The sequence below is a fragment of the Xenopus laevis genome, chromosome 8L (assembly GCF_017654675.1).
Source record: "Xenopus laevis strain J_2021 chromosome 8L, Xenopus_laevis_v10.1, whole genome shotgun sequence".
NCBI classification, from domain to species: domain Eukaryota; kingdom Metazoa; phylum Chordata; class Amphibia; order Anura; family Pipidae; genus Xenopus; species Xenopus laevis.
This window is the reverse complement of record NC_054385.1, coordinates 87,319,941-87,441,836: the sequence shown is the minus strand read 5'-3', so window position 1 is coordinate 87,441,836 and position 121,896 is coordinate 87,319,941. Positions and strand designations below refer to the sequence as shown.

Genomic DNA, 121,896 nt, shown 5'->3' with positions numbered 1-121,896 from the left:
TATAAGGTGCCATAGAAAGTCAGTATTTAGTGGGCTGGTGGGGGCTGATTGGGCCTCTGTGTACCTGAAATGCCAATTTAAATTCTCAGTTTGGACCTGATAAGCAGCTAGAGACGTGGACGGCAGTAGCATTTTATTATTGAGTCTTACCAATAAAATCCAAGAGAACTGCCTCCAATAAGAATCCCAATCCCAATGACTATACATCATTTATACATCATTAAAAGATATTCATGATAATTCTCCATGGAGATAACTCCACATGTACAGACTCAACAAGCAAAAAAAAAAAAAAAATTGTAAGCACCCCTGATCTAAGTGAAGGCTTTGACTCCCCCAAAAATGTTTTCAAGGCACATGTCGGAATAAATAATTGCCTAATACAGAATATGGGGACTGCTTAGCTTTTTTAATTCCTAATCCTCTTTAGGTTACAGCAAGACCTCATGCCCTTTACCCCCAAGTCATTCTTGTCGGTCTTTCCATTGACTCTTTGTATCATGCCATATGTTTTAAAAGGGAAACAATTCCAAATGCATTTCTAATGCATTTTTCAAGCAAAATAAGATTATTTACACTATATATACATTAGATAAACATTGTTTCCATCATTTTTGTTATGAATCCAAAACTTAAGCACTAGGACAAGCCCCACAGAGCTTGGAAGGCAATATACGATTGACAGCTGAGATGTTTAAATGATTTTATAACAGATATGCAAACTGTAATGAAAATTCATTTGAAAAGGACTATTATCATACAGCTTTTTATGTCTGGGTGACATGTCCCTTTTAATATAATTGGCCCTTAAACATGATGTAAAGAAGAGGTCCAGTATTTGCCCAGTGTTGGGTCTTGCAACTTCAAACATGATATATAATCACAAATCTATGAATAATATGAATTCCTAATAAATCTTTTTTTTAAAGGGGAAGTTCACATTTAAGTCAACTTTTAGTATGTTAAAGAATTGCTAATTCTAAGTAACTTTTCAATTCGTCTTCATTTTTTTATTGTTTTTTTTTAAATATCTTTTTCTGATTCTTTCCAGATTTCAAATGAGGGTCACTGAACCCATCTCAAAAATATGTTCTGTAAGACTACACATTTATTATTATTATTGCTACTTTTTATTACTCATCTTACTATTCAAGTCCTCTCCTATTCACATTCCAGTCTCATATGCATATGCATGGTTATTAGGGTAATTTGGAGCCTAGCAACCAGATTACCAGCATTGCAAACTAGAAAGCTGCTGAATAAAAAGCTAAATAACTCAAAAACCACAAATACTAATAAATGAAAACCAATTGCAAATTGTCTCAGAATATCTCTCTAAATCATACTAAAAGTTAATTTAAAAGGTGAACAGTCCCTTTAACATGCTGCATGTTATACCGTGAAAGCTGGATGTGCAACTAAATGATACAGTAGTAGACAGGCCAGGGTCAGTAAGCAATAGGGTGATGTTTAAAGGGTGGCTGAACAAAAGTTACTCATAGTCAGGACTACAAAGAAGATTCATTATAGGAAAAAACAAAAACGAATTTGGATAAACTTCAAATTTATTTAATTTTTTTTCCAGATACAGTTTTTTCCCCCCCATGTAAACAATGCATTTCAACAATGAATGCGCTTAGCCAAGTTAATGTCTATGTAAGCTTTTACACACCCTCCTATGACATTTATCCTTAGAGGCATTGGGCCTTGACTTACTTATCAGCCTATTCAAGTTTGAGTTCATCTCCATTTTTTCCCCCTTCATGCAAACTCACATGACATTAAAAAGATTTTACCATGTTATGATGCACTTTAAAAAGAAAAAAAAAGACCAAAGAGACAAATACACAATAGACACGGAAATAAAAGGTACGGCATAGCCTTGTTGTTCATTACGCTCCATAAAATACAGTGACAGCTTAGCACAGGATTGGTGATACACGTACATGAATATATTCAAAACAGTTCCTTCATAACCAAATCATTGCAACAAATTTTATTTAACAAAAAGTTTTATAACATATATATTACCAACGGATTTCAAAGTGCCATTAGCAAGAAATATAGTAAATGCGACCCACAAAAAGGCACTTAGCTACACAAGCCTTTCATTGTTATGATTTCAAGTGGCACTTGGGCCAAGCCATAGAATGAATGTTTAGTATTAACCTTGTGAGATTTTTATACTCCCAAACGGGAAGGTAGAATAAGGATGTGTGTGCGGCTTAGGAACATGCTACTGCCTTCTTAGCTTGTCTGCCTTGTACATCACTGGGACAAATGAGCAAACAGCACAGTGCCAAGGTCTCAGCTCTGCACCTTCCTACACCTTAAAGGAGAAGGAAAGGCTAAAATTAAGTAAGCTTTATCAGAAAGGTCTATATAAATACACCAGTAAACCCTCAAAGTCCTCTGTCAAAAGAAACACTGCATTTCTTTCCTTCTATTGTGTATACATGGGCTTCTGTATCAGACTTCCTGCCTTCACCTTAAACCTCCAGGGCTTGGGTTTGAGCATGCTCAGTTTGCCCCCCCCTTCTATGCTGTAATCTGAGCCCAGAACTATGAGCGAACAGGGAGAGACTCAGGAAGTGATGTCACACCAAGCTAATATGGCAGCTGTTTTCCTTAACAAAGAGAGCTTCTAGGTATGGTAAAGCATTCTTCTGAATAAATATATTGTTATTGCTTGCACTATTGTGGCTAATCTATTGGCAGTAAACTGCTTCTGTAGCTTTTCTTCTCCTTTAAACACCTTCACACATCCACATTTCTACACCCTCTCCTATTCAAAGTGTCTCTCCTTAAACATACCAGCACCTACCAACCCCCAATAAATGGCCCACATCACCTACATGACTCTCTTTTACAAAGACAATTGACCCAAAGTCAATGTTAAGCCAGGGAAGAGCAACTTGAATGCCCAACCACAGTCCTGTCCAGTCCAGAACACTTTTTGGTATAACTGCAAGTAGGTCTGTACCAAATCCACTATTTTAGGATTCGGCCAAATCCAGATTCATTTGTGAAAGATTCGGCTGAATCACAACTAAATCTGAACCCTTTTTTGCATATGTAAAATAGGAAAACAAGGGGGAAAAGAGAACTGGGTGCACAGAGCAAAAATGTTTTGACTTCCTTGTTTGTGTGATGAAAAGACACGTTTTGGTTCTACCAGGCAGTGGGATTCAGCCGAATCCTAATCCTGCTGAAAAAGTGGAATCTTGGCTGAATCCTGGATTCGGTGCATCCCTAACTACAAGTGACATATAATGCTATTTAGGGGAAAATTCATATTTTATATAGATCTTTAGTTGAGGGAAATCTATGTAACTTTGAAACTGAAAATGCCATCAGAAGTACCTCTTACTATTTATTGCGTTTCATTCTGTGGAGCCCCTTTCTTTAGGAAACCAAATTTGCAAAACAAAAAAGAAAAAAAATGTAGTTCACAGCCCTCTAGCTGTTGTTCTATACCCAGTATGTTCTGGGAGTTGTGGTTCAACAACTGCTATGGTGTAGTGCTCTATCTAAGGCCCAGGGTATGCCTCCAGATTGACCCTCTTGGCATTGTAGCATGGTTTGGAAATGCGCAGCATGTCTCCCATAAATAGTGGTAAAAGCCCATGCCCTGCATATGAAAACATACTGAATACACTATATAAAGGATTACCTACCTCCCATACTTAGTGCACTTGCAGCAGGTGACTGTATGGGTCCTGTGGTGCAAACGCCCAGCCAGTAATACCTCTAAAATGCTAGAATTACTTTGGAAGGTCAGTAAAATAGTTTATACACAGTTTTATATAGTGAATAAAGCACCCCTTTCTTGTAAAATAAGGATATTATAAGTCACAGAGGAGTTCCATGACCATATAAAAGCTTTTATACAGGACATGAAACTCCGAGGTGCCTTCTCATATCCTCATATTTTCGAACAAGGGTTACTTTATTATAATACACAAGTTTTAGTGACAATAATGACATCACTACTCACAGTTTATAACTGATGACATCACTAGTCACCATTTATAAGGATATCATTTACAAGATATTCATGGCTTTTGTGTATTATATAGTGAATAAAGTAGCCCCTCTTGTAAAATATAAGGATATTATAAGTTACTGAGGAATTTCATGACCATATAAAAACACGAGGCCAAAGGCAGAGTGTTTTTATACAGGTCATGGAATTACGAGGTAACTTCTAATATCCTCATATTTTACAACTGAGGGTACTTTATTTATAATAATACACAAATTTTAGTGAGTCATGTGACAGAAATGACATCAGAACTCACCGTTTATAACTGATGACATCAGAACTCACTGTTTATAAGGATATCATTTACAATATATTCATGGCTTTTGTGTATTATATAGTGAATAAAGTACCCCCTATTGTAAAATATAAGGATATTATAAGTTAAACAACTGGGAGTACTTTATTTATTATAATACACATGTTTCAGTGAGCCTTTGATAGAAATGACATCAGAACTCACCGTTTATAACTAATGACATCAGAACTCACCGTTTATAAGGATATCATTTACAGGATATTCATGGCTTTTGTGTATTATAAGGTAATAAAAACCCAACCTTTCTGCTACAGGTTGTTTTAAAAACCAATGGCCTATAAATGTAATAAGAGCGTTATAGGAGGACTGGAGAATTGTATTGCTCAATGCAGACGAAGTATAACTTGCCAAAGGTCAGACACCTACATGAATCACATTCACATTTTCCAATCAAGACACATGCAGCACGCTACTGTATTTCACAATGTACCCAGGCTCTTTGTTACAATACTGGCAGTGGCAAATCTAGAAGGTGTGATTAATATTTTAAAAAGGCATGTTGTAACACAACTTTACAGTACATTAGACATTACTTGTGAATGCAATGTAAACCTTTAAGCTTTTGTATATGATAATGTAATACTTCTCACATTTGAAATAATTCTAAGTATAGATGGCCCCATTGAAAGCAGAGAAGCTGATTTGTCAGTGCAGGACACCAGTATAAAGAGGATTGTTCCTGAGTTTGATCTTTAACAAAGAGTTCGGAGACACCATTTGGTACAGTCCGTGCGTGCCCATAAGTACCAAATGTCCTCTTTACACAACACGCCACTGCATTATACTCATGTCCTTCCCGCCGGTAGAGATTAGATGACGATCGTCATATAAAAAGCTGACATTTGTAACATGGCTGCTGTGCCCGCCATAAGCATGACCAGATGCCTGAAAAGTGCAGGAAAGAAATTGTTTAATACATAAGAAAATTGTCAATATATTAGCAGCTTTTAGACTGTCAATATTATGAATTTGAAACAGCACCACCTGATGGTCATTTCCACCAACACTCTCAGTTAAAAATGTATTTCCTGTCAAAAGGAACATCATGTGATGTTGCTCTGCTTAGAAAATAAAGTTAGTGAGGAAAGAAGAGTCATATGGTCCGATATAAGCAGATAAAAATCACAAGATGTTCCTTTTATCAAGAAAAGTATTCAAATTACTGTAGCCAGTTGGCCAAAATGGCCAGTAGATTGCATTCTGGGGATTTGCATTTCCTTTAAAAACAAAAGTAAAATAATAAAACAAAACAAAAGATACTAGGGGTCATTTATCAACACTGGGCAGTTACCCGTGGCAACCAATCAAATTGCTGCATTCATTGTTCTAACTTGCAGCTGGCTTTAAAAAGCTAATCACTGATTGGTTGCTATAGGTAACTGCCCACAGGCAAATTTGCCCTGTGTTGATAAATCAGCCCCACTGTGTCCATAACTTACCCGAAATTGTGAGCATGGAAAAGAGAATAGATGCACTTTGCCAAAATCATCGCCGGTAGCCAAAAGTTTATCAGTGGATCTGCATATAGCATTAAGGTCAGTTCCATCAGAGCCCTCGGGCCAAACTCCTGTAGGAGGAGAATGTGAAAGGTAGGTTACAGAATTCAAGTAGTTAATAGTGATTAAAATACATGGTTGGAATCCCCACATTAGTACTGAGAAGTGGTTATCAAATCATGAGCATCTTAAAGTAGAACTAAATCTTAACACAGAATTAGGCTAGACATGACACCTTTTGGGTTTTGGTATCAGATTAAAGGGGTTGTTCACCTTCCAAACACTTTTTTCAATTCAGTTGTTTTTAGATTGTTCCCCATAAATAAATACTTTTTTCAATTATTTTCCATTATTTATTTTTTACGTTTTTTTCCAAAATCTAGGTTTAAAGGTGAATGTTCTTGTCTCTGGTGTTTGAGTCTGGCAGCTCAATAATTCAGGTGCAGACTCCAAACAATTACAATTTTGCAACATTTAGTTGATACATTTCTCAGCAGCATCTCTGGAGTATTAGCAACTATTGTATCAATTCTAACAACTGCCTGTAATAAAACCCAGAGATTCTGCTCAGCAGGGACAAAGATAAGAAATGTATCAACTAAATGTATCCATTTAGAACAGTTTACAGGATCGGCGACCCCCCTCCCCAAGGCTGCTTCAGAAGGAGAGAAATTACACTTTACACTTCAATATTAGAAAAACCGTCACACATAGAAAATAGAAAGTCATTGGAAAAAGTTGTTATTTCTGGTGATCTATCTGAAAACAACTAGTTGTTTGAAGGTGAACAACCCCTTTAAGGAGACCACAACCCTTTAGCACTAAAGATCTCTGCCTCCAAAGATGTCCCAGTAGCTCCCAATCTTCTTTTCTGCTGATTCACTGCGCTCTGCTGTCACTTACTGAGCTTAGGGACCAACTCACGATGCACTGAATATGAACGTTGCATTACAAAATTGATCAGTAATTAATTCAGATTCAAATTACATGGGTTCTGCATCAGAATTTAATAATCAGCTCTGTAACCTGAGCTTCTATGATTACGAGATTCTGATGCCTTAGACTGATGCAGCAAGTTCAGTATACAGCATAAAACATAGCATTTATATCCTTATTTCTTTTGGGGTTTAGTTCTCCTGGACACCAGGAGGGTTTCCAATAAAAACAAATACCCTTTTCGTTATTAGCACTATGCTACTACACATATCTCTAATGCTCGTCAATAAGTTCAACTTACGGGGTGGGTGTTTATATCATAATTTCAGAATGCATAATTGGTCATAAGTGGTGGAGGTTTACAGTGGACCTATGACTATATTAAAGGAATTGCTGAGTATAAACATAAAAACTAGGTAAATAGATAGGCTGTGCAAAATAAAAAAAAATTCAATATAGTTAGTTAGCCAAAATGAAATATGTAAAAGCTGGAGTGACTGGATGTATAATATAATAGCCGGAACACTACTTTCTGCTTTGCAGCTCTTTTGGTTTCCACTGATTGGTTAACAGGCAGTAACCAATCAGTGACTTGAGGGGGGCCACATGGGTAATAACTGTTGCTTTTGAATCTGAGCTGAATGCTGAGGATCAATTGCAAACTCACTGAACAGAAATGTACCATGTGGCCCCCCTTCAAGTCACTGACTAACTCAGAGTTAGAGAGATGCAAAGTGAGAAGTTGGGTTCTGTTCGACATCCAGTCACTCCAGCATTTATACATTACATTTTTGGCTAACTAACTAAATTAGAAACATATTTAATTTTGTACAGGCTATTTATCCAGTTTTTATTTTTCAAATAGAAATGTAATTTTAACTGCAAGGAGAGAAAAACAAATACATGAATGTTTCAGTATTCACAGTGCCTCAAAGTATGTCTGATACTAACCAAACACCTGGAAGCCAAGTGTGCATGTGTGTGTGGCCCACTCAAGATCTCTGGTTGTTTCCACACTCACTACTTGCTTGCAGGCCGAGGGAATCCCTACATACAAAAAAGGCAAATCTTTAGAACAATTCTCTGAATACATTAAAGGATTAACAAAAATCACTTCATAGAGCATCGATGCAACCTATTAGTGTAAGTGGTTACGGCAACACTCCTTTTCAGTTAACATGTTTATTGAAGAATGAGAAAGCACATCAAATAAAAAGCAGTGGTCAGTGTTAGTAAGGGTGACTATATGGCACACCCTGTTCCACCACACCATTACCCCAGTCTGAGGTAGTGGTGGGCACAGACCAGTAATGGTGCATAACACAAATATTTTCTGAAACTGTCCCCCCTTTCCCGAAAAATAGCTGAGCCAAAGGCAGATATCTCTGCAGCCTAATGCTAGTTCCAGCCACGTGTACACTACACTACTATACACAAGCATATAGGTGTATACACATGCAGTCACTGGTCTAGTTACCTGGTTTTAGGCTTACTACAAAACAACTGGATTTTTGTTTTCCTGTCATTTTAAACCACCATAATGGACAAGGCTGAATGGCCAGATCTTACTGTATGGGCCTGCTCAAAGCTTGTGTAAACCTACCAACTCTAAATCAAATCTTGTTTATATTCTGCTTCTGATGCACTTGCATTAGTTTGGTTTATAAGGTCCCCATTGTCCAATAAGAGGTAATTTTCTAACAGCATAAATGGTTAGCAAGTTCTATCTTTTTTTACATAGGAGAATAGTCTCTTGAAACACTTACAGTACAAGATTTCATAGTCTCCAGAATTGGACATCAAATATTGAGAACTCACAGACCAGTCCAAATGAGTAATGAAACTGGAATGCCCCTAGAAATATAAAGGAAAGGAGATTTAAAATAGAAAGTTCAGTAAAACGGAAGAGACTGACCATTAACCATAATGTAAATGTAAAGTAAATACACACACACACATATATATATTTTACTCTTCAAAGGACCCACACTTATAAGTATGAATAAAAACTAAAACTTTGTTAAAAATAACAAAAGGCAAAACCAAAAATCTTAATACACTTACTGAGCATTTTCCAATTCGGCTGTATTTTCTCCCGTTCTCATTAACAGCATATATATAGATGTAGTTGTCATGGGAACCAATTGCAAGAAAATTCCCATCTATTGAGGGAAAAGGAGGATTGCAAAAGTGTGAGTCAGCAAAGACAAATTCTCAGTAGGCTGTTGCTCAGTATTCAGGTTACATATTTCCCTTTTACTTCACTCTAGCATCTACCTGGTACTTGGCGATATGATAAAATCCTGAACACCTTTTATCACATCTGCTAGAACAGATTTTCTAGCAGTATGGTAGGATTATAATAATATGCACATAAAGTGAAAGAAAAGCAAATCTGTTTTCAAGCAATGTAAATGCAATGGTTTATACACTGAAAGTACACACTGTATAGAAGTATATATATGCCCCAATGGATATGCACATTATCAGATATATAGTGGCTTTAAAGGTATACTGACTAGGGTTAAGAACATTTCTCAGTTTCTGCATGCTTTATATAGCTATCTTTATATTGTTATCTGTCCTGGGTAACAAATACGTACATGCTCATACAATCATTTGTATGTATAGACTTTATAAACAACGTTTAACAAGGATACACTGCACTATACTTGCCATGGCAGGCACCTTTGGGTAAAATAAATATGCTGGTATACTATGAGGCCAATAGGGGGTTTATTACAAAAGTTGTCCAGATTTGGTTTCCCATAGCAACCAGTAAGCTTTCACTGGTTTTAAAGCAGTTCATTTATTTAAAGCAAGGTGGGTATTATGGGTTACTAGACCAAATAAAACATTGCTTGTTTTCCAATTGCATTGCACGTTCTGTCTGATATTACATATCAGAGTCAGAGCACTTCATCTCTAGGCCAACTCCTTCATATGGAGAAAGTAGGTCATCTGTCATTTCCATCTACCACGAGAAGGAAACATGCAAAGATGAATGAGCACAAATTGTTGAGGAAGAGTAGCAATAAGGTTATCAAAGGGAGAACAGAAATGAACCCAATATCTCTGCTTCATACACTGCTCTAAATAAGCTAAATTCTTGCACTTTAGAATATGGATTATTTTGAATACTTTGGACATAGACTATACTACTGTAATAATTAAGGCAACGTGGCATGATGTGACATCAGATGCTACAAACAGTGCTCTATAAATTACATTTTCGCAGCAAAATTTTCCCGGCAAAAATCCTGAAGCCCAAACAGAGCCCTGGTAAAGACAGACAGTCACTTGAACAGCTCCCCATCTTCCATTTCTGAAGATCTTATATCTGTTGTAGCTGGTGATGGGCATCAGACCTATTTCACTTTGGCAAAAATTTGTCAAATTCTACTAATAATGCAAGCAAAGAAGTTGCTATAACAATTATGTACCTGCAAATAAGCCAAATCTACACAGCTTGCTAATCACAAACTTGCAACAAAGTAGTGTAAATTGTATCTAGACACATTTGGTCACGTTGTTGCCAGCAAACCAGTTCAGATAACAATTGTTACAAATTAGCTTTAACATAACCTTTAATTGAAGTTGTGATAAAACATGTTGCCCATGAACACACTCACCGCTCTTTAAATTCAGAGCAGTGTAGAACCTTGTTAAACCTAGTTAAAAACTGCATAAGGTGGATGGGTGGAATCTCAATTGGATAGTAATATATATTATTAAAGTGCCAGTATATGATTGCTAGTCACATTGAGTCACACGCAACACCCATTTCCTCCCTTCCAATGTTCCCACACGCGCTAGACCTGCCTATCTACGTGGGGAAACAGTGGGAGCTACTCTCGCCACCATCCACCTATGCCACCCTACGCGTTTCACTGACTGCTCAGCATAAGAATACCCCTGAAGATGCTGAGCAGTCAGTGAAACGCGTAGGGCAGCATAGGTGGACGGTGGCGAGAGTCCAAACGACCGATCTCTGCAGGACGAAAAGTGTCGTGACTCTCCACAATTGAGGATTCGTACGATCAGATTTTTGCGTCTATGGCCATCTTAAGGTTGGCTAGATTATCACACTTTTATCCAACAAGGCATTAGCTTGAACAGCTCCATTTGGGGAAAGTAGGATATTCATTTAAGAACCGTGCTACTTTAACAGCAGCTGTGCCTCAAACATCTGTTCCCAACCAATACACTGAATCAATGTGTTAATATAAAACTGGATTCTAAACCAATGCAGTGATAATTGGCTGGAACGTTGAGAATCTGGTTTTGGAGCATATAGAGGTAGAGTCGCCTGCCAGTGATAGGACGAAGAAAAAGTTTGTACCAGTGTCACGATAAAGCTCCTGCGCCACAGCTTCTGTACCAAATAAGAAGCAATGCAAATGCCAAATCTTTAAGGTTGTGGACAAACAGGAACATAAAACCGCAGAAACTGTGCTGCAAGGTTTTTTTATTCACAACATGTTTCGAGCTAGTGGCTCTTGAAAAAGTGCTCTTTTTCAAGTGAACACTTGAAAAAGAGCCACTAGCTCGAAACATGTTGTGAATAAAAAAACCTTGCAGCACAGTTTCTGCGGTTTTATGTTCCTGTTTGTCCACAACCTTAAAGATTTGGCCAGTGATAGGACATCGGCTTTGAAAGCTTGCTCAAGGTTTTTTACAGTTATCCTTTGCCGAATCCCCTGTGAAAGATTCTGCCGAATACAGAAAGAGTAGTGTGCTTTGTCCTTGGCAATGTGAAGACTGTTTGCAACTTAACAAAAGGCCATTAGGATGGGCAGTAGTTGTCTGTAATTAAATATGTAATTTAGCAAGAAATGCACAAGCTTTTCCTTTTAACTGCACTGTTAGCACTGACATTTGGCTTGGATACAGACTCTGCTCTCCAGTCTACATCTCTTTCATGGGTGTCTCCTGTTTCACCTGGCTTTCACCTTGATTTATCTCTCTGTAATTGTTACTGTAGGAAGTCTGGAGATGATGGTGAGCTCTCTTTCTGAAGGCACCAGGAAGGCAGCCTCTTTCCCCAGTCTAAGCCCCACCAGAGCGTTCACAATGATACACTTTTGGCGTATTCCATAAAATGTACATTACAATCTTCACCAATTATTATCAAATAATAACTAGAACTAATCATGTGATGCAACAACAACAAAAAAAAAAGTTGCTCCTAGTGTCTGACCAATTAACGTGCTTTGTGTGGTGTCCTACATATTTTTTATTTTGCTTACAACAAAGCATTTGGACAGCCCATTAGCCAGCTGCTGCACTTCTCTTTCAATCCACTCACTCACTTAATGACCAGCCTGTGAGCAGCTAACAATTAGGTAAATAACTGCTTATTCTGCAGTCATTTCTATTTAATTCATGGTCACTAAAAAACAACAGTGTAGAGTTTGTGAAAAAAGTACTTTTGGGGCAAACATTGCTTCACATAACTCTCACATTTAAGACTTACAGTTAAAAGTCTACATAAGCATTACTAAATATGGCACAATCTTATCTCCTGTTACATGTTTTAGAAAATTATGAAAGATACAGGGGCTGTTGAAGGAAATGGATCTACACCAACCTGTGGGCAATATAATTGTTAATTTTATTAAAATAAACAATACAATACATAAGATCGACATGTAAATACAGACCTGGTGAGTAACACATGACAGACAATTGCTCATTCCCATCCGTATGCACAGTGACTAAATCTTTTGTCTCTGTGTCTAATACAAACCACCTGCAAAACAAGGCATAAAATTAGTCATAGTGTGACTGCATTATGGAATATTTCTGTATAATCTAAAGGAGATATATTCTGAAAAACAAGAATGTGCCAGTGTATTATACTTGTTTAAATATTTAAGGAATATTTTTGAAAAGTTGTGTTGCTAGGCAGAGCTAATAGGGAATGAATGCCTGTCTTTGCTTGTGACTGCAGGACTGTGATTGGCTATCCCCTTTCTACTGTGCTTCTGGCAGGGGCCATTAGAACACGCCTACCACCCCTTATTTAAAACAGGGACAGATCAATGGGAAGCTTGGTTAAAGGGGCCATTTTTAAAGTTAATGACCATTTTTTAGCCCATATTATTCATTTATTGCCTACAAGATTGGGGGGGGGGGCTTTTAGTTATGCTATATGTCTCCTTTAATGTTCCTTATAGTCTTTCTTCTGATGAATGAGGAATTGGCTACTAAACTAATAAATTAATAATCAGTCTACAATATACAGCAAAGTTGGAATACTGTATTTCCTAAAAATAAAATGAAGACAGCCGCGTTTCTTTTAAACTAAAGGTATTATGTCAGTATCACTTCCAAGGAGGTCTACATTATTTTTTTTCCTCTGAAATTCCTCCCAGTATTATCAGAGGACTATGACAGTGTAACATTGCTTCATTCAGCAGAATACAGAGAGCCCATTCTGTTACTCTGCTTTGGGGACAGCAAAATCCTCCTATATGGTGAATTGTATATTTCACTGTACAGTTCCTAGGATACCTTAACCTGTCCCTATGGGTACCGGAATGGCACAGTACAGGTTCATACTGCCAGGAATTTCACAAAAGGTAATCATGAGCTTTACGTTGATATGTTCCATCTTTTATACGTTATTTGGCTCAGACTAGATGACGCAAGTCTGCATATAACATTTAACTGGTATATTACCCTAAACAAGACTTTTTCAAATAAACTGTGATCTTATTGGTTCACATATGAATGATGCTGTCTCATATTGTTATGCAAGTCAGTCATAATAGTTCAACCAAAATTACAGACAACTGCCCAGGCCTAAAATTATTATTATTATTAGACTATATTTGGATCCTAATCAGTTGGACCAAAGTTCAGTTTTACTGACTTGAAGTGGAGAAAAGTCAGTAGGCTTTAAACTGGCCCTTTAATTATAGTTACCAGTATTCTATTTCAAGCAACATGCTATACATCTACTAATTTTAGTTTTACAAGGAAACTAGACCTCAAAGAAAGAAAATACCCTTTGGACAGATGAGTGAAGACATGCAATTTCTTAAAATACATATGGAAAATAGAAACTCATTGCTTCTCACCTTCCGGTTAGAGTTCCTATTGCTACAACAGAACCGTTAGGATGAAACCCTGAGGATTGTGCTGGATCCTTAAAAGAAAATATATTTAAATTAAGCATAACATTTACATTTCCTTTCCTTCATGTAAGATTTGGCAAATGCAAATTAGGGTTGGGAAGGTGAACATTTTTTTACATCCTTGTTTTGTGACAAAAAATCACGCGATTTCCCCCCCCCTAATGTGCATATGCAAATTAGAATTCGGATTCAGTTCGGCCGGCAGAAGGATATGTTTCAAATCCAAATCCTGTTGAAAAAGGCCGAATCCCGAACCGAATCCTGGATTCGGTGCATCCCTAATTTCCTGTTTCGCCACCATGAACTGCAGCCACTGTTTGTGTCAAATCGCAGACCTCTAATAACTTGATACAGCAGGTGAAAGATATTCTAATATGCATCACTCTCTTACTCAGAGCATAGCAAATACAAAGATATATTTCTTGATATATAAATGATGAATTTACAGGATCCTCGGAAATTCCCAATGATTTGCTTCTGTGTAAAGCAACCGTAGTTTTGGCACATACGATTGATTAACTAATGATTTCATGGTTTAACAAAAATTTCTAAACTTGTCCGATTAACTCTTGGTTTGATATTATCAGGAATAATCATACAATTTATGATCAAGCACCCCATCAATGTTACGCTAAAACAATTTAATCAGATTGTCCTTAAATCAGTCGTTCAACAAAATCTGTTCCTGTATGGCCACCTTTAGTCAGGATAAGAGCACATGATGGGACTTACTGAGTTCTGCTTGTCACTGACATCACTGAGATCATTTTTATCTTTTATGGAGAAACTGGATCCAAAAGGTATGCTAAAAACTGCACTAACTATTTTTTTAACATGCAAAATCATATTGGGCTAAGTGATAAATTAAGGTATATGTCCCCTTTAAATATATTTTAGCAATTTTCTTGCTTAGTAAAGAACGTGCTTTAAAGGGGACCTGTCACCCCAAAAAAATATTCCAAATCCTATTTTTCAAATAATTTATAAGATGTAATTAAAGTTCATTTTGCTTGACTGTCAGTCTGGGAACTCATAATTACAGCAAGCAGGCAGGAGCCATTTTGTGGACACTGTTATTAAGGCAAGCCTTCCATCTTGTTTGTGCACCAGATTGGGGGACCTGCTGTCCATCCCCATGCTCTGGTTACAGAATTAAATGGTTAAGAGAATTGGGAGAATGTGGGGAGAGCAGTGACATCTAGGAAGTGCTGAATGGAAAGTGAAAGCAATTGCTTGCCCCTCCACTATGCCTAAGGCATAGAGAAGGAGCAGTATCCTAAAAGGAGAATAGGCCCAAGGTTCAATTGTGTCCACAAATCCCAGCCATCTCCTACTTGTATCCCTCCAAGTCCGCAAATCTGTTACTGAAATAAAAAAGCCAGCGCCAAAGGCGCGGGAGACAGACAAACAGGCAAATAGGGTGATATAGTTTTGCGATGTTGCCACCTCTTGTGTGAGAAACAGACCACTTGTTTCACCATATATGTGTTGCCCTCCTTTACTATCGACCTCCACCAAAGGGTTAAAAAACTTTCCTTAAACACTCGTTTAGGTGGGTACTCACAAACAGGGAATATCAACTTGCACGTAAAATCATGAAGCGCTTCTCCTTGTATGAACTGTGAATCAACATGCAGCAGCGAATAGTGTAAAAATACCTTTTTAATATTATTAAAAACAAAGCTTAAAATGCACTCACATTAACACACTAAGTGGTCATTTATGTTCGTTCGTTCCTCGTGTACGATGCTGGGCGCCTACCAGTGATGTCACCTGGTAGGCACCTGAGGCAGGTGACGTCACTGGTAGGCGCCCAGCATCGTACACGAGGAACGAACGAACACAAACAACCGCTTACACATCTTCCCAAGCTTGATCAACCTGGGATTTTCTTTGTGCGGACTGGTGCATATAGGGGGAGCCTCCAGGTGGACGGTGCATAAGATATGCTCTTTTTAAACTTTTGCCATGTGAGTGCATTTTAAGCTTTGTTTTTAATAATATTAAAAAGGTATTTTTACACTATTCGCTGCTGCATGTTGATTCACAGTTCATACAAGGAGAAACGCTTCATGATTTTACGTGCAAGTTGATATTCCCTGTTTGTGAGTACCCACCTAAACGAGTGTTTAAGGAAAGTTTTTTAACCCTTTGGTGGAGGTCGATAGTAAAGGAGGGCAACACATATATGGTGAAACAAGTGGTCTGTTTCTCACACAAGAGGTGGCAACATCGCAAAACTATATCACCCTATTTGCCTGTTTGTCTGTCTCCCGCGCCTTTGGCGCTGGCTTTTTTATTTCAGTAACATAGAGAAGGAGCAGGCAATATTTGATTGACAGCTATGTTTCCAACAGCTATGAATGCTTTAATAAAAAAAATAATTTGGATTTCATGTTAATTTGAAAAGGACTTTTATTATACAGCTTTTTATGTCTGGGTGACAGGTCCACTTTAATTAGAGAGCCCATACACACCTCAATGATCTTGGTCCATAGAGGATGATGGCTGGTGGCATCCCATAATGTAATTTGCTTGTCTTGACCACAGGTCAGAAACTGAGGCTTCAGTGAATGTGCAGCAAGCCCCCAGAGCTCATCAGTATGGCCCTATAAAGGAAACACACAGACTTTGTAAAAATGCAACAAGACATACCGATTAAGATTAATATACCAAAGAGGTGCAGCAATGATAAACTGGTGTCGTGGGTTTAGCTTCAGAGCAGCATTCCAGAAATAAGATTTTACATCAGCTCTTAGCCTCTTCTCATCTAGAGGCAAGTGATACTAATAAAACACAATTGCTTTATTTGCCTGATTTATAGGAAACTATTAATTATCTGCCAGCATTCCAACAAAAATAATACTTTGCCAGTCTGAGACTAACCTACATGAAAATTGATTTTTCAGTTATGCAAACAGACAACAAGCAACAGCATACAGCTTTGGATACAGTATGGACTAGTATATTTAGATAAGGAGAGAGGAACATTTTTGACTTTAATAGAGCTGTTTATACTGTACGTGTAAAACAGTTATGTTCATTCTCCATCTATATGTTTCAAGGTTAAACATAAATATATAGTTAGATCAGCAACCAGCTTAAATTACAACAAATGTACCCAAAAATCTCAGCCAAAATTACTTTGAAGCTCGATTTCTACTGAAGTCTAGGACAGCTAATAAATCACTGCAAATCTTAACACAAATTATTCACTTTTGGAACTTAGGGCATAGATCTAAACATTCTCATTGGTTTTGGTCCTTCTTGTAGCTTATCTATAGATATAGTCGGTCTCACTGATTTTGACAGCCATATAACATCCATGCCAAAGATGTATTTAGATGTAGACTTACGGTAGATCAAATACAGATACTTCCTATCTGCTAATAACTCCAATCCCCATCATCCTCCAGTGCTTTAGCCGAGTCAAAATATATTTTTCTTACACAAATGTATACATTTTGAATAAAATTAGATCCAAGGCACCAGCATCTACTGCCATCTTACAGCAGTTTCTTCTGACCTGTGTAGCAGGAAATAAACAAGCTCCTAGATTACCTACCTGGGTAATAGTGTTAAATTCCCCAGATAAAGTGCCTTGAAGAACAACATTTCGTGTGGTGCCAATAAGCACAACATCTCCTTTTCCCTCAGCAACAGTACGTACTGGACCAAACTGTTCTGGAATCTAAGATGGGGGGAAAAAAATGTAAATTGGTGCATATATTTATAAATTCTTCCTGAAAAAAACATCTGACCATAGTACATACTTCATAAACAAATGCCACAAAACTATTAGGTATCACTCTCTCAGCTGGATAGCAAACCATAATTAATATCGTGGACCAGATGGGGTACTAATTATGAAGGCATCCAGGATGACACTACTGATCTCACCCGTTGATTGGTTACTTGCAAATATATTTGCAAGCCAACAATCCTCTGCTTGGTGCACCTATACATGAATGTTTTCTAATCATATTGCCATGTCAGCCCTTGATTTGAATACCAGGAGTTGGTCAAATAAAGTGTCTGGCTGGGTTCATCTAAAAGGGGAGAGGGGTACAGTGGAACCTCAATTTTACATCCCGATTTTAAGTTTCCCCTCAATTTAAAATTGTTGTTTTGTGGTCCACACCTATATATTATGCATAATACATTTCCCTGATTTTAAATTTTCCTGGATTTTACATCATTTTTTTCTGGTCACCTGAAAAACATAAAACGGGGTTCTACTGTATATGAAACAGGAAGAGAAGTATAGAACTAGCCCCTGCAAAAATAAATATGAACCACCTCGACTTTATTTAGCTGTTGATAATTTCCATTCCAGGACACAAGCTTTCGATCTTTTCCTCCAGATACCAATGTTCCATCTCGCTGCATACAAAGTGCAAAAATCCCACCACCGTGGGCTCCTTGAACTGCATGTGTTATCCTGTTGGTACCTGTAGAATACAAATAAATCGTTAAAACAAATAAACAGCCTGATGTAAGGGAAGCAGAAACATGGGCAAGTTTTTATTTTATTCTTTAAAACTAACAAACCTTTTGCAGGCCAGTGATAACCTCAAATTTAGTTGCCTCTATGGCCTTAACCTAAAGCTGGCTATATATGTGCTGATAATTACAGTATTTCTTATGGTTTTTGGTATGTGTATGTTGGTTGGATGATCCTAAGGCAATGTCTGTGTAACATGTATATTGATTACTTTTTCACTGAGGCAGGTTGAAAGAGTCATAAGCCGCTGCATCATGTAGGATAGTGTATGACGAGGCAGTGAAAAGGAGACACAAAAATTTTGAAAAAGCTGTTTTGCAGGCCTACTTGCAGCACATAAAAGATAATACTATGTATTATATCAGTGTCTTAATACCAGATTAATCTTAACACAAGTACATTCTGAAAAGAAAAGTTATTTATATGTAAGATAGATTCTACCCAGAAGAGTCTGCTATTAAAGGAAGAGGCAATTCAGAAATAAGCTTATAATGAAGAGCAATGGTGCCATTTGCAGTTGCAACCAAAACTGCTTTGACTATAGCTTTTGAAATGAAGAGGTTTCACTAGTGCAGATATAATTAAGGAAATAATTCTGACGAAGAGTTCAAGTGGCATAGAAATGTCAACACAAATGCGGTGTTGGCAGAATGCTAGGATATGCCATGATCTGTGTACCTACTTTAAAAAGGTTGCATAGTAGGGGTCACCAGGCATAACCTCCCGGCACTTCAGATCCACTTCTACAGATGCTCACGAGCAGCTGTAGCTGATCCAGACCTGGCTTCAACTTTGATTGCTCCATGTTGGAGATCACACAGAAAGGAACCTAAGCTGCCCCAGGCTACTTTTCCACTATATTGTTCTGGTTTCCCAGCATTCCCCATGCCACCCTGGCCAAGCTCATGCACAGTAAGAGAAGCACCAGCCCCAAACTTAGACGTAAGCTTCTATCACTGTGCCAACAACTGGCCACCATGCTTTCTCTTTTAAGTTGCACCTATTCCAACATTCTATTCCATCCATTCATTCCAAACAGCTGCTCATGCAGCTTTGCTCATTTTTGGCATAGGTCTGCACGGACTCTAAGAAATTCATATTAGATAGTTAAAGTGAGTGAAAAATCTGTGCATACAAAACTGTTTGCAAGAACATAAATGAGTCAACTGCATGTCTCATGTGAGGGTTAAATGTTCTTATTTTTGTTTTAAGTCAATGCTATGTTTGTAGATGGACATGAATTTCTTTCGGGTAGCAGAACGCTACAGACTGGCTTCACTCTGTTGGTGTATATACACGCAAGCTGAGAAATCTACTCGTGTACCATTAGCCTAATATACAGTTGTGCTCTTCGTAGCTGTTTTTATTCCAACTCATCCTAATTTTTCAGGTTCTATTTTGTGATGCTGACAAAATGTACATATTACCTGCTGCCCTTGAGAGGGAGGAGGAGGCAGACTATGGGGCATTAACAGCAAATAGGTGTTTCACCCTAGCTACCCAAAGTTGGCACTTCAGGCTTAAAGATGCAAAAGGATTCTCTAATCATAATCATCCCTGCTAACACTTAAATCATCTTGTTGTTTAACATACTGAGAACTGTATAATTAACGTATGCAAATATTACACTGTGGTCAAACTCAGAATGGCAGATATTCTATTTTGGGATTCAGAGTTAGAAAAACCTAGTTTAATGCATTTGGTGACAATCAAATGAATTCAAGAACAGTGAATCAATATTAAAAATAACATATGAGTTATATGATACTTATTTTGAGGCACAAATATAAACCATTTGATGAAAGTTTTCCTTTAACATGAATACAAAGATATCTAGAATTGTGTTAAACGTATTATAATAATAAAAATTATAAATGCATGGTTACTGACTAACCTTAGAGTCTGCAAAGTTAACCTTACCTTTTCCCCATACCAAAAGGTTTCCACTAGAGTCGCCTGTAATTGTGTCACCGTTTTCTGAAAAGGTCACACATAACACAAACTTTGGTTTTTCCTGTTTCTAAAGAAAAAAATAAAAACCAAATCATATAATTATCTGGAAAGTTTTTACAATAAAACAACACGCACCTGTATGATATTGTACAATGATAGTAGGTTGGTACTTGTCAAGTAATCACCCCCCTCGAGTCTCATGTGCCGCACCCCCAGTCATGTAACTAAAGGTAGGGTGCTGTGCTGTCCACCAACTGCCTTCAGAAAGCTGGAAGATAGGTGAAGGAAATGAGCCCCTGGAGAGCGCAGTGTGGGCAGAGGTTGTCTTGTCTTTTGGAAATTCTTTTCAGTTTGATTGGGATAATATAGATTTGGTACAGAAACTTATATTGTATGACTGTGTTATGGGGTCCAGGTTGAGCTATAAGAATTGTTTGGAGCCTGGACGGATATGAATTCCAGGTACTTGAATGACCTTACCCATTTTGGCTGTTTATCGGGGGGCAGTTGGGCTGGGGGCCCAAGGTCAATGGCATATAATTGTGATTTATCCCAGTTGATTTTGTATGCTGTCAACCTGTGTCCCATCACAGGGCAAGCAGCAGGTCTGCGGCACAGGGCTCACAAACTGTCTTAGTCCAATCAGTACATGCCTGAAATATGTGCTGGTGTGACCTCTCTCCACCACTTTTTCTTTCCCTAGGACAGCTGCCACATTTATTAATAAAAAGGCAGGAAATCTATAAGTAAAACAGGATTTTTTTATTATTATTTTATTTGGCTTTTTTTCTTGTAATAGTAATTTAAATATCTGTTGTGGGGATCCTATTACTGCAGCCAAGTGTTAATGCTATTATTGGAAGGTGTTGGTGGTGGGACCATAAAAATTTTCACTGCAGGTAGCAGCCACCAGGGGGCCCTCATAATTTTGGTGTACACAGTGCCCTGTGATTTTTGAAGGCAGCCCTGTCCAAACATATTAAAGGCTGTTATCCAGGAAGCTAATAACGCAAAGCAAAATATGAATGTCCCATACAAACTAAATATTATGATGAAAGTAATTATCATTATGTTATTTAAGAATATTTATCAACATACCTCAAATAATCCTTGCTTCTTATTCAAAGAATTTCCTTCTAATGTCCAAAAGTAAAGATGAGACTTTCCACAAGTAACTATAACATTTGTGTCGGTTGGATGAAAGTCAGCAACAAACACAGCTTCATTTGAACACTAAAAGTAAAACATTAATATTAAAACATTTATGTTACTGCATTTTATACTTGCATTTTATTTCAGAAATATACAGATCACACAATGACAGAGCGATATGTTGTTCTGCATAGAGAACATTATTTTGTCGAATTACAGATATTTTTTTTATCCGGAAAATCCCAGGTCCAGATAGGGTTGCCACCTGGCCGGTAAAAATGATGGTTGATCCCAATATCATTAATAGGGAAAAAAGATAAATATATAGGAAGGCCGGTATTTTTTCTCAGAAAAGGTGGCAACCCTAGGTCCAGAGCATTCTGAATAACAGGTCCCATGCCTGTAGCTTTACTTGCTCTTAACAGGGAGACCATATTATCACATTCTTATATGCTCATCACTGTCTTAGGCAAAAGCAGACAGCCAAGTGCCCACTTTATCTATTAAAGCTGAACTTTGCACTTGTTTGGTGAATTGATACGTTTTCCTTGGAGAATCATTAGCAGATGTCTTACTATCTATAAAGGTTATGAGGCATAGCACTGCTGAGCTTCACCAATCCAAAATTGCTTTTTCTTTTCTAAAGTATGCTTTACACAAACCATAACCCACTATACAGACAATGAGGAAGTAATAATCCTCTTGACACTTTACCATACCTTAACATCAGCCAGCTTTTCTTCTTTTTGCCAATCCCAAACAGACAGTACATGGTCATTGGAATCATCCACAGAACACAGGTTCCCTCCGCCATTCTAAATAGAGAAGGAAACTATTTGAAACCAGTATTTTACAGACAATACAAACCATTGAGGCAGACAGTAGAAACCCAAATCCAAAAATATAATACTTGCAAATTGGTCAATAATGAACTTTTGATATAAAAAAATTTAAAAATTGTGGCAGATGTTTTGACATGCTGCTACCTCCTTCGCTATATATTATTGCCCTCTTGGGTTCAGGGGCCCACATCAGCTTTCCTTAACAGGCATGTGATATACAGAGGAAAAAATGGCCTTCTAAGCTTTTTCTGTATTTTTATTCAGTTCTGTAAATCTTGTAAATCATATGTATAGATCACTATATACATAAAAGCATATCTGCCCTTTGGCCATTATAACAATTATAACTGCCAAGTACATTGACAAACAATTCCATCAGGCATGTGGATTACACCTATACCTAATTAAAGGGTTTTTTTTCAGCTTTCAACATTTTTTTCAGTTCAGCTGTTTTCAAATAGTTCACTAGAAATAGAGACTTTTTTTCAATTACTTTCAATTTGTGATTATAGGTCTTGAAAGAAGCAATATGAAACAAAAAAAAATATATACTTTTTCAAATAACTCCCCCCACCCCCTCAAAGTTATTTGGCTCAAAGTGGATAAACCACCAAGATACTGCATCTCTAGTATTGTACACCAGTGTTGAACTGGTTTTTCACTAGAGTACCTGACACTCTGGGCTCAATCTCACATCAATTGTGTTATGGGCTGATGGAAATTGGCCTTCTGAACCTGAACTCGAGACCCACTAGGGCCTTGGTACACTTGGAGATCCTCTGGTATTGTTAGGATAGCTTAATCCTGGTTTAACACCTTACAGGTAACTTCATTAGAGTACTTACAGATTTAGAGAAAGCAACACAAGTAACAGCACGATCAAAGAAGCCCATTCCAATGACATGCAAGGTATTTAGTGTCACAGAATCCCAAATGCGAACATGTGGTGGCAATTGCTAGAAAAAGAATTTACAAACAAATTAGTTAAACAAAAACAACTTTAACGAGAAGTTTCCCTGAAGAGTTCCTGGAGTGATGTCACCATAATATTAATAAACTTTCCCTATGAGCTCTTGTGCTATAAGTGTTTTACCACACGAGGGAGCTATAAGCTTAAATTTGTGCGTGTTTGTTTGAAAACACATGAGGAGCACATAAAATGTACGGCATCTGTGTTTTTAATGTAGCTAATTGCATTTAAGTGAGTTTTAAACACAAAACTCTATTCTACAGACAGAATATAATAGAATCAATTAGCAAATCAGTTTGGTGTGCTCAATTCTGCATTTCTAATGAGCATCAAAATCAGAGCTTTATTAACCCCAGTGTGTTGCAACAGAGTGACAAATTATGTTTGGAGGCAAACTTCTTCAAGCTATTGGAAGGTCAGACATCAAAATATTACCAATGACAGAATTTAGGCAATTAATAGAAAGAACTGTTAGCATACAGATTACTGAATATCAAAGACCTGCACATTCATGTTTGTACTATTCGTGAAACACTACACTACTACAACCACCTGATGGATCTTAAGCAGACTATTTGTAATTTAGCTTTATTGCATTAAGTTGAAATATAGAAAAAGAGAATTCAGCCAATCACACACACAATTGATCATTGTTATTACAATTACATAAAAGGCTCTTTTAATGAGGCTCTGTGTTTAAAATTAATGTGCATGCACTTTACATTTCTAAAGGGATAACAAGAATGTACATTTGTGTTTATGTACAGAGAACATTTTTCTGAGTTAATGTAAAATAAAAGAAAAAGTATCACTTACTTTCCCATCCTTTGATGTACCAGCAACCTGGCCTGTTGCTATAGTAATTTTATCTGGATGAACAGCAAGGCTGCAAGAAGAACACATGTAGGAGTCAGTAATTAATTATTAAACCCATATTTCTGAGAGGTTATAAAAAATACATATGCACTTGAATCAAGCATATGAAATGACTCAGTGCCTGGCATCTGTGTAACGGTCTGATATTAATTTAAGTGATTGTGTTGTGTCTGTGTTGGCAGTATCAGATAGCCTCAATTATAAAAGCAATGGTCTGGCACAAAGGGTTAAAGTTTGCAACAAAATCAAACATTGCTGATAAACTGTACAGTATTCAATGGGACTTACCACTTGACGTCATCAGTGTGGCCAGTGTAATGTCTTTGCAGTTGCTCTTCGACATTATATAACACAACTACAGAAGCAATAAAATATACAGTTTCTCCTGTAGGCAAAAGGTACAAGTTGCTGCGACAGTCTCGTCCCCGGTAGCCATATCTGATCACTAATTAAGGAGAAATTCCACTGGAACAGTCATCACATAAAGTTCAATATTGTTAAACAATGAGTAAGCAGAAATGCATCCATAAGCTAAACTGGATATCAGCCAGTGCATTTCATGATTAAATGCATTGATCTTGAAAATAAAGTATATGAGCTAAAAATATGCTATTTAGGTAGTAAGATGTACAGTAATTTTCGTACCAGCTCCTCTGGACTTATAAAACATATTTTTGGGTCTACGTTACAAACAATGTTAAGTAGGTTTACAGGTACAGGTTTGTAGGTTTATAGGTATATGTTTATAGGCAATGTAGAGGTCTTTTCTACGCATCTATTTCTAGCCCATTTGAGAAATTTGTCCAGAGGCAATTAAAGACAGCAATGGTTTTACTATTTTTGTTAATCTTACTTTGCTTCTGTCATTGGTGTTCTGTGAGACTCTTAGGTCAGTGCTACATGTATGTTGCCCATGGAACTGGGGCCCCTGGAGTCCACAGGTGATTTGGTGACAAGGATTACTGCAACACTCTACATTCCCAAGTCACCACTCACAGTGACCAGCAAAGTACAAATGCAAATATTGTTCCTGGATGCACACTTCAAAGATTATTACCCTGGTGCATGGTAAAACCCAATATATAAAATAAAAAAGACCAGCACTCAGGAATTTTCTTCATGAAAATTCCTCCTGTATAGTCCATGTACAAAAACATGCACTACTACAAGAAGAATTTTTATAAAAAAAAATTAGAGTGCTGGTCTTTATATATTCGTTTGTGGTACTGGAATAATTCATTAATATATATATATATATATATATATATATATATATATATATATATATATATATATATACAAAGTCGAAAGTAGCGACACTCACAGGTTTTGTAGAAGGTTTGAAAAAACAAAAAGTTGTTTATTAAAGCTCAACGTTTCGATCCCCCACAGGGATCTTCGTCAGGAGAGTACAAACAAGCATGACGAAGATCCCTGTGGGGGATCGAAACGTTGAGCTTTAATAAACAACTTTTTGTTTTTTCAAACCTTCTACAAAACCTGTGAGTGTCGCTACTTTCGACTTTGCATCTATCTAAACTTTTTGCTGGCACCCAGGTACGTGAACGTGGAAACGGTGTGCACCTTCAGACGACATATATATATATATATATATATATATATATATATATATATATATATATATATATACTCCCACAAATTGAATCTTATTTTTGCACAAAAGTCCCAGTGTAGCTGGTCTTTTTGGAGAAAATATGAAAATTTACCTTGCACCTGGGCACACAGAAACGGAGTGCCACCCTCCAGTATTATATATATATAAAAAACACAAAATAATAATACACAAAAGCCACACACCACTTAAGAGTGCAAAAAGGCACTTAACCCTTTTATTAGCCACATGCAGTGACAATAGCAGTAACTAATCTAGGTTATAAACCTCCATATGCAGGCCATACATGGAAAGATCCTTATCTAACACACATAGTACATTCAATGAAATAGTACCTTTTATGTAATTATTTTAAAATACTTAGAGCTCATGTGTCAAGATGATTATTACCACAGACAAAATACTAATGACAGGATACACCCACTCCAGCTTAAGTCTTTTAGCTGGCAGTTCACCTTTTGCCTCCAAACTGTAACTGTCCACTTGATCTTTGGGCATATACATGGTAACAGGACGTCCTCTCAGGAACATTTTTACATAGCCTTCCTCTAAAATAATAATAATAATAATAAAAAAAAAGTTAAATAAATACAACATATGACATTTCCAATATATTTGTGAGTCAGAAATGCAAGCCATTAACTCATGACCATCTCAGGTTAGTAATCATCTGTATGACAATCTGAATAATTGTTTGTAGTAGAAACAAATGAAAAAGTTTTTCTTGTACCAAGCAAATTAAAATATACAAAATAAACTGAAAAAAATACACAAGTCCGCAACCAGAATTGTAAAAGCTCTTTAATGCAATTAGTACCATCCGCATGCACATAAATCAACACATCTTGTAACATGCCTATAATAAAATCATAAACACAAAACAGATAAAGGATTACTTATACAATACCAAAGAATCAGGACGATGGTAGTAATAAGACAAATCTGTTCTATTGCATTCCAAAATAAGATACTACTATGCTTTTATTAATAGCAAAGCTGGAAATAACTGCCAGGGGACTTGGGACTCTTGAAACTAGGGGACCTGGGAAAAGGGAGACTTGTGTGGCTAAGACTTTTAACCAATGAGAGGGAATGAGACTTTGGAGAATCGGACGACACTTGTCCACTCTCAGAAATGGTTGGCTCCCGCAGCTCCGCGAGGCGCTCATTGGATTCCGTCTCGTTCTTAAAGTAGTCAAGCAGTTGGGGAGCCAGCAAAATCTGCACAGTTACTAGGTAGATTTGATGAGGAATCACACGGAGAAAGGGCATAAGCAACAATTAACGATAAAATGAATATTTCTTCCCTTTACAAAATATGTTCTATCTGGCAGAATTCAATCTGTGTGCTAGACTTGGACTTTGCTAGGCAATTTAGGCTTTGAGTGAAGATAAAGCACAATTGCACACTGCAACTTTGTAAAAATGTATTCTTTCCTTCCATTCAAAGAATAAATAATTGTAAGAAAGAAAATAACATAATAAAAAGCAGAGGATGCATGGAAGGTAAGAATACATGGATTGATGAAAGGAGTGGAGAGTAACTGTGTGGAAGAAAAGAAGGGATAAGAGAGAATTTGCTGGGATATCAGGGTTTGCCAAGGTTCCCTGATATCCCAGCAAGCCAGACTGACACAGACTGAAAGTCCTGCCGGCAGATACCACTGCGCACGTCACAGACAATATTTTGAAGGCAGGTGCACATAAAAGGCAAGCTAGAAGCTCGGTAATGGCAGGGTTGTCTCTACAATGCAGACTACAAGCTAAAAAAACAATGCATTTAGACTAAGCAGTGACTGGGAAGTGTCTATGTATGAATTGTATACATTTCTGAAAACATTAGATTTTTTGGGCTGAAGTCGACTACCATTTTCAAATTAAGCCTTACATGTGACTGAATCCAGAGCCAGCAATGCTCATTTCACATGTAACCCGCCAGTATATTTGTGGCCTTACATACCACTACATTTATAGCTTATAATGAAAGCCAATATGTTATGGTCAAGTCCTGAACTGTTTCTATTAAATGACCCTCTTTGCAAGAGCTTACGTATTTATGTTAAAGAGAAGCATTGGTCTGCTTGCCAAGTCTGCTCTCTAATGGTGGAATATAATATGTTTCTCGAGCGCAAAATAAGCTTGTGAATGTTAGCGACCATGTTTGCATCTTTTTTGACTGATTACAGACCTCAATGACTTCACCAAAGTTTGTGACCAAATGGCTTTTGCAAACATTCGCAGTGTATGCAATTAATATTTTGTCTCAAAAAACATTTTGCAATTGCGAAATTTTCACGAAACTCCAGAGTAGGTGTTCCTTTGCTTAGCAATAATGGGCAATGTAATATTCGCCAGTGAATGATGTTACACTGCAAGCAGTGCTAAACATTCGCAAAGACGCCATTTTAAATCGCGCTTGTGACTTTTACTTACGTTCCCCTTAGGGGCTGTAATTTACTGTAGTTACATGAGTGCCAAGATAAAATCTTCTTCCAAAAGAAAACATATTTATTAACTACCCATCCCACCTGATGACATTCTGAGCAAGTATCTGTGCAGGTGCAGATAAGAGCCTGCAGAGATAGCAGACACCACTCCTGCAATGACTGTGCAGACCATTGTATATACAAAATATAGCCCCAGGAATATGCCCCAGGCACCATATGAGAAACAACTACTGGGACAGAAGAGGACTTAATAACAATAAGAAGAAAAAAAACCTTTAAGAACAAAAAGAATACATTACACTACACAAGCCCAGGAACCTTGATAAAAGAAAATAGAGTTGTTATATTGCCCTACACATGAGCCCAGTGTATAGTTTATGTGCCATATGTTAGGAAATGTAGGGGGGAAGCCGGGTACCCCAAAAAAAAAATTATGATCTTTTGCAGCCTATCACCCAGGAAAAAGTAAAAGACGCCAGTGCTTTTTGGGACTTAGAAAAATTTTCAACAAAATTTCAAGTGAGACCTATCTACTCCATTGCACTTTGCCTGGTCTGAGATGGCGAAGGCAAGTCTGGCAATAGAGGTAACGGTCAGTAAAATCAAAAACTTAGTGAATTAGCGTTTCGAAATGAGTGTCGAAATGACGTCTTTGCATATAAACAGTGCCAATCATGGCCCTTTAAAATCAGTGACATGGTACTGGCAGAGTTTGGGGGTTCTGCAGCAGTTGTCAGAGCATTACAATGGGCTTGGGGAAGTTGCTCCATCCCCCTGGAGCCCTGCACAGTCAGTGGTCGTCGGGTGGGCAATCTAGTCAGGGGGTGTCAGACCGCAAAGGCCTCTCAAATAGGCAAATAACCCCTGTGCTGCTAGAACTATAGCAATGCGGTATTGCTAGTATTCTGTGAATATTCTTACTTCTGTAATGCAAATTAGGCATTAAGCGCTGCACCTCACCATCATTTTCCCAGTGATCGCTTATGGTGACTGCAGCCTAACAGGCAACTGTGGCTTGAAACATTGCTATTTGTGTTAACAAAGGGAATTTTATTAAACTGGAATGCGGTCCAAACTGGTCTAGACGCCTCTTGCTTTCTCCCAGGCTTTAACAAAAGTGCATTGCCACATCTTTATATACCTGCAATCAACGAAATTTAAGGACAAAAGACAATCATGTGGTGCTTACACGCATGTATTACTCCCTTATGGCTGAATCTATGAGCACCACTCAGCTGTCATCAGAGAGAATTGCTGGTCCTATCAAGCAGTATTTCACCAGGACTACAGTGAAATACTATGTAATGCTATCAATCACTAGTGACATACAGGGTTCTCTTCTTCCCTGCCGGCTTCTGAACTGGAAGTTGGTGATTGATGGTGCTAAATCAGACAGGGCTACGCTGGACTGCGTAGTTACCTGTATAACCTAATTAAGCACTGTTATCTGCAAACCAATAGCTTCAGAAGTGGCCTTGTTTTACCTAGTAGTAGCTAACATGCATGGTTTTCTTATTCTTAAAAAAAAGTAACAAAGTGGGTGGGCAAATTTGTGTATTTAAGTTTTAATTCGTTTAGGAGAATGTACTAGTATAGAAGCCAAATAAAAAAATAGCAATGTTATAAAATTATAGAACAAGCAGGGAACCTTGTAGCTAGCTTTGAGCACACAGTTGCTTGGGAGTATGAAGGTAGGCTTTACTGCATGCCATTTATTTATTAGAATGGGACACTAGCAAAGCAAACTCTGCAGGCTATCCACACACTGCACTAGTGACTCTATTTCAGAAGCTAGCTTTCTATGCACAGGGGGTATGCTCCCTGGGTAAGCACTGGCTTTTATTTGCCAAGATCAAATAGCTTTTCAAATAAGGATTTTACTTGGGTGGGTGCAGCAAGAAAGGAAAAAGCTGTAAAGAGACATTTTTTAGAAGAATATGTGAAACATTTTTACATAATTTAAGGAGGGTAGGCAAACATTATGCTTTTTTGACTCAATGGTTATAATCAGGGTGGCAGGGGTGACTACAAAGCTGCTGCATGTCATTCTTGTATTAAAGGTATTTTTTAATGAAGCTCGATCACCTTGGCAAAAGTGCTGCCCAGAGAGAGTATGAGCATTGGCAAGTGATTCCTACCTTTGCAGTGTGTCACTCGGCGCTTTCCTTGTGGTTACAGAGACAGAAAGAGAATTAGGGGTAAAGAGATTCGCAGCTCATAGACTTTGTCAGGAAGACCTAAGGGGTCATTTACTTCTGCTACAACAATTGCATTCACACAAAGTAAAACCCCATTCATTAAGGATACCGGTTTCAATAAAATAAAAAGTCCTGCCTGCCTTTCATTCTGAACCAAGTGCAGTTGCACCTACTGACACAGCAGTGGCTCCATAGTTCTCTCAGTGGCATGTGTAATTAAGCTCTTGTAAATGACACCAACCAGACTTGGAAAGCAGTTGTTATTGATTTACATCAAAGTGAGAATGTATTTGCGTTAATTTTGACACACTGGCCTCTATTGCGTTAAAGGAGAACTAAAGCCTAACTAAAGAAGTAGACTAGGAATGTTGTACATTATGTTTTGGGCTTCTGTACCAGCCCAAGGCAACCACAGCCCTTTAGCAGTAAAGATTGGTGTCTCTGAAAATGCCCCAATAGCTCCCCATCTTCTTTTCTGGCGATTCACTGCACATGCTCTGTGCTGCTGTCACTTACTGAGCTTAGGGACCAACTCACAATATACAGTACACATAGAATATAAATGTCACAATATAAGGCTGATTAGTAATTAATACAGATCACTACATGGCAGCACAGAAACCAGTCCAATTAGCATCAGAATCTAATAATCAGCCCTGTAGCATCAGCTTAAATTAAAGACTAACCGCATTTTCTGCTTGATAATTTGCGACAACCCCTAAGCTTAGCTTCTCAACAGCTGCTCAGAGCCCACTGAGCACAGGTTTGAAGTCCTGGATCATTGCTGCTATTGAGGAGCTGAAACTTTAGGCTGGTCCAATAAGTTCAGTATATAAAATATGAACTTTTTATTCATTAGTTTTTAGGGTTTAGTTCTCCTTTAAGTCCAATGCCCCCATAATGATTCTGGAATTCTGGGGGGAAAATGCTGCATTATGAGAAAAAAAACATGGTATTCAGAAATCACATTTTGCTAACTTCACTTGTGGACATAGATGAGCCGTATAGATTTCTACTGATCCCCCATAATATCCAGATGTTGCCTTTACACAAGTGAACCACCCATAATCATAGAACAAAACACTGGACATCATTTTAAGTTAAAATTCTTATTTGCACTGATTTACCTTTACGCAATAGAATCATTGTAGAAACACAAAGAAGCTCATAAAAACCAGAATCAGAATTACAGGTTCGCAATAAAGTTCTCTGAGCAGCCTAGGAGTTTATTGTATCCAATAACAAGGTCAATCTCATATACTGTATTATTTGCAGTAACTACCACTGCAATGCAACTTGCATGCTGGTGCCAAGCAACTATCTCCATTTGTTTACTAAATCTCTTAGAGACCTTTAGAGCCTCTCTATTTAACATACTGCTGTTGGCACTAGGTCAAAAGGGAAAATAGAATGGATAGAAAATGAAACTCCAAGGGGCAATGGTCAGATCAAATCAGACATGCCATTACATTTTGTTAAACAACAACTTACTGCATATCTCAAATGAATAATTAATAATCCTTGCCCAGAAGCAGAATTAATTTAACTAGTCTAAGTATTACAGGATTTCAACAAGAATGGGAAATCAACAAATCTCATAAGATTGCTGTTCCAGCTTGGCCCCTCCATGCCAGCACAATATAGATTTCCAATGAAAAAATCCAGTAGCACTCTAGTAATGTTGCAAAAATCTTCAGTGATTTATTAGCCCATATACAATGGGTGTAAAAGTTGACCCAGCTTGCAGGCAAGGGTCTTCCGGTTTAGCACCTGGACCTGCACAGGTGAATACAAGAGGGTAGAGCACTCCTAACTATTTGCTATTAGCACTATATAGATATGTGAGGGTCATGAATGGGGTATTGCAGATCATGTCATGGGCAGGGGGATTACAGTTTCCTTCCAGGCTCCCTCTGCTGAGTATATAATCTTCTGCCTCACTGGCTGAACATTTTTTCCACCCATGCTTGACACTGAAGTAAACAAAAATTCAAACTGCAATGGACAGTGACCCAATTTTATTTTAGAAATGCCTAAACATCCAGTTACCCAGAGGAAAAAAAAAATTATCTTAGAGGGCGCTTACAGAGCACACAGAAAAAAAACTCACCTGCACTGAACATGGGTTCCTTGGGTTTGCTGAAAAACAAAATTAATAAAATAATTAGTTCATTTTGTCAAGAAGTGGCATGTGTACACAGGATTAACAGACTAGTTCAGGTTGAGCATTTGTCAACTGGAGATTTGTGCAGTTTAATGTGAAAAGGCAGATGCAGTTGTGTCTCCTTAATTTGTTTCCTTAAAATGTAAAGTTGTATAAAATAATGCAGAGAGCAATGTTCCCTCATTCCTTCTTTTGCATGCAAAACTTGCTTGCACATTTTTTTTTTTAAAACCTGTGTGCTCAGGTCAAAATAAATGCAAAATTGTATTTTTTTTCCCCATGCTACAGTTTGGCCTCACACACACAGTCATATGAAAAAGTTTGGGAACCCCTCTTAATTCTTTGGAGTTTTGTTTATCATTGGCTGAGCTTTTAAAGAAGCAACTTCCTTTTACTATATAACATGACTTATGGAAACAGTAGTATTTCAGCAATGAGAAAGTTTATTGGATTAACAGAAAACATGCAATATGCATCATAACAAAATTAAGCTGGCCATCGATGCAAAGATCCGATCGTACGAATCATCGTACGTTCAGACTTCCCCATCTCCCGACCTGCCACTAACCATTCAGATCAAAGTCTTACCAGTCAGATCAAAAAAACAGATCAGCTGATGTTCTGCCCCTGACAGCAATCGTATGAAAGTTATGTCCGACAAAGCTAGTGACAGTCTCCCACTGAAAATCTTCCGATCGGCAATACATGCAGAGATATTACCTGCAGCCGACAGAAATTTTCGAACCTGTCCGATCGACCAAACGACCGATCTCCATCGGACGAAAAATGTTTGACTCTCCACACATGGTCCAAAAATCATACGAATCCTAGATTCATACCATCGGATCTTTGCGTCTATGGCCAGCTTTAGACAGGAGCATAAATTTGTTCACCCCAACAGAGATATTACATCAAAACTTAGTTGAGCCTCCTTTTGCAAATGTCACAGCCTCTAGACTCTCCTATAGCCTTTGAGGAGTGTCTGGATTCTGGATGTCACTTCAGAGGAGAGTCAAACAGATACACAACTTGCAATTGGCCACCTTAAATACCTTTTCTCATAATTGGACACACCTGCCTATGAGGTTCAAGGCTTAACAGGCTCATCCAACAAATTTGGTGTTGCCAGTAATCAATATTGAGCAGTTACATGCATTCAAATTAGCACATTTTTGCACAGCCAGTTTTTGACATTTGATTTAATTCCATACAACTGAATACTGCTTCACTAAAAATCTTTGTTCAGAAAACACCTCAGTCTCTGATGTTCCTGGGAAATGAAAGACATACCATCTTTTTTTTTGTTGAAAGTGGAATAAATTATTGTGCAGGCTGAGAGGGGTTCCCAAACTTTTTCATAAGACTGTGTGAACACTACACATCAGTGAAATCAATGATTTCACTGATGTGTAGTGTTCACCTTCCTGAAGACGGCACAAGTGATGGTGCCGAAACGTTGAAATAAATGTAATCTTTATTTTTTCACTATAAAGTCCTTGGAGCGCAAATTACAGAAAGGCCGTCTCCCATAGACTTCTTGTTATCAAAATAATCCAAATGTGGATTCGGTCATGATTTTTATTTCTAAATTACACTATTTACACTGCAAATAATTCACTCAACAATATAAAATTTCATTCCTAAACCAGAAATTGCATTTTTTAGTTGCAATATTGGTGTGTAGGCAGCCATATCAGCTAATTTTTGCAACATTTAGTTGATACATTTTTCAGCAGTATCTCTGGAGCAACTATTATATCAATTCTAACAGCTGCCTGTAATGAAACCGAGATTCTGCTCAGCAGGGACAAAGATAAAAAATGTATCAATTTAGGACAGTTTACAGGGTCGGCGACAGGCCCGGACTGGCAATCTGTGGGTTCTGGCAAATGCCAGAGGGGCTGCTGTACGGCTCCATAGAAAGTTACCATATAGTGGGCTGGTAGTGGGCTGTTTGGGCTAATAGGAGACTGTGTGGGCCTCTGTGTACTTGGAATGACAGGGCCTATTTTGACTCCCAGTCCAGGCCTGGTCGGCGACCCCCCCCTCCCAGAGCTGCTTTAGAAGGTGGAAAATGACAGGTTACAAATTTAATATTAGAAAACTGGTAACTAATAGAAAATAAAAAGTAATTGGAAAAAGTCGCTATTTCTGGTGATCTATCTGAAAACAACTAGTTGTTTGAAGGTGAACAAACCCTTTAAGGGTTACTGGGTCTTGTTCCTCAGCAAAATGCAGTAATTTATTTTAAACAGCTAACTGTGACATGTATATCATGCAGGACACATTCCCATCAAAGTTTATCTTAGTTCTTTAAACAGTGAATGGTTAAAGGGAAACATATTTGCTCATTTCCTGCTTATAAGAAAGTGTAAAGGACAAGTTACAGATAGATGATGAACAGGAAAATGCTTTGCAAACATTATTGTTTCAAAATAAAGTTTAAATGTCAGAGGAAGTGCTAAAAAATCAGATGTAACAATAGGTTTGTGAATTCTCTTGCATTTTGCTGCCTTTTGTTGTTCCAAGGCACTCGGTTTTGGTGTATCAAAGGACAGCTATGAATATGCATTTACAGTAGAAATGACAGTAGGCATTTTGTTGGCCGTTTGCAATGGTTCTCAGGGCAGGCAAAAAATGGTGAAATAACTTTATATTAAATAGAAATGGAATTGCTGTATCCCTGCAGCAGTGAGCACAGAGAATTCTATTCAAACGAAAAAGGTATTTCTGCCCCGTTCTGTGCCAGATTTCACTTAGGCAACAAAATGTCTAATTCACTCTGCACTACACTGGTTCTGCCTTGTAACACATGATGAAGGTCTTCAACCCATTAATCAATATATGTGCAATTTGTTCATTAAATATGCAATAAGCCTTACATTGTATATTCCAATAATTATAGTACTGAGCCCAATTTTTCCTTTCAAAATCTGTACTATGCGAAACACTGGAATTAGCTGAAAACTAATTCCAGTTATAAAGACCTAATTAGGATATCTTTCAGTAGTCAACCATTACACAATATATTTGAATGGTAAAGCCTAGGGTGTAAAAGCACCAAAACATGGCAGTCAGGCGGAGTATTGCTAGTCCAAAAAACACTTGTTGCTCAGCTGCTGCAGTCTACACAGGCCTGTCAAAAAAAAAAAGGGCCAAAAATGCTGGAATATAGCCCCCAACTCCAAAGGGCACCCAAATCAAAAATATATTCCCAGTCAATACTTTTAAAGTTAAAAAGTCACTCTTTATTTATCATAAATATTAAAAAGTAGGCATACAGACCAATTGATGCTCCGCCTTACGCGTTTCGCACCCACAGGCACTTATTCATAGGCTATGAATAAGTGCCTGTGGGTGCGAAACGCGTAAGGCGGAGCATCAATTGGTCTGTATGCCTACTTTTTAATATTTATGCTAAATAAAGAGTGACTTTTTAACTTTAAAAGTATTGACTGGGAATATATTTTTGAGTATTGCTAGTAATTGGAAAAAAAGAAAATGTACCTTTGACGCTTTTGAAGGCTAAGATACTACATATAGCTACTAATGAGAAACTTAGCCACATGTTGCAGAATGACATGGAGGCATATGATAACATCTGAATGCCTTGGCTAGTCCATGAGAATGATGCTCGATTGTTTTCAGCGCTACAGGTGTAAAAATTATAGGCCAAGGAATATTGAATGTATCGAGAGATCTACTGCTTTATCTGGCCCAGCCGCTATTTACGGGTTCTTTTTTTTTTTTTTTTTTTTAATATTGATTTGTATTGTTTTGTAATTTTATTTATTTGCTTTTTTTTCAATAAAACCTTTTGGCAATAAAAAAAAACACCAAAACACACAATGTGTGCCAAAGGCCTTAGTTCAATTTTTTAGAAGCTTAATGGTTTTTAGTGTGTGAGAGAAAACCCAAAGTATTTGATGGCAAATGCAGGGAGAAAGTTTGCTGCAAAAATACCTTACTCATTAGGCTACTGTCAGTGTTGTTTGCATTGCCTTATTCACAAAGCAGCATTTTAGCTGTAATACACAATCTAGTCCAGATGCCTGTACTCCTCTCCGGGAAATTCCCAATGAAAGATAGGTACTTCCTGCTCACAATCTAGATTTGCTGTCAAAATAGTTAGCAATGGCTGATTTCCTTTGCATTTCTAACCAATGAAGAGACGTCACAGACATTTGTCTCTACAGCTGGCCCAAGGTTTGAAAAAGAACAAGTGTATTTTTTTTGTTGTAATATTGGTGTGTTGGCAGTGATCTCATGTCATTTTGCCTGACCCTGTGGTCTCAGAAAGAGCCAACAGTTCATGATGGAACTACTTTAAGATTAAGCGGTTGTTTTTCTGACTCATTGCAACTGAAGAAGTCGCAGTGGGACTTGGATTTTTACTATTGAGTGCTATTATCATATGTACCAAAGAACATATCTCGTTACCTTCTCATTGTTCTGCTGAAGGGCTTCTGTGGGGGATAGTTACATAGTTAAATCAGGTTGAAAAAAGAAAGTCCATCAAGTTCAACCCCTTAAAATGAAAACCCAGCATCCATACACACACCCCTCCATACTTTCACTTAAATTATATATACCCATATCTATACTAGTTATAGAATTTAGTAACACAATAACCTTTGATATTATGTCTGTCCAAGTCTATCAACACTGAACCTCATTTTCCAGTTTGCTGCTCAGTTTTCCAACTTATACAAATCATTCTGCAAAGTGGCAGCATCCTGCATGGAACCTATAGTTCTGTACAATTTAGTATCATCTGCAAAAATAGAAACAGTACTTTTAATGCCCACCTCCAGGTCATTGATAAATAACTTGACAAGCAAGGGACCTAGTACAGAGCCCTGCGGTACTCTACACTCTTTGTAGTCTATCTTTTAGCCATTTCTCTATCCAGGTACAAATACTATGTTCCAGGCCAACATTCCTTAATTTAACCAGTAACCTTCTGTATGGCACTGTATCAAATATTTAGTAAAGTCTAAGTAAATCACATCCACTGCCATCCCAGAATCGAGGTCCCTGCTTACCTTCTTATAAAAAGAAATTAAGTTAGTCTGGCAAGATCTATTATGCATAAAACCATGCTGGCACACACTCATAGTATTATGATGTGCTATGAAGTCCAGTATCTTATCCTTTATTAACCCTTCAAAAAAGCTTTCCTACTACTTACGTCAGACTAACTGGCCTATAGTTTTGAGGCTGAGAAAGGGATACCTTTTTTGGATATGGGTTGATATCACTCCAGCTTGCAGTGCAGCAGTAAAGAGTGACTTAAGTTTATCAGAGCACTGAGCAAGTCACATGACTGAGGGAACCTGGGAAATGGACATCTAGTGAGAGGGACACTCACGTAACAGCTTAAAAGCTGGGTAAGAGACGGAGTGGAATCACGCCTCTAAGGAAACTGACTGACAGCAAACACGAGTGAGGGGATTGCTGGTTACCCAGTCACCACAAGTGGGACATCTTACTGCAAGTGATTTCCAGAGTGCCCAATACCTTTATTATTTCTATAGGGACATCTTACTGCCCAGCGTGTAACTGTGAAGTGATCATTTTTTAGCACAATTGTAAGTGCATTACTTTTATACTTTTTAGCAAATAAAAGGTTTTAAGAGGAGAGAGGGCGATGCACCTCTCTCCTCTTAACTTCATTATTAGATTGCCAAGAGAGGGAAATTTACAGCAAACGACCAATCTCTGAAAGACACTGGGAGAAAGTATTATTCTGTGAGTAGGCACTCCTGCCATACCAATTGGTGAAAAAACACGTTGTGGAGATAAAACGTCAACTAATCCTTATACACCAATGTTCGTGGTCTGTGTGTTTAAAGGGCAACTAAACTCAAGTTGTGATTACGTTTAAACATAAATACTACACTATATTTTTTTATCGCCAGCCTTAGGGCGCTGATAATTATTTGGATAAGCTATGTCCAATGTCAGATTTAAAAATTAAATATCAAAAAATCTGTTTGCTCTTTTGCAAAACAGATTACATTGCAAATTTCTGCTGGAGCAGCACGATTAGCTGATGCATTTTGAAAAAGGAGGCCAGGCCAAAGGATACTTTCTTAGAACAATCAGCCTCACAGGATCAATGGACAAAGTGAATAAGAGGCTGCACTCTATATGGCCACCTTTCTATTGTTGCAATTGTCAGAACAGCAGGAGCTGTGACTGCTTTTCACTTCCTTATCTCCCAATACACCATGCATTGGTCAACAAAGGCAGATCAGCAGACTAAAATTTCAAACTTCCCCCGAAACACCAGATATCCATAGTACCTAGATAATCAGCTGGGATATGTCAGGCATTTTCGCTTTTGGCCAGGACAGCAAAATCACTGGGCATAAGTCATTTTAATATCTGAACTTAAGCCTAATAAATGTATTACTCATGCTTTATTCTTAGATTGCAGGCTCTCTTTAGCAGGGCCCACTGTATGTAGAGTACTTCAGCGTGAGAATAGTTACAATTGAATACATACTGTACTAATGCAAGGCTGACACTATAAGTCCTGGCATCAAAAGTTAAACAATATTCATTGTGCCAGTAAATTAGCTTTTTAACATAGGGGTCTGACCTGAAAAAAAAAAAAAAAAAGATGGGGTTGATTTTTCAACTGTGCAGAATTTAACAAAATTAAGTTTTAGGTTGCTTTTACTGTACCTTTCACTGTTTTTTTTCCCACTGGATGAACTGCTTGTTGAGCCAGCACGATTACGACCACCTTTGGCATCTCCAGAACTTTCCCTTCGCGCTCCAGAAGAGATGCGCTCAGTAGAATTAGTTCTTTTGACATTACTAAAAGGAAGGTATATCATAAGCAATATCACTTATAATAACTCTTTATTTTAAAATTATGTAGCATGCAGGAAAAAAGGGCAGTGAATCATTTAAGGTATAACAAAGGGCGATTCATTATTGCTGCCTTCAGGGGCTTAATTTCTGCCGTTTAAAAGTCTCAAATTGTAAAATATAATATATTCACACATTTCTCTTTTGTATCCCACCAATATTCCCAATTTACTAACAGAAATATTAATATCTTAATATTAAGCAGGAATCTATTCTCAAGATTAATGGGCTGGGGTGGCAGAGTATATCAGCTCTATAACAATAAAGGATAATAATAACATCCTTGCAAATACCAGCCTTGTTCTAAACCTTCTTTTTTTCTTCCTTGGCTGTGTGAATTTGAGCAATCTTTGAAATAAGTGGCTTAATAGGTGCCCAGCACTGAATATAAGCGTTTTTTTTTTTTTTTTGCAAGGACTAATCTATCTCTAAAAGGCTGTTTATGAGATTGGCAGATTGTAACAGTGCATGTAACAGTGCATCCTACAGGAAGAAACAAATGTATTGTGCTAGTAAACAATGCAAGCAGAATTAAATGTCCTGAGATTTACAAAAAATGCAAAGCAATTTTACAACACAGATCAACCATCTTAATACAGTATGTTGCCTAATATTAGAGTAGATAATGTTTATTTGGTTCACAAGCAGGCCTTGAAAATGCAAGAGGATATCAAATCTGTTGCCCTGCAAGGAGACATTAAATCTGTTTCCCTGTTGAGTATTAAAACTCCCTGCAGCAACTGCTTGGTCGGGATGATGGAAGACATTGCTGCAAATCAGCTAGGGTTATGTGTATTCGACATCAATAACTTGAGCCTTCTTGCAATTTTTATACATCTTTGATAGCAAACATAAGGCATGATCTGCCGAATGCAGCAGGTACAAAAATAAAAAAAAGTTACCTTGTTGCAGGCTTAGATAATTTACACGAATTCATTAGACGCACAGATTTGCTACAGCCAGAATGATGCAGGGGAGAAGTAAAGCAGAAATGAGTGCAAGAGACAGATTAAAAGGCATAGGAGCTTAGTAAGAGAAAGCAACCAACCAAAAAAACATATCTACAGAAAACAGGTTTTATTAATCCATAAGCATGTTAGCATTCTTCTAGTCAACCTGATTATTTAGTAAAAAAGTGATTAGTGTTTGGGAATCTGATTGTAATTACATGTAGTTTTGAAAGGTTGCAGACTTTTGTACTAGTGCTAATTTTCTAAAATCTAAAATTACAAAAAAATGTGCCAAAAGATGCACCAACTGTTGGACCAACTAAATCAAGACACACATTTACTACTTATAGAGTGCCAATTCTCATACAGCGTGTTTGAGGGCTAGATTAGATTAAATAAATGAAGTCCATGGAGCCCTAGAGCAGACTGGGCATCATAACAATCATTTAAACGTCCACATTTGGGCCTTCAGTTAGAGGTTTAAATAAATGTCACACTTCCCACATCTGTGGACATTGGCCAGCTTACTCTAAATTACTGTGTGCACACCAGATAAATATTCAAGCAAGTTGCAAAAAAGAAATACATCTTCTGCTTATTATGTGTTTATTGGTGAGCTTACCTTTTGGATGCTAGCGGAACAATATCTTTCTTTGTCCCTGAAGGGGAAGGCAGAGACCCACTTGGTTTCTTTGGTAAGATGGATTCACTATTAACAGCATTTCTTAAAGGGAGTGTTTGCTGTTCATTTCTTCTGACTGCATGGATTCCTAAAAAAGCAAGTGAATGATTTGATTGCTATGAGTAATGCCTATTACTTCTGTGGCAAAGTAAAACGGGGTGCTTTAAAAGTCACAATGATTCCAGAGCTATGGTACAAAATCAATAGCATTTCCAACTCTCCACAAAAACCCAAAAACCATGAAAATGATATTAAAGAATTACAGTGTCCATTTAAAGGAAAAATACAGTACACCCTTTTGACGTCAAAAGGCAGGCTCATTTAGACATACCTCATTCCACAGATTCAAAGGAACTATTCCCCCCTCCACACTCATTAAGACTTTCTAGCCCTTCCGCAACTTGTTCCATTGTGATGTGATGGATTCTGGGACTTCATCTACTTTCAAGGGAATCTGTGCACCATCTAAAGTCCCAGAATCCATCACTTCAATGAAACAAGGTGAGTGAGGGGATGCATATTGTACAGTGGAGTCAGGGCCGCTCCAGCCATGAGGCAAGGTGAGAACCTTACCTTCACAGTAGCTTTCAAATACTGATGGAAAAAGCAGTATGTTTTTGTGATACACTAGTGGATTAACCCCAACTCCTAAAGCTGAGATTTTAATAATACATTTTCTTCAAAATTAATACAATGCAACAGTTTATTGAAGCTAGCCAAGTTTATGTTGCCTGGTTAATAAAATAGAAATATAATTTTTTTTAAAAGTATGAAAAATACATGCAACAGCCTATGAGTTGAGAATCAAAAAGCCGTGAGGATTACATTATTTCACTGCAAAAAGGAACTAAAATAGGAGTGGCATGGCTAACAGTTGCAATAACATCAGCTTAGATATTGTTATATTTTAGTCTTCTGTTACCTGTTACTAAATATATCTAGTTTCCATCAGTATTTGAAAGCTACTGTGAAGTTATTTTCTTTGCCACTTTAATGCACTGCTCTTTAAAATTCAAAAAATATAAATATTGTATGTTAAATCATTTGAAATCTGTAATAATTATATGTCATTTTGAAAAGGGTTATTTTCTACAATAAGTCTGCAATTTAAATGATCTAGCTAAAATATTTTTTAAACTCTGCATGATTAATTTAGTGGTGACAGGACACAAAAATATAAACTAAGTTTGTATGTTATTGAGTTTGGACAGTCTGAGATGGTGCACACAGCAGGCTTCTTGCTTGCAAAACAGTCCGTGATCTACAATGCACAAGACCAGGAAGTTGTTGCAGAAAAGCAGCTTTTTCCTAAAAACAATGTAATTTCAGTCTGTATTCATGCAATGCAATTAAGTGCCACATGGCCACCTTTCCATCTCTCTTACATCTCTTAACTAGATCAGATCATATTTGCAAATCCAATCTACTGTTATGAAAACAAATTACAAAGGAACCAAAGATGCAACACACACAGGTTAACTAAAATAAGTGTTAATGTGCATTCGGGTAATCAAAAAAAAAATATTACACTTCATTTTACTTTCCACGCTGTTATTTTTGTAACATACCTGCAGCAGTACTGCGCTGGTGCTTCTCAACATCTGACTTTTTTTGATCATTGTGATCTGAAGATTAATGGATTACCCATATTATAGAGGTAAATTAATATGAAAAAGGATACTGGAAAAGATATGAAGCTGGAACAACCACTGTAGTTGTCCATAACAGGCAGTTGTGGACAGTGTGACACTAGTGCAGTGTAGACTTAAACACCATTTAATACGGAGAACAAGTAGTCCATGAAATTGCCTGCTAGATTATCTGCTCCAAAATAAATAACTGGATATTTCATTAAGATATTTATAACCACTGCTTCATCCATTTATTTCTGAGATTTCATAATGAAATTGATTTTTTTTGTTAAATGTGGCAGTATGTAGAGCCTTGTTGTACAATACTGTACTATAGGAAACAGGGATACAAGTATGTGTTTGTAATTACAATTAAAAGCGAAAGGCAATACCTTTGGTGGGTCCCTTCCTATTCTGCAGTGCATGCTGTTCTTCAGAGATATTTAGCCTTCTAACCACATCAGCAAGTGCTGACTTCAGCAGCTGGATCTCATCTTCTTGTATCTGTACGCGTTGCTCCAGGGAAGCGATGCGATCTGTCACCTCCATACTGCTTGAAGCAGAGGCACTGTCATCTGAACAGGTAAAGCAAAATAAACAAAACTCATTAATATTACAAAAAAACAATAACAAGGATTGAGAACAGTAGGAAAGAAGGTATATTATCATATTTCTGAATATGATAATATACTAGCAGTAGACTTAAAGGGGTGGTTCACCTTTAAGTGAACTTTTAATATTTTATAGAATGCCCTATTCCTAGCAACTTTCCTCATTATTTATTTATTTTAGAAGTGTAATTATTTGCCTTCCTCTTCTACATCTTTCCAGCTTTCAAATGCAGCTCACAAAATATTGTTCTGTGAGCTTACAATTTTATTATTATTATGATGGTTACTTTTTATTCCTTATCTTTCTATTCAGACCCTATCCTATTCATATTCCAGTCTCTCATTCAAACTATTGCCTACTAAGGTAAACAAGATCCAAGCAACCATAACTGCAGAACAAAAAGCTAAATAACCGGAAAAAACGAACAAAAAAAAAAAAAAGAACGGAAAATTGTCTCAGAATATCGATGTCTACAACATACTAAAAGTTCACTTAAAGGTGAAAACCCATTTAACTATTACAGCTGCTGCCTGACACTGCTACATTGTTAAGTCACTAAATATTGATTATATATTATAGTTTTGCCCTCACAAATTATCACAATCGTATCATAATCGTAACAGAATTTGTAAGTAAAAAGAGTTAATGAATCACTGTAGAAGTTACTGTCACATGTAAGTTATCATTAGCTCTCTACCACCCTTACTATGGCAGTAATGCAATTCACCCTGTACTGTAGCATACTTTAGTGCATTACAATTTAGTGTTTACAGGCCAAAATCAGCTCCATAAAACCAGTGTTAGATGAACACTTTTTTTTACTGCACAGATGGTTAAATAAATTACCACACCAAATTGGTTGGATTAGCTCATTAAGCCTTGAACTTCATAGGCAGGTGTGTCTAATCATGAGAAAAGATATTTTAGGTGGCCAATTGCAAGTTGTGCTTCTGTTTGACTCTCCTCTGAAGAGTGACAGCATGGGATCCTCAAAGCAACTCTCAAAAGATCTGAAAACAAAGATTGTTCAGTATCATGGTTTAGGGGAAGGCTACAAAAAGCTATCTCAGAGGTTTAAACCGTCAATTTCAACTATAAGGAATGTATTCTGGAAATGAAAGGCAACAGGCACAGTTGCTGTAAAACCCAGGTCTGGCAGGCCAAGAAAAATACAGGAGCAGCATATGCGGAGGATTGTGAGAATGGTTACAGACAACCCAAAGATCAACTCCAAAGACCTGCAAGAACATCTTGCTGCAGATGGTGTATCTGTACATCATTCTACAATTCAGTGCAATTTGCACAAAGAACATCTGTATGGCAGGGTAATGAGAAAGAAGCCACAAACAGTCACTTGTTGTATGCAAAAGATCATTTAGACAAGCCACTTTGCATTTATGCTGAGGAAGAAGTACAAAATTCTGGAATGGCTGTCACAGTCCCCCGACTTGAATATCATCGAAAACCTATGGGCAGCCATCAAATTTTACTGAACTGGAGAGATTTTGTACAGACGAATGGTCAAAAATACTGCCATCCAGAATCCAGACACTCATCAAAGGCTATAGGAGGCGTCTAGAGGCTGTTACATTTGCAAAAGGAGGCTCAACTAAGTATTGATGTAATATCTCTGTTGGGGTGCCCACATTTATGCACCTGTCTAATTTTGTTATGATGTATATGTGTGTGTGTGGTCAATTTTATTTATATATACACATATAAATAAAATTAAATAAAAGAACTGCATAAAAGTTAATTTGCTAAAAAGACATGGCAATAATACAGGCAACAGAAGAAGCTCTGAAACGTCACCTGTATTTTTCCTAAGTGTAAATATGTGGAGTCATTTCAGGACTATTTAGGTCTATTTTCATTATGTAAGCATGTTAAGTTCTTTGCACCTGGATATTTGGCTATGCCAAGAACACAAATATTTGAGTGTATAGATAGGTCTGTTTAGGTATTTATATATGTGAACTGGGGTAATTTGGAGGGGTATCTCTTAATGGACATGTGTCTTTTTTCAACCCAAATCAAAAATATATTACTATGTAACATGAAACTATTAAGTCGCAATGTAATAAGGAAGTTGTTCTCATTGTTAGAGTTTGTATTTCTTCCTGCTGGGCTAATAACTGTAAAACCTCTTAATTGTGTAAAGCACATATTGTGCCCTGTGGAACTTAAGCAAATAAACATTTGTTAGGTTTTTGAATAGTCAACCTTGAGGGGCCAAATTCCAACATAAACAGTACATTTCAGTAATGAGATTCTTATGTAGTAGTGTATGCAACGCTATTTGTTTATTACCTGTTTCTTGGCACATCAGAGAGTAATCTCCTGAAAAAAACCTAGAGGTGCCTAGAAATGGGGTTCACGGTCTGGCTTCTAAACTGATAACAACTGCAGTGAGTTGTGCTTCCCAACACATACATACTCCCAGTCACAGATACTTATTCCTAACACATTTACAATACATTTAGAGTACACTGTGAGCAGGGATAAAGCGTTGTGGATAAATCTTGGCCTAGCATCAAACTAATGCATTGGTAATTATTTCCAAACAGGAAGCACTAATTAGTGAAGCCGAGCGTTCCAGACTTGATATAGCAAATGAATCAATGTAAAACAAGAATCTCAACCCCCTCCTTGTGTTCTCTCATCCCAGTCTTTGCCAAAATAGTGCATTCCTAAAGTCTGTGCTGTCTCACAAAACAGCAGGCAAGAATCAGGCTTGGCAGACAAGGAACACCAACAAGCTGAAGGGTTATTTCAGTTTCAGAGAAGAAGAACCACAGTAGTATACAGTACTAGTACAGTGGTAAGGTACAGTAATTCTTTGGTCTATAGTATCACCATAATAATCCATTACCAGCCCAATAATATCAGTTCTTGTCAACTGTAAGTCCCTTGGGAAAAAGAACCCTTTAAAGTTATGTTGTGAATTCGCAGAATTATTTTTTGCTTTTGTTTCTCTGTTTTAGTGCTGCAGCAAACCAAACATTGTATCTGTACAAATTTTACAGGGCATCCCTTTTGAAATAAAAAATAACAAAAGTGGTATAAAGGTGATACCTTTATTGGCTAACTAATCTAATCATAGCAAGCTTTCAGAACATTTTAGTTCCTTTTTCAAGCTGATTACGATTGAAAAAGGAACTAAAATGTTCTGAAAGCTTGCTATGATTATATAAGTTAGCCAATAAAGGCATCAACTTTATACCACTTTTGTTATTTTTTATTTCAAAAGGGTTGTCCTGAAACATTTTTACTGGCTAACACGGTACAGCAACTTTACCTATATCTGTACAAGAAATCCTGGTGGCTGCTTGAACGAGTAGAGTGATCACCAAATTGACTGTAGTGGAATGTATCACACGTTTCCAGCTTTCAAATGGGGGTCACTTACTATGGCAGCATAAAACCCATTCACTGCGAGGCTAAAATTGTATTGTTACTTTTTACTACTATGCTATACTATTCTATGCAGGCCCTCTGCTATTTATATTCTCCCCTCTTGTTCAGACCACTGCCTAGTTGCTAGGGTAATAAGACCCTAGCAACCAGATAAGAGATTTAAATGCCAAATGGAGAGCTGCTAAACAATAATCTAAATAACCGAAAAACCATTAAAAGTAAAAAGTGAAGACCAATTGTCTCAACGCCTGCATCATATCAAAGGTTAATTTAAAAGGTGACCTACCCCTTTAATATGGATATCACAGTTACGGTTTGAAATTAAATCTGAACCTTCCAATTCGGCTTAGTTTAGAATTTCTAATTGTCAGGCATGGTCGACCAACTGAAATTTTTGCAAGAGGGAAACTCACTGTATTAATCATGGTTCAGGCTCTGTCCCTTTCATCTTACAGCCTTTCATTCATTTGTGGATGCTACAGTCAGTAATCGCAACAAGAAACATATTTCAACAACAGTGTACAGTATTATATAATGGCACACAAGTTTCTTGCTGCGATAAACAAGTTAACAAGTTCCACTAAAAAACGATTTGCGAACATTTGCTAAAGCACTGTTTCTATAATGAAGACCAATTGTAAATTGAATTAATACATGACTGAGAATATGATTATTATTATTATTATTATGCATTTATAGAGTGCAAACATATCATAATAAAATAAACCAAATGTTAATGTCACCTTAACTTTTAAAGTTTCTTCTCCATGAATGTTCAGTTTGTAAGCAAGCAGGACAGCAAACTAACTTAACAGTTATGTCCCATGTGCCCCCCCTTCAAGTCACAGTCATCCCTGTAACCTATTACCAGTCAGTAGCCAAATGAAGTAGTGTTATGGCTATTATATTAGATAACCAGTCACTTCAGCCTTTATGCATTATATTTTTGGCTAAGTAACTATATTAGAAACCGTTTTTCACACAGCCTATTTACCCAGTTTGATTTTTACACTGAATATTCTATTCTTCTTGCTGTGAGAAGGGTGTGCTGAGAATGTAAAGGTGCTAATGTGCACACCCCAAGGGCCTTTATATTGCTGAATTTAGTAACACACGGAACAGACCAGGTCAAGTTTTCTGTAAATACACCTGCTATTTCTATGAAAACTAGAGCCCACACAATGTGACAAATATTTAACTAGTTCAAGTTAAACACACATTAATATTTCAGTCCAAGCTCCTCTCGTTGCATAGGGGAGACTGTTGTAACATGCACACTTTTGTATGTCAAAGTTTCTCTATTTCAGTAGAAAGGATGTAAAAAGAGAATTGTAATGGTAAACATGAGTCGAATTGCCTATTTTAAGGCTAGTAAAAGTAACATTAAGAATAAGCCAATTCAGAAAGCAATGGGAGGGCTACATTCCTTACTCAAGGAATAGATATATTTTAAAGTAATTTCGCATTAAACCTGTATATTAACACAGTATAAAGAAACCTGATGTTTTGAATTGGGCTTCATTTAAAGTTTTTAAAGCATTTGCTTCTGACTCTTTCCAGCTTACAAATGGGGGTCACTGATACCATCTAAAAACAAATCCTCTGTCAGGCCACAAATGTATTGTTATTGTTATCAGGCCCTCTCCTATTCATATTCCAGTCTCTTTTTCAAAACAATGCATGGTTGCTATGGTAATTTGAACCCTAGCAACCAGACTGAAATTGCAAACTGGATAGCGGCTGAAAAAGTATATGCAAACTATGGCTTGGATTCAGTTGTGTATGCTTCTGTAAAGGATTTTGTATTCAGCAAATTTAAAAAGTCAGCGCATCTTTAATATTACTCCAAACATTGTTGTATTTAGAATGCTATATGACAGATTGGAATTTCTATTTACTCCTTTCCCCTACAAACGTCTGCACTTACAAGAGAAAAGGCTTAGTTACAGTTACATAGTTAAAAATACAGCCTTCATGCAGTGTAGCTTGTCTAGATCTGAATTGTCCATATACAAAGAGAGTGGAGCAAATCAGTCATTCACTGGGTCACTGCCAAAAATGTACTCACATTAAAAGAAAATATGTGACATTTGGGAGGTTAATTTCTGAATGATCTGAAACCGGGTCTAAGAAAATCCAAATACTGGATATAGGACAGCGTGGAAGTATGATCTAATGCAAGTTCCATAGCACATTTCTTTTGGCTCTGGTTCACAGGAGGGCCACATACAGAGTGTTCTTTTGGCTCTCAAAATAGCTGGAATTTAAATGATTCTCTTTAAGGAGAGAAAGATGCTGTTTCCTACAAACCATGCTTGCAATGAAATATGCAGTATGACAATATCTTGTTCATGAAGGAAGTGTATAACAAAGAATCCTATTGAAAGGTGATGAGTTGGCATGTTAATGCAAAGGGAAATCTCTAAATAGTTTCTAAGAAACAAAAATCAATATTTTGGAAAAGTCTTTAAAGACATACAATTCCTGAGCAGGAATGATTTTCACTATCCAACATTACATTAAATATAGAATGGATTGATTTAATGAACATTGTGTGGCCTGTTATATGAACTATTTGTATATTAACAGTATCAGCTGTGTTTATTGTGATCTATTTACTGAATTATGTGAGCTATTGCTTAAATAAACTTTCTACTTTACTAGGTAGAAGGACTAGTTACTGAACCCCACAGCAAGATTGTTGGGCTCCTAAACTTTGGGAACAAGTATATTGAGAACAAGTATATTGAGAACAAGTATACTGCAGCTGCTTATCAGTCCCACAGGGCCTCCTATAGTTCCGACCCCCCCCAGCAGTTGAAGGGTATGTTTCCCCTATAGATACTGCTTTTCAGTAAAGTGATTTGTGAGTTTGCAGCATAGTAGCTGTGAAAAAAAAAAATAGATTCAAACTTTTGTCCTAGTAAAACCTATCTAACGGATCTTTTGTTTAGCACATACATGGGAAGTGGCGGAAATAATTAAATTCCATGCACTTGTGTTCATGATGGGGCACCGGGCAAATAAATGTATGTGGCAGGGTCCCAAGATTTATGATGGCAGCCCTAAGTGTACCCATTGACAATTTTTCATTTTTTCAGCATACAGATATTTCATCTTCATTTCAACAATATAGATAAATAAAGGTGAATGCATATCTGAACTTCCAAAAATAAATACACAGACATACAGATTAAAAGAAAGCCAAATTACTAGTAACAATCATTGTCTTACCTCCTTAGGTTCACATTGTACCAAGTACAGAAGAAGTTATTTTGGAGCAGCCTAAGAAGAAAGATTATAAGGGTCAGTTCACACGTGGAGATTCGGGGAGATTCCGTGAGGCAACTTCGGGCGACTATGGAAAACGCATCGCCGCGTGTGCACTAGTGCAGGCGAATTTTCATTATAGCCTATGGGAAAACACGCTGAGGCAGTTCGGGGAGATTGTCGCTCAGAAGACGAGGCAATTAGTCGCCAAATGACAAAATTTTCCTGAATCTCCTCGTGTGAACTAACCCTAAAACTTGCAACACTAGATCAGCTTTTCCTGACATGCAATGATAGTGCTTCCACTTTCAATTTAGTATCCATATGTTATACAAAGAATAAACAGACTAAAGGTCTGAAAAACCAGTTATTACCAACTTACGCTTTTAGTACGTCATTGTGCTTAAAAAACATATGAGCAACAGTACTGGCATTTAACTCGCTACATTATCTCTGTTAAAATGGCAAAAACACAACTTCACAAAAATCTTTTCCCCCATTGTCTTTTTAAACTACTGTGGAGTAAACAACATACTTGCTTTTTGTTTTTAAAACTATGTAACAAGAGTTTCTCACACTGAAGGGCCAATACAATTGCCAATAAAATGTTGCAATCATATGTGATACAAAACTTTTCTGTGGAAGTATTGTGATGATTTTTATAACAAACACAGTATGACCAAATGCAATAAAATTGCTTAGGGTTTTTTTTAAGGATATCAACAGATACTTTTAGTTACTTTTTGGTACTTTTAGTTAAAAAGGGGGTAGGGGCTCTCAAGCAAATGGCCCTGCGTATTCATATCTCAGGCATTAGTTACATTACCACAGATTACTCACATGCATATGGAATGCAGCAAAACTCCCCAGGCACCATGCTTTCATCCGGAAAAAGGTCAACTACTTTATCTAAACAAAACGTTAGTTTCCCGGACTGCCATTCTACCTGTCCAATAATATTTCAGAGGTTCATATAGTTGACCAAATGCAACAAAACAGGTACCTAGGGGTTTCCAAAGGTGCAGAGCTGTACCGCCTATCTAAATGGCCAATAGGTAGCATTCTATAGCATTGGAGAAATTCCAAACACAGCAAATATTCTGAAATGCAGAGTCTCTTATGTACAGAGACTTCTCCAGATTCAGAATCTTTTAATTATATTTTAATTATATATTTCTGTAGATGGTAATTGGGTTGAAGAATTGACGCTGAGCCCTTCAGATGTTATCTATAGCTTCAACGAAAAGTCCTCCATAATGCAAAGTGTGGGAGCTGCAAGAAATATATTACTTACTCAGTAATGGGTCTATTCCCCCCTGTGCTGAACTCATCAGTAAAATGGAAGGTTGGAGAACTGAAGTAATCAATAGACATATAAAAAAAGACTATATTCAATTCTAAAATTAATCGGTGCCATTAATTTTCCAAATTGTCCTCTATCACTTATTGAGCATTAATGATTTTAAATGATTAAAAAAAAGAGAATTAATTTTGGAATATGCTTTGAAGAGGCAATGCACAGTTTACTTGCTATGGGTTTAATAAGATAGATATATATATATATATAATATATATATATATATATATATATATATATATATATATATATATATATATATATATATATATATATATATATATACATATACACACACATACATATACATAAAATTAACAATAACTAAAAATAATTGCAGTGGTGGTTTGTTCCTAGGATGCATGATTAAAGGGATAGTTCACCTTTAAATAAACTTTTAGGGTGATTCAGACACTTATTCTAAAACAGTTTGCATTTGGTCCTCATTTTTTTCAGTTTTTCAGTTATTAAGCATTTTGTTCAGAAGCTCTTCAGTTTGGTATTATTTACCCTATCAAATAGGCAGTGGTTTAAATTAAAGACTGGAAGATTAACAAGAGAGAGGAAAAGTAAAAAATTAACAATAAAATTGAAGCATCACCGAGAAATAGCTTTTTGACTTCCCATTTGAAAGTTGGAAACACCTATTGAAATGTTGCTAGGAATAGGACATTCTAGAACATACTAAATGCTGTAGAATTAATTGGGAAATTTTAGCTTCAGCACTGAACATTTGCAATTTTCTTTAATTTGTTGCAGCATGTTTATCAGATTGTGAATAACTCATTTGGGATTTTTTATAAATATGCTAAATATGGTGACTATTAATTGCAATTTATGATAAATATGCCCGTACATATTCACTGGAGCAGTCTGACAACAGTAAGAATCCCTTACAGGCCTCTAGCTGGACAGAAGAGGACATAAGTGTAGGTAGGAGTACACACTTTTTTTTTTTTTTTAACTACAACGAAAAAAAAATTATATTATCCAGATTTTCCAGTTTTACATTATCCAGTTTTTCCAGAGAGGGGCATTTTCTTGGGTACATAAGATTTTAGTTGTTTTTCCACTTGTGCCCATGTACAACCTCAATCTACATACAGGTGCTGAAAAAAAAGTGCATAGTGTATTCAGCAGACACCAGTATGTATAGTGTAAAGTACTGTATAAACACTCAGATGCACAGTAACTATTAATCTATTATAGTTGAGGTTTCAGATACTACTGTATATGCAAGCTGGAAAAACCCTTAGAGGGGTATCTCAATATTAAGTCTATTATAATATGGCCCTTATTTATTAAATTGTTAAATTCAAATTTAGTCAGGAAGTTATGTCACTTTTTTTAAATGCTACTTGAAAGCAATATCGCTTAACAATCTCCCAGAAACATTGTGCATTAGCGAAGAGACATTTTAAGGGAACCTGTGGGAATTACATCTGATTATAAACATTAAAATGATCTTACTCATTAACTGCAAAAAGCAAGCATCATTAGATAACCAAGAAAACATCTAATTGAAGTGCAAACCTTCTGGAGTTGACAGTTAAAATTGCATAGATCAGCTCCTATTCAAGAAATTCAACACCTGCAAGGTATCGCCACCTCTGTACTTTTCCTCATTCTCCACTGCAACAGAATCCCCTGTTGTATTGAACCTGCTAATATAGGTGCCCTAGAGACAAATTAATCATGTATTGTGTTTCGGTACAAATTATAGGATGAATAATGTGTGCTACAAACATTAGTTAGTTCACACGAGGAGATTCGGGGAGTTTTTGTCGCCTGGCGACTAATCGCCTCGTCTGAGCGACAATCTCTCTGAACTGCCTCAGCGTGTTTTCCCATAGGCTATAATGAAAAGTCGCCTGCGCTAAAGCACATGCAGCGATGCGTTTTCCATAGTCGCCCGAAGTTGCTTCAGAACACCTGAAATTATTTGCAAAATATCCTTCATTTGGCAGCCATGCCACTGACAACTACAAATACTGCTGTTCCTACATAGAGAAATATAAATATGACTATGAACAGATATTGGCCCAGTGCAATGCACTCAATCTTTTAAAACAAAATTTGTTTTATTGAATATTTGTCTATGCACTGGTGGTAGACTGTCTCATTCTTTAAACAAATGCTTTCATTATAGACATTTCACATAACACTAATAAATCTACTTTAAGCAGATCTGTTTTTTTTTTTAATCTGTTTTTGCCCAGTAATAAAAATTGCCAATGTGGAAATGTAGCAAATGTGCATTGCTCCTGGGATGCTAGTGGCCCTGAAACTGAATTAATTGAGAGCATTGCATTCTATACAGTTAAAGACTGTGATCAGAGTGCCTATGATTAGTATTGGTGTTAACATTAATCTCTAACAAGCACATCACGGATTAATGTATTTAAAGGGGTTGTTCACCTTTAAATGATCTTTTAGTATGTAGAGAGTTTGATATTCCAAGACAATATGCAATTGGTTTTGATTTTTTATGATTTTTGGTTTTTGACTTATTCAGCTTTTTATTCAGCAGCTCTCCTGTTTCAATCTGGTTGCTAGGGTCCAAATTACCCAAGTAAACATGCATTGATTTGAGTAAGAGACTGGAATATGAATAGTAGAGGGCCTAAATAGAAAGAGCAGTAATAAAAAAAAACAATAATAGTAAATGTGTAGGCTTACAGACCCTTTCATTTTAGATGGGGTCAGTGAAAAAGGCAAATAATTAAAAAATGAATAATATTAAAAATAAATAATGAAGACCAATTGAAAAGTTGCTTAGATCCCCATTCAATAACATACTAAAAGTGAACTTAAAGGTGAACCACCCCTTTAAGCAGCAGGTTTATTACTAAGTGGAAAACACTACACACATAGCACTAAAGTTTAGAAGAGTGCTACATGTTTAATGCTGTCAGGGCTGAACATATTCCCTAATCTTAAAATAAAGTATGACTAAATACGACAGAATACAAAAACTGCAAATGCTTGGATGTAGTTTGTCAATTGCGAGCAGGGGGTTCAGTTGTGGACAGTGCATTTGTTTGGTGGATACCAACTTTAAAAGGAAAAATATGTCTCATGGTGGCCATACACGGGCCGATAAAAGCTGCAGACAGACCGAGTCGGCAGCTTATTGGTAGGGATGTAGCGAACTGTTCTGCGGCGAACTTGTTCGCGCGAACATCGGCTGTTCGCGTCCGCCGCAAGTTCGCGAACGTCGCGCGACGTTCGCCAATAGGCGTTCGCGTCAAAATCGTTCGACCATTGGGTCGCTAAAATCGAACGATTTTCGTTTGATTCGAACGAAAATCGTTCGATCGAACGATTAAAAATCCTTCGATCGTTCGAATCGAACGATTTTCGGATGTTCGAAGTTCGCGAACTGTTCGCATTTTTTGCCGGTGTTCGCGAACGGCGTTCGCGAACACATACTCGGCGGTTCGCTACATCCCTACTTATTGGCCCGTGTATGGGGCCCCCCGATGGGCTTCCCCGATCGAGATCTGGCCGAAAGTCGGATGGGACTAAAAATCCCGTCGGATTGCGGCGCATCAGCCCGATATTGGCCACCTCAAGGTGGGCATATCGGGGAGAGATCCACTCGACATCGCCAAACGAGCAGATCTCTCCGTGTATGGCCACCTTTAATGATAAAAAGATATACATTTTACGTATTCAAATTTACACAGCAAAGTATGTGAGTGAAAACTACTAAATGCCTTGCTATGGGAGCCATTGAATGAAAACAGCAATAGCATAAGCGCTGTCATCATTATGAGCTCCAGGGATTCTGCAGTGATTGCACTTCAAGAAGAATCTTTCACTTTGGTCCAACAGTATAGCTCTCTAGGGATGGGCGAATTTTTTCGCCTTGTTTTGCCGCAGAAATGATGCCCATAGAATTGTATGGCGTCGCGCGGCAAAAAAAAATTAAAAAAAAAAGACGCGTCAAAAGATAAATTCCGCTGTGCGTCAAAAATTTTTTTGACGCCCATAGACTTTAATGGCGTCGGCGACAGCAAATTTATGGCGAAACGGGTCAAATTCGCCCATCCCTATTAAGCTCTCCCGATCATATTCATAAATGCAATCATACCAAAACAAAAAATCCGGACTCATATCAAGGAATAAACGGGACACTACCTATAACAGAAATATATACCCTTCAGTAAAATCACTGTGTGTGTGTGAAGTTTGGATTTTCCACTTAGGCAGGAAGTCATGGAAATCATGAGAAAGCTCTGTAAAAGCAGAATGTTAGCTATGTACAAAGGATAATAATATTTGTAGGCAGAGGGCCCAATGGGAATGCAATGTGCAAATAAAACTGAACTTGATGCACTTTTCATTAATAAGTATTCATAGACCTTGCTCTACTAATGACAGTTACATGATGCCGATAGTAACACGGCATCACAAGGCATCACTGTGAAACATACTGGCACTTATATATACTTGAAAGTCAGAAACAAAACAGTTAAGCTGTAGACCCAGCTGGTAAATTTTGCTGACAAGTCAGCACATTAAATAATGACATAGGAAACTTGACTATACTGCACATGCAAACAGTCATAGACTGCGGCAAGGGATGCTTGGGAAACACTAGATGATGGTGGGTGGCGCTAGAAGACTGCCCAACAAATTGGAACCAACCCCCCCCCCCCAGTTTTTCTTAATTTAAAATCTTGTAATTACAGTCGAACAGGAAAGGTCTAATTACGGTTTAAAATTGGGTAAGTAAAGAGTTGGTCACTCCCTAAATAAAATTACTTGGGTGTGAAACTGATGAAGGAATTTTAAAAATGATAATGCCGCTATATAAATCAAATGATTCATAAAGCAATAACTCCAGCCATCTGTTAATAACACAAATATAAACAAGCGATGTGCCTGTAGCACGGGGCTATGGCTCCAAGTACAAAATCAGATTATAAGATCTGCCACAAACAATGAAAATGATTGGGCAATGGCACACAAAGTATTATAGCAGGGATAAAAAAGAGGGGTTGGATATTGTACACTGGATTTTTCACCCAGAACACACAGATATTAATTTAATTATCATTCTTTATCACCACATATTCTAAAGCTGACCATAGATGTTAAGATTTCTAAAAGATGTTTTTGTTATCGTGAGACCATGATTATCTTAAAACGATAGTTTAAATGTACGATTTGTCCATCAACTAAAAAGACAATTTGAAGCGATATTGCCATGAATTTTTTAACCTGGCCGATCAATTTTCTGACAGATGTCGGACGAAAAATCTTAACATGTACGATTTGGTCGTTCACCAAAGAAAAATCTTTGCGTCTATGGGGAACTTTAAGTGGTTTACATTGGGACCGATGCCTCTATATTGTGCTTGATGGAGAGAAGTTGATCTAACATGACAAGAGTCTGTTAGTGAGATACTCGAGCACAGTTTAAGGTTACTTGCCACTTCAGTTGGTTTGTGTCAGGAGTCGCATACACAGGAAGCAAGTGCATAAACTCTCCCACTATAATTCTCTCTGTCTCCGCTAAAGCCCTGAGGTGGATACACTCAATATCATTTACTTTTTCATTCACCTTGGCTCTTCCAAAACATGGGCATGTATCTTGGGGAAGAATAAAACTACACATTTATTAGACAACAATAGCACAAACAGCAATAGCACTCAAGTTTCAGAGTAATTCTTCTGCTATACAAGGATCAGAGAAGCTTATCACACAGATATCGTTATATGTAAATAGCTGTTAGCAATGAATACATTTGGGGGCATCTGTCTCAAGCAACAGCAACCATACACTGTTATTTTTCTAAATCCAGTCCAGAGATTTTACAACATAAACTACTCATGCTTTGACTTCCCAACCAGAACTATACAGCTCCTAATCACTTAAAGCTGACCTGTCCAATTAGACAGCCAAATGCCAGATGTGGCCCACCATAGACTACTTTGTAAGTCATCATTATTTTAATACATTCAGGTCCTTGAAAATGTGGAATGACATATAGTAGGCCCAGTACATGTAGAAGTTGTGCAGGACTGACCCACAGGACCTAAGCATAGTTAAAGGCTGAGCTGTTTGAAGCAACAACACTATTACAATAGATTCTACCAGGCATGATCTTGGTGGGCACCACACACATTTCTGGTTGCCTCATGCAGTGTCCAGTTTTGGTTAAATAGCAGATTCCAAGCAGCGGGCATTGATTAACTCTTGAGCTGCTATGCTGGGCTCAGTTGCTTGGCTTTCTAATTAAAGCCATTAGACTGATGAGAAGCAGCTCCTGCTGACCTGACTAGACCCACACAGCAGAAAGTACTGGGAGGTGGGAGAGCGGATTAATAAGAAGGATCAGAAAGGCTAATAAGTACCAGGCTGCCAAGCATCCAAGCATTAGATCACTTAATCATATTACATGCATGATTCACTACTTTAATTTAGCGGAATGCCCATGTCTGGGTGGCTTTCTGTACAGGAGCAAGTGGCATCATTCATGCAGCTTCTACACAAAGCAAAGTGAAATAATGAAGTGAGCATCCAGCTGCTGTTCAACTACTCCTCTCAGCATCGCCCAGGAGCTGGTTGTTGGAGTTGTGTGGCACAGCTGGAGGGCTGCAGCAGGCTGGCCACATAGTATTAATGCACATAAGAAGATACATGAATAGCTATTTACCGTTGCAGAACTGGAAGAGGGAGGATGTGTCATACAGGCTGCTGCTATAGCTGGAAATGCCGTCCTCCATTCCGAGGGATCTTTAGCCTTCTCCTTCTCTAATGCCCGACCCCTTTTTCTGTTTTTTGATGCCCCTTTTTCTCTCTCCTTCCCCCACCCCTTCTCTATGGGGTCAGTGACTGGAGCCTCCTCCCCGGGGCTGGGGTACTGTCTCCGGCCTGCAGCAGCCCTTGGTTACCATGACAACCGCTGCCAGGGGCTGTTGTGTGGCGCCCTCTGCAGGGGCAGGTAGCCTGGGTGCTCGTGTTGCTTTCCCTCTAGCCTCGCTGTGTTTCCTTTTCCCTGAGGGGTACTCTGAACAGCGGACTCCTGTCTCAACCCTCCGCCCCGGGAAGCTGTTGTTCCGTCGCTGCTGCAATAATGGGGAGTGGGAGAGAGGCGGCTCTATGGCTTTTTTGGGATGAGGACTTGAACTTGCGTTGGCCCCGCCCACACTTCCCGGCTGAGACGCCTCAGACCTGGCTTTCATTTAACCCTTGCTGCTGTAGCAGGCGAGGCTACTCTTGCCTTCAGAGTTTACACTTCATATAGTTGTCCGGCAGATTATATCGCTATCATCCCGTCTGCTCTACTCACAAAGGCGGGAAAACCCACCCGTCCCCTAAACCACATGGTACATAAAGAACTTTTTAAATCATTATCGTACAGCTCATACAATGTACACTCACGGCACTTCCACTGCGCTCATTGCGCCCAGTCTGTGTATACAATATAAAAATAAGACCAGCCCTTTAGCTAACCGTACCAATGTCTGTAGCCACACCCACACACTCTGCATAGCAACCTGTAGTCAAGTGTGTTAAGGAGCAGTATTAGATTTTTCATATGCCACACATGGAAGATGCACAAATGCCAATACCAACCCATACTTTTACCAATTAATAACATTTATTTTGGTTCTAGTTCAAGCTGACTTCCGGCAATGCCAAAATAACCAGACATCCTCCTTATTCTCCGACAGATATTTACACTAAGGGGCCGATTCACTCAGCTCGAGTGAAGGATTCGAATGAAAAATACTTCGAATTTCGAAGTATTTTTTGGGTACTTCGACCATCGAATGGGCTACTTCGACTACGACCTTCGACTTCGATTCGAACGATTCGAAGTAAAAATCGTTCGACTATTCGACCATTCGATAGTCGAAGTACTTTCCCTTTAAAAAAAACTTCAACCCCCTACTTCGGCAGATAAAACCTACCGAAGTCAATGTTAGCCTATGGGGAAGGTCCCCATAGGCTTGCTAACCTTTTTTTGATCGAAGGATTTTCCTTCGATCGTTGGATTAAAATCCTTCGAATCGTTCGATTCGAAGGATTTAATCGTTCGATCGAACGAAAAATCCTTCGATCGATCAATCGCAGGATTAGCGCTAAATCCTTCGACTTCGATATTCGAAGTCGAAGGATTTCAATTCGAGGGTCGAATTTCGAAGTATTTTTAACTTCGAAATTCGACCCTTAGTGAATCGGCCCCTAAATCTACCATGCCTAGTAAAAATATTTACTATACCTAACAAACTTGCTCCTCCTCGCCCACTGGGATACTAGGAAAAGGACCGGTGGGCCCAGGTGTCAGTGAGCCCTCCTGCTGCTAAACGTTTGGCCTATTTCATGGCCATCCCCTATTTTTATGAGAACAAAGAGGCTAAATAGTTGGAAAAATAGAGTATAGTATGTAAAGAAAAGAGACTAGTAGAATAGAGGTTGAGTGAGGTGAGGAAGAAAAGAGAGGAAGAGTGGGCCCCTGGTCTAAGATTAATTGTTGGGCCCCTGGTGTCCCAGACCGGTCACAAATACTATGACCAGGTCCAGCCTGGGATTCAAAAGAGATTCTGGCATTTTGTACAGAGGCCCAAACAGCCCTCCACATGCCCAATAAATACTGCTTCTCACAGTAGCCCCCTCAAGCATTTACCAGAATCCACAGATTGCCAGTCCTGGCCTGAATATGACCTACACAAAACCATGCCAAGAGAACCCACACAAACTCAAGAATGCAGGGCCCTTACCTTTATCTCAACCAAGACCAGTGGGTGATATGATGGAGGTTACATGTCCTGCCACTGTCACCAACAAGAAGTGTTTGCCAGAAGACCACTGGCAAGGTAATGTCAAGATGGCAAGTCTGGCAATACCGAAAGCTGAACCTACCACGCACCACGACTGACCATTCATGCCCAGATAGTTAGGCAGTATGGTTTAAATAAGCTAAACTGGCAACTCAAATCCATCTGGGCCCTGCTTGGGAACCAGCCTCCCAAATCCACTTTATCTATGTTTTCCGGATTCTAAGCCAGAGGGGCGCTCCTTGCCTCGCTTTAGGAGGCAGTGCTCCAGAAGTTACCAGGGATGAGAAAACCCCGTTTCTGGTAACTTTAATAGCATTTGCGCTCATTGCACTAAGGTTTTGGGCCTCAGGACCAACTCCGGTTCTGGAAAGGTAAACGTAGTGGGGAGTGGGTGCAGCATTGCAAAATCTTCCTCAGGGCAGCACAGGGTGCTGCATTGCCACTATTTTCAGCCAGATATATCAGTCTAGCAGGACTTCCTGAGGGCCCCATACATGACCTGTCCTCCTTTGTCAGATGAAGGGAGGCTTGTCCACTGAGATGTTATCTTGCCTTGTCACTTTCTGTGGCTGAAATAAATGGGGTTAACACCACTGTAATATATAGTGCATGTGGCACCTGTTGTTAATCCTTGTAGTACCCTCTAGTGATTTCTCCGGTCCTTTCATCTATCTGACAATGAATCTTATATTCTAATTCATTTACTTAAGAAAGAGCTGTGAGTGCAAAAGCCTGATCTTAGTAGTAAAAACTGCTTCTATTTTTAAATTGTCTTGAAAATTAATTTGAATTTTAGAAATGCTCAGCAGAACTCCCTGAGCTTCTTTATTTTATTTTTTTTACTTTAGATCCCTTTAAATGCATTTACACTCCTCTTCTACCAAGCGAGTTAATGAGTATACAATCCTAATCATGATTCTTTTATTTGCTACACATTCACAGTAACCTTAGATCCGAGCTTGGTTTCCATTTCAAAATACAGCACAGTCCACTGATCTCCAACAAAGTGGGAGTGGAGACTAGCTCACTAAGTAAAAAGCAGTGTGGGTGGAGGGTTGTCTGTTTTCATGCTTGTGGCCAGTTCTAACAGCTCAGAAAAAAAGTTTGATTTACTTTGAATTAAATACATCTATATTTTATGGGATTTTAACACTGAACACTATAGGGCTTATTTATGCCCCCATGTGAAATGAGCAAAGTGCAATTTTGAGCACCATCACCATGTTTTCTCCCACAATGTTGCAATTCCCCCCCTGAATTCCTCTTCATTTCAGTTGCAAAAGGGGGCAATGAGCTTAGTGCAATTGCACTGCGCCTACCACATGTGTCTTATTTGCCACAATGAATGCAACTACACACAAATTATGTTGCAACTTGGGCACATCTGGCATCATTTATAAATGAAATCAAGAACAAATTAAATCAAATGTAGAAAAATGTAGGAAAAGTAGATTCTGCAGTACTTGTGGGAATTTGACTTGCTCTTTATTCATTCCTACTGGGGACTGAGGGGATTGTTTCAACATTTTACCCCTCACATTTTATCTTGGTCACTCACTCCATCCAACTTTTTTACTGACACATTCTGTAGTATGTTTGTATGATAGCCACTTCATAACACCTGCAAGTCTCCATGTTTATTTGGCCGATACAGGAAATTGTAAAGTAAACACATCTTATAAATAAAATCAGAATAAAGACATCTGTATATATTTCAAATAATCTCAAGCACTGCCCTACAGTAGCTTTCCTGCCTCTGCAATGATCTTAATAGACCTTAGGACAAACTATTAGTGGCAGTGGCACATTCAGTATGCTGCCCCTTGGCATATCCTCTTGAGTCCTTAGCACCTTTATGCATAATAGCAGATTCTATATCACAGGACTAAAATTGGCCTATTAATTTGGTAGCTTGTGAAAGAGATGGCAAAAGTGAATACATTTTCTAGCGAAAATACTACTCAAAGAGGTAACATAGCTCCAAAAGTCTTTTCATCCTTACATACAGTCACTCACACAGAGACTATTTTATTTAAAGCTCAGGGACAGGGACAGCTGAATTGAACTTCATCCGATCACATACCAACTATTTGACAATCTGAGCATGGCAATGCCTTTGTGTATCACAACATAACATCACTAAACACTGTAAATCTTAGAAGATATAAATCAGTGATGTATTCATCCTCTGGCAGGGTAAATGGCACTTCCTGGCAATATGCCATAGGGATAAAGTTGATTTTAGACAATCGTTTTGCACATGTTGGTTATGAGAACTTGCATTTTCATGCATATGCTTTCATTAAAATCAAATACAATAAAATCATCAAGTTCAGTTTTAAGATAAGGGATCCAAGCATGGTAATGTCATCAAATATCATTTTTGCTTGTTTTAAACCAGTGGAACCACTTGGCATAGAGTCCTCATCAACAAAATCTCAGCAAATAGTATAAAGGGGCAAAATGCAGAGCAAGGGACGCTTGTCAAAACCTATGAAAAACATACTCAGAGTACAGTAGATGCTTATACCTGGTTTCATATGTACTTATGATTGGCAGCCAAATAGGTATTCAAACAAATGATGATAATTATTATTACCACCAGGTACATATAGCTTAGCATTTAGTTCTTTAGAGCTCACAGTGATGTCCCTTTAGTGACCAGGAACCCATATAGCAGTATAGCATTTCCATAAATGGTAATACCGGCAATATCTGATGGTCACTAAAAGTTTTTTAAAAAACTGTTATTTCTGAGGGCAGAATCCTTGGTCTAGTAGTATAAAGTGCAGTTATGTGCATCAGTGGCATAACTAGATGTTACTGGGCCACACAGCAAATTAAATTTAAGGGCCCCCAACATATCCAGAGGTTGTTCTGTTTTATCAATATTTTTTGAAATTGTATATGAACTAGAGCATCATGGGGCCCCTGTACCTCCTGGGCCTGCTTCCTCCATAGTTACTCCCCTGATGTGCATCTATCTTCTGAAAATATATAGAGGCACTTGAAAAGATTTGGAGAAGGAAAACCAGGTTAATTAAGGTAATGGATTGTTTTAGCCTTCATAGCTTATATGCAAGGCCAGTATAAAGCTTTCTAAACGACCTTCCCTTACTTAGGACTGAGTAGGTTAAGAGAGGTCATCCATGAAGCATGCAACAGAGGGGGGGGATTATGATTAGCATATTGTTCTCTATCAGAGAGGAAAAAGGCTTTCTCAGATTTTTCCAATCCTTGATGGCTAGCGACACTAAGGTAATGGATACCCTTCCTCCCTGTTCCGGCAGTGTTCATTGTGCCTCCCAGTTCTATTCATTTGAGACTTCTTTACTCCATTAGGGCCACTCTGTAATTAGGGTTGCCACCTGGCCGGTTATTTTTAAATAATGCTTGCTACCAATGTTATTATTAGGAAAAACCTGCAAGAATATAGGAAGGCCGATATTTTTTTGCTGGATCTTAAATCTGATAAATAATAAATCTACTGCTATGTGTACTAAATGTCCAAGTAAGCAAGGGTTAATGCATAACATTACAACCTCCACTTTTATCCTCTGTGGCCATACACAGGACTCCCTCGGGAATGGCTGATGGACCAATATCTGTCCCCAAACAGGTCAGGTGAGGACCGCATTATGTGTTGATGTGGTCCTTGTCCAGTGGTTCGCTATAGGTTCCTATATGATCCAATCATTGCCCATCAGCCCCATTTGGCATAGCATGTGAGTGGTCAAATCAGGCAAAATTTTACTGGTCTGGCAACCTTGCCAAATAAACAGATCTCAATATGTTGCAGCTTAACTGGAAAATAAATAAACAAAAGCATTGCTGATATAATTTCCAACTTTACCAGTGAATTAAGCAACATATCATTCTCTATAATCTTATATTCTATAATAGAATAAATCCTTTCCATCATTCCTTCCTAGCTACATTGATTGAGATACAGATCCCAGGAAGTAAATAAAAAGACACCGCCTACAATCATTATGCTTCTAAGAATGTAACATTAAATCACAGTCATGAGACAAAAATATCAGCTGCCAGGGAAGGTGACACTGCCTGCATAGAGCATATGGACATCCTGTGCGTTTGATGCAACACACTGGTGCAATGATGTAATTAGATCATGTCAGAACACAGTGCAGCCAATAATTCACCGTAGTTAATGGAATTTCTGGAAGGAAGATGATTCACCCAAAAGAAACTGGCCACATTTATGCACAAATGGAAAACCCAAATATAATAAGAGCCTTTTACCATTTGATTAAATTTCCAGCACTGCAGCTAAATGTTAAGTAACAATTGGTTGGCATCCTTTTGTATCTGTGGCTCTTTCTCTATTGTCCTTTTTGACCTCCCCAAAATAATGTAAATAAAACAATGTGCTGTTCAAACATTGTAATGACTTAGTGGAATATTAAAAAAGAAGAGGAATGGGGTACCAAATATCAAGTAAAAACTTATTATTATAAAATTGTTAATTGCCTATGTGCCATTTTGCACCCAGCCCCATGCTCAGCACCCACAAGTACAGGGCTTTGTGCGAATACTGTGTTGGATTCAGCAAAGGCTGTATTCAAATCCCCACTGAAAATGTCCTTAACTGAACACTAAGGGGCATGATTGAGCACTCTTTGGTGCACAGTATTTAGACTGTGATTTTTATATATCAGGTCTGCTTCTATGTGAAAACAGGTTTTTCTTCCTTTGTCACTCCTATCCTACAACCAGTTCACGTAGCAGGTTATATTTATATTTCATTTTATTTTCAATTTCAGAAGCTACAATGGTGTCACAAATTCCTTGTCTCTAAACCACTGTGAAGAATTATTTTGTGCTTACTACTACTAAGTACGTAGTTGCGAAGGCCATCCTCCTACACAATAGGAGTGTAAAGTGTAAATTCATGTACAAATGCAAAAAATTAAAGACAATTTCAGATTTATATTTCTAATTGCCTATTGCATTGTAAGCATGGCTATGTGTGGATGGCCCTACCCTACTTTCCCTTACCCTGCACCTTTCATTGGTAGTTTAGCTCTGTGTTCTGCTTGTAACCACTGATGGTGGCCCATATTTTAAACACCAGAAAACTCATTTACAGGGAATGATGCAGAAAGGAAGAAACTTAGGCAGTAAATATGCATTTTAAGTGCAATATCGTTAAGCACTATCAGAGTGCTTCTAAACACATTGTGAAGCGGTAAACCTGTACTCATTGCCTGGTTAAGGCAGATGTTAAGTACATACGTATATCTTTTGTGCAATGATTTCTCCACACTTGTATCCACCATTAATAAATGACCCAGGTCTGAACTGGGACTCAAAATAAGCTCTGGCATTCCAGGTACACAGATTTCCAAACAGCCCACAACCAGCCCAATAAAAAGTGACTATCTATGGCATCTTACAGCAGCACCTCTGGCATTTGCCAGATTCCACAGATTGCCAGTCTGGGCCTGAATGACCCCTTAGATGGTTGAGTATTACATCCAATTCAAAAAGGTTTGCCTTTATGCATGTACCAAAGCATAGCTAATGTTAATGTTAGCCAATCTGCTGCCTGTCAGTGCTCAGACCAGGTGGATTTTGGTCCCTAAATGTGCAATTGTGTATTTTTTTTTGCTAAAATCCACCTGTGTGAACAGATGGCAGCAATCTTGTGTCCTCTCCAACTGAAAGGAAATGCCACATGTGACACCAATGAAACTGAACAGCCATTGGACAACATCCTTCGCCTTCTGACCCTGTAGTAAATACCCTGTTTGCCCCATTAGTAATAATCCAATCTTACGCTCATCAGCGTAATCAGTCCAAAATTATGTAATATTAACTTCACAATGTAGTGATACATCATTTAAATTGGTACCATGAACATTTTTTGCTAAAAGAACACCCCTGGGACTTGACAAATTATGTTTATGAGGTTTCGGGGCACTAAAGGGTGACAGTTACAGAAAATAAGCAAATGCTATTAAAGAAACTCCATTGTGGACCACAGATAAACAGCAACTCACAGGGCTGCCATGGGGGAGTCCATTCTTGGGTCCTGTGGTAGAGAAGGGCCCAAGAGATGCAAAGGGTGCGGGGGTTGCGGGTTAGTTGGCAGAGTTTGACTGGATTGTGGATGTTTTTTGGGTAAAAAGGGTGTGGGTAAGTGGAATGGAGAGGGGTTAAGTGGAATTACCAGGTTTACAATTTGATTCGTTAGGAAATGTTGTTTTAATTGAGTCCTCATCCATACTACTTTGTTGGCAGGGCCTACTGTTTCTGGAGCCCAAGTGACTGGTGGGTTAATAACTGGGGCTCCCTTGAACTAAAATTTTTTGGTTAAAAAAATGCTGGAGAGCAGCAGGTCAGATCATAATAAATGGGGCCTCAGAGAGGGTTTGTTGCCATAAGTAGCAGTACCTCTAAGAACAACGAATATTAAATTCCCTCTCAGCCTTCCATAAATCAGACAAGGGCAATATTTGAAGGCTTTGTTAATATATGAGCTTTAGTGATGACAGAAAGTCAAAGAATACCTGTAATGTGTTCAAAAAGCAAATCCAACAGATACAAATGGTTCCCAGTCTGACCTCCAACAAAAAACTTTGCAGAAACTATAACTAAACTATAACTAGTATACACGAAACTATTAATGGCATAATGACAAATAACATACTTAAATTAAAATGAGCCTTAAGAGAAAATGTATAAAAATTTTGAGACGATTACACGTTTCGAAAACCACATTTTTTTTGCAGAGACATTTGAAATATGTGTAATTTTGTACAGTGCCCCACACAATGTACACGTCTGCCTATAGCGGTACAGCTGGAGCTGGTATGCATACCACAAACATTTCCTTTATTGCTGTGTCATTTCTATTAATGCCATCAAAAACGACAGAACAGTTGAACAGGGTCCAGAAATAGCAGGAACTTGTCCAGCCCCTGCCCTGTGTGAGGTGGTTCCAAGAAGTGACTGGCAGAGAAGGGAAGCCACGTGTTAGTCCCAGAGGAGAGCGCACACACACTAAGCAAGGAAACATAATGCTGTTTGCATCCCCCAGATAACCCTGTGGCAATCCCCTCTTATCACCCAGTGAACCATTAATGACATTACTGCTGAATTAAAGACTTTGCCAGAAACCATCTGTCTCAACTTTGCTGCACTATGCATAAATACATGACTCATTCTGAGCTGTGCCAGAACCAAATGAAGCAATTCAATTGGTTTTAAATATATATGCTATGATGTTGGTTCTTGTATAAAAGAGGAGGCACCAGCAGAACTGTATGCGCCTAGTTCTTCTTTGTGCCTTTTTAGGGAATATCATTAGGTTCTAATATAACCAGACACAACAGGATTTTATACTTTTATCAAAATCTCTCTACCGTCCTACTCACATGCATGTGCACTACACAGGCCCAGACTGGCAATCTGTGGGTTCTGGCAGATGCCAGAGGGGCTGCTATAAGGTGCCATAGAAAGTCAGTATTTAGTTTGCTGGTGGGGCTGTTTGGACTTCTGTGTGGGCTGATTGGGCCTCTGTGTACCTAAAATGTCAGGGCCTATTTTAATTCTCAGTCCGGACTTGGCAATACATACTCTTGAGCTGCATTCTGATTGGTCACAAGTGGCCATTATCATTACCTCTGTATTGCACCAGCAATGAGCAAAATGTGGACTATGCTCTGATAGCAGAAGTTGCAAACACTTGGGTCAACTGTTGCTAGGGTTGCCACTTTTTCTGGAAAAAAATATCGGCCTTCCTATATTTATCTTTTTCCAAATTAATAACATTGGGATGAACCATAATTTTTACTGGCCAGGCCAGGTGGCAACCCTAACAGTTGCTGTAAAGTACTGTGCTGTGTACAGAGTTCCTGACTATTTTCTGTGGCAGAAATGAAATATCCATCCTGAGCCTTTCTGCAATTCCTGAAATGTTTACTGAGGGATTCTGGGTGTTGCAGTCCGTCAACTGCTGTATTGCCAGAGGTTAGACAATGCTGCACTGTGGTGTATTTAGCTTCCCTTAAAGGGATTGTTCACCTTTAAATTAACTTTTATTATAATGCAGAGAGTGATAATTGCAATTTGCAAATTGCTTTTCATTTTTTTTTATTTGTGTTTTTTGAATTATTTTGCTGTTTATTCAGCAGCTTTCCAGTTTGCAATTTTAGCAATCTGATTGCTAGGATCCAGATTACCCTAGCAGCCATGCATTGATTAGAATAAGAGACTGGAATATGAATAGGAGAGGGCCTAAATAGAAGGATGTGTAAATAAAAAATAGCAATAACTATAAAAGTATAGCCTTACAGGGCGTTTGTTCTCAGATGGGGTCAGTGACCCCCATTTGAAAGCTGGACTGAGTAATAAATAGTAAAATAATTCAAAAACTATAAAAAATAATAAATGAAGGTCAGTTGAAAAATTGCTTAGAATTATCCATTCTATAACATACTAAATGTTAATGTAAAGGTGAACCACCCCTTTAATATAAACTCTTCCTACGGTGTTAGCATAAAAACAATTGTGTATTCCCTATAAATATTCACTGGTTATGCATTAATAAAACTGTAAAATTAGTTAATTCAGTTTACTGATAACTGAAACAAATTTTCTTCTTTTTGCTAGCAGATAGAATACATCTGAAAGCACATAAGCCATTCATTAAAGCAAAACTTTGTGTGCTCTTGCTGGCAGCAAATAAAAGCGTTAACAGAACAGGCATGAAGCGCATTCCCTACTGCATTATAAAGACAAACCATAGATAATAAATGCCCCCATTACTTTTTAACAACCACTTAAAACACAAGGCAAGCACCATATCTTTTAATGACATGACTGAGCAAAATAAATTTGGATAACAAAAATGAAGATTAATAGAACTAGTTAGCTTTTTACTTATCATACATTTTATTGGCTACATGGAAATAAATATGTTGCTTTTGGAATCTGAGATATGTATGTCACTGTGTTATGTTAAAACTATTAGCCCTATTAATTATAAGGCATATCCAAAAGCAGATTGGGGCCCTATAGTTCCTCTGTTGCTCTGGGGCACATTTTTTTCTGGCCCGTTTCTGTTCCCATTTTATTAATCAAACATTTAACAGTAAATGTAAACACTATTAAAAGCAGCACAACACTGCCAGTGAAGTTTGATAAACCAGGACAATTATACAATGTACTATGAAATAGCCTCAAAGTTTGAAGCAGGTCTGGTAATACATAGAAATCAATCCAGTGTCAGACTGGGATGCCAGGGGCCCACCAGAAAGCCTTAGATCTTGGGCCCACCAGAAAACCTAAAATCATGAGCCCACCAGAAAACTTTAGACAGTGGACCTTTCCAAACTATTATTCCTCCTCTACTCAACCTCTTTATTCTCCTAGTATTTTATATATGCTTACAATATTCTCCCAATATTAAGCATTTTCACCATAAATAAATAGGGAATGACCATGAAATAGGCCAAATGTTTAGAAACAAGAGGCCCACTAACACCTGGGCCCACCGTGAGTTTTCCTGGTATCCCGATGGGCCAGTCCGACACTGAATCAATAAGATGTTTTCAAACAGGTAACTTCCTGCTAATTGGCTGCGTTAGGTTACAAGAATGGGTGCAAACATTGCTTAATGTCTTAGAATTCACCAATAGCATATAAACAGTTGTTAGAGACCAATAGAATGTTGATATGTCGATTAAAGACAAAAGCGGAATTGACCTGCGCGTGGGTCTGGAGCTCCAAAGTGACTCAAAGGAAGAAGCTCTTCAGGAATGGATTTCATAGTCATCACAGTCGTCCCATGGGTTGATAGATGAATGCACTCTGTAATACGGACTTCCAAAGTTCTGGACCTTTCCCGGGAAGGCATGTAGAGGTTACAATGACAGTACACACTGTGTGCATGCACCTGCTCAGTGCTAATAAGCCTCCTTTAAGCCTTAGAATTAAAGTGATGTCATTAGACCAGCTTACTATCACAAGGTCATTGCAAAAGGATAAGTTCATGTTGACACTATACTTGTTCACTAAATCAGCCTTGTGGGAAGTTCTGGTCAATATCCTGCACATGACAGCCATGTTGTTGTATGAAGAAACAGTAATTATAGTCTCACTACACACTCTGGCTACATTAACAGTATCCAAAAAAGACAAAAAAAAGTCCTATTTCTCATTAACTACTTTGAAAATTGTTTCAAAAACAAACACAAGTTTTATGTGATGCCAGTATATCTGTGTGTAACAAAGCACTGATAGTAATCAATGGCAGTAACGTGATACTCAGTATTAAAATGCGTGTACAGAACACACTAGAGATACAAATATGTAATTTATATAAGTTTTGTAAATGCCCATATATTGAGAAAATCAGATTGTAATCTTATACATGTTATTTTAACACCCTGGAAAATCCGTTTAACAAGAACTTTCCGTTTCTATATGTACTAAAAAGCACACACTTGTTAAATGAGGAATGTCATACAGGTTTAAAGTTATGAGAAATTATTATTATTACAGGTATGGGACCTGTTATCCAGAATGCTCGGGACCTGTGGTTTTCTGGATAACGGATCTTTATGTAATTTGGATCTTGATGCCTTAAATCTATTAGAAAATCACATGAACATTAAATAACCCCAATTGGCTGGTTCTGCATCCAATAAGGATTAATTATATCTTCGTTTGGATCAAGTACAAGGTACTGTTTTATTATTAGAAAGAAAAAAGGAATAATTAAAAATAAATTGGATTATTTGGATACAATGGAGTCTATGGGAGACAACCTCTCCGTAATTCTGAGCTTTCTGGATAAGGAGTTTCCAGATAACGGATCCCATACCTGTATTATTATTAATAACATATTTTTAAAGCACAAACATTTTTCGCAGAGCTGTAAAATAAATTTATTTATACAAAGAACATAAAGAATGACATACATAGCAAACTTTAACCAATACAAAAGGTGAAGAAGGCCTTAGACAAAAGAGCTTACAATCTAAAAGGGGAAGGAGTTGAGACACAAGGTGTGAGAGTGGGTAAGTTCAGAAATAAGCAAGCCTAGCTCGGTACTAGGGATGCACCAAATCAACTATTTTGGATTTGGCCAAATCCCCAAATCCTTCATGGATTTGAAGGACAGCATATGCAGTTTTACACTCAAATATTTTCATACGTACATAGTGTTGCAACTTGCATCATATCGAAGTTATCATTTTCATTTAAATTGGGTTCATACATTTGTCATTTTTAATATGGTCATAAAAAAAGGTAAGCATAGAAAGGTAGATAACAACTACATTTTTCAACTGACAATCCGCTTTCTGCTTTGCAAGTAAGAAGATTAAAGAGTGAAATGAAGGCAACATGAGATACATATGGATGCAGTGATCTAGAGAATGAGATATTGATAAAAGGTCTACTACACATATTGGTTCTTTATCAAAAACTCCATTATCCCATAGACTCTATATTAATCAAATATCTTGAATTTTTCTTTTTCTCCTTTAATAATAAAACAGTAGCTTGTCCATGATCCTATCTAAGCTGCATGAATCCATATTGGTGGCAAAACAATTATAGTGGGTTAGTTTACTGTTTAAATGATTTTTAAGTAGGCCTAAAGTATAGAAATCCAAATTATGTAAATATCCCTTATCTGGAAAATCACAGATCTCTAGCATTGTGGATAACAAGTCCTAGACCCATAATTATAATTTTTCAGAGAAAGGGGTGCAATATCTTGAAATCAGCAGAATGTTCTAATAAGCTGAATGTCTTGTAATCAGATACAAAGAACAAAAGACAAATACACCCACAGGACTTACTTAAATGGAAAGTGCAAATATATTGAGGAAGTGAACAATGCTTTACTCCCCTGTTGAGACCATTATCAGGATTTCCTGGCAAAGGCCTTTAAATGGTGCATTAATACATTTTTGCTCTTGATTGATGCCTCTGCATGAACAAAATACAAAAATCATTTTGTACTTGCCACACATATAGTTAAACAGATAATCAATTTGAATTTATATGTTTGTGCTTGTATATTTTTGGTCTGTGCACATTTGATTGTTCATGTGTGTTTAACATAAACACAGAAATGGTTTGATATCCTTGGGTCCCTAGATGTTGCAGAACTACAATCTCCAGTATGCCTTTGCACTTGATTCTATGTTGGGGATGCTGGAAGTTACAGTCCTCCATCACCTGGTCTTCCCCATTGTAGCATGAGTTACCAGTGACAGTATTTAAGCCATGAATGGCAGTGTAGTCTGTGACAGATATCAATGAAGACCAGATAATCCTTTGCAATCAGCATTTTATTGTATTAAAGTGGATGGTAAATAGATTGTATATAAAGATTGGGAGTCCACCTCTGATTTAAACTCGCCCCAGTTCACAGGCGATATATATATATATCAAAATTCCTTGTATCCAAAGATAGCTGTCCCAAAGGCTTACTTTTCCATAAAAAGTTTCTTTATTTAAATTATCATTAAAAATTCAGTTACATACAGTCCCCCCAGGCCCACCTTACGCGTTTCGCACCCTCCGGCGCTTAGTCATAGGTGTATCTTCTTTTTGCTTAATCAAAATCTTTGAGGGATTAACCCTATTGTGTTAATTGCTCTTCAAACATGCCTATATGGGGTTTTTGCATTACTTTTCATATGTTACTGTTTACAAATTCAATTATTAAGTATGTATAATAGTCACTGTTTATAAATTCAATTATTAAATATGTATAATAATATGTATCACAAAAATAGTATAATAACCAAAAATCAGTAGCACTCACTTCTTTTGCATTTGTTGTTCATAAACCGTCAATAGCTCCCTTTTTAGTTTCGATAGCCCCATCTTCGGCCCCTAAACAATGTTAGCCCTTTCACGTATAACAGGTAACATCAAATACACCTATGACTAAGCGCCGGAGGGTGCGAAACGCGTAAGGTGGGCCTGGGGGGACTGTATGTAACTGAATTTTTAATGATAATTTAAATAAAGAAACTTTTTATGGAAAAGTAAGCCTTTGGGACAGCTATCTTTGGATACAAGGAATTTTGATGGTAAATAGATGACTGATTAACCCTTTAGATTTAGCATACTGCGTGGGGCAGGGGCACTGCTGCCATGAGGTGAGTTGAGCAGCTCACTTGTTACCAGGAGTAGCATAAAGACGTTCCCACACTCGGAACGATAAGGGGGCACAGCATCAGAAAGGCCTCCTCAGAGCGGCAAGGACCCCCTGGCCTACCACTGGCCTGGAGTTATCTTTGACCAGTCAAATCACTACCCAAACCTGCCTTTTCTACCTCCATAATATTGCGAAGATACACATCTATCATGGCTGCCTGTAAAAAATCCTTCTGCTAACCTGTCAAAGCCCTTCACTTATCTGCTGTTAACTATATTTCTACATTTGTCTCCCTGTATGTTCCTGGCTGCCTCCTCCACTCCTCTAAGAAACACCCTCTTTTCACATCATCAACACCCACTGCTGTCTCTCTTGCTGCTCCTAACATCTGGAATTCCATCCATCAATTCCTCTCTAGGGAACACTCCCACAATGTCTTCAAAAAGCAACTCAGATCCTGCCTTTCAGAGTACTAGAACATTACCCACCCAATACCCAGCACTTTGTCCTCCTTTTGTGCCTGTATCTTTTCCACCCACTTAGAATCTCTAGGGGGCGCCATTATACAGTATACCTGTTACATAATGACTCTTGGTTTAAAAAACATCTGATTGTAACTTGCATGTAAAATACAATAAATATTCAATAAAAAATCTCTAGGGGGCAGGGAATTCCTTCTAACTATTGTCCCCAGATTTTATAAAATGTCCTTTGACTCCCTCTTTTAAGGTAGACTAGCTGCTCTGGTTTACATATTTCAATCATTACTTTTTCCAAGCTTGGACCTCTAGGGAATTGCTAGTTTTCCAAGTTTTTTTGACAAGGAACAATGCTTTTTTACACAAACAAAGTATGCAATTTGTTGGTAATAGATTTGGCAAGTATATTAAGTAAGCAAACTTTAGGAGTATTCAATGTGGTTTGTACCATAGTGTCTATACTATCCACAATTCTGAACTAATCTGTATAATCTGTAAATGTATTTATGTATTTATTAGTTTGTCCTCCCTATGTGTTTTCTATATTGTAGATTTGCAGTTAAAGTGAAAAGTAGAACTGTTTTACAGATACCAAACTGAGTGGGATCTAATGCTACTTTGCCCATGGGTTAATAGCATAGGTAATGTTCGATATCTAAACCCATGTAAATTGTTATAAACAGTTTTGCATATGTTGCAGCATGACTTTTCATATCCTTGCTACATAACATTAACATTAATTTAATAACACAAATAATGGCAGCTCAGTGCTAGCAGATGATATTAGATTTTGTGTTCATCTGTTTCTCACCCAAAACAAAGACATTCTCAAAGTAAAACAGATTGGCTGTTCAGCCCCCTTTTGTCCCCAATGTAATATAATCATGCACATGCAAATTGTAATCCTTAATTGGTAAAATGTTTTCAATGTCCTGCCAAAGGTTTATCATTGAAAAAAATTGTCTTGTAGACTATTTGACCTAAACACCTGCACAGCGATTTAGTGATTAATCACTTTTTTCTATCGATGGCTGTATTAGTAAAAAAGGCAGACGCATGGGAATAATCCATTGTCAAATCTAAGAATCCATAGACGAGACGACCTAAATGATGATGCCATTGAAGAAGATTATGGTATAGATTAATTCCTGCCAGCAACACTTGACTGACACACTAAGATTCCAGGGAATAGTCACTGGGTCGCTGCTGGATTGCTGCTTGTATTTTCATGTTATTATATGCGTTATGTTTTCTTATGATCAACCACATCATTCTTTTGCTTTCCTGAGGGCAAGAGTTGCACATGTTTGAAATTTATATTGTGATTAACCTGATAACTGTCAAGGATTGGTTACCATTTACAGAGATACATAAAACACATATAACTCTTCAATATCAGCCTATTTTTAACTGTTTAACAGCTGCATCAACTTGACGGCGCTCTGTGACAAGCATGTGTACAAGCTATGATTATTAAGGGGTTACATTTTTTTTCTATGTGATAGGACCATATCCTGATGAATTACAGCAACTGTTTAAAAAAAAAGTCCAGAACACATCTTGTCCCACAAATGATTATAGGCTAAGGCCTCTTCTTCATTAGTCTATTGTGTTAGAGTTGAAACTTCACAGCAGTAATACTATTATATATCCATATTTTAATAATGCTATATTACTAAAACCTGCCTGTCCAGTATCTTATAGACATACTTGGGCTGTTAAAAACTGCCAACTTGGCCCCTCCATACCAAATAAGCAGCTTATTGGTCTGTGTGGAGTCCCCCAACCAATATATGTCTTCAGATAAGGCAAATATCTATTGTGTAAAAAAAATCCCATTGGATTATGATTCACTTGATCTCGGCAAGCAAGAGGATTTAGTAATGTGTGCACTTCAAGAAACAGGAAAAGGGGACTTCACCGGACAGACTTAATCATCACGTGGAAACCATCTTGATAAAATCGTACATACTTTATTGAAAATCCTTCTAAAATCACAGGCGGGCAGGGGATATGTGCTTGACGCGTTTCGTGACCTCTGAGTCACTTCTGATGCCTGTGATTTTAGAAGGATTTTCAATAAAGTATGTACGATTTTATCAAGATGGTTTCCACGTGATGATTAAGTCTGTCCGGTGAAGTCCCCTTTTCCTGTTTCTTGAAGTGTTCGCAAGCCGCGGCCAGAGCGGTCTCTTTGGGATATATCGGCGTGCAGATTCCCTGTTCAAGGGCGCTCCCGACTAGCTACTGACTGCTCCTGACCCCCATATCCGATTTAGTAATGTGTGACCAGTTTATATAAGATAGCAATATCAATCGGATTCTTCCTTTACTACTATAACAGTCTCTATTCTCCTGGGAAGGCTTTCCGCTATATATTTGAACATTGTTGGTGGAATTTGCTTCCATTCAGTCACAAGACCATGTGTGAGGTTGGACATTAATCCTGGGGATCATGCCTGGCTCGCAGTTGGCATTGCAATTCATCCCATTGGTGTTCAGTTGGATTGAAGCCAGGACTCTTTGTGGGCCAGTTATTCCACTTCCATCTTAACAGAGAGAATCTTTCTTTGTGTATACATTATATATATGTGTATATATATATATATATACAGTAAATCGCACAATTCTGAAAGGGCTGCGTGATTTGACCCTTGCAAGTTTGCGGCTGGTTGAAATGAACTGACCTGGTCACTGCCCAGTAGCATCTCTGATCTGGGGCCCTGCCACTGCCCTTTATCAACTATTTTACCTTTACATAGAGAGCCAAATATGTGCTTTGTTAAAAATAAAAGAATGAGGAAACACAGAAGAACATTGTAAGTTCTAAGGCTGGAATGTGGAGTTGTATTACACCATTCCATTCAGCATCTGAAATTATCATTCATTTGTAGGGTTAAGGAAATGAAACGTAGCAATGCAAGATTTAATGCTGCAGAGAAAGATTTAGCATTATTTCCTTACATGTGTGACTAAAGCATTAGAGGGAACTGCCATGAAAAACTCACAATTAAAAGTCACGTTTTTCTAACATTTGCTTGCATTGTCCCCTTACGAGGACCACTGAGACAGAAGCACCACTGCTGTGTTCAGGGACATTTTATATAAGACTGAAGTATAGCATTACATATAATGTATATTGATTGTAAGTATGGTATGGAACCTGTAATCCAGAATGCACAGGACCTGGGATTTTCTGTATAAGGGATCTTTCTGTAATTTGGATCTTCATACCATACATCTACTAGAAAATCATGTAAACATTAAATAAACCCAATAGGCTGGTTTTAGTTCCAATAAGAATTAATTGCATCTAAGTTGGGATAAAGTACAAGGTACTGTTTAATTATTACAGAGAAAAGGGAAATCATTGTTTAAAATTATTTGGATCAAAAGGAGCCTAGGGGAGACGGCGTTTCCGAAATTCAGAGCTTTCTGGATAACGGGTTTCTGGATCCCATACCTGTGGTAAGGAATAAATCATTTGAAAACATATTAAAGCAGACCTGTCACCCAGACATAAAAAGCTGTATAATAAAAATCCTTTTCAAATTAAACATAAACCCCAAATTATTTTTGTTATTAAAACATCCATTCCAGTTATAAACACTTCTAAAAGTCTCAGCTGTCAATCATATATTACCTTAGGCATAGGGGCAGGGCAGGGAATTACTTTCACTTTCCATTCTGTACTTCCTAGATTTCACTGCACCCCCACATTCCCCCGCCCTCCTAACCATCTAATTGTAAATCCAGTGCATATCAGGTGCCCCAATCTGGCACATAAACAAGATTTTGGGATGGTGCAGAGCGTCTTCAAAATGGCACCTGCCTGTCTGCTGTGATTATGAATTCCAAGACTAATAAACACAACATTTCAATTATTTTTATAGTGTAAGTAAAATGTATTTTGCTTGACTACCAGCATATATTAGGATTTGGAATTATTTCTTAAGGTGACAGGTCCCCTTTAAATAAAGAGTTCTCAAATAGCACAACCCCTGTGGAAGGTTGAGGGACTGGTAAGATGGACGTGCCCAGCCAAGAAAGTAGTCTAGTGGATACAGGGGGCTGGGAATCATAGGTTGTATTATACACAGTGAAACAAAGTATATTACTACACACAACTATATTATATACAGCTGTAAAAAGGTTCAGAGAAAACTGGTGAGTAAAATTCCCTCCAATCCAGCAAAATATTAACAGGTTTTCCAAACGTCATTAATTCAACAAGTTTTGTCAGGGGCCTGGCTTGTGAAGTTTAAGCTCTGGTTTTCCATTAAATGTGAAGCCATTACATCTATGTACTTATACTGAAATTATGATTGCTGTCTCCTTTCCAGCATTCATTAGTTTAGTACTGAAGATCCTTTCCCATAAATCATTCATGGAAATGAAATCCAACACTCGGACAGGAATCTCTGCTTTGCCAACATACAAAAGAATATTAGTACACTAGAGCAATGGCCTATAAATAATTAACGGGGCTTGCTGTTAACTCTATGAAGTAATGCCAGTGAGCTCCAGCACTTGAAAGCATAACACTGCCAGCAATTTATAAATGAAAATAACTTATTCACAGTCATAGGAAACTTTCCCAGCAGAACATGGGTTAAAATGTTTATAAGCCAAGCAATCCAACGGCAATCCTGACTCATTACACAACCATATATATATATATATATATATATATATATATATATATATATATATATATATATATATAAATAGTATGCACAAAATGTCTCTGTCTAAAATATATTGATAATGGGTTGAGTGCAGAGGACTCTTGTATTTGTCTATATATATATATATATACACACACACACACACACATATATATATATATATATATATATATATATTTGTAGATTCATATACACTACGGCATACACAATGCTAAACAATTATGTGCTTTGACAAAATATGAAGGACAATGTCACAAATTCATTGAGTACTTCCCATTGCATTCTCTTAACTTGTTATAATTGCAAAAACACATAGTGACTGTAACATTGGCCAGAAATTGCTAGTTAACTGTACACAACTTTTAAAATATTTACTAGCCAATGGTAAAACTCGTATTATGTTTATGCTATTTCATTAAATAAGCATTGATTTCCCTATGAAACAAACTGCACTTGTTGCCCTTTGGCTGGGGCATGTTGTGAAAGCTTCAGTACGTAAGTAAGATATAGGGAAATTGACGCTTGAATGATCTGTTGCCTCCTTGTGGTAGCTTGTGTAATACAAATCCTAAAATAAAGAAAGATGTATTTGCCAAATTATTTTTGATTAGTAAGTTCACCAAAATCATATGATCATTTTATCTATTATTTCACAGGATATATAAATGATTATAGTGTTCAGGGCTTTTCTAAGCAATTTTGCAATTTACATTAATCATTTTTTTTTGTTTCAAAGCTATTAAGCTGTTTATTAACAGCTAATATCATGAGTTATCTGACAATAGCACCACCTGCTGGTCAGTTTCTCTGTACAGTGGGAAAAATATATAATATTCAGAAGGAAAACAGAAAAATGTTCTGATATAGCTCTTCTCAGGAAAGAGATGGGACAGGTCACCTGAGGTTTCTGATCTTTTTTTTTTTAATTGACTTTTTTTTCTATTGACTTATATGGGATTGCAATATGTGAAACATTCACAAATAGAAGTGTTTCAGAATTTGATTGGTTTGATTGAAGTGATGGTATTTAAAACTGAGGCTCAGCTGCTAATGGGAAGCATCTTAGTCATTGGGATGAATATTTATTCAGATATTGCAATCCCATATAAGTCAATAGAAAGATGTGACTTTTCCCTCTGGCGAACTGTGGCTCTGAGCAAACATTGTGGTTTTTGTACAGTATGCCTTTCCCATGACTGCTATGTACATGGATTCCTACACTTTTTTTTATTAGACATAACACACATACAGTATATAGATATATATAGAGAGAGAGAGAGAGAGAGAGAGAGAGAGAGAGAGAGAGAGATGCCCCTCTCCCTTCAGCCTGAAGTATTACAGTGTCCCCTTAACTAGAACATTATTGAAATTTTTACTCTTGTAGCCTGAATACCAACCAGTTTATTGTAGCAACAATATGTTGATATTTATTCTGTTTCTGTACTTCACTGCATTCTCTATGCGCTATAATTGGCAAACAAATCTTTAAACTAGCATTTAAGTTTCACAAAAGGGAGATGTTTTCCATATGAAGTAATGCTTGTTGTGACTCTGGCTACACACAGGCACACAATAGAGAATATACATGGCCTGGCTCACCAAGCCCCCAGTGACACATACTGATTCAGTCCTGGAATTTTATGTGCTGCGTTGGGGGCTGAAGAGAACAGAACTGGCTGTTTTACTGGTGACTTAGGGGAGGTTACATTCCCTAGTGAAAATCAAGAGCCATAGCAAAATAAATATGCCCCTTTCCAGCAGCTATTACTGTTTCCATTTAGTCGTGTAGTAGGCTTGGGGTCCCCAACCTTTTGTACCCATGAGTCACACAACACAAGCATGAAAAATGCTCCTGGGTGGTGCAAAATAAGTGCTGTGATTGGCCATTTGGTAGCCCCTATGTGGACTGGCAGCCTATAAGAGGCTCTGATTGACAATACACTTGGTTTTCATGCAACCAAAACTTGTCTTCAAGCCCGGAATTGAAAAATAAGCACCTGCTTTGTGGTCATTGGGAGCAACATCCAAAGGGTTGGTGAGCAACATGTTGCTCATGAGCCACTGGTAGGGGATCACTGTATTAAACACTAAATTAGTTTGTTGTGGTTTCCTGTTCTACTACACTGACTAAAACTGTCATTTCCAGCCAAACTGTATGACCATTTGTCTGCATCTGACCCTATTAATGAGCAGTGAGTAGCACTAGTGTTCACCTACCAATATTTTAAGTAAGACCAACTGCTAATTCCCACTGGGAAATTGACGGGGCATCATCTGACAGAGAAGTGAACTGCATGGGTCCATCAGTTAGATCAGTGCAGCTGGTCATGTTTATGTCATGTTATGTCAAAGCCAGACTGTGTGTTGCCTGCTTAACAACAGGCAATTCTTTCTTAGGCTGCTCGTCATTCCAGTTACATCTAATTATGTGACCCAGCCCAAAAGGCACACCCCAGTCTAATATTTTCAAAACACTTTTCTCACCTGGATGTGACTGGAAGGAGGGCATTAAATCTAAAAAGTGGTGACAAAAATGACATCCACTTATTATACAGCCAAAGAGACTGAGTTACATGCTTGCTTATTTGCTTTCTTAGGAGGCCATTTGTTGCTTTTTCTAACCCCATATGACCTAATTATAATCCCTAAATTATTTGATCAGCTTGCTATGACTTGGGTGGCTGAACTGTAATATTTCATTATCCAAAAACAAAAAGACAATATTAGAATCAAAATAAATGTATATGCTGTGATGGGCCCCTAGTATGTACAAAAACACAGAATAATCAGTGTACATATGTGCTACAGTTAATAAATAACATTTTTAGATACAGGTATGGGATCTATCTGGAAAACCATTATCCAGAAAGTTCAGAAATACGGGAATGCCATTTCCCATAGTGTTCTACTTAAAGAAAAAGGTTTTATTTTCAAACAGTAGCTTGTACTTTCCTGGTAACTAAACTGCAAATGCAGTAACCAAAGCTTTTTTGGATAAGCCCAGGTCCCAAGCATTCCAAATAATAGATTCCATACCCAAAGTAGGTGATAAAACAAAAGAAACCTTTAGATTCTGGTTCAGCTCTTTAAAATGTGTACCTTTCAGACTGGTAGCAATATAAATCTGGGTAAAAACATTCTGCAGCTCTCCACATATTGCTAAACTACAATTCCCAGCAAACCCCAACAGCTTTCAGTTTGCAGGGGTTGCTGGAAACTCTATCCCAGTGCCGCTGGATAGCAATATGTATAAGAACAGCTGGGAGGCTGCTGCATAGCCTCTAATTGCAGGTGCAAGATACAAGACCACCAGCCACCAGCCCCTTTGCCCCTGGCAGTCTGGTAATATAGATGTAGCTGAGTGAAATGTGAGACAGTCCCATCAAACAGCAAGACAGAGATAAAAATAAATCTGGCACATACCCACTGCGAGTCCTTCGCTGTCTGACATCATGAGAAAACAGTCTCTGCTCCAAGAAAGAAGAGGAAAGGGAATAAAAGCCTTAGTTATAGATACTGCACAACAACAGCGCACTTCTCCAGCCTTGGGAGTGTGTGTTAGACAGACAGCTTGGGTTAGAACTTGCTTATGGGAAGAAAAAGATACTGTCAAGAGTTTCCTGCTATTGGTGGATATATTTGAGTTTTCCCTCCCCTTGGGGTTTTCCCTCTTCCATTAGTCGCTTAGCATGCAAATGCAATATTTATGTTGTGAGCTATTAGTAGTGGCCTTAAGCTTTTATTGACAAGTTGCCTATCAAGCAGCTGCTCTTCTGTCAGGCACTATTACAAGTGCTGGAGGAATGCACCTCTGAGTTTGGTTCCCATAGATGTAGCCACTGGCAACAATGGATCTATTCAAACTTCATGTGTAACGTATAAAAAAAAGGTTTCTATATTTAGGTACAGTGCCCAGACCATTGTAAAGCAATTTTAATTTATTCCTGCCATTTCACATTTGGAGGAAACTGCAAAGAAAAGTGTTTCCCTGTGACTGCAGAAAAGATCCACAAACTATAGCAAAACAAACCTTTTCAGCTAACTTCAAGCATATGGTGGACAACTTATGGATGCCTACTGTATCAGTGGCTATAATCATATTTATGGAAAATAGCTGGTTCAGGGTCTGAAATGTATATGTTCTAAGCTTGTGCCTATAAATCATAAACTAAATCCCAAGCAGGCCCAGATTTGTGGAAAGGCCACAAAGGCCCAGGCCTAGGGTGGTAGAATTTTAGGGGGGCTGCAATTCCCATTGATTGGGAAGCATTGGTGATAAAATAGTTTTTAAAAATTTCCTGTGCATCAATCCCCAGTACTCCAGACCTGAAACTGAAAGTTTGCTCATTTGCACAAAGGAAGAGGAGGGGAAGGGGGCGATGAACAGTAGAGGGCCTAGGGGCACCTGCTATGTAAATACGGCCCTGCTCCCAAGGCTCAGTCTGCTATTGGAAACCTCAACCAAACACCAACTACTCAAACCAATAGAAGCAAATGCCTGCTATAATAGAAGACGGGGTACACTTGGACATTTTCTCACTGTTTTAATTAGCCTGATAATACATCAGGTAAAACAAACCATTGAGCCAAATACTGAACAGCACTGGAGTGGAATTCAGTGTATTATTATGCCACCCAGACCTCAGCAAATATATTGTTTGCACCTGTTAATACATATATGTATGTGCTATGATTATATTATGCAGGACTTTATAGATTATTTTCACTCTTCACTGTTGGGTTTTAGCAATCAGTTATTATTTTTAGTATTTGTGTTTTTTTATATGTCTTTAAATTGTGCTTTCTAACCTGTAATTAAACTTCTAAGTAGTTTGATTCTGAGGCTAGATAATGTTGCTGGTTATTATTATAACTAGGTGTGGCTTCTAGAAAAGGCTTGGTTAGCAAAATGTCCAGATTTTATAATAAGAATGTTGGCATGTTGCTTCTCTCTTCAGTCTTCCTTTTATTTACCTTCTTGTATGTCATTATACCATGTTCCTTGTGACTTGCAATCAGAGGTAAACCAGTTTAAATGCAAGCTTGGGTAGCCGCAGGAGAAAATATTGACTAAACAAACACAAATAAAAAATAACTTCAGATTGCAAGTTGGTCACAGATGGGCAAACATGTAACAATTATGATCTTTCCTTCAACCAAAGATTGTTCATTTTCATTACAAACGTTAAGAGCTGAATTGTCAGATAAACAGGTAGAAACAATACTACCTCTATCTGACAATTCAGCAGTATCCCCTGGCCGATGTTCGGGTGCCTTTAAAGGCCCCCAATTTTAAATTTTCTGCCTTGGACGATCAACAAGCGGAACCATATCCAAGTCTTTGGCTAGTATCAGTTGGCTCGTCTCCCGCCATACAAGCACTGAATATCGTACAAAGCTTTCTTTCATACAATAATAGCTGTACATTCATGACCACCTTTAGCTGTAACTTCCATCAATGCTAACAGCAGAATGCTGGTAGTTACCTGCTTTGAGAGAAGGTCTACTACTACCCAAAAGCAACATATTTATCAGCACTGGGCAAATAGTAATCCAATCTAGTAAACAACAAATCAAATTTTGCCTTTTGTTCTTGCAGCTGGCAGAAAGCAGCCAATCACTGATTGGTTGCTCTGGTTTATTGCTCAGGTGTCAATTTGTTCAGTGCTGATAAATAAATTCAAAATAAATAAATAAATAAAATAAAAAAAATATATATATATATATATAGAGAGAGAGAGAGAGAGAGAGAGAGAGAGAGAGAGAGTTCTGTTATATTTTTTCACTCATCTTTTTTCACTATATAGATTTCCCTCTGTTTTATTGATGGGTGGGATTTCTGATTTGTAGAAGAAGCAGGGCCGACAGGCACTCAAATGGATCCACAGGACCAGTGAAGATTAGTTAAAAAATATCTTTTATTTTACTCTTTAAACCATCGCATACAGGTATCATACATTTTCATTTCAGCTTGTATTTTTAGAAAACATGATTACTCAAATTGTTGTAACAAATGAAAAGTCACATTCAACTCACATTCAATGAAATATTGATTGTTCCTGAATAAACAATAATCTAAGGCACATAAGTAAAATTTACTGTCATTGTTAACACTGCTGAGTCTCATTTAGAACATTATGAGCACTATTTATAAATTATTGGATTGAACTGAATTTTGTGTAAACTTAAAGGGATACTGTCATGGGAAAAAAATTTTTTTTCAAAATGAATCAGTTAATAGTGCTGCTCCAGCAGAATTCTGCACTGAAATCCATTTCTCAAAAGAGCAAACAGATTTTTTTTATGTTCAATTTTGAAATCTGACATGGGGCTAGACATATTTTATATTTTATATAGAGGATAGATGGCTCGTGGGCAAACTTCTTTCAAACCCATAATTGTATGTAACTAGGCCAATTGAAATTGAATAGTGAAGCAAGTAATGAATTTAATATCATGCATGTTGGGGAAAACTTGCACACTTGATAGACTACTGAATTCTTACTTGAAGTCAAACCTAATTCTCTCAGGGGTCTTTAACATACATTAAAACTGTCAGCATTAATTGATCCTCTGTCCTAGATCTAAATTATTACGTTTGTGTGCTCAGACGGGTTATAGAATAAAAGGGGTTGTTATTTGTGTTTCTTGAGTTATTTCGCTTTTTATTCAGCAGCTCTCCACTTTGGTTACTAGAAGAGGCCTGAATATAAAGATCAGTAATAAAAAGTAGCAATAATAATACAAACTGTAGCCTCGCAGAGCAATAGTTATTTGGCTGCAGCAGTTCAACTGAAGAAGCCTGTACTGGGGGCAAATATCTACTGTGCTGTACCCCTTGATAACCCTTGACTAGCCCTAGCTGGCTCAATCCGGATCTAGCCTTTCCTCTTAAGCCCTGGCTTCCCGGTGTTCTCGTCTGGAACACTATGCCCACTCACTCCTAGTTGGGGCCATAGCTGCCCATGCTAGTAACCTCTCTAACTTACACTTCCTAGAGTGTACTATTACACCACTAGGCCTCACACTACCTAGACTCAGTACCTCTTCCAGGAGATGACTCTACTGCTGCAGTACCTTCTGCTCATCTTGGTCCCCACAAGGCATCTCTAAAAATCCCTTCCCTTAAATAACCTACTACCGGATCTGGGGCCCAAGAAGGCCCTGCCGCCCCAGTCCGACACTGCTGGAATGCTGTTGATCCTGCGCCCACCCTCCCTTGTTTGTGGTTTGTCATATGTTATTCATTTGGTATGGGTTTGTATGGGTTATTGGGTATCTAATTATGTCCTTGTCATTTGGTACTGGTTTACATGATTTGCTTTACATGCCCATTGTAACTGGTGTAGCCGGCATTTGGGTATTTCATGATTTGTTATGGCATGTCAAGGACAAGTTTTATATTCAATAAAGCTGCGGCTGACTTCCACCCTTCCAAATAGAAACTCTAGTCTCAGTGGGGCAGCTGTATATGATGTAAGTGACAGAAGATTGAGGAAGATCTAACTTATTTTTGGCACTTTGCCTGGTCTGAGGTGGCGAAGAGGTAATGTTCAGTAACAATCGTTTGTCAGAGCGAAAAGTTGTTTGACGACATAGTGCGAATTAACACTAGCAACGGTCCTGTTCGCCATCAAATTGGCACCTGCGCCTGTTAGTGAATTGCAGATGTCCCTGTGGGTGGCAATGCTGGCGAAAAGTCGCTAGTGTTAGCCACTTCTGCTTCTAAACATTTGGCTTATTTCATAGCCATTGCCTATTTCTATGAGAATAAAGAGGCTAAATCGATGGAATAATAGGTTATAGTATGTAAAGAAAAGAGACTAGGAGAATAGAGGTTGAGTAAGTAAAAGAAGAAAATAATACTTAGAGTGGGCCCCTGGTCTAAAGGTTTTTGGGTGGGCCTCTGGTCTAAGGGTTTTTGGTGGGCCCCTGGTGTCCCAGTCCGACACTGATTCTGTGTACCCAAGTAAATAACCATTGCCACTTCCACAACTTCCAAGAACCCAGTTCTTTGATTCCCTGCAGGCTTAACTACCTAATTAGGCTAATTTGCTATTTGCAAATGGACATGCCATCACATAATATCAGTGCATGCCCATGGGTTGCTAAACAATTCTAATGAACTCACTGGGATGGTTTATACAGGTATGATACCTGTTATCCAGAATGCTTGGGACCTGAGGTTTTCAATAGGGATGCACCGAATCCAGGATTCGGCCTTTTTCAGCAGGATTCGGATTCGGCCGAATCCTTCTGTCCGGTCGAACCGAATCCGAATCCTAATTTGCATATGCAAATTAGGTGCGGGAGGGAAATCACATGACTTTTGTCACAAAACAAGGAATTAAAAATGTTTTTCCTTTCCCACCCCTAATTTGCATATGCAAATTAGGATTTGGTTCGGTATTCGGCCAAATCCTTCATGAAGGATTCGGGGGTTCGGCCAAATCAAAAATAGTGGATTCGGTGCATCCCTAGTTTTCAATATAATGGATCTTTCCATAATTTGGATCTTCATATCTTAATCTAATAGAAAATCATGTAAACATAAAATAAACCCAATAGGCTGGTTTTGCTCCCAATAAGGATTAATTATATCTAAGTTGGGATCAAGTACAAGGTACTGTTTTATTATAACAGAAAAAACAAAATTACTTTTGAAGTTTTAATTATTTGGATAAAATGGAGTCTATGGGAGATGGCCATTCCATAATTTGGCCATTTTCTGGTTAATGGGTTTCCAGATAATGGATCCCATACCTGTACTACATGTTACAGTGGTACTACTTTATCAAAAGAACATGATAAAAACAAATTATTCCAGACAAATATAATCCTTTTAATAGCCTTTTGTGAGGTTGATCCCCTACCTATTGGTGCGCTGATAAGAATAAGCTCCTGCCATTAAACATTGCTGTATTAAGAATAGAGAACAGGTTCATTACCAGGCACTTAGCATTTCTTCATAATTTGAGTTCAGCAGGAAAAACAATTTCTTCCATCAGATAACATAAAGTACAATGCTAAATGGAAAGATACCCACCCAAGGCAATTGAAGTTGCACTTAGAGTCACTTGCACTAAGGAAATAACACTGAACTTGAAATATTATCTAATTATGGAGGAAGCTCAGCCTCTAAACAATATTCAGATAAGGAATGCTCTCCGGCTATATATGTATTTCCATTATTATGTTTTGGTTACTTCGTTATAATAACAGTATTCTTTCAGACTGAAAAGTTTCACGGTCAGAAAGCTACTGAAATCTTGGCAAGGGGTCTTGGGTGTTATATCAGAAGGGTAAAGCAAACTGGAGAAGATTGTGCTAAACTTGTGTTAAAGGGGTTGTTCACCTTTCAAACTGTTTTTTCCATTTAGTTGTTTTCAGATTGTTGACCAGAACTAAAGAGTTATTTCAATTGTTTTTTTTTTTATTTTTTTAAATTTTTCCAAAATTGAAGTATAAAGTTTAATTTCCTGTCTCTGGTGTTTCAGTCTGGCAGATCAGTGATGCAGGCGCAGATTCTGAACTGCTACAATTTGCTATATTATTTGATTTTTGTGGAATATTAGTTACAATTGTATCAATTACAATACAGCTGCCTTGAGAATTCAGTTCAACGGGGCCAAAGATAAGAAATGTGTCAACTAATGTATCATTTAGAACAGGTACAGAGTCCCTTCCCAGAGCTGCTTCAGAAAGACACAAGAAGGTGAAAAATTAAACTTTAAACTTCATTATTAGAAAAACAGTCACAAACAGAAAATAGAAAGTAATTTGAAAAAGTCTTTATTTCTGATGAGTGATCTGAAAACAACTGAACTGAAAAAAAAAATATTGCATGGTTATTAACCCTTTAATAGTCAGGAATGGGCGAGTAAAGGACTGGTGGGGGCACTAAGGAGGAATATGTAGGGAAGGTACTTTTTTCAGGAAGAAGCTGAACTTTATGAAGCGGAACTGGAAAGAGCGAGCAAAGAATCTGTGACTGGATGGAGACAGGAGTGAAACAGATCAGGACTAGGGCGAAGACTCTGCGACAGAACAAGACAGTGCAGGCATAGATCCAGGCAATGTAGTGTGGATTAGCACACCCACCTTGTAGATAAGTGAAGATGTGCCTGGTGCAAGTGGGTGGAGGCTCGGCAAAAGCAGCATACAAAGGGGGTGACCCCGAAACGTTGCAGTGCACTCCGCTTCAATAAATCACTGAAAACTTCATGCAGACCTGTGTGCCATGAGGTTCTTTCTACATTAGAGCAGGCATAGAACCAGGTCAGGATGGGGATGACAGCGGGATTGGAGCAAGAGGACTGGAAACAAGGAACCAGACCAGATAGGACTGGAAACAAGGAACCAGACCAGATAGGACTGGAAACAAGGAACCAGACCAGATAGGACTGGAAACAAGGAGTCAGAGAAACAATTGGATCTTTAGGTAAACTTAGCAGCTGGTTATAATAATGTATCGCAGGACAAAATATTACATCAGCAGCATGTTTTAAACTATATCTATTTTTAATTTGTATTCTGTCAGGAATGGGTTAGAAGAGCCTGATGAAGTACAGGTATGATATCTGTTATCCAGAAACCTGTTATCCAGAAAACTCCAAATTACATAGTTACATAGTTAAATTGGGTTGAAAAAAGACAAAGTCCATCAAGTTCAACCCCTCCACATGAAAACTCAGCATCCACACACACACCCCTCCCTACTTTCACATAAATTCCCATATAATATATATACCCATACCTATAATAACTATAGAGTTTAGTATCACAATAGCCTTTCATATACTGTCTGTCAAAAAATCATCCAAGCCATTCTTAAAGGCATTAACTGAGTCAGCCATCACAACATCACCCGGCAGTGCATTCCACAACCTCACTGTCCTGACTGTGAAGAACCCCCTACATTGCTTCAAATGAAAGTTCTTTTCTTCTAGTCTAAAGGGGTGGCCTCTGGTACAGTGATCCACTTTATGGGTAAAAAGGTCCCCTGCCATTTGTCTATAATGTCCTCTAATGTACTTGTAAAGTGTAATCATGTCCCCTCGCAAGTGCCTTTTTTCCAGAGAAAACAACCCCAACCTTGACAGTCTACCCTCATAATTTAAGTCTTCCGTCCCTCTAACCAATTTAGTTGCACGTCTCTGCACTCTCTCCAGCTCATTTATATCCCTCTTAAGGACTGGAGTCCAAAACTGCACTGCATACTCCAGATGAGGCCTTACCAGGGACCTATAAAGAGGCATAATTATGTTTTCATCCCTTGAGTTAATGTCCTTTTTTATGCAAGACAGAACTTTATTTGCTTTAGTAGCCACAGAATGACACTACCCAGAATTAGACAACTTGTTATCTACAAAAATCCCAGGAAACTCCCAACACACTGCATACATTTAGTGTATAACTTGCATTTATATTAATTTTGCCAAAGTGCATAACCTTGCATTTATCAAAATTGAACCAAATTTTGTAGTTTGCTGCCCAGTTTCCCAACTTAGACAAATCACTCTGCAAAGTGGCAGCATCCTGCATGGAACCTATATGGGCTACACTGGGCACATGTGTAGGGCATTATAAAAACTTTATTTTATTAAGGTTCCCTGGGCTTGTGTTGAGTAATGTATTTGCTGCAAAATATACGTACATTGAAATTTAACTTCCCGCCATACGCAAATTAGCCAACACTAGCGCAACTTCGCTTTGCTTGCCGAATTAACCCTAGCGAAAATTTGCCATTGTTTGGGGCCCTGGACTCAACTTTGCATTTTAGTGAATTAGCGTTGTCCTGGCAAATTTTCACCTGGCGAAGTGTGGTGATGTGAGCGAAGCTGGCGAATTTCCGCAGGTTTGTGAATTTGCCCCCTAGACTCCATTATAATCAAATAATACAATTTTTTAAAATTATTTCCTTTTTCACTGTTGTGATAAAACAGTACCTTGTACTTGATCCAAACTAAGATATAATTAATGTACAGTTAAACACACATAAAAAGAAACAAAAAAGATTTTTCTGCTCATTAAAGCTTATATTTCACCTTCAGGTTTATCATTCCAAACCTCTGCCTGGTTAGTACCAGACACCCATATAACCAGTGCAGTTTAAATGGCTACTGTGGTTAAAAAGTTTATTAAACCACATAAATCATTGAAAATGAAGACCAGCTTAACATGTCTGCTGCAGTCACATGGTCTTAACATCTTTGACACTAGGGGGAGTCCTAGGATAAGGTATTAAAGTCTATCCAGCAAACATGAATTTAAATGCCTATTCTTCACACGCAGTTATAGGTAATGTAGATACTAGGGAAACTGTAAAGGGTAAAACTAAGCAATATGCCAATATGACGTACTTACAATTTACAAGTTATTTACAAATTATTTTCAAATGTAATTGCTAGTCTCTGTATTTGTGGTTCTGACTCCTGAAACAATGTAGCAGAAGCCAGCTGATTAACAGACCTGAAGGAAGAATTCTGCTACATTGATGTCAGAGTCAGAAGCCCAAAAAATGAGAAAGTGATCCAAATAATGCCACATGTGACAGACAGGCTGAGTATAAGCCTTCTCCTGTGACTGCACCTGGATTTCATGTCATTGCAGAGGGGCTGATTCTTGAGTTTATTCGGAGGCTAAAGCTGGCCATAGATGTAAAGATTTTTAAAAGATCCGATCGTCATCGCGAGACGACGATTATCTCGAAACGATTGTACGATCGTATGAATTGTCCATCAACTAAAAAGTCCATTTCAGGCGATATTGCCAGGAAGACAAAGGGTAGCTTGGCCTTGCAAACATAGATAGATTGCACTGGGACCGATAAAGATTTTTTAACCTGGCCGATCAATTTTCTGACAGATGTCGGCCGAAAAACCTTTAAGGTGGCCGATAAAAGCTGCCGACAGACCGTGTCGGCAGCTTATTGGCCCGTTTATGGGGCCCCCCGACGGGCTTCACCGATCGAGATCTGGCCGAAAGTCCCGTCGGATCGCGGCCGCATCTGTTCGTTGATGCGGTCCCGCGATCCGACCCCCGTTTCCCATGCGTTAGGATCCGATCGTTGGGCCCTAGGGCCCACGATCGGATCAGCCTAATATTGCCCACCTCAAGGTGGGCATATCGGGGAGAGATGCGCTCGTTTGGCGACATCGCCAAACGAGCGGATCTCTCAGTGTATGGCCACCTTTAGATGTACGATCGTTCGAATCCAACTAACCGCATGATCATTTAGAAGGATTGGTCGGACTTCGATAGAATCGGTCATTCGGCAAGAAAATCTTCCTGTCTATGGGGACCTTAAAAAACGGCCCCATGTGTCATTAGCCTTTAGTTGCAATTACATTTACAAATCATTTTAAAATTGAATATAACTAGTAAATGTATATTGGAAAGTTGCTCAGAGTTACATTTTCTTTCATTATGCAAATAAAACTATTATTATTGATATTAACTAATTTAGATGATAATTACATTTCAACTTTCCTGCTTCTTTAAAGATTAGATCATTGTTATGTACATTGTCCCCCAATGAGAGGCACAGTGAGTAATTGTCACTAGGAATGTGGGACAGGCAAAGGCTGACAGTTTCCATCCAATGAGAAAGCCCAGCAGGAAGTTGCCTTGGATTCTTCTTCTCTGCCCCCTTCCCAGGCACAAAAAAATGTTTTTTTCTTTTATCAGTCACTTAGTCATAAATTATATATATATATATATATATATATATATATATATATATATATATATATAGGCAATACAATCGACAGGCAGTCACTAATATACATTCTGTTTGGGACCAACATTAATTATGCTTATCTGACTGCCAACAAGCTTTTTGTAGGGAGACAATAGCTCTCAGCTCTTGATTCAGAGAAATATACAGCATGGTGATACTTCCTTCTTAATTATGCAAATGTAATACAATTACTGATTTAAAATTGGTGTGAAAATAAAGGAAACTGTGCTGGGGAGTAATGTATGTTTCACTTACAGTTGATTCAGGTAAAGTATTTACATTGACTTAATGGGATATCAGTTAGCAGATAAATAACCATTCATCAGGGGCCATTTACAAACAATCTATTCCAAAACTCTGTTCAATATCCTTGGCTTAAATGGGGTGCTACTGCTTCACCTATACGTATACATAATGTAAATGCCAATAGAATTAATTTCAGAAACAGGCTTGTAGATTATATTACTGTGGCCATGATGCCATATCTAGAATAGGCATGACTGGAATGATGTTTTTTTGCCAGGCAGGAGATGGAGAAAGCAGGATATGTATGAGAATTTGCAGTTGGTTTTCATTTTATATTTTTGAGCTATTGAGCTTCTTATTCAGCAGCTCTCCAATTTGCAATTTCAGCACTCTGATTGCTTGGGCCCAAATTACCCTAGAAACTATGAATTGATTGGCATAAGAGACTGGAAGATGGATAGCAGAGGTCTGCATAGAAAAATGAGTAATAAAGAGTAGCAAGAACAATAAATGTGTGGCCTTATAGAACATTCGATTTTTTAGATAGAGCCAGTGACCCTCATGTGAAAGCTAGAAAGAAAAAGTAGGCAAATAATTCAAAAACGATTAAACTAAATTATAGAGCTGGACACATCCTGATTACCCATCAAATCCCCCAATTGATGGGCAGTGTTTTTGTTCGCTAGCTCATATACTGATTTGTTTGACACACCGGATGTTGGGAAAATGACACAGTGCCTTGGCAAACACTACATATTGATTGAATGTGCACTAACCTCCAGGTTATTTTTAATAAGAGCAAAGATGATTGTTTTTGTGTGTCCAAGATATGGGGATATCACATGCATCTCTGAGATAACACCACTTTAATTGTTAACATCTTTGCTGGAGCCATTGCCCAAAGTCTTCCATCTTTCCTCACCCATCACCCTGCCCTTCAGAATGACCTTTTGGTCTGTTATATTTCTTTCAGTGGAATGTCAGTCCTCCAAGTGTTTGGTTGAAATCCTGTAATCTACGTGAAAGGCTGTAACCTCTGTCTTATCTCTCTCAGACTACAGATAGACTAAGGTCTGAGGCCTTTCCTGATCTGAGAGGTTGAATGGGCTACATTTTGCAGTTACCTGAACTATTATTTGAGCCATTCTTTAGGAATTATTAGTCTTTAAGCTTAATCAGTTTTCTCAAGTATTAACTAAACAGTTATATCCTTTCGAGGAGGTCAGAATTCAAATGGAAAGCATAATAGTTTAATGCATATAAATAAAGTATGAATAATTATCATCTATGTATAAAGCAGCACCATATTCCTCAACAACAGCAGGGTAACCAGTGAAACATGGGCCTCAGTGGAAGTTTTGCTCCATTGTCCTACCTGTTGCAACGTTATAAAATATATATATATCACGATCCAATGAGTATCTGCACTCCAAGGCACACTGATGTAGCTTATCCAGCTGGGGTGCACGGTTATAATAAATATAAAATATATGTATTTAAATTTTCAGATATATATATATATATATATATATATATATATATATATATATATATATATATATATATATATATATATATATATATATATATATATAAAGAAGTCCAAAAGCCGGCACAGCACGTCAAACGGTCATAGTTGCCTGGGTGCAAAAGGCCCAAAAATGAAATGCAAATATGAAAAAGCTCGCACTCTCAGGTCTTATCACATCAAAAAAGTGTTTATTCAGAAAGTAGAATTATTCTACTTTCTGAATAAACACTTTTTTGATGTGATAAGACCTGAGAGTGCGAGCTTTTTCATATTTCCATTATATATATATATATATATATATATATATATATATATATATATATATATATATAAAATAAACAGCACTTAGGGTCTTCTCTTCTATACACAAGTCCCACAGGTGCACTCCGTTTCCTGAAGAAAACACCCTGGTGCCCGTAATAGTGTAACAAGTATATATGCAGGAAATAGTGACACTCACAGGACTTCTCTGATGCTTGAAAAATAATTATTTATTGAAACTCAACATTTCGATCCCTCACAGCGATCTTCGTCAGGAGAAAACAACACAAACAACCATATATATATATATATATATATATATATATATATATATATATATATATATATATATATATATATATATATATATATGGTCGTTTGTGTTGTTTTCTGTATATAGGTATTTATATATATATATATATATATATATATATATATATATATATATATATATATATAAATATAGGGCTGATATCTTCCCATGTGTAGGGGCCTAAATGGACTGAAGGGTGTAGAGTACATGTTGGTTAATCAATTGAGTAAAATGATTAATATAAGAATATAAGAATTATAATTAGCTTCCTAATGGATAACTCCAATGGTTTCAGGGCCTGCTTTGGCCAATTCGGTTGCAGATTTCCCCTCCAATTTCTTGTAAGCATAAAATGATCTATTGTGCAAATTTTTGTTTAAAAAACTGTGCAAAGGGTGCATGAATCTGTGGAGGTGATATGAAAACATTGCACGGGAGCAAAAGAGAATAGGAAAAGGTGCCAAGGAGGAATCCAGCACAAACAAGGCTTGACTGGAACTGACCCAGAAATACAGAAGCACTGTGCAAGGCTGAACAAGAGACAAAAAAGAAAACGGGACATAAGCAGGATCAGTATGAGCTGGAGAAAGTGCCCTATATGAAAAGCCATCTTTTCTCATGAGCTGCTGATTTTGATTCCAATGAGCTTATTTGGAAACAGCACCTATGATTTGTAGCTAGCGTAAAACTGTCTCTTTCTTACATAATTAAAGACTAAAGCAGCTGTGTATCCTCACTACACCATCTAGATCAGGGTTGTCCAGCTGGAGGCCCACTAGCTAAAAGTAGAGGGTTTCATGCTCCCTCAGCATGTCTAATACTCAGATAACAACTAGATAACAACTTTTGTCTGCAAAGACCTGTTTACAGATAACAAGAAAATTGAGTCATCACATCTAGGCAATGGCACAGGCCAGAAGCTTTCAGGAATAAACACAGCAGTCAAAATGCCATTCCCTGTTTGTTATCACTTCCTTTTCAAATGAATTGAAAATGCACTTTTATAGCAGTTGCTAAATTGCCACAACATTGCACTTCAGTTAATCTGGTTACAAGTTTCACTGTGGATATATAGGAATATATAACATTTTAACAGACATCTACTATGTATAACCTTTGTTTCTATATGTATCTTCAAATGGTCCTGGGCATGTGACGCTTAGGTGGAACGAATCCTGCCTAAATTAATCTATATGGGTCAATTTCATAATGTAGGAGGAATCCTGAGTACCCTGAGGAAACATGCAAGGGGAGAACATCGAGAAACAATGCAGAGAATACCATGATTTGAATTAAACCTAGTGCTTAAACTCAGGAATGCTAACTAGATACACTACTATATATCCTGATACATTCTACATTCAGTAATGTAAACAGATATACAGGTAGTTGTCTTGCCCTAAAAAAAGTAAAACATGAAACCTACAGGTTAGGGCTCCAGCTGAGAAAGCTATTGCACCATGGGAAAACAAGGTCCAAAATTGAACTAGGTGCTTTTCAGCCAATCACAAGCAGTGTGTGGAACATCAAGAGAAAAACACAGTGGGGCAGATTTACATATGGTCGAATATCGAGGGTTAATTAACCCTCGATATTCGACTGCCGAATGTGAATCCTTCGACTTCGAATATTGAAGGATTGATCGAGCGATTGAACGAAAAATTGTTTGATCGAACGATTAAATCCTTTGAATTGTTTGATTCGAAGGATTCTAATCCATCGATCGAACGTTTTTTCTTCAAACCAAAAAATTGTTAGAAAGCCTATAGGGACCTTCCCCATAGGCTAACATTGCACCTCGGTAGGTTTTAGGTGGTGAAGTAGGGGTCGAAGTTTTTTTTAAAGAGACAGCACTTCGACTATCGAATGGTCGAATATTCGAATGATTTTTAGTTCAAACCGTTCGATTCGAAGTCGAAGTAGCCAAAAAAAACATTCGAAATTTGAATTTTTTTTTATTCTATTCCTTCACTCGAGCAAAGTAAATGTGCCCCAGTGTGTTGCCTATCCCCACAACTTATCCACAGCAACTTGATTACTGTGACTCCAATACCAGAAGTTAAATATCTCGGTTTCTTCAATTGTAAAATGTTCATGGGGGGGGGGTTATCTGACATTCCAAAGACAATGGGCTTTTTCTTTCTTCTTTTTCTTTTAAGAATGTCTATGCGTCCACTGGCTTAGTTAGTGATAGTTAGTTCTTATGAGTTTCTATTTTATTTTACATATTACTTCATAAGTAAGTTATACATTCTGTATAATATGTCATTGTATTATTCTCCTTATACTGCATACTATTTGTTATCATATTTATTTTTATGGTTTATTGTGAAAACCAAATAAAATATTTCAAATCAGCAACTTGATTAGAAGTGTTACGTAATGCAGCTAGGGAGGGATACCATAGATGGTGCCAGAAACTGCCTTTTTGATGTAAGCCTCAAAAACAGAAAGATCAGTGACCAGTTCAGATATTTTGAGCAGTGTTAAGATGGTTACATAGTCCATAGGCAGATGCCAGAGTTAAGATTCAAATTCACATAAACTAAAATGTAATTAGCCTCCTTCACCTTATGAAAGGCAAGAAAGACATCATAAAAAAATCATTTGTGCTCTTTAAGAAGAAAGCGTAAGGCAGACTATTGGTGGGCTGAACTGAATTTCCTCATTGTTCTGTGCATTGCAGTAATGTACATCATCATGACAGTTCAAATGCCTAATATACTAATGAAAAGATTTAGAAATCATGGGTCTCATGACATGACGGGATTCTTGCCTCTAATCTTAAAATTCAAACATCTGGAGTTTTTGGAGTCACTGTAATTGTGCACAATACCATATATTTCCTAACCTTACTGGAGCCTGAGGGGACTGCAGGTCAGTGCAAATGGGGATTAATTATGCTGTACAATGTCTTTTGTCTTGCAGGCCATTTTTAACCAACATGATAGTACAAGGAATAGATACCGTAAAGGTTGCATGGGGCTATGGGCCAAATAACTTTTAATACTCTGAGCATTAACCATTACCTTAAGACAAAACAAGTCTTATGTGTGTTAGAGCTCATAATAATTAATGTAGAGCCTGCAGCATGAATAAAAAAAACTATGTAAAAATTGCTTGACCCCTCTGCACCTCTGTTACTGCTGATCCAACTAAATGCAAAATAAAATTCCATTGTTGAGATCAATTTTCTGAACGTTATGTTGCAACTGGAGATTCTCATTTTTGATCACTATACTATCCATGTAGCCAGGGGTCATAATAGATATGGATCTTATCTCTACCTGATCTCTCCAAAGTAAATTACAGTCTCCAGGCAGGAAGTAACAGTGTGAAGCATAGTTGCCTCCCCCAGTAAAATATACAAAGTAACATATGAAAAATCAACTAATAATATCTAATGTTGTATTTATAAATACATTACCGATCTGCTGGGATTACACAAGGGTTGGACTTCATGGACAGTTGTCTTTTTTCAACCCAATTCAACAATGTTCCATGATCCTTTAAAAGCACTTAATATCTTATGGATATATAACTATGGCTAATCCACCCCCCTATCCAACCAATCGGCCCGTGGACCAAACAGATGGATATTATATGCCTTCAGGGCAGAAACCCAAATGATTGTAACTGAAAGTCATGAAGAGCAGTCACACCATTTACCTGCAACTGGCTAAACATGTATCAGTGAAACTTACATTTCTACTGCAACAGTAGAATGAAATATCTGTAAAGCACTACTTAACATGTTGTCACCATATAAAAAGAATAATAACAATTATAAAAAACATGATGTAACTTGTAGCCTATTGGCTCCAAAGATACACCCTCAGCCCAAAATATAAGATGCTTGCTTGTTATTGTGCCCTGCCAATCAGAGCCAATCATAGGCTTGTCTGTAGACCATCTTTTTTAGTGCACCAAGTGGGTGCAGCAATGTCTCATTGTGTTGCTAAAATCCCTCCTAAGTAAACAATCACATTGCTAGCTGATATCAGCCTTGAAATATTCAGCTGTGTGTCAGATCCCCATTGAGAATGCATTATTCAACATTTAATACATTACCTTCGATACCAGTTGAAACTTTCTGCCAGCAAAGCAAAATAAAATGCTCCCATAATTCTGTATCGTCTCTAAATCCAACTGGATTAATTCCGAATATGCAGCTGGCAATGCAAACTCATGATGCTGGTCAGATTCAAGTGGTTCTGGAAAAATTTACAGCGTGTGTGAGATATTCATATCTCACAGGAGATTTTGTGTTCTCTGTCTTTAGCCAACAAATTAAGCCTAGGGTAATATGAAAAGCTTTAACTTTATCCATGCAAAAGCAAAGGAAATCAGAACTCAAATCTATTACTTGAGGTGCAGCACTAGAAAGGGGGTAAAGAATAATATCCAGTTATGTGGTGGTGTTCTACTTCAAATATTTGATGGGAGCCATCCCTTTGGTCCTATCAGGGTCATTATCACGGGGGTCCTGAAGTATCATAAAATCTGGAGCCCCCTGTGCCATACTTAGCAGTACTTAAAATTGATTTTATGGGCCCTACAATGACTGGATCCCTTACAGTTGTACGTCTTGCAGCTCCCATGATGGCTGCCCTGAAGATGGCTGCGATCACAATCAGACTGAGTAACACATATGTGACTTTCTTTTGTTGTGATACTATTTGCTGCAATCATTTATATAATCTAATTTACAGTTTCTGTGGTTTTGTTCTTTAAAATCACGATTGCTAAATGATTAACAGGCATCTTGACAATAAGGAAGGAGCAGCAGATAAAAGCATTGTAGCTAAATGTGTAGCTATGTGTGCCCTGGCCTTCGCATAGCTTTTTGCAATTCTGTAATTGAATAATAATAAAGCATTTTTATAGCACTTTTCTCTGATGGAACTCTCTGGTTGCTATGCAATATACTTCAAACACAGAGCACCAAGGAGGCCATCATTTACTTAAAAAGCACAATTTATTTCCAAAACGTTCAAACCATTTCAGCATACAGGACTGGATCACAATGTAGGCCATCCGCTTTACAGGTTTTGTGGCTACTACTTGTGGCTACCACTTCCTCGGGAGTCTTTGGTCGCTATAAATTGCTGTAGAATAGGTTTGCACTTAAATGAGTGCAAATTAATGTTAAACATTTTGTGTATCTGTAGAAATAAGTCAAATCAACTGGACTTGCTGTCATCCAATTGAGAAAGCCAGTTGGATGACATACGTTAAACATACCTTGAACATTTAGGTCCCAGGCATGGCAGTTGTTTTATCCTCCAATGTATTTATGCCCACAGAGAAAGTCCTGTCACTGCTCACACTGCCTCCAAGCCTTGTATAGGCACTTATAGAAACAAAAATATTTAATTATTTCTATGCATATATTTGTATGTACTGTTATGCTACACTGGTACAAATGGTTTGTTTTTCAGACAGTTAAAGAATAGATAGTTAATACAAATAAGCTGTTTTGTGGTTATGGCAGCAGACAGTGAAGCTAAATTGGTCTAAAAGGCACAGAAATACAGAATACACATACACAAATGTCTTTATTGGGTATGAACAGTTCAAAGGCTGCCTAGATGTGCATCCATCTATCTTTAAATAAGCTAATATACATTGATGATATTCAGTGAAAAAAATGAGCACAGAAATGTCACCAGTTTCTATAAAGCTAAAATGATCAAACATTCTCTTAAACAGTTTTGTGAAAGTGAAAAGCCCAGCTTCTTCGTTTTTCTAAGGGTTTTTCTAAGGGTCATGCTCTTCTTTCTCTTTAAACAGGATAAATAATACTTTAAATGAGTGCTAAGCTTCTCTCCTAACTTGTTGCTCTTGGGAAAATAAATGTTGTACCTTGTGTACTGTGGGTTGACCTTATTGCCCTACAGCTCAGAGAAGCTCTGTTTCTCTCCCACTGTTTGTAAACCCTTGAGTGATGACTCCTTTGATTACAGTGGAAAGGCATCTAATGCAATCAGCTTCATTTGCAAACAAATGGGTCAGGGCAAAGAAAAAAAATATAGAGCTGAACTTTATCTAAAGCCATGCTGAGGACTTTGTATCTCATTAGCGCAGAGCTCTTCTTTGTGTACAATAGGCGCAGAGAGGATTACAGACATGATTGCTCACCTATATCAACACAGGATTACAGAAATGGCAGTGGTAACACTTCTTTGCCTGAGATACAGATCTTGTAGGGTACAGTGTTTTCTCTGTTATGTCCATATGTTATGTTAGCCATAGACCATAATCGGAAGGGCATTCTGAGAAATTCAAATAATTTAATTGCATTCAAAATAAAAGAGCAATATTTCAGAAAAGAAAAAAACTTGTGATTTGTTGCCATATGTATCCACATGTGGCATTATAGCAACCATTTGTGTTATTGTTATTATTTATTTATATAGTGCAAACTATGTTCATAACTGCACAGACCTTCACTTTTGTGCCTTGATCCTTGTCCCTTGATCTGTTACAGGTCAGTTGGTTGGATCAGTAAAAATGACCATCCAACCCTTTGGTCAAATTATATAAACAAAGAAGATTGGTCAATATCTAGAAAATAAAGATGGCCATACATGTATACATCTGCTTGTTAAGTGACATCTAACAAAATAAAATATACTTCATTTACAGTTATATGTGCAAGCTGTAAAGTGGTTCCAGTTCTCATAGCAAAATAGCACACTTTAGACTGGCGCTTAAAGCTGACCATACCGTTGATGGAGACATCAGCAGACAAATTATCCAAATCACCCAAATCAAGTTGCCAAATGAGGCTGACACAATAATTTGCCCCACTAGTAAACGATCAGATCACACCAGGACTAAAGCTGGCCACAGGCGTAAAGATCCGATTGTACAAATCAACGTATAATCGGACTTCCCCATCTCCCGACCTGCCACTAACCATTCAGATCAAATAAAGTACAAAAGAACAGATCAGCCGATGTTCTGTCCCTGACAGCAATCGTACGAAAGTTATGTCCGACCAAAGCTAGTGAAAGTCTCCCTCTGAAAATCGTAAGATCGGCAATACACGCAGAGATATTACCCGCAGCCAACAGAAATCTTTTAACCTGTCCGATCGACCAAATGACCGATCTCTCCACACAGGGTCTGAAAATCATACGAATCCGTAACATCAGATCTTTGCGTCTATGGCCAGCTCTAGGCAGAGTCCTTGTTAGGGGACTGCATTCAGTTAGGTCTTCACTCATATTTGACAAGCCTCTTTTACCTATAACTCATAGAGGCTATTGTTTGGGATGCATACAGCAGCAAGTATTCTATTGAGCAAAATGGTCAAGTTGGTGTCTGCTACTGGTCCATGTATAACTGCCTTCACTTTCCAACCAGTGCATAGATCATAAGCTCTTTTGTGCAGGGCCCTCGGCACTTCTTGTATTGCTTTGTATGAAAATCTGTATGTTCAATGTATTCACCCATTTATTGTACAGGGCTGTGGAATATGTTTGAGCCTCATGAATACATGTTAATAATAATAAAAGTAACCCAAAACAGCTTGCGCTATAGTCATCAGTTTGTATGGTTTTCTGTTCTGGCATAACAAGTTCAAAGCCTGTTGTTGCTTGTTGGCACATAATAGCACCTGTCAGCTAAAATAGCAAAAGGGTGAAATCATCTTGGCATGGGAAATGTAGTTCATGTGAATTTTTCTGATGACTCAAAATTACATTTTACTTCAAAACAGGATCCAGAGTTGGCTTTACATGTAGACAAGGAGAAAAGGCAACTCTTAATTTTTCACCTTTTCCTACATCTAGTGCTGTGTTGTGACCATTGTGAGATTGTAAGAGCTATGGCAAGAGTAGAACTTTCATCGCTGGTGCCTTTATTTCCTAATGCAAACAAACACTATTGATCCAGTGTGTTTTGGCCACCATGGCAATAGTGCCGTTACTGGATAATGTGCACATAGGTTTACAGCACAAGTTCAGACCCTAATTAAGGTGCACACACAAGGTCAGGCTTTTGTAAACGGCTATGTTTGCTCCTATAGGAGAAGTTGTTAAAAGACTCTATTTACTAGTGACATATGTGTTTATTTAATTAGTGGAGTGGTAAGTAGTAGCAAAAACATTATATATATGAAAATGAATTTGTCCTTCACACTCCTCTTAAAGCAGAGCTGCCATCAGAAATCAAGTTGTCTATCCAACCTTGAATACCAACATTTTTGGCCACACCCCATGTATGCACAACACATATGATCAACTAACAAGTAAGTAGGTTTTGCTACGAGATTCTGTTACTGAAAAACAGGAGTCTAACTATAGAGGAATAGGCCTTGCAACCCACGGGGACTCGGGAACTATACGGGGCCCTGTCGAACTGATAATCAGCTGCAATATATGTTTATGGAAAATATCTTGTTCCCCAAGATATTAGGTTTCAAATGATCTTGCTATGGGGTCAAATAACTAGTCATCCCATTGCTGGAAAGTTCATGTAGGTGATAGACAGGTGATAGATCACAATATAAACAAACTGATTTTACTCTATAATAAGTTTATATTTAATACATTTATATAAATAGTTCCATTAATAAATGTGCAAGTAAGTCAGCCAGATCATTAGGGTCAGTGGAGTTTGCCCTAAGTTTAAATCCTACACTGTCAAGTTGCTGCACCCACAATATTTAAAAGTGTGCGCATGATGCGTTCTGTCTGTCTTAGGTGCTTGGATGTGTCAGTACAAGTCCACAAGAAAAAGTTGTGTTTTGTTCTGCGCTCCCCTGCAGTGGGTTCACCTTTAAGTTAACTTTTAGTATGGTCAATTCTAAGAAATTTTCAATTGGTCTTCAGTATTTATTTATTTTTTTACAATTTTTGAATGATTTGCCTTCTTCTTCTTCTGAGTCTTTCTAGCTTTCAACTGGGGGTCACTGCCTCCCCCCTCTAAAAACAAATGCTTTGTTAGGCTACAAATATATTGTTATTGCTACTTTTTATCACTCATCTTTCTATTGAGGTTGTCTCTTATTTATATTCCAGTATCAATGTCTGGTTGCTAGGGTAATTTGAACCCTAGCAACCAGATTGCTAAACTTGCAAACTGAAGAGCTTCTGAATAAAATGATACATAACTCAAAAACAACAAATACAATTTTTTTTTTTTTAAAAAATGGTCTCAGAATATCACTCTCTACATCAAAAGTTAAAGTTAACTTAAAGGTGAACAACCCCTTTAAACTACAAAACACTTGGGAAACAAAAACTCAAAATCACCCCATGTGCCATTGCTATAAAGGAACATAAAAAAATAAAGTGGTTTAAAGTAATACAAATATAAGGTATTTGCTTCAGAAACACTACTATTGTTTATATAAATAAGCTGCTGTGTAGCTACAGGGCAGCCATTCAAAGGAGAAAAGGCTCAGGTTACACAGCAGATAGCAGATAAGCTCTGTAGAACATAATGGTGTTATCTGTTATCCACTATTTATCCTGTGCCATAAAGCCTTTTTTCAGTTTCCGCCATTGCTACACAGCAGCTTGTTTATATGAACTATAGTAGTGTTTCTGAAGCAAATAGATCAGGTTTACCAGTGCAAGACAACTGTACATGATATTTTCATTACTTTAAAATACTTAAATTTTTTGGTGTTACGGTTCCTTTAAGTTAAAATATCTGCCAGAGATATTCCATGTACTGTACCTCTCCATGCCCCTTGTCATTTACATAAATGGAAACTGCCTGTACTACTAGATGAGAAATCCAATTGTTGCCATTCCCTAGGGCCTGCATTTACACAGCAGATAAGCTCTGCAGAAAACAATGGTTTTAGTATTTAGCCAGCGTAATAAATAGGGGTCAAATGCTATCAATGGCTCTCTACAGATATGTAGAAAGAAAGCTTCTCTAAAATAAAATAGGGCATTTGTGGTCAAGAAAGTCTATTTGTATATGTAAGGACAATACATATAACGTTTATATGCACATTTTTCTATGTTAGTGATCCCTTAATTTAATTTAGAAGTAAATGGTTCTCAGAGGTAGTGTTTAGCTCCCCTTTTGCCTGGACTTTCCAGGACTTTCCAGGGCAGATGGCTAGATGATCAGATCTCTGGTTGCTGTATATTGCACACGTAGGTATTGTTTATACATGGGGGGCTAGCAGAACTCTTCCTTACATAAACAGTATGTGATTGAATTGCCCTCCTTGTGAATGATTCCTTTCTGTGCATGCTGATAAGACAAAGGAAGAGGCTGCTCACTAGTGGTGGCCGTGCCCTCAGGCTCCTCTCAGCAGGCATCCAGTTAAAAGACAATGACGCCCCCTCCTCCACTCCATACAACTAATGTATATTAGGCCTGCCTACATTCACTGAAATAATTAGCCACTAACTGCACTGGAATGATTCTAGAACTGGTTTAATTGATTTACAAAGTCCCACTATAATTCCTTTTAATCGTCAGTGTCAATAGAGTACCTTTCTATTTTATGATGCAGTTAGTGGCTGAAAGAAATTATCCGCCAGATATAAGAAAATCTTATCCACACACAGTCTGGGGCATGGATATAAATTTGGGGCAGTTGATTTCAGGATATTGGTGGTGGCGCACAGCCATGTCTAAAAAATTGCAGGTGACAAATCTTGCCGTGTGCCACTGCCCTTTATCCCATAGGTTTGTAGCAATTCAGATACTGTATGTATAAAAAGGAATGAATCAAAATACTTTACGGTAAGGTCACACTGGGTGTTTTGGGGAGATTTAGTCGCCTGGCGACTAATCGCCTCGTCTTTGCGGTGACCAATCTCCCCAACGCCTTCCCTCACTCTGCGCTAGCTAAAATGAAAAATCGCCAGTGCTAATCACATGTGGTGATTTGTTTTCCGAAGTCGCCCAAAGTTTCCTCATAAGGGCACCCCATACTGATAACTATCATTTAATCACTCACTTTGTCTATTATACTGACTGAGATAAAGGCTCTCCCATGCCTAGTTACAATGTACTGCTTGACAAAGGCAAGGAAGGTTTCTCACAGTCATGAAAGTTTCAATAATAATTTAGATAATGAGATTAATATGAATATGGTAAATATGCCAACGTTTCTGTGCAGAATAATCGGGTGCTGCAAAGCCACATAAGCACGGGACTAGTTCTGCTTCTGACCTTCCTTGAAAAGAATTAATAGTGTCGTAATTCTCATTAACATTAATTATGCTTTAATATTGGAAGGTAATAAATGCATCAGAAGGGTAAATCATTTTAGTCTATGTTATATAAAGTAATAATGGGTCAATACAGAGGAGTGGATAGTATAGGCTTTAAATCTGACCCTTTATGCCTGTTATATTTTTATCAATTGAAATAGATGGTAGAAGAGGAAATCACTGAGACCTACTGAAATATATGGATGGATAAAATGTTAACCAACCCATATTCCTATGATGACTTTCTAATGCAAATCTGTCATTTTTTTGTACAGTGGCTGAACACAAACTCACGAGTCACGAGGCCACTGGATTGTGTAGGCCGTAGCCACCATTGTTTGTGATGGGCCATCTGGCACAGCTGCCTTGTGACAACTCAGCTGTGGTGTTTGTGTGCCGGGGGTGGTGCTGATTGTGTGCTCAGCAGATTAACCTTTCACATGCATACAGGTGTCAACGGAGTGGGGCAGAACTGCCGAACCTTAAAATATGCACAGCCTCCATGTTCATTATTATTATCCTATATAATAAAGTTGAAGTGTCTCTGCATCCAGTCCCTGTGTCCGTGGGATTGCGCTACTGCGCATGTGCCCATGGACCGTCTCTGGTGAATTCGTCCAGTCCCTGTGTCCGTCTGTTTTTATAAATGTTTGACTACATATGTTCTAGCGCCCGTTAATTTAACGGGCTTAATGTCTAGTAGACAATAATGTCTCACAGAGCTTCAGTTTTGGCATCTATTATCAGGAAATCTGTTTTTTCAGACTGAGCTAACATACACAGTGGCCAATATATAACTTGTAATTCATATTAGGCAGTTTTTTTGGTATGAGAATCGCATAACCAGTTTAAAGCTAGATCTATTTTTTAAAACCCTACTATAAATCACATTGCTACGTCATTCAACCTGTTTATCTTGGCCTAAATGGGATGTCCTCTTAATTATCGCCAAGCATCGTTATGTTGCAGGTGCCCTCTAATTACCTTTCCAGACTTCATTCCAGTCTTCCATGTGGGCAAACTATTGCCTTAAAATAAGTCTATTTTCTACAAACAGAATTCCTACCTACAAGTAAATGGAATTTAAAGCCTTTTTTTCTACATAAAGAATTCCTACCAACAACTAATGGAATTTAAAGCCTATTTTCTAAGCTGACATGGCTGGAATGTTGCACTTTAATGTTGTCCGTTCTTTGTATAACCAGCAATCCTTATTGGGTCTCTGTAGGATTATTATGGTACAATTAAAAGATAGATACTAAGACAGGTGTAGAACAATACACAAAAGGTGTCTCAGTTACTTCACTGTTATTAGTTATTACAGGCAATTATTAAAAACCAGGAGCAGTATTACCAAAAATAATTTATTGCTATATTTTACACCAGAATTAAAAACATTAAAAATCTCTTTCACTGAAAGAACATTTCCCACCTATAAGGCAAAAAAAAAAAAAAAAAACAACACAATGCACCCATGTATCAACAGATGCAGCATTATCTTTGAAATATGTTTGGACCATACTTTTCTTTCTCTATGAATATGAATGGATGTAAAAGTCTAATGACTTTATTTTGAGGTCTGTGTAGGTCATTAACTGTTACAGCTATTTAATGCACCAGTGCAATTTATCTGCAGTCTGCTTCCCTATGGCTATACCTTTCTGAGAAGCAGTACTGGGCAAGCGTCACCACATGTTTGACTTTCCCACTGAAGTGCAGTACTGAGTATAGTGTGGTTTTCTCTATTTCTCTACTTCAAGGATTTTGTAGCACTTCTGTTTATATAACAGGAGTCTTGAGAACTTGCTTTCAAGCCTAAGTGCCCAATGTAGATCCTACAAGTTATAAAGATGCCGAGCTTGTGACACTTGCACAGTCCTACGAAATCCTTAGGAAGGGCAACAAGCTGGCAATAAGGGTGATTACTTCAGTGCGTCACATAAACCAGTTTGGCTCTTCAGCATCTTCCCATCTGCATCACTTTTTGAGGTCACTTGGTCTTTTCATGTAAACACGGGAATTCACATCAGGGATAAGTTTGTGGACACTACTGGTGAATGTTGCTATCAGGCGGCCTGTGGAATAAGAGAAAATGTATACTTTAGTGTGAGCAATTCAAGAAGACAGTCATCATAAAGCAGATTATGAGCAAAACAACATATCATTGGTGCTACCTATGTAAAAATAGCTTCTGCTCAAATTTCCTTTACAATGAAGCATCTCCTACAAATTAAGTGCCTCTTGCATCATTCTTATAAAGCACTAAGGATTTCCCCTTTCTTCCCCCCCCCATCCTGCTGTAGTACATCCCATAAAGTATCTTCCCAATATGGTCGAAGGTGGAGAAACACATTGCCTGCACTACCCAATGTAAAGGTGGCCATTCACGGGCCGATAAAAGCTGCTGACAGACCGTGTCGGCAGCTTATTGACCCGTGTATGGGGCCCCCCGACGGGCTTCACCGATCGAAATCTGGCCGAAAGTCGGCCAGATCTCGATCGGATGGGACAAAAAATACCGTCGGATCGCAGCCGCATCTATTCGTTGATGCGGTCCCGCGATCCGACCACCCGTTAGGCATCGTTAGGATCCGATCGTTGGGCCCTAGGGCCCACAATCGGAGGGAGATCCGCTCGTTTGGCGACATCGCCAAACGAGCGGATCTCTCCATGTAAGAACATTCACATTTGTACTTAGGTGTCTGTAGAGGATGTCAAAAAAGGTACACAATATACAAAGAGATGGGTTATTCTGTGCACCTAATAATCTGTAACTGCATGCTTATGTACAATATGTTTTACATTCTATTTAATTATTTGCTGCTTTAGGAGAAACTGTAGTCCATAGCAAACTGTGCTAGTATTCCTTTTAGTCCCTAGGGCTGCTATACAATTTCCTACTTACAAGGGCCCTGTGCCCTCTCGCATTCTGGGTCCTTTTTTATCTATCTGGCCACTCTGTATATAGAAGCAACTAATATCAAGGTACATAGGAAGCATGTGAAAGTGCACATAAGGGGCATTTGGTATCTCTCATGTCATATGAATCTAAATTTGGAGTTAAACATGACTTAAACAGATTGTTGCTAAAGATCCAGGTTGATACAAACAGCCTTACATGGAGATGAGACATGAGATCAGAATCAGCTTAGTGAACATATGAACTCTCCAGCTTCTTTCATAAGACTCAATAACCTCTCCAGTGGAGACACAGGGTAAAATGTTTTTTCTCTGCTAAAAGTTTTCCAATGATTAAAAGTGTGTATGAATTCTGAGATATTGTCAACTTGTCCTATGGCAGACTAAGTGTTGGCATTCTATAAAAGTCTCTATTTTAATATAGCTGAACTGTATGACTTGGTTCCCACTTATCTGAGAGAGCCATCGTGCCCCCAAAATATTGCTGGGAATAATGGCCAGATAAGCATCTAAAGTGTACAAATGTGCTGGAAAATGCTGCAGCCATCTAATTAACTTTACAGCAATTGAAAGAACTAGGAGCAAGATAAACGTGCACTTAATGCTTTCTCAAATGCGGATTTAGGGAATCAATTATTTTGTGGACATATTTTTTTTTATAGCAAAAACTCATGCATTAAAAGCTGGCCATTAAAAGCTGCTGATTAGGTGCCTCCATAACAAGTTGCCAGATTATGGGCCCTTATATGGGACCCTCCCTAAAATCACTCAGATATCAATCCAGCAGGTTAGAAAATCTTATTAGATGCATTGGCGCTGGAGTGTAACCTAAAACATGTATGTGTGCAAGAGATATTTCAGATCCAATTTACTGTAATAAGTAAAGATACCAGGGTATTCACCATCCTTATACAAAACCCTTAAGTCATTTGTTGGAACTCAACATATATCCTGAGCATTGCTAGTTTTGTTTTTCTGTATATCGCACTGCCAGTATGCCATACTGTACACTTAAAGGAACAGTAACGCCAAAAAATTAAAGTGTTTTTTAAGTAATGAAAATATCATGTAGTGTTGCCCTGCACTGGTAAAACTGATGTTTGCTACAGAAACACTACTATAGTTGATATAAACAAGCAGGGTCGGACTGGGGGGCCCGGGGGCCCACCGGGACTGCTGGTCCAGGGCCCCCCGCCCCCTACTGCGCCGCACCGAATTCGGCCGCTGGAACGCCGCCATGCGCATGCGCGATCGGCGCTTCTCTTGCGCATGCGCGAGCGGCGCTTCTTGTGCGCATGCGCGAGCGGCGATGCGCATCGGCGAAAACTTTTTTTCCCGAAAATTTCTATATGTACGGGGGTCTGGCCCGGCGGGGGCCCACGAGGTTCGGGGCCCACCGGGTTTTTTCCCGGTGTCCCGCCGGGCCAGTCCGACACTGTAAACAAGCTGCTGTGTAGCAATGGCGGAAATTGAAAAACGGCTGTATGTCACAGGTTAAATATTGGATGACAGATAACACCATTATGTTCAACAGAGCTTGTCTGCTATCTACTGTGACTTTTCTCCTTTGAATGGCTGCCCCCATTGCTACACAGCAGCGTATTTATATAATCAATAGTATTGTTTCTGAAGCAAACACAGCAGTTTGCAGGGCAACACTGCATTATATTTTTATTACTTTAATTTGTTGACTGTTTCTTTAAAGGAGATGCATTGATACACTCATCAGTAAGAAAGCCCATGTGAAGTACATCACATAACATAAGATTCCAATACTAAAGCTCAACTATTAAGCAGAGCGAAAACGTCGTACCTGTCCAGGTTCTTTGATGACCAATGACAAAGTGGTGACAGTTTGTGTTCTTGCTGCAGAACTCGGCAGCCTCTTCAGAATTGTGCACAGACAGCACACACCCTCTGTGATTGTAGGAGGGCCAACATCTGTAGTCATCACTGGTTTCATTTAGTTTGTATCCTTCTATCAGCATGTAGTCTGAAAATGGGAAAAATAGACAGTATGTCATTATTTCTGCCAGACAACCAAAAATGCTATATATATACACAAATGTATATAGTTGTATTAAAGCCACATATATAACTCCTGTATAAATTCTTTCTTATTTCTTGTTAGTATCTTCACTTGCAATGTGTGAGAAAGATCACCCATGCCCCATTTGACAGATGAATGCCTCAGATAGCGGCTCAGAGCGGCAAAGCCCCCCAAAGTTGGACTTTACAGGAAAACAAGATAAGGAAGGAGTAGGCATCATGAGAAATGGCTGTTACATAAGTGGGGCGTAACAGACAGCTGGCAACAATGAAGAAAATGACAATGCACCCATGTTATTAACAGAGTAAAGAAAGATACCTTTCAAATACAGCAGTCGCCTCCGATAGGTAATTCCTGATTTGTACAGCTTCAAAACATTCTGAAACGCTTCCAGGGTCTCATTAATGCCATAGCGCAAGTCACCTGCAAAGAGAAAAAAATCTTATCAAGTGTCTCAAAATTTCCCATAATAGTTTATAATGGCACCACTAACTGCCATCCAATCAAGTAAAGTGGTAAGCAGCTGATTGCAGGGATAAATGACACAAGCACAAACGCAACCCTGTCTATACTTTGAAGGATTTAATTTTAAATTTCAGAATTAAGTGTTTTATAAAAATATATTAAGCTAAATTCTGAAAGTTTTACTCAATAAGTTAAAGGGATACTGTCATGGAAAAACATGTTTTTCCCAAAACACAACAGTTAATAGTGCTGCTCCAGCAGAATTCTGCACTGAAATCCATTTCTCAAAAGAGCAAACAGATTTTTTATATTCAATTTTGAAATCTGACATGGAGCTAGACATTTTGTCAGTTTCCCAGCTGCCCCCAGTTATGTGACTTGTGCCTGCACTTTAGGATGGAACTACTTTCTGGCAGGCTGTTATTTCTTCTACTAAATGTAACTGAATCAGTCTCAGTGGGACTTGGCTTTTATTATTAAGTGCTGTTTTTAGATCTTCCAGGGAGCTGTTATCTTGTGTTAGGGAGCTGCTATCTCGTTACCTTCCCATTGTTCTGTTGTTAGGCCACTGGGGGGGGGGGGAAGGGAGGGGGTGATATCACTCCAACTTGCAGTACAGCAGTAAAGAGTGATTGAAGTTTATCAGAGCACAAGTCACATAACTGGGGGCAGCTGGGAAATTGACAATATGTCTAGCCCCATGTCAGATTTCAAAATTGAATATAACAAAATCTGGATTTCAGTGCAGAATTCTGCTGGAGCAGCACTATTAACTGATGCATTTTGAAAAGAATATATTTTCCCATGACAATATCCCTTTAAATTCTTTTTCTCCGTCAGGGTTTATAGCTGAGAATCAGTACCCATTGTAAAACAGGCCATTCCAACAACCAGAGTGCCAAAAGATGCTTCATCTCTACAGGAGAGTCAATTAGACTGGAAAGCTCAACATGGCAAAAGAATCAACACCACAGTCATTTTAAATCAGGCATTCAGCTACTTCTCAACTAGAAATCCCAGGATGGAAGCAGAAAGAAACAGGCTTTCTTGTTGTAGTGCACATAACAAAGGATTATCTGTACCTGTGGCATTCATAATGTCCAAGAGAAGAGGCTGTAAGGCAGGAGGCGCTGCGTGTGGTAGCAGATACGTGAAGAAAAACCTATAGAAAAAATGATCTAGCATGAGTTACCTTTACTTCAATCAGCAGACATCATGCATTTTGCCTGAGTTAGAGGCAGATATGACCTGCTTCACAAATGTCCGTGGTTAATGCCGTTATCCAGAATATAAAAAGCATGCACATTTATGTGGCAACAAAGCTATTCTGTTCCTCATATACCTGTACGCATTGAAGAGGTTCCTTTTTTCATTGACGCCAGTGCATCTCCCAGTACTGGAGCACTTGAGAGCAAATGTTCTGGATGGAAAATCAAGAGTACAGTCCTTGTCAGTTTTGCATTCAATCTCCTCCATTGTGGCATCATCTATATCTGTCACTTTCAGGCTTTCATCTACCAGGACAAACTGCCTTGGTTGAAAATCCAGGAGGGAAATAGATCCCATGGGAGAGTTGGCTAAATAATGCAGCAAATTCACCAGTTCTAGGCAGATCTGAAAAAAAAATATATAAATGAAGTGGTTAGTACTCCATAGACAAAACCTTTATAATGCTAAATTAACCTGAATACTTTTCTAATAAAGTTAAAAGGATGAACAATGGTTAAGACAAAACAACAAGCAAATGTTCAATTGTGTGTCTATGCAGCTGACACAACAATGGGTTCTGCTGGGTGAATGCAGCTAGATGTGTTCCAGAATGGGTGCCTATAAATGACACTTGCTATTGTGGTCACACATTGGGAGATATTGGGTTAGATATCCCTAGCCTAACTGTCTGATTTTAGCATATGCATGAGAGACTAGGCTCATGGTCAAAACATTACATTAGCTGATTCAGCCCACTACCTGTGGGGACTACCTTTTCTAAATAGCCAATCAGTTAATTTGGCTTTAATGTATGGCCCATCAAGTTCAGCCTTGCCCAAGCAAATCCTAATTTCTAGTTGATACATAAAAGGGTAATCTGAAAATGCCCCCAAATATTAAAGGGGCTGTTCACCTTTAAATTAACTTATAGTATGATGTAGAGAGTGATATTCTGAGACAATTTGCATTTTTGTTTGTGGTTTTTCAGTTTTTCGGCTTTTTATTCAGCAGCTCTCCAGTTTGCAATTTTTGCCCAAAGTACCATAGCAACCATGCACTAACTGAAATAATGAAATATGATTAGGGGAGGGCCTAAATAGAAAGATGAGTCATTTAAGATATCAATAACAATGAGTTTGTAGCCTTACATAGCAATTGTTTTAGATGGGATCAGTGACCCCCATATGACAGTTGTAAAGGGTCAGAAGAAAAAGCCAAATAATTACAAAACTATAAAAAATAAAAAAAAATGGAAGCCAATTGAAAAGTTGCTAGAAATCAGTAGGGATGCACCGAATCCACTATTTTGGATTCGGCCGAACCCCCGAATCCTTTGCGAAAGATTCGGCTGAATACCGAACCGAATCCTAATTTACATATGCAAATTAGGGGTGGGAAGGGGAAAACATATTTTACTTCGTTGTTTTGTGACAAAAAGTCACACAATTTCCCTCCTGCCACTAATTTGCATATTCAAATTAGGATTCGGATTTGGTTCGACCAGGCAGAAGGATTCGGTCGAATCCGAATCCTGCTGAAAAAGGCCGAATCCCAAACCGAATCCTGGATTCAGTGCATCCCTAGAAATCAGCCATTATAACATATTAAAAGTTAACGTTAAAATTTTACTAAGAGTTTTAGTTTCAGTTCACCTGTATATTGTAATTTGCTAAAAATTCATCCAAACTTTCGTTAAGACTATGTGATTGAGTTCTGCAGAGGCAAGGAATCTGCATATATGTGTCAACTGTCTACAACCCATCTATGCTATATGCCACAACAGGATTAGAATTCCCTCTAGTAGCCTGCAGCTACATTCAGTTGCAGATTCCAGGTGAAAAACCAATATATCTAGATATACTATACAGCTGCATGAAGGGCACATGCTTAATCAAGTCCATCTAGTAAATCCCTATCTGCTTTTTGCTGTAGGCCTTTAAAATGTGAATTGCAAATACCAGAATTGCTAATGTGGTCTGGGGGTGGAACACATTGAAATACAGTGTGTTTGCTAATGCCTTTTGCTGGGGGGGGGGTTCATTAACCCATCAACAACTGGTGGGACTTGCATGACCAAAGATATCAAATCAGCAACTCCACATCCAGCAGCTATGAGGTTAATATTAGCATGGAGCCTGGGTCCTGTTGGAACAATTGTCATTGTTTTGTTTTCTTACTTTAAATCTCTTCTCCCAGGGGGTCTGCAGAAGCTGAATCATCTCTAGGGGAGATCCCAGTTCCAGCATAGCTGTGACCCTAAAGTCGGGAGCCATGCTGTTCTCGTAGCAATGCCCATGCAACTGCAAAGTAGAAAAGACACATTTCAATGATAAAGCACATGGCTGCGTGGCTGAATGTGGATTTAGATTTTAGAACATCATTGGCAATTAAAAAGCAATTAAGATATTTGCATTACCTCGAAATGTGGTTTGCTGAACAAAATGCTATAGGCCAGATGTGCTCCTTGTTATTGTTTAGAGAAATATGGTAACGGGATCACCCCGTAATGGCAATAGCACCAGGGGCAATTTTGGCCAATCTAAGCGACTTGAATGGAAAGCCCTGACACTGTCAGAACTGGAGCTTTTCAACCCAAAAATAAGTATAAAGCAGAGGTACTAAAGAACATGGTGGGCAAAGTTGATGACTTTTTTCTGTGCTGGTTAATTTGCCCCTTAGAAACCTAATAAGATCACCGAAAGGTTCTGCATTTATTACCCAACAATATACCTGCAGTTAGACATAATGGAAGGATCATGTCAGTTTATTGCAGGTAATATGAAACACTACGCATTGTGTTGTGAATTCAATGGCTGACACCAGTCATTTTATATAAACATGTGCCAGGCCACACAACCCGATTTTCCAGGTTTAATAGATTTTGTTCTTGTGTAATTGGCTTTATTAATGGATATTACCAGTGTTGCGGTTGCATTGCATGCTCTTACATTGTAACATAGTAAGTTAGGTTGAAAAAAGACCTTTATATATATATATATATATATATATATATTATAAATAACCTGTCTCACTGCTAGTTGATCCAGAGGAAGGCAAAAAAACACAGATTAGTGTATTTATAACATGCTAAAGGTCTGGGGCCCCTGTTTGGCCCTTGTTTCATGATGCCTGGCACAATGCTTATGTCAAAGCCAGGATAGATAAGGGTCACTTCTCACCTTCTGCTCAGTTTTTTCCATAGAATAATATTTTGCCTTCCGAGCCTGATAAAGTAGAATATTGACTATTCTGAGGAGGACCCTATCCAAGCTGTGCTATACCTTACAAGGCAAACCCCGGCTTATATCAAGTATACATTTGTGCAAGTCCTTACAAGTGACACCCTATAAGTCACTGTAGTTGAATACAAATGGTAAAGGGTAGATAGAAGCTATAGAGAAATTAAACATTCCCAGCCGGTAATTACAGACAACGATAAAGCAACCAAGGGGAACAGCTTTCTGGTTGCAGCAATACTTCTGTGCTCTATGCAGTTGGTCAGTGCAATCTGGTACATGTCCAGCGGCAGCCATTTCTTTCTAAGTGTCTTTACATGATAAGTGCTAAGCATGTATGACTGGCATGGCTGGGTATAATAGATAAGGTGAGTTGCAGTTGTGCAGCAGCGATGGTTCTTACCGTAATGATGCCCGGGTGGCGCAAGGTCCGGAGCAGAGTGACCTCTTTGTGCAGTTTGTAGGTAGCGAGTGTGCGGCAGCCAGTGGGGTCGCCGTAGCGCCGGACGCAGCGAGTCACATCGTTGCCCTGGTTGTGCACAGATTTCAGTGCGATCTCCTTCCCGTTGCGCAGAGTTCCCCTCTGGACCAGTTTAGTGAATCCGGAGCCCACATACTGGAGGCCAGTGACATAAGTGAGCTCCTCGCAGTCCAAAGCCCCTGCCTGTCCCATTACCTCCAGGGGCACCAGCCGCCCTCCACTCCCCGGGGCGATCCCATCAGCCCCCGAGCCCCCCAGTAATGAAGTGAGGAACATGAGCATGTGTCCGTGTCTCTCCACCATTTCCCTCTCCAACCCGGCGGCCTGAGCTCTCACAGCGGAACCCTGTCTGTCATTGAGGCTGAGAGGTTCCGAGAAGCAGGAGAAGCGCAAATAGAGCGCAAGCAGCACCGTCACTGCAGCTCCGCACAGGATAACGACCCCCTTCATCATTGCCGGCCTTGTCTTGTCTCACCTCTGCCCTTTACTGTAAATGAACTCATTAGCTGAGGAATGCCGGCCTTGTTTGGATAGTGCGATTGGATAATGGGGCCAAGGGACACGCATTAAGGAGTGTCCTACCCCCCCCCCCCCTTTATCCAGTACCTGCTGCTGACAGCTCTCAGTCTCAGCACAGCGATCTCTCCGCAGTCATTTGACTCCCCCAAGCGGCCAACAACGAAATAGCACCAATTAAAGGGGTCGATCACCTTTAAATGCACTTTTAGTATAATGTAGAGTGAGGTATTCAGAGACAATCTGTAATTGGTTTTCATTTTTTATTATTTGTGGTTTTTGAGTTATTTAGCTTTTTATTCAGCACCTCTCCAGTTTGCAGTTCCATCAATCTGGTTGCTACTTTCCAAATTACCCTAGCAACCATGCAGTAGCAGCCACTATTAGGGCTGGACTGGCAATCTGTGGAGTTCTGGCATATACCAGAGGGGCTGTTGTAAGATTCCATCGACTGGGAATACTAAAGGTGGCCATAGACGCAAAGATTCAATGTCGCCAAACGAGCCTATCTTTCCCCAATATGCCATGCATGGCTATATCAGGGGCAAGATTACGATGAGAGCGCAATGGGCTCCGGCGGGACGGTCAGGACAAAATCAAACCTGTCCGATTGACCAAACAACCGATCTCCGCCAGACGAAAAATGTCGGGACTCTCCACACACGGTCCGAAAATCATACGAATCCACGATTCGTAGGATAGGTCTTTGTGTCTATGGCCACCTTAAGAATGTGCTCTCTAATCCTTTAACTTGCAACTCACGTATTGTGTTTTTTTTTTTGCATTTTTCGCAAAATATAAATGAATATAAATGACATTCCTAGTATTTCAGTTAATGTAGTGTTTCATTTCATCATTTTTTGTAGTGGTGGTTGAAGTAAAAGATTTAGCTACAAAAATATATTTGTACGTGATGCCTTTGGTCGAGCCACAGTGGCGGAACTACCGGGGGAGCAGGGGCTGCGAGTGGGCCAGGGCCCGCACCCCTCAGAGCCCCCCCGGCAGCCCGTGTGCCACTGAAAATGCGGCCGTACGGAGGGGGGCGGGACCAGACTGCGCATCACGCACCAGGGCCACCCCCTCTAGTTACGCTACTGTCAAGCCACATTTATAACTCCCTTTTGTATGTTACCAGGAATTAACAGGGGTATTGGTCCTTATCAGGCTAGGTGAGAGAGTCTGTGTTCTTCTCAGGGTGGTATGGGCTGGCGGGACACTGGGAAAAAACTGGTAGACTCCCTCCAGCGCAGACGTTCACTGGCCCCATAAAAACAAAATGCGGCCTGGCTGCATCCGCGCCGGTGTCCGCACATACATATTAGTGTTCACGTATGAGCACCAGCATTCGTGTTTTTTCACTATTATTAATTTTGTATTTCCAAATTAAGCTAATTATTGTCTTTTTTAGCCCTGGAGTTGTGTTTAAACATGCTCCATTGAACTCCAATGGCTTCTCTATGAATACTCCATGTGCTAGCTCCACCCACTCATTTCCCATTGGCTCTTTTTCCTTTTAAAAAGCATGTAACATAGTAACATAGTAACATAGTAAGTAAGGCTGAAAAAAGACACATGTCCATCGAGTTCAACCTTTTTTTTTTTTTATTAACTACCTATCTGCCAGTTGATCCAGAGGAAGGCAAAAAAAACCATCTGAAGCCTCTCCAATTTGCCATAGAGGGGGAAAAATTCCTTCCTGACTCCAAAATGGCAATCGGACTAGTCCCTGGATCAACTTGGACCATGAGCTATTTCCCATAACCCTGTATTCCATTACTTGCTATCCAACCCCTTCTTAAAGCTATCTAATGTATCAGCCTGTACAACTGATTCAGGGAGAGAATTCCACATCTTCACAGCTCTCACTGTAAAAACCCCTTCCGAATATTTAGGCGGAACCTCTTTTCTTCTAATCGGAATGGGTGACCTTGTGTCAGCTGGAAGGACCTACTGGTAAATAAAGCATTAGAGAGATTATTATATGATCCCCTTATATATTTATACATAGTTATCATATCACCCCTTAAGCGCCTCTTCTCCAGTGTGAACATCCCCAATTTGGCCAGTCTTTCCTCATAGCTAAGATTTTCAATACCTTTTACCAGCTTAGTTGCCCTTTTCTGTACCCTCTCTAATACAATATGTATGTTGTACTCAGTGTCTAGCCTATGACTAAGTGTCCCTTATAGACATGAAACGCGTCAGGCCTTTGCTTTTAATTATGGGGGGGGAATTGATTTTCTTTAACTTCTACAATCCTGCTTCACTACTCAATGTGGTTCGGCTTGTGCCAGCCTCTTTTGGAAGAGTCCATGTTACTAGTATAGGACTATAAGGACTGACAGCTGTATCGCTAGTTCCATTGCAGGACCCTGACTTCGGAGAGCAAATGATTCCTCTATGAAAGAACAAATGTGGCCGTTTCGTTTGCCTGACGCCAGAATCACAAGACATTAACAGACGTGCTTAAACCTAAATATGGCTGAATGGCTTTATTGTGTTTGTGACAATGGTTCAGAGTAAGGTGAAAGCAGCTTAAGCTCCCTGTAAACAGAGTAACATAGCGCTTCATTAAAGGACAACCAACGCCTCCAAATAAAAAGGGGCAATAAACCTTTAAATACCATTGAGTCCCAGCCATCGTTAGGTCATTTGTGTGAAACTCGTTACAGGCCTCCAACACAAACAAAGGTCCTGCCATGCTTGGCTGCCTGGGTGTGTCATGGAGGAGTCCATTCAGGGCCAGATTTGGGGGTTTCCAGCAGACAAATACCATATGACACAAGCAGGCACTGGAGGAATAAAATAACATCTGGGTATATAGTTTATTCACATTTATCTAAACCCCGCAGAAAATAAAATCAGGACATTGCACACACCCGACACCCATTGAGTTAAATTCTGATTGGTTGCTATGGGTAACCATTTTGAATTAGTGTTTACAACTATTTGGTGAATCCCCCTCCCCATCTCTGCCCACAACTGGAACATTAGCCACAGATAAAACTAAAACTCTTCAGGGTTAAAGGGGTTAAGTTAACTTTTATTATGATATAATAAGTATTTAGCAACTAATCATTTGGTATTTAACTTTTATAGTTTTAAATGTATTTGTGTTCCCCTTCTGCCTCTTTTCAGCTCTCAAATGGGGGTCACGGACCCCGGCAGCCAAAAAAACTATTGCTCTGCAAGGCTACAATTTTCATTGTTATTGTTACTTTTTATTACACCCTCTCCTATTCACCTTCTAGTCTCTCATTCCCACTCCATGGTTGCTTGGGTACATCAGACACTAGCAACCAGTTAGCTGCTGAGATTCCAAACCGGAGAGACAGGGCCGGATTTACATAGATGGCGCCCCTAGGCCCACTCCCATTCGGCGCCCCTGTCCCCTCCCCTTTATTCGTACAAATTTTCATCATCAATGGGGAAATATAAAAAAATATTGTATCTCCAGCGCATCCCCAGTGTTTTTGAACCAAAGTGGGTGTGGTTGGGCATCATGCCGCCCCCCTAAAATCCTGCCGCCCTAGGCCCGAGCCTAGGTGGCCTTTCCACAAATCCAGGCCTGCGGAGAGATGCTGATCAAAAAGACAAATCATTAAAAAAAACACTAAAACTAAAAAAAATGAAGACCAATTTCAAATTCTCACATCATACTAAAAGTTTATCTAACGGTGAACTGCCCCTTTAAACAAAAATAGGTCTCAAAACCTTGTAATGGACATTGTTTGAACTGCAACGTTTAAATGTCCAACAAAAAACATGTACTTGTGGCTTTTTTTTTTAACAACTACATGTGGAAAAAAAATACATCTCATATGGAGGATAAAGATGTGATAATATTATAGAAATATTTGAGTAAAAATGGGGCTATGCCTAAAGCCTTTTTTTATTATTTAAAATGGGGTTACGCTGACACCTGCTGGTGTTAATGAAGAATGCAGCATTGTATATATTTTAATTATTGCAAACCTGTTCTATCATTCTTATATGTGAAAGTCTTCTTAAAGGAAAAACAATAATCTCATGTCCTATTTAAGGAAACATGCAAATTCATGAATTTGTCATTTAGGGCTCTTATATTGTTTTACATTTTGCTGTCAAGCAGCTCCAGAGGCTGCACCAGGAAACAGGTCTGGACTGGGAATCAGAATAGGCCCTGGCATTTTAGGTACACAGAAGCCCAATCAGCTCCCCACCAGCCCACTAAATAGTGACTTTCTATGGCATCTTATGGCAGCCCCTCTGGCATTTGCCAGAACCCACAGTTGGCCAGTCCGGGCCTGCCAGGAAACATAATTGTAGGTATCAGGGTTGTGCCTGGATATCATTTACTTTCGACAAAGGAATGACACAAAGTTTATGTATAAAAATATTTATTTTGCATTGCACTACATTATCTTAAGGTCATCAACGGAAAATACAATGGTAAACAAAAGATCTTACAACAAGAGTGATAGGGCTATTGTATTGTATCCCTATAAACACCGCCTGCTCTTCATTCTTTTCATATTACATCGGTCAAGTTAATAACAAACATGCCCAAAATCTTGGCAGTCTAATTATCATAACTCCCATGTGCATTTCATTTCTATCTTTATGGCGATCCGCATGTATTGTGTAAGGAAGGCAGGAATGTTACCCACAGAAATGTTCTTTTAACTCTGTATTTCTTGGAGCATTCGGATCACAAGAGAGGACAGTCATCTCTCAGTAGTGGCTGATTAAAGGAAGGTGCTGCTCCAGCACTTGTGCCCATAAAAAGAATACGGACTTTCCATAGATATCTGTATTCATATTGATTCCCCTTTGGCAGCAAGTGATGATTTTTATGACTGTTGCGGCAGTAGAAAGAAAAACAAAATTTACATTTTCAGCATAAATAAATCCAAAGGGATACACGGCTGTACTTATAAGTAGGCAGTGCTGTGCAGTTTTGGCTGTAAATGCAAAATTCTTTTAAAGTAACAGAAAATGACATATTTTAGACAATGTGATATATATAAGGGTCAACTAAAGTTATAAAACATGGATATGACCTATGACGTATTGCTGAATTATAACTCCCAGAGAGGCTGGAATGGTAGATAAGACAACACATTCTTACACATCTTTTTAGCCCACACTTCCAACACACAT

General features: G+C 38.2%; 2 protein-coding genes across 9 annotated transcripts; both read right to left on the bottom strand.

Moving 5' to 3' along the window:
* Positions 1 to 4,830: 4,830 nt before the first annotated feature.
* LOC108698775 (echinoderm microtubule-associated protein-like 1) lies at positions 4,831 to 82,160 on the bottom strand. Of its 8 annotated transcripts, XM_041573067.1 has the most exons (26): positions 58,144 to 58,865; positions 50,083 to 50,133; positions 43,212 to 43,394; positions 42,757 to 42,813; positions 41,129 to 41,276; positions 40,459 to 40,509; positions 39,368 to 39,502; positions 32,621 to 32,649; positions 30,451 to 30,477; positions 26,284 to 26,413; positions 24,521 to 24,670; positions 24,173 to 24,242; positions 23,232 to 23,342; positions 22,264 to 22,359; positions 21,491 to 21,625; positions 20,360 to 20,459; positions 18,235 to 18,386; positions 17,501 to 17,626; positions 16,413 to 16,544; positions 13,879 to 13,946; positions 12,457 to 12,545; positions 8,858 to 8,955; positions 8,560 to 8,647; positions 7,745 to 7,840; positions 5,801 to 5,928; positions 4,831 to 5,246 (listed from the first exon to the last, which is right to left on the bottom strand). In XM_041573067.1, exons 3-26 carry the CDS (start codon positions 43,366 to 43,368, stop codon positions 5,121 to 5,123), a joined length of 2,499 nt encoding a protein of 832 aa, XP_041429001.1. In that variant the 5' UTR covers positions 43,369 to 43,394; positions 50,083 to 50,133; positions 58,144 to 58,865; the 3' UTR covers positions 4,831 to 5,120. The 8 variants fall into 8 exon arrangements, with proteins under 8 accessions (XP_041429001.1, XP_041429000.1, XP_041428994.1 ...); XM_041573066.1 differs by lacking the exons at positions 50,083 to 50,133; positions 58,144 to 58,865 and adding an exon at positions 82,015 to 82,160; XM_041573060.1 differs by lacking the exons at positions 50,083 to 50,133; positions 58,144 to 58,865 and adding an exon at positions 70,007 to 70,176.
* Positions 82,161 to 107,228: 25,068 nt separating this feature from the next.
* On the bottom strand, positions 107,229 to 116,777 carry pkdcc.1.L (protein kinase domain containing, cytoplasmic homolog, gene 1 L homeolog). The gene is made up of 7 exons (XM_018230552.2): positions 116,161 to 116,777; positions 114,699 to 114,821; positions 112,655 to 112,926; positions 112,395 to 112,474; positions 111,166 to 111,270; positions 110,611 to 110,790; positions 107,229 to 107,953 (listed from the first exon to the last, which is right to left on the bottom strand). Exons 1-7 carry the CDS (start codon positions 116,689 to 116,691, stop codon positions 107,856 to 107,858), a joined length of 1,389 nt encoding a protein of 462 aa, XP_018086041.1. The 5' UTR covers positions 116,692 to 116,777; the 3' UTR covers positions 107,229 to 107,855.
* Between the last annotated feature and the right edge of the window lie 5,119 nt (positions 116,778 to 121,896).

Excerpts from the sequence above, each read along its gene's own strand:
- pkdcc.1.L (XM_018230552.2), bottom strand. The coding sequence starts at position 116,691 with ATGATGAAGGGGGTCGTTATCCTGTGCGGAGCTGCAGTGACGGTGCTG. Across the intron at positions 110,791-111,165 it reads GCGACTGCTGTATTTGAAAG|ACTACATGCTGATAGAAGGA; the intron begins GTATCTTTCTTT and ends TCCCATTTTCAG. Across the intron at positions 107,954-110,610 it reads TCATCAAAGAACCTGGACAG|GCCGCCTGATAGCAACATTC; the intron begins GTACGACGTTTT and ends CTTATTCCACAG.
- LOC108698775 (XM_041573060.1), bottom strand. The coding sequence starts at position 70,157 with ATGCCTTCCCGGGAAAGGTCCAGAACTTTGGAAGTCCGTATTACAGAG. Across the intron at positions 23,343-24,172 it reads GTACATCAAAGGATGGGAAA|CAATTGCCACCACATGTTCG; the intron begins GTAAGTGATACT and ends TTCTTTTTCTAG. Across the intron at positions 21,626-22,263 it reads AAAAGCTGGCTGATGTTAAG|TGTTCAAATGAAGCTGTGTT; the intron begins GTATGGTAAAGT and ends TTTTACTTTTAG.